Here is a 144179-nt window from a genome sequence, read left to right on the forward strand (position 1 = left end):
GGTATTGCTGCGGCTGTGGAGGTGGCAGTAGTCAATCGTTCCCGAAGGTGGCGTACCCGGATGTAGCGGTCCTGCCCGGGGTAGTGACCCGTGGTCGACCGGATCTAGGGAGGTCACGTGTTGATCCATGTTGCTGGTAACGGTCCCACAGTCTGGAGATGGTGCTTGGGGACACATGGAATGCCCTGGCAACGGCCGTTCTGGATTCGCGTGCGTCTAATCGGCCGATGGCATTGTTTCTCTGCGGTTCACTGAGACGTGGCATGTCCTGGATTGTCAACTGTCGGCCAGATACAGAGGCCAGGCAAGCGAACACCCTGCACTTTTATACTGTCGGTGTTCATGTTGCACGTGCAGACAACGCACGTGCAGTGGTGACATGGTTTGCACGTGGCTGCGTTTTTGCGAATATTCACATTTTGGAACTTTATTGTACAGTAGCTGCGTTTTATCGAATGTAACCGTGGGAATGTGTTTGGGACATGCAATGACCTTATATTCACAAAGCATGAACCGGTAGGAAACATAAAATCGGAGTTATAACCCATTTGTACCCTTTTGCGTTTCTTTTTTTGAAGAGTATATATATATATATATATATATATATATATATATATATATATATATATATATACAAATGTATATTGTTTTAACATGCATTGAGATGGACATTCATAGGTGCAACTACACGTATATATTAGATGCCACATTTTATTGTCTATGACTTGTATTTGTGAGAAAGGGAGCTAAACGCCAAAACTAACGTCGTCAGATCAGAACACTAAAAATGTTTTAAGTTAATTTTATAAGCAAAGGGACATTTGAAAAAACCCGAATATAACTAAGAATATTACTTTGATGATGATGATGCTGTTGCTGTTGCTGCTGCTGTTGATGATGATGATACTAGTTATTGTTTTTGTCGTTTATTTATTTATATTTCTTAAAACACAGATGTGTACCCTTTTATTAATTATATGGTCAAGGACAGGATAATACTTTATTTGCAATCTACAAAGATAAATAACTAACTATTTGTGGAAATCTGTAACGGTAAATGTACAGCTCTATTGTTGTCTAATCTACGCAGATAATTTTAATCCTGAAATTATTCAGTGCGGTCAAACGCGATTAACCAGACGCGTATTTAACATGTGTAATACGAAATCGTATGACATGTTTATTTATTACGTATCATGCTGTTACCAACAGCGGATCACGAGGCAGCTGTGTCATTTAATTGCTAAGTATAAACATGAATTAGTTTAACAACTCGTTTGTATAGCTATACATATTTTGGTGTACAGACCCATTGAAACTTTGAACGTATCTTAAGCTTTTTTGTGGGGTTTGCATATTTAAAGAATAAGTAACGAGCTACAAGGAAAGAAAGACATGTTTTATTTAACGACACACTCAACACATTTTATTTATAGTTATATGGCGCCAGACATATGGTTAAGGACCACACAGATATTGAGAGGAAACCCGCTGTCGCTGTCGTTCATAGGCTACTCTTTCCGATTAGCAGCAAGGGATCTTTTATATGCACCATCCCACAGACAGGGTAGTACGTACCACGGCCTTTGATATACCAGTCGTGGTGCACTGGCTGGAACGAGATATAGCCCAATGGGTCCACCGTCTGGGATAGATCCCACACCGACCGCGCATCGAGCGAACGCTGTACCACTAGGTTCCGTCCCGCGCGAGCTACAAGGAATTACGAATTTCTGTCCCGATTGACACTATCGGAAGGGAGATATTACAACATTAAAATAAAGTTTGTTTTGTTTAACGACACCACTAGAGGACATTGATTTATTAATCATCGGCTATTGGATGTCAAACATTTGATAATTCTGATACAGTCTTAGACAGGAAACCCGCTACAATTTTTCCATTAGTAGCAAGGGATTTTAAAAAAATACATTAACAATCCCATAGACAGGATAGCAAATACCACGGCCTTTGATATACCAGTCGTGGTGCACTGGCTCGAACGAGAACTAGCCGACCGCGCATCAGGCGAGCGCTTTACCACTGGGCTACGTTCCGTCCCGTGATTTACAGTGCGCAGTGGCGTAGGCTAGGGTGGGGTGGGGTGGGTTCGGGGGGTGGGGGTGGGGGTGGACGAATCCACCCCCCCCCCCCAACCGCTGAAGCAAATGGTCCGCTTTCAGAACTAAAACATACAGGTTTATACATACTAGTATGGAGTTTCTGGTGGTGCAAAAACAAAATAGAAAAAGGTCCACTTGGTTCATATTCGACCCCCCCCACCCCCACCCCCACCCCACCCCCCAGGTCCAGATCACGCTACGCCCCTGGTGTGTGTGTGTGTGTGTGTGTGTGTGTGTGTGATATGCGTATATCGTAATAACATTTAGGGCCTAATGACTGCTTCGTTGGCGTCTCTCTCTCTCTCTCTCTCTCTCTCTCTCTCTCTCTCTCTCTCTCTCTCTCTCTCTCTCTCTCTCTCTCTCTCACTAACCAACTAACCCACTGTCCTGGATAGACAGCCCAGATAGCTGAGGGTACCCAGGACAGCGTGCTTGAAGTTTAATTGGATATAATCACGAAAATAAGTTGAAATGACTGCCTGCTATGACCCTATCCCCCACCCCCACCCCCACCCCTAATAAGACAACTTCCGCTACCCTGTACCAAGAAACGTAAATGATGCAACTGATGAACTGAGCTGCAGTATCTACAAATAATTTAGAATTAAAAAAAACACTGTGCACCACCATTGGAAGATTTCTTTTAACAAATTAATTACATGTTCAAGCCGTACCTTTTTGTTTATTATTATTCAAAATTTATTCAACAACGTTCAGACACATATAATTACAATGTGTAACAAGAATATAATTAATACAATTCATACATAGTTAACATACGTAAGAAGAATACCATTTAACATAGAAGTATCTATAGTAAACGGGTACGTAACCAAAACATTTAAAATGTTGGCCCCTTCGTCGGAGGAACACCAGTGCATGAGACTAGATCAATTCTTATAATACATATAGCAACGGGTTTTGGGTGTTTTTTTAAGTAATGATAGACGGCTACGTTCTTTACACAGAGGTAGAAAATCCGTTTCAACAATGATAATAATAATACTATTATAAGTTAGATATTAGATAAATTTAAAGGTCCTCGCCAAAATATAACACAAAACATTGCACACATACACAAAATGGTGTCAGTCTGATATCTATGTCACATGATGTTAATTTAATTGGCGACCCCCCCCCCCCCACACACACACCCCTTACTCCCTAAAAAAAACAATTAAATAAAAAAAAAAACATAACCCAAACCCATCAAGCCCGCCCCCCCCCCCCCCAATTTTTTTTTTACTTAAAATAATAATAATAATAATTATTGTTATTATCACATTGACGTTTGTATGTCTATATCACGCCAGATCTACATTATCTTTCTTTCTTTTTTCTTTTTTCATCCAGACTGACAGTTGAACAATTAAAGAAACAGACCCTAGTTTCAACCCGTGAAAATTAACACGAAGTAACATAGTAACATAGATATAATACACGTATTTAAAATGTAATACATTTATTACAAACACTGTTACTTTGTATTACGTGGAAACAATATCTTACATACATTGTTACACGACTGACCGGCCTCGGTGGCGTCGTGGTTAGGCCATCGGTCTACAGGCTGGTAGGTACTGGGTTCGGATCCCAGTCGAGGCATGGGATTTTTAATCCAGATACTGACTCCAAACCCTTAGTGAGTGCTCCGCAAGGCTCAATGGGTAGGTGTGAACCATTTGCACCGACCAGTGATCCATAACTGGTTCAACAAAGGCCATGGTTTGTGCTATCCTGCCTGTGGGAAGCGCAAATAAAAGATCCCTTGCTGCTAATCGGAAAGAGTGGCCCATGTAGTGGCGACAGCGGGTTTCCTCTCAAAATCTGTGTGGTTCTTAACCATATGTCTGACGCCATATAACCGTAAATAAAATGTGTTGAGTGCGTCGTTAAATAAAACATTTCTTTCTTTTGTTACACGATTGAATAACATTATCATAATATTTTTTTAATAGCAATTTACAACTGAACAATGAACACTCGCTTTTGGTGGAAAACAGTACCGACGTGTTAACCCAATACCTACATTATTGAAGTCGATGTGTAAACACACACACACACACACACACACACACACACACACACACACCCGCAAACTACGAAACGAAACAAACAAAAAACAAACGAAACTACAAAAAAAAACCCAAGCTAAAACAACGAAACCTTTTTGCACATTAAAAAAAGGTGTTTTTTTAAAGATCGTGAGCAGGGGTAGGGGGCAATTTTTGTTTATTATATGTTTCGCGGTCTGTAAGTATAACGTAAACATGAAGACATTATGATTATACCATTTTCAACCAATGAACGGCAATATGTGTGTTTTCCTCGTGACTAAAAATAACAACTAATTACGATCTCTGACCAGTTCAGGGGGCGGAGTTTATATCTTGTTGTTTTTCACTGAGATTCGACATAAAACTGGCTTCACAAAGAATACTCATTTCTACGTTTAAAAATAATCGGTGACAGATATAAAACAGGTAAGATACACGTTTTCTTCACAGTTACAGAATACTGCGTATAACACACAGTTAGAGTGTTTATAACGTCGTATGTTTACAGCGATCATGTACATTCTACCCGTTATTCAGGTGGCCTTGACCACTGTTGACCGTAGGTGACTGTCCGTTAGTCAGTTATATTGTCAATACGTGTTGTGTTACAATGTTGCCGCTTAAACATTATACCTGGACCCCATCTACGATCGAACCTTAATATACTGTTTGACTATTTAAAAATACTCTGTATCTCTCGATAGGGATAGTCCTCTGCGAGAGGAGCAGCGGGATGCGGGAGATCTTCTCTCTCGAGATCTCTCTCTCCTCTCTCTCTCTCTCTTCAGTCTCTAGAGGGAAGGAAAGAAGAAAAGAAAGACCCCTCCCCTCCCCCCCCCTAGAGAGAGATCTCTCTCTTCTCTGGGTCTGTGTCTGTCCCGCGATCTCTCTCTAGAGAGACGATATATTCTCTCCTATGAGGAGATCTCCTCTCTTCTAGGTTCTCTATCTTTATGTCTATTCTCTATCTGTCTCTCTCTCTCTAGTATCTCTATATCATGAGTCATTCCTCATGGAAAATTCTCTAACTATATCTATATTATGTGCCTATCTGTCTGTATACCTATGTAATTATACTCCTCCTCTTTATCTATATATCTCCTCTATCTAGTATCGACAACTGTCTATCTATCTATCATATCCCTATATAATACTCTATATGACTTTATTCATCTATATTGGAGTCTATAATCACTCTCTCTCCTTCATATCGATATCCTTATCTCTATCTCCCTCTCACTCTTGTCTAATCTATCTATATCTCTATCTCTAATCTCTCTCTCTCTCTCTTATCTTGGATCTCTCGTATATCTCTATCTGTCTCTTTTACTCTCTCTCTCTCCAGATCTATCTCTCTGTTACTATCTCTCTACTTCTATCTATATATCTATATGGTACTCTCTCTATCTCTAGTCTCTGTATCTCTGTCTCTCTCTCTCCTTGTCTATCTCTCTGTATCTCTCTCTCTCTCTGTATCTCTCTACTCTCTCTATCTCTCTTCTCTCTCTTATCTCTATCTCTCTCTTCTGTATCTGTATCTCTTCTATCTATCTCAATATCTCTCTCTCTCTATCTCCTATCTCTCATATATCTCTCGCTATGCGACATAAATCACTATCCCCTCCCTCAAACCCTCTCTCACTCTCTCTCCTTCTCTCTCTCTCTACTCTCTCTCATCCTCTGTCTGTCTCTCTCTCTCTCTATCTCTATCTCTCTCTATGTCTGTCGCTCTCTCTGATCTCTCTCTCTCTCTCTGTATATCTCTCTGATCTCTCTCTCTCTCTATTTACTCTCTCTATGTATCTTTCTTGTCACTCCTCCCTCCCCCTCCCTACCCTCTCGCTATATCTCTCTACTGTTGACTTCTCTGTCCTTCCTCCTCCATCTCCGTCTCTCTCTCTCTCTCTCTCTATCTCTCTCTATCGCTCTCTATCTCTCTCTCTCTCTATCTCTCTCTCTCTCTCTCACTCACATCTCTCTCTCTCTCTCTCTCTCGTTTCTGTCTCTCTCTCTCCGTATATCTGTCTTTCTCTCTCTCTCTCTCTCTTACTCCTCTCTCTCTACTCTGTATCTCTCTCTCTCTCCGTATCGCTAGATCTCTCCTCTCTCTCTCTATCTCTCTCTGTATCTGTATCTCTATATATATCTCTGTCTCTCTCTCTCTCTCTCTCTCTCTGTATCTCTCTCTCCTCTCTCTCTCTCTCTGTATCTGTATCTCTCTCTCTCTCTCTATCTCTCTCTCTCTCTCTCTCTCTCTCTCTCTATCTCTCTCTCTCTCTCTCTCTCTCTGTATCTGTCCCCCTCTCTCTCTCTCTCTCTCTCTCTGTCTGTATCTGTCCCTCTCTCTCTCTCTCTCTCTCTCTCTCTGTATCTCTCTCTCACTCTCTCTCTGTCTCTCTCTCTCTCTCTCTCTCTCTCTCTCTCTCTCTCTCTCTCTCTCTGGGACCATATATGTATAGCTATCTGGGACCATATATATAGCTGTCTGGGATCATATATATATAGCTGTCTGGGACCATATACTTAGCTGTCTGGGACCATATATATAGCTGTCTGGGACAATATACATAGCTGTCTGGGACCATATACATAGCTGTCTGGGACCATATACATAGCTGTCTGGGACAATATACTTAGCTGTCTGGGACCATATACTTAGCTGTCTGGGACCATATATATAGCTGTCTGGGACCATATATATATATATAGCTGTTGGGTATAGAGCTGGGCAGTATACCATATATACCGTAATTTCGGTATTGAAAAATGTTATCCGCCATTTACTAAAGCACTAACAATATATCTGACAAGTGCAAAATAGCTGAAAAGAAGAGACGAGAGCCATGTGTATGGAATTTAATTTTACTTAGATGAAATTAGCAAGTGAGATTTAACTCAGGCATGCATGCATTTAAAGGCAAGTATACCGAAAATACTGCTTGATGTCGGTATCAGTATTGTGTCAATACCGAATACCAAATACCGAAAGCACCCCCAAAATATTGATACCGATATCAATCCTGAAATTTCAATACCGCCCAGCTCTTAGTTGGGTAGTAATACAGATAGGTAACAAACATGCGGAGGCGGGGGGACGTAGCTCAGTGGTTCAATGCTCACCTGATGCACAATCGATCTAGGATCGATCCTCATCGGTGGGCTCATTAGGCTATTTCTCGTTCGAGTGCTCCACAACTGGTGTAACAAAGACCATGGTATGTACTATCCTGTCTGTATGATGGTGCATATAAAAGATCCCTTGCTGCTAATCAAAAAGTGTAGCCCATGAAGTGGCGACAGTGGGTTTTCTCTCCCAATATCTGTGTTGTCCTTAACCGTATGTCTGATGTCGTATAAGCGTAAATAAAACATGTTGAGTGCGTCATTAAATAAAACATTTCCTTCTTCTTATTATTAATGCAAGTGTGTGTGTGTGTGTATATGTAATATATATATATATATAAAAAGATATTGTTAAACAATAATAATTAATATAGTGGTTGTTCTTTAGGCTGGCGGACTAGTCGAAATTCTGGCAGGCTAGTAAATTTGAGCTGGTTCTTGTCTGGCGGGCTAGTGAAATATTATCCATTTCTGCACCCCTACTGTATGGCATATATACATATGATGGCAGCCAACGTGTCAGGATTGTGTTCCTTCATTTCCACCTGTCTCCACCACCTAGGTGCTGCATGTATACATGTACAGCACAGCCTGTCAGCCAAGTTTATTACAGTGGCGTATCATGTGTCTTGATGCCAGTTCATTGTGAGTCAGTGAATTTATTACCCTGTCTGCACGACCTATTAGTCACATGACCTGGTCAGTCAGATTCACATGGCTTTGACCACACAGGTCAACTGTTTAAGGAAACAAAAAGAACAGTCTTCACCATGAGCTAAATGAAGATGAGCTGTAGATTACTCTCCTGAAATGGTGCTGGGCGAGCAGTCACATCAAGTTTATAATAAAATACATTCAGTAGCAGATCCAGAAAATCCATTTGGGGGAGGGGGGGGGGGGGGGGCAGTGACATGAGGCAGAATGCCAATGGAACTTTGGTGGAGGTTTGGAGGGGATCATAAAAAAAGAAAATTAATATGTAATACAATTATAACTGTCACAAAATTTAGGGGGGCCTGCCCCCCCCCCCCCCCCCCCCTTAGATCCGCCTCAATTTGTAATTTTCTCAAACCTTTTTGTTTGTTTGTTTGGTTTACCACTATACCACTGGGCTACGTCCCAACCCCACTCAGGCCTTTACCTTTATGTTTTTCAGTGGTAGCCTACCGGGCTACCAGGTTATGAAATATGATAGCCCTCAGTAACATTGGTAGCCCCATTATTTTAATAAATTAAAAAAAGATAAAAATCATTAATTTTTATTTAAATGTTTTAGATGGGTTTTTTTTTAGGTGTTTGTTGATTGCAGAGTAACTAGATGTACAAAAGAAAATCTAGTAGCCCGGCGGACTACCAGGTTTAGACATCTGGTAGCGTGAGCAAGAAATCAGTATCCAAAACACCCCGGGCTATTGCTAAGGTCGAATCCTGCCTCTTCTAACACTTTCCAGCCGAGTGTGGAGGGGAGAGGAAGTGATTACTCACCGTATCTGGAAAAGACTGGAAGAGTGTGTGATTAACAAGACATCAGCAGAGATTATTGTTATTATTTATCCTATAAAAACTAGGGTCTGTCCCTGTAATTTACTGCTAATTAAAATATTGGTGTATTAGTTGTTAATAAATCAAATACACATGTACTTCAAATTCTGGTGTACATGTGAATACCTGTAATGCAGATAGTACTATGTGTATTATACACTATTTTATCCTATAATTTACCCATGATATCCATGTCATAAACCCATGTGATAATTTTAGTGTATATTAACCCAGTTAATAATGGTATGCAAATTTGCAAGGTCTCTTGGTAATGTGTTGCTGTTGATGGATCATTTGTTTACAAGCCAACAAGACCTGTGTACCTGAACGTAACCTTTTCAAAGATTTAGTTAAAATGTGTGACGTCAAACTAATTTGTGATAATCATGATAACGTCATATTACCAATGGTGGCTACTTTAGTACTGTGATTTACTAAACATTTAATTAAAATGTTATTTTAGAAGTGTTATAGGATAAATAGAATTCACTACTCATATTTTTTAATATGTAAAATATCAACCTTGTCTAGTTAATCGGTATTTGCTTGGCAGAGCCTCGACAAATACTGATTAACGTAGACTCATTTGATATTTTTCATATTAAAAAATACTCGTGACGAATCCTCTGTTTATTATTATTACTGTGTTCTTTTTTAAAAAGGTACACATACATGTATGTGCTCAACAAATAGATCTGATACATGAATTAGTCAATTCTTAATAATGTTTTGTATAAATTATTAACATTTTGGAAAACATTATCTGAGCCCTGTTGTTAATGATATTAAGTGTCCATAGGAACTGGGGCAGGTCATAGAGCAGCACTTGGTAAAAACACTCTTCTGATACACGGTTGATCTGGGATCGATCCCCGTCGGTGGGCCCATTGGGCTATTTCTCGTTCCTCCCAGTGCTTCACAACTGGTGTAACAAAATTTGTGGTATGTACATTGTACTATCCTGTCTGTGGGATGGTGTATATAAAAGATTCCAGGGCTTCTAAAAAATTTTTTATAAAATCTATTAGCCATGGGATCAGTGATTTTAAAAATGTACTAGCCACGTTTTAAAATTCACTAGCGCTACTTAACTTTAAGTTAATACAATTTTACTAAATAATAATAATAATCAGATATGTCACCTAAAGAGGGAGATAGAGCTTAAAAACACTAACATTGGGGTTGGGGTGGGGTCAGGATATTCATATTTACAAAATAGACATAACTGATCTCTTTTTGTTTTCACTAGCCATCGGGCATGGCAGTAGTAATTATTTACTAGCCCAGCATTGAATATCACTAGCTATGGCAGTGGGGCTTTCATAAACTAGATGCCCTGAAGATTCCTTGCTGCTACTTGAAAAGAGTAGTTCACAATGGTGACAGTTGGTTGCCTCTCTCATTATCTCTTAGTTCATCAAAGTAAACAAAAAGAAAGAAAGAAATGTTTTATTTAACGATGCACTCAACACATTTTATTTACGGTTATATGGTGTCAGACATATGGTTAAGGACTACACAGATTTTGAGAGGAAACCCGCTGTCGCCATTACATGGGCTGCTCTTTCTGATTAGCAGCAAGGGATCTTTTATTTGTGGCCTTTGTTGAACCAGTTATGGATCACTGGTCAGTGCAAGTGGCTTACACCTACCCATTGAGCCTTGTGGAGCACTCACTCAGGGTTTGGAGTCGGTATCTGGATTAAAAATCCCATGCCTCGACTGGGATCCGAACCCAGTACCTACCAGCCTGTCGACCGATGGCCTAACCACGACGCCACCGAGGCTGGTCAAAGTAAACCTTAACATACATTGATGTATGCTGAGGTTTACTTTGTTGAATTAATTATCTATATGATCCTTAACCATATGTCTGACACCATATAGCCATACATTAAAATGTGTTAAAGGGACAGTCCTGAGTTTGTTGCAATTTTTAAGATGTTATTGACTAACAGTAACAGAGACTTTTTAAAGATTGTAATTACATATCAAATACATTTTTCTGCATAAAATATTAGTTGCTGCATGTATATTAAACGTGTTTCTGATCGTTCTAATATTTGTACTAGGTTAAATTTCATTTTATTTCCTAAAATATTTTTTTTTTGGTATGTACGAAATTATTTGAAGAGAAAATCCAGTTTGGGCTATTTACAAATATTAAGATGACCAGAAACACATAGAATATACAGACACTGATATTGTAAACAAGAAAATATATTTAATGCATATTTTTAGACTTTAAAGGAAGGGACAATCAAGGCATTTGATCTGGTATGCATATTCAACGATATATAATGCACATTATTGCTTAATATCAACAAGTATAATTGTATAGTTAATTAATAAAATGGTTAAATGTGACGACTATTATATATAACGGGCGCAGCCATTTTGTATCATCCCAGTGAATACGCCTTCTGGCGAGCTGGTGGTTATGTAATACCTAACGTGTCACGTCAGGCATTAGTCTTCAAACTGAAGAAACAAAACATACCTGATTTTTGCGGATGCATCGCAATATTCTGTAATAATAGTCATCCCAGTAAGCCAGCAACAACTATATATTATGTTTAATACAAAATAAACCACCATTGTCAAAGTGTTGAAATAACTGTATTATGGTTTGTACATAAATTAACCCACGTACTGAAATAATAATCGGAATGTTTTCGTAGTTAATTGGTCTTTTCTTTCCGTTGCCTGTACCTGTGGTTCTTGATTGGCAGGTGTATATTTAGATGGTCCCCAGACACTGTGTCTAGACACACTAAAAAGACGTGCCTCTTTTATTAAGATCACAGGGTATTGTGTTAACTGGACGGACACCCCTCTAATCGTAATCGATCAGCCGCTCTGCTTTATTACTGTAAGTAATTCTGTAAAACCCTTGATTAAGTAGACTTTTCCATCTAAATTCACAAAACTGACCAATTACGTAGTCCCAAAGAAAAGAAAATTACAACTTGGGTATCGTGAGTGGTAGTTTTTGCTTGAACGTAGCATACCAATAGGCCTAATAATATGCTTTTTTTTCCTTTGGATTTTAAAAAAAAGAAAAATACTATAACTCCATTTCATTCTATTGATTCAAATTGAAATTTATTTAGTTCAATAGTTTATTATACTATCAAGTCATTTATGTTGTTTTACAAGTCAGGTTGATGAAAGCGAAGTGCCTTGTCGTAAATTAGAGCGTTTGTTTACACTTTGCATAGAGCAGATGGACGGAGCTGACGTCACTTCGCCCCAAGCTATACCACCGGACGTCACAAAAACAAAACAAAATGGCTGCCCCCAGTTAGCAGGAATAATCTTGTTTTTTTATTAACTCTAAAATTACGCATTTTTCATTTGCTAAAATGTCAGTATGTGTTGGTGGTCCGGGTATGCATCTTTCCAACACATAAGGCTCTTGTTGGAGTTTAGTCTACCTTTAAAAGATTTTATTAGTCTGAAACATCTTACAACGCAGGAAACTCAGGACATTCCCTTTATTAGTGCATCGTTAAATAAAACATTCCTTTCTTTCTTTTTAAAAAACACTTTAAATCTGAAATTTGGGGCAGGATCTAGCTCATTTGGTGTAGCACATGCCTGGGGTGCTCAGGTTGAAGGATCAAATCCCCTTAGGGGACCAATTCTCTGATAGTTTCTTTTCATGTCCTAACCATCAGCTATTAGAATAGAATAGATGTTTAACAACACCCTAGCATGAAAAATACATCGGCTATTGGATGTCAAACATATGGTAATTTTGACACGTATTCTTAGAGAGAAAACCTGCTACATTTATTAGTAGCAAGGGATCTTTTATATGCACCATCCCACAGACAGGATAGCACGTACCATGGCCTTTGATGAGAAGAAAACAAATGTGTTTTGTTTAACAACACCACTAGAGGTATATCAGTGGCTGTGGTATGCGCTGTCTGTCTGTAGGAAAGTACATATAACACTATTAAAAGATCCCTTGCTGCTAATTGAAAAGTGTAGTAGGTTGTCTCTGACATCAACATGTTAGAATTATCAAATGTTTGACATCCACTAGATGGTGATTAATAAATCAATGTGCTCTAGTGGTGTTGTTAAACAAAACAAACTTTAATATATTCCAGGAACATTAGGTTTTTAACTCGGAAATAAATAGCACATACTGTAGCTGATTTTTTCAGGATAGATGCAGAACAACATTAATAATAACATCAAAAGTCCCCAAGTTTCCAAGGTGTGCTAATATCACAACAGATGTAAAGATAACATGTCAGATGGTGATTAATGAATCAATGTGCTTTGGTGATGGTGTTAAACCAAACAAATTTTTAACTTTAACTCTCTCTCTCTCTGTGTCTCTCTCCATCCTTTTCTCTCTCTTTTCATCGACCTTAGTGGTGTTCAGTGTTTCCCCTAGGGGTCGGAAGGACCCCACACCGACCCTGTGAATTTGTTTACCGGGGCCGTAAAAATTGTAACCATTAAAAAAAGGGACGAGTTCACTTCTGTGATTAATTCACCGATATTATAAAAATAAAAATAAAATGCAAATGCCAGTAGTCATAAATATACTAGTATTCCACAAATATGTACATTGTTAGAGCCCGGTGGCCAGTGAGGAGAAAACAAACCATCATGATGATGATCGAATGAAAAAAAACAACAAATTAACCAACATCGATCATATGTAAAAAGGAACACCGTTGACAAACTTTAAGTTTAACTGTATTTTTCTCTCTGTCCCTTTCCATCTCTCTCTCTCTCTCTCTCTCTCTATCTCTCTCTCTCTCTCTCTCTCTCTCTCTCTCTCTCTCTCTCTCTCTCTCTCTCTCTCTCTTTCTCACCCCCTCTCTCCCTCTCTCTCTCCATCAACCTTAATGGTGTTAAACATTTGTGATTTAACTTTAAGTTTAACTGTATTTTTTCCCCAGCATCATGCCTGCAGCCAGGAAGGGTGGTTTTAACATGTGTGCGTTGGTGGTGAACTTCATCCTGGTGGTTATTCTCGTGTTCGGTGGCGTCGCCGTCTACCTGCACCAGGTGAAATACAAGGGAGGCACCCACTGGTATCACCCGACCGACATGATCGACATCAACAGCATGAGTTCCGACATGTCTTCGACATGGTGCAACGGCTACAAGGTCAGCGGAGACAAAGCCACATCATTCAGCGTCTACCTGCTGCCGTATTCCTCCACCAGATTAGACCCGTACAACCGGACCTTGCAGAGTGTTAATATGGAAGATATTGAAGCGGGATCAAAAGACCAGGCGTTGTCACTCTTTCTGTTGGAAGGAACAACGTTGAAGATCGATGCGTGTAGAAAGCACATCGACAGACTGGACAATGTGTCATCGCAGGTTATTTTTTTAGTATTATTTTTAAAAAATCTTTTATTGTTAGGCCTACTCTGGCAGTTACCAAATTCGTCAATTGAAATGTCTTTTTTTAAATTGCTCTTTGGTTAGGAAATAACTGGGGTTTTATGATGTTAAAAGTTAATACTAGTAATCAATAGTTTGGCGTAGACCAATTGAGAATTGTTTTGGAGCACTACAGCCAGAAGGCAGGGCAACAAGTCCATTTTCAACAAGTGTCTTAATATTACATGCACACATTCAAAATAATGAAGTGTGAACAGTTTCATGTTTTCGTAATAAAACAACTTTCAGAAGTCATCTTTGAGTATGGTGACCTGTTATTACCATGCAGAATAAGACGTGTATTTTGAAATTGGCAAATACTTTCCATATTAGAAAAACTCTTTTGACGAATCCTCTATTTATGACGTTTCCCCGCAGGTGCTGCTGTTTCGCGGAGGTGGGTTCAAAACATGGGAGAGCAACATGAACTGTAAGACCTGCTACATAAAGCACTTCCCGATCACCGCATGGTGCAACAAGAACCAGACCAACACCAGCAGCTTCACCATCGCCACGCGGGACACCTACTCCATTGTCCTTGCCCGCGTCAACTCCAGCCGTGTCGGCAAGAAAGTTTACGTCCTGTCCAGCGTCACGCTGAACAAGACCCGCTACTACACCGACGACGCGATTCAGTCCTGTCTTGACAAAAATGAATGCACTGTCAATTTAGATTACGCCACTGATCGCGATGTCATCGTGGAGATTGGTGCCAACCCGCAGGTTTATGACGCGTACTTCGACTCACATTGTCAGGACCGAGTCATCCTGTGGGTGGGCGTGTTTCTTCTCATCCCAGGATTCCTGATCTTCGCAGTGCTCGCGGCGATAACACTCGGAGAACTGTACCTGAAGAGGAGGCAGGCGCAGTCGTCCACCAGCGACCCAGAGACACCATCGCAGGGCTATGCAAAGATGAATGATGGTGACGAACTTATAACCAATTAACAGTTGCCGTTACTCAACAGGTAAACCATTAGGCATACCTGGAACCATGCTTATAAAACATTTAAAGGCATATTGTCTCAGACCACTGACCTATTTAATGGTCTAACAAAGTATGACTTGAACAAAAATAATTTGATTTGTTCCTAAATGTACTTTATTCAACCATCTTCATAACCACCATACTCCATTTATTAATGATATTTTGTAAAAATAATTGAACTATGGCAATGGTCCATAATTCAAATACTAAAATTGCCGAGAGGGTTGACTTGGATTTCACTCCATCATGGTTCAGTTAAGGTGATGCGATAGCTAGATTTGGTTTCCAACAATTAATGTAATTTTTATTTATTATCCATTATTAGAGAAATAAGGTCTTTAAATCCGTGACAGTATGCCTTTAAGAGTCCAGACACAATCTCTAATGAAAGAAATGTTTTATTTAACGACGGTCTCAACACATTTTAATTATGGTTATATGGCGTCACACATATGGTTACGGACCACACAGATATTTAGAGAGGAAATCCGCTGTCGCCACTTCATGGGCTACTCTTTCCGATTAGCAGCAAGGGATCTTTTATATGCACCATCCCACAGACAGGATAACACATACCACGATCTTTTATATAGCAGTCATGGTGCACTGGCTGTGACGAGACAATCTCTAATGACGTCACATGCATACAAGTTGTATGGCTTTGTCATGATATTAGTGTCTCAGACTCTATTGGAGGTAGCACTAAACCAAATAATTTCTGGCTGGGTCAAAGTTTGTTCGAGGTGCACCAAACTTTTGATAGAGTGTATTGGTTGTAAAAAATATTAGTTTCATCTGGGCTAAAAATGTATGCAATTTTATTTCATCTAGTACCAGTGTCAAGTAGCCTTGTGCTTGGAACCTGTAAAAAAAAAAAAGTACTCAAATTTTGTGCGAAACTAGAGATGTTGTAAAAAATATCTGGTTACACTGAAAATGAGCCATGAAAGGTACCACTTTCTTCAGTTAATACTTTGAGGTAGGGGTTGTAGTACTGATATTTATGGGTCATAGTTTGGTTGATATATTGCATATAGCATTTTTAAACACAAATGTTAACATGGTCGCCTATGGGATTTTATTTGGTACAGTCATACCTATAGTCTCAAGCCTAGACTAAAAGTTTTACGAGCACCAGGCCTGGCCAGTGTTTATGGTTTGACATACGTCATTGCTCGTGATTGGACAAAGTGATTTCCGTGTGGGCGGGCAAATTTATTTTTACTCTAAATTTCAGTGAATTTGAATGATTGCCCTCTCGCATAATTTCAGGATAGCAGTCTTTTGTTCACCATCGATTTTCAAATGGTAAACTGCCTGGTGCTCAGTTTATTAATAATTAAACTCGACAAACAAATATTACTTATACTCTGTGGGGGTGGGATTTAGTTCATTTGGTGGAGTGTTCACCTGAGCTACTTGGGTCATCAGGTTCAAACCACCTTGGTGGACACTTGGGTTTTTCCCTCCCATCCCGTGTCCCATGACTGGTATATCAAAGGCTGTGATATGTGCTGCCCTGTCTGTGGGAAAGTTGATGTAAAAGATTCCTTGTGGAAAATATATCAGGTTTCCTCTAACACTATGAGTAAAAAAAGACCAAATGTTTGACATTCACTAGCTGATGTTTATTACTCCAGCAGTCACTCATAAAGGGGAAAATATTTTCATATTTTCTCAGTGGGAAATATTCTGCATTGGTTTAACATACACTACTATTGGACAACTTGACGCTTACAAACCAATCACATTGTAGGTACTAAACATGACGTCATCACAATTTGGCAAAGCACACACAATGACATCATCACATAGTTTAAAGCATATACATTTACGTCTTTCTGTTTTCAGTGTTAAACTTGTAATAAAATGGTAGTGTAATGCAATTAATTATAGAATTTTTTTATTACAGACTATATAGAACTTTGTTTTTTGAAAATTATCTTTGAAACATGCTTAAAACACAAAAGTAAAGCAATACCCAGAACAGTGTAAAGTGGTTTACGTTGTTTCTATATACATGGATATGTAGCTGATGTATATCGAAGATAACGGCTTTAAAACCCCCCAAATAGCTTGGGTAATAAATAGAATAACAAACTCGGTACTAATTATTATTAAATTTATGTTCCTCGTGAAATAATTTTCACTCTTGACATAAATTTGATAATAACTGGTAACTTGTTTAATTTTATTATCATCTATGTACTCTAGTGGTGTCGTTAAACAGTTAAACTTTAACTGTATATTTTAAATGCTCTTTACCTCAGTAAAGTCCTACCCTTCATCGCACATTAGGCGAGCATGTTTGTCTAATAGTTTCTATTATATATTTTTATTTTTCAGTGTTTGCTGGGCATTTTGAACAAGCTGTGATGAATTGTACTAAGTCTCGTAAACGGTTGAGTTTATCATTCCACATTCCAGCAACAGACTTGTCAGGGCTTGAAATATGAAGTAAAATATGAACTTTTGTTTTTAAAATGGCAGGCTAAAAGAAATGTGTTCTCGTAGGAAAAAAATATGGTCTGCTGGAAATAGGACAGCATGGGGTTTGAGGTGTGTTTGAGAGCAGTATGGAATTAAAGGCGCACACCCTAGTTTCAGCCCATGAAAATGGACACTAAGTTTAGTTAATATACAAACCTATAACACACATCTGGATAAGGTTACAACAGTGGTTCTGGATATGGGTAGTGTAATCATCTTGGCTTGGACCAAACTATTAAACATTGAGTAAAAAACAAAAATGGCATGCATACATTTTGACCACATATCAAGAAAAAGAATGCAATTTTATTTATTAAAATGTTATGGCTTTGTACCCACCAATTATATGTACATGTACATTGTGTGTCCTCCAACATCAACTACTTTACAGGTATATTTATTTTAATAATAGTACATGTATCTGCTTGGTAGATTATGGGGCCATTCAAATATTATGTAATGCTATTTTGATCAATATTAGACACCCTCCCTCGCCCCTGTATCGCTAGACTATATACCCACCCCCTAATAATTATTACGTAAAGCTTGGAGACCATTCACAAACAAGTCATGCGATGGGTGTAATGTAATTTTAATGTGCTGTTTTGCAATTTGGGAAAGCGTAGATACGCATTTCAACTCTATTTATAATCATTATTGTGTGTTTACATGTAGCTATAACTACCTATGTTAAACATTGTCACTGTGACTGACTGTTTATGCAAAACAAGAGTAATATATATATATATATATATATATATATATATATATATATATATATATATATATATATATACACACGTATATATATATTGGTAATAAAAAATAAAGTGTGTTATGTAAAGCTGTTCGGTACACTCACCCACCCACTTGAGCTTTACATAGTATTTGAATGGCCCTGAAATGATGTATTTAAAATCTTTTTTGTGCCTGTTTTATTTGCATTGTACACTGTTTACTGTAGTGGTAATTAAATGTGCTATTTGAAGTGCTACTTCACAAGCCACACACCCTTCTACTTCATATGTGTGGTTTTTTAACTGACTTGTGTTATGTGTGTTATACTACATGTGTAGTTTGACTCTTGTAATGTATGTATACCTATTAATGGTGGGTGGGTGCATAATTAGAGACGTGCTAATACCACAACCCACTACTAACAACATGTGTTTTAATATATATATATATATATATATATATATATATATATATATATGGAATAACTGGTTACTGTCTTAAGATATCGACTTTATCCTGCGAAGGTTAGAATGGCGAATGCAGCGACCTGAGCAGGATAAAGCCGATATCTTAAGACAATAACTAGTTATTTCTTTTATCCTGCAATCCTACACGTATATTCGGAAAATCATTATTTATTCCAGTTTTGTGTATGCAAAGCGAGTATTGTCAACCTAGCAAGGCTTTTGCCGCATGACGTCATACAAGATACATGACGTCATTATTTGTAAGACGCTAGCTACATTCTGTCACATTCATAAAGTGTTTCTAAACTCCAATTCATAAATAACTATACAAGTTTTGTATTGTTATTGCAAAACTAAAAGTTCTTTGTATTTACTGCACTTCAAGAAATGATTTAATGAGTATGTTTTTTGGAAAATCTACTCTGAAATAATCTACTCTGAAATACTCAAGTTTCACGTGACCTATATTTTTGGTCACTGACCAAAAATATAGAGATTTATCTAGTCATCATAGCTTGCCAATGTATACAGTGATTGCTGGATAAATATATATATATATATATAGTTGAAATGGTAATTATATGGTAAATATATTTGATATCTTATTTTATTACCAATATGGTAAAAAATAATCTTGATACATATCAAAGTGTTTATGTCCCACTAGAACATTATGTGGGACGTAACACTTCTACATCATACGATGATGTCATACAGTTAGCAAACAGTAACCTTACAGGAATTTTAATCAAACGAGTTCAGTATATAAATTGAAGCCAATGAATGGGTAATAAATAGGATATTAAACTTGCTACCATTTCATATCTTGTTTATGTCCATCATGAAATAATTTTCATTATCACTCACTAAAGCTTGTAACAATTGAAAATGATTTCACTCCGGACATAAACATGATACGAAATGGATGTTAATTTAATTATATGTCAAATATATTCTGTCAGTCGCAAACATCTTACAATGGTATAAACTCAGGATAGTCATGTTAATGAGCCACAAACTGGCCTCTAATTGTTGGCCATTTTGTACAAAATATATCTGTATTTAGAAATTTGTCACTGCCATTTAAAAAAAAATCTATTTACTAGATAAGAAACATGTAATAAAATAAATACAGGACACTGGTTTGAGTTATTCACCTAAGGGACTATGCTGAGTTTCCTGCATTGTAAGATGTTTCCAACTAATAAAATAAATACAGGACACTGGTTTGAGTTATTCACCTAAGGGACTATGCTGAGTTTCCTGCTTTGTAAGATGTTTCCAACTAATAAAATAAATACAGGACACTGGTTTGAGTTATTCACCTAAGGGACTATGCTGAGTTTCCTGCATTGTAAGATGTTTCCAACTAATAAAATATTTTAACGTCTAAAAATATGCATTAAATAATTTTTCTTGTGTCTGTATACAATTTCTATATACAATTATTATTATTTACAATAAAAAAAATAACAAATAACTTTTTTTTTTTTTTTTTTTTTAAACTGTCAGGCTTGTAAATAATTACTCTGGCCATGCCTGATTGATAGTGAAAAAACCCCCAAACAAATCACCAAAGATAAAACTGAGGTGAAAAACAAAGTGCATCTAAAATGCTTTTGGCAACTTCGTATGCAAAATCCAACTACATGTGTCAGTTGTTATTTAAGCACTATATATAATTAGGGAACAAAATCCAACTACATGTGTCAGTTGTTATTTAAGCACTATATATAATTAGGGAACAAAATCCAACTACATGTGTCAGTTGTTATTTAAGCACTATATATAATTAGGGAACAAAATCCAACTACATGTGTCAGTTGTTATTTAAGCACTATATATAATTAGGGAACAAAATCCAACTACATGTGTCAGTTGTTATTTAAGCATTATATATAATTAGGGAACAAAGTCTAGTTTATGAGATTTCAGTTGGGAAATGTCCATATTTTTGTACAGACATTAATGGCTGTGTATTTCCTAAACACAGATTTGTTCTAGTTAATACATTTCTATGTGCACCCATTGTACCCCACGAGGCGGGATGTAGCCCAGTGGTAAAGCTCTCGATTGATGCATGGTCGGTTTAGGATCGATCCCCGTTGGTGGCCCCATTGGGCTATTTCTCGTTCCAACCAGTGCACCACGACTGGTGTAACAAAGGCCGTGGTATGTACCATCCTGTCTGTGGGATGGTTCATATAAAAGATCTCTTGCTGCTAATTGAAACGAGTAGCCTATGAAGTGGCAACAGCGGGTTCCCTCTCTATAGATATATCTGTGTGGTCCTTAACCATATGTCTGACACCATATAACTGAAAATAAAATGTGTTGAGTGAGTCGTTGAATAAAACATTTCCTTCTTTCCATTGCAGCCACACCTTATGTTCAGTTTTGATTGTTATGACGTGCAGTGTAATTATATTGTGCTGTTTTATTGGCTTTTCTATTCAAATACTATTATTATTTTGTCACATGTTGTATTATTATGTTTTTATAAACACTCAGGTAATTTTTATTTTATCTTGGATCTTCCCATGATTTCCTGTTAATATTTCTAACAGTATTCGTGACTAAATATTAGCATTTTACTTCAGAGTAAAGTGTGTCTGTCACTCTTTCTTTGTGTGTGTGTGTGTGTGTGTGTGTGTGTGTGTGTGTGTGCATGCATACATGTGTGTTTTAAAAAATAATAATAATCAACAGTGAAGAGAGATTGGAGATGGAAGTAAGTTTTTGATTTGTTTTGTCTGTGTGTGTGTGTGTGTGTCTGTGTGTGTGTGTGTGTGTCTGTCTGTGTGTGTGTGTGTGTGTATGAGTGTCTGTGTGAGTGTGTCTGTGTGTGTGAGTGTCTGTGTGTAAGTGTGTGTGTGTGTGTGTGTGTGTGTATGTGTGTGTGTCAGTCAATAATTACTATTGATCACCTTCCAGTCAGCATTTATAATCATCTGTAACAGTAAATTAATCAACATTTCAACAGATGTTTAATTATTCCTCCAAGTATTTAAAATATCACAGAGGATTGCGTTTCTCTTTTACTGTGAACAATATTTTACATGTATATAGTGTCTCTGAATATTTAGTTTTTGGATGTTTGGAAACACTCTGTATTTTCACTTGAGAGTGTTAGTCTTGGGTTGTGGGGTTGAGAAATGGGGGTTCATTTCTTTCGAGAAATGAGGGCTCAATTCTTTCTGGGGGTACAGTAATCTTTTGAGTCTTTTTCAATTTGTATTTCTGATTTGTATTTATACATTTACAATACTTTCACCCATCCCCACCATCCCATTAATCTCTTTGTTGACATCATTGGTGATTCCTTCAAGTACACTTTCTGATAACATGGCAGCACTTGTGATAACTACAATATTTAGCCCACTTTCTGATGACAACAAGACTGATTTATTCAACTTCTGACAGCACCTTGTTTTATTCAACTTCTGATAGCACCTCTGATTTATTCAACTTCTGACAGCACCTTGATTTATTCAACTTCTGATAGCACCTCTGATTTATTCAACTTCTGACAGCACCTTGATTTATTCAACTTCTGATAGCACCTCTGATTTATTCAACTTCTGACAGCACCTTGATTTATTCAACTTCTGATAGCACCTCTGATTTATTCAACTTCTGACAGCACCTTGATTTATTCAACTTCTGACAGCACCTTGATTTATTCAACTTCTGACAGCACCTTGATTTATTCAACTTCTGATAGCACCTCTGATTTATTCAACTTCTGACAGCACCTTGATTTATTCAACTTCTGACAGCACCTTGATTTATTCAACTTCTGACAGGACCTTGATTTATTCAACTTCTGACAGCACCTTGATTTATTCAACTTCTGATAGCACCTCTGATTTATTCAACTTCGGACAGCACCTTGATTTATTCAATATCTGACAGCACCTTGATTTATCAACTTCTGACAGCACCTTGATTTATTCAACTTCTAACAGCACCTCTGATTTATTCAACTTCTGACAGCACCTTGATTTATTCAACTTCTGACAGCACCTTGATTTATTCAACTTCTGACAGCACCTTGATTTATTCAACTTCTAACAGGACCTCTGATTTATCAACTTCTGACAGGACCTCTGATTTATTCAACTTCTGATAGCACCTCTGATTTATTCAACTTCTGACAGCACCTCTGATTTATCAACTTCTAAAAGCACCTCTGATTTAACAAATGACAGCATATCTGATTTGTTTAACTTCTGACAGCACCTTGATTTATTCAACTTCTGACAGCACCTCTGATTTATTACCTTGTTACTATCCAACTCCGTATCTCAGGCCTTGTTTTCTCAACTGTTACACATACATGTACTATGCAGTTGTAGTCTTTTACTTATACCATAATGTCAAATTGCCTCTGTGATGTAGGCAAAAAAAATTCTAGAATCAAAAATAAGAGAATGCAATTTTATTTTTCATTGCCACTAACAAGGTTCTGAACAAATTATTTCTTAAATCTTTTTATATGTATTTTTTAAAATGAATATTTCTTCTTTATATGTATTTGTTTTGGAATAAATATTTCTTCTTTATATTGTTATGTATGTATATTTGGAAATAAAGATTTCTTCTTTATATATGTTTAATTTGTTGTCTTTATTTTTAACTGATATTATTTTCCTCTTCATTACTGGTCAGAACTCAGGGCTCACCCTGGATCAAAAATACCTGTAGCCAAAATATTAGCCAAATGGAATTTTTATTAGCCATATTGAAAATGCTTTAGCCAAATTTGTTTTATGCAGTACTGTATAGAGTATTTATATATTAATATGAAAATGTACCTTTTTCAACTAATTGTGTACAAACTGTAATAAATAGAAATAACAAAACCTCAGTGGGAGTAGGGACAGTTAATATATTACTTTGCGGGGGGGTGGGGATGGGGTTATGCATTATCTTCAGAGTTCGAAGCCAGTACCCTATACACCCACCCCCACTTCTAAGGCCTATGACATTAAATTAACAAACATACAGAAATATGGGGGTGGGTGGATGTTTATGGAGGCTGTTGTTTTTTCTTTCTTCCTTTTTTCCCAAATAAAAATTTGAAAGCTTTTTTTATATAGAGAGCTCATTATTTCTTTAAATAGCAATCTTTATGTTAGTTTGAATTGTTTTTTTGTTTTGTTTTTCCAAGTGACCCATCAATTCCCCACCCCAAACAATTTCATAATTTGTGCCATGTTGTTGCTGTTGATTTCAGCGTTGTGTTAAATGGTTGTTGTGATTTCTGCTTGCAAAATACGTCTGAACTTAATGAGTTGTAGTTTGGGATGTCAAATGCTTACTGAAATGACAATTTTGAGGAAAAATGTCTTTGAGCCAGAATGTAGAACTAGGGCCAACCCTCATACCTTTTGTACATTCATCACTACCCCATCTCTCCTCATGTTGATCTCACATACTGAAAAATATAGTATTGGGTATATTTATAAATGAATGTATCTGGTCATGCAAAATGAGTTACCTATGTTATTTTGAGGGGAATGTAATTCATACATGGTGTATTCAAATTTTCTGAGTAGCTTTTAATATAATGGCCATAGAACACTGGTTGGGATGTGGGAAAACGTGAGTCATCAAGGACCATAGACTCTATTACTAATTGCACCTGGGTTAGCAGAAAATTTCGTCAAATTATCTACTCAACTTCAAAAATGGCAGAAACCAAGTTATTTTCTAACAAAATATCATTTATTTCATAAAATTATTTCGACAAATTAAAATAAATTTGCCAATTGTTTTTTAAGTTGGTGTATTTGGTGAGTGCTAGCCCTGACCATCCCAGCCCCAGAAATATAAATATATATTATACAGAGGAGGTGCTTTTTCCTTAAATACATGGCTTAGTGGGGCATCCTATCTCATGGTCCATACCTTGATGTGGTGAGGTAGCTTACATGTCTCAATGACTGAGAGCTATGCCAGCTGGAACATCAACTACTTGTAGGGTCACCCAAGCTGGACTGGTCAAAGGGTAGTAGTGTTTTCCCTAGCTTGTTTTAGCATGGTGCAGCACCATGCCTCAATAGTTTAGCACCATCTTGCCTTAATCAGCACCATGCTGCCCTGAGATTAAACAAGCCTTTTCCACTAATTAATTCTAAAATTGCCTTTATAAAACACCCCAAAAGGTATTATTAATTAATAAAATATGCCTTTTACATCTTTTGACATTCATTTATTAAAGCAAGCACATAAATTACATTAATGTTTATTTCAATTAATTTTTGTGTATTTTTAATGAAAAAAAAGTGCCCCGAAAATGGTAAAAATGCCCCAAAAGTGTTTGGTCTACCATGCCTTGCCAAATTTCTTGGGAAATCACTAGGTAGAGACTAGACTAATATGGACCGGCAGACAGAGGATGTGAGTCAAGAAAAATAACTGACTAGGAGAAGCAAACTCCAAAATCAAAACTGGGCTGGAGAGGCTCAGAATCCTAGTACGGAAACTCTCCTAGGATACGGAAAACTCCAAACTGAAACCAAGTCCACTGAAGTCAAGAGTACAGAAGCTCTATGATCAGTGGAGCATCAAATTAGCATGTAGATTTCTTACAAAGCCATTGGTGTGAACACTGTTATTTTTAACATCACACAGTCATATCATACATGTGGGAGATCGATTTAGAGACCTCAATTTAGTTGCTCCATTATGCTGACCCAGATTCCAAAGTGATGCTGACCAATGAAATTAACACTATAATGAAACTGATTTCTCTGGCACATTATGTTAACTGTGTCATACATAAGTGTTGTTGGAGGGGAGGGGAAAGGGGGGAGGTCATTTAAATTTATTTTAAATATAGATTGTCAGTATATGTAAGAAATAGAATTCATCATGTCCACTGTAGATACTATTTATCTTGCTACTTAGTTTGAAAACATACCCAACTCGCTTCCACTCATTTCAAACGAGCTCCTGTAGAAAAGTTAGTTTGTTTTGTTTAACGACACCAGAGAGAATATTGTTTTATTAATCATCAGCTATTGAATGTCAAACATTTGGTAATTTTGATGTAAAGTCTTAGAGAGGAAACCTGCTACATTTGTTCCTAATACAGCAAGGGATCTTTTATATACACTTTCCCACAGACAGGAAAATGATACATACCAAAGCCTTTGACCAGTTGTGGTGCACTGGTTAGAATAAGAGAAAACCTAATCTTTCCTTCTTTTAAATTATTTCATTCTTATATCCAATTAAGGTTCAAGCATGCTGTCCTGGGCACACACCTCAGCTATCTGGGTTGTCCGTCCAGGACAGTGGGTTAGTTGTTAGTTAGTAATTAGTGAGAGAGAAGAGGGTGTAGTGGTCTTGAGACGTTAAAACACGCTCTGGTTGGAAGGAAGGAAGAAAATGTTTTATTTAACAACGCAGTCAACACATTTTATTTACAGGTATATGTCATCAGTGCTCTGGTTGGGAACTGGTACTGAGCTGCAAACCCTGTATCTACCAGCCTTATGTCCAATGGCTTGTTGTTTTCTAACCACCAATGGGGTTTGATCCTGCGATGCAAGCACCTCATGCGAAGACTCAACTGACTGACTTAAATCCCACCCAAGCTCCTGAAGAAGATAATAGTCACTCAAAGACAGTTATTATCTTTTAGTGATCAAATAATCCTGACAGTATTTTGAATCAAAGGTCTGATAGATCCACGTGAAACCTGTTTCAAAGCCTTTCAGGGGTGGATCCAGGATTTTATAAAGGATGGGTTCATAAACTTCTAAAAAAGTTTGTTTGTTTTGTTTAACAATAGTACTAGAGCACATTGATTTATTAATCATCAGTTATTGAATGTCCAACAGTTGGTAATTTTGACATATAGTCTTAGCAAGAAAACCTGCTACGTTTTTCCATTGGTAGCAAAGGATCTTTTATATGCACCATCCCACAGACAGGATAGCACATACCATGGCATTTGATATACCAGTCGTGGTGCACTAGCTGGAACGAGAAATAACCCAATGGGTCCACCAACGGGGATTGATCCTAGACCGAGTGGGCGCTTTACCACTATGCTAATTCCCCCCACTTTTCACGAGCACATCCAGAATTTTATAAAGGGTGGGTTCACAAAATTCTAAAAAGGTCCATTTGAGTTTGTCCAAGCCAAATGAGCTGAGTTTCCAGAGGGAGTGAGTTCTATAGGGTGTTTCGGGGCGTGCTGTCCAGACAATTGGGAAACGAAGATGCTCAGAAATGTATTTTATGGGCAATTTAGTGTTGTATATTGTGGATGATGAATTGACCCCCCCCCCCCCCCCCAAAAAAAAAATAGTCATTAAAAATTACATTTCATATGGTTAGGAGTCGGGGTGGGGGGTGGGGGTCATCAGATCCCTGTGACACCCCCTTTGAATCAGCCAAACCTCGACCCATTTAGCAGATTACATATATCACAGTGGCACCAAGAGAGCAGGTAAGCAGGAGTAATTAGCTCGGGCCTGGCCCTTTAAAAGGTAGGTACAGGGTTCACAGCCCGGTACCGGCTCCCACCCAGAGCAAGTTTTAACGACTCAATGGGTACATGTAAGACCACTACACCAACTTCTCTCTAACACCAACCACTAACAACTAACCTACTGTCCTGGACAGACCAGCCCAGATAGCTGAGGTGTGTGCCCAGGACAGCGTGCTTGAACCTTCATTGGATATAAGCACGAAAATAAGATGAAATGAAATGAAGCAACTAAAATTTGTATCCACACTTAAAATAAACATGAATCTTACATACATTGCGACTACATCTCTAGGACTCAGTTTGACCCAAATACATGCAGAGCAACACCAGCCTCAAAATAAGAATGTATAATAAAGAGGAGGTAGTTTTAATATTTCTGTTGGTAATTGACATGAAGAAATTTTTAGATTTTCTATTTTTATTTATCAAGAGTCATGAATACTTATTATTAGTTTTATTCTTATTATTCTTATTATTATAATTATTACTATCATCATTATTATTATTACCACCATTATCTTTGTTATTATTATTATTATTATTATTATTATTATCATCATTTTAAAGTTCCATGGTAGAACTGTTTTTACAGTTCAAAGGGAACCAATCACAATTTTGTAAGTGCGTGGTCTAACAACGGAGGGATTTACAAAATGAAAGAAAACGGAATGGCCTCCAACGTAACAAAAGTTGCAAAAATGAGTGATTTACCTGCACGAATGGCACATAAATGTCATTAACTCTGACCGTAAGTGACAAAAATTGACTGATTTTAGCATGTACTTGTTTTTCTTTTATATCTTCAACCAGTATCTTTTAGTTTGCACTTTTTAGTTTGCACCGTAGGGATTAGTAAACTGTATCGTACCGTCACACGTTTTCGATCGACACGCGTTTCTGATCGCTCATTTGTTATTGCAATAGTGCGAGAATGCGCGAGCATTGACGTCACCACAAGAACGAAAACGAACACGGAAGTCACTGCTTTTGTTCCGAGAGCAAAATGCTGCGTGTCAAGTTTCCAATGGTAAGTTTTAACTCAAATATCTACAACCATAGTATATTTTATCAGTTTTCACTAATGTACTTATTTGGTATGAAGAAAATGCTTTACGGAGCAATATCTAGTTATCAAAAAATGTTGTAAACTTGTCGGCTGCTACATTGACGTCACATCTGTCAAAAGTCACGTGATACACCACGTGATACTCATGCAACGATAAAAATATATGGAAGACAATTTGGGGAAAATCTTATGTTGTTTTTGACGTTACCTTGTTTTGGACATATTTTAATTAAGGGTTTTTCTCATAAGCTAAAATTTGCCACAGTTATGGGCAAATTTAGAATTGATATTCAATAAATTATGTATGTATTTTATATAATTATAAATAAATGTTATATTTAATAAACAAAAAAATATATATATTCCTTTAAAAATTATGTACCGTTGATCTAGGAGTTTTATTTTTTAAATTTTTTTTTAAAGGCCGTGATCAACCGACCAAATGTAAGTTACATACAATACAATCACCAGTCTTTAGAAAATGCATACGAGGCGGTTAAAACTCAGGGAATGCCGATTAAAAAAGCAGCTAGGATTTGTTCAGTGCCATACTCCACCTTGCACGACCGTCTAAGTGGAAAAACGGACATCGATTGTGTTAAGTCAGAACCAGACCCATTGTTGTCTCAAGAAGAGGAGCAAACTTTAGTGACACATGTTGAGTTTATGTCATCTGTGGGCTTTGGGTATACCCGCACTGAAGTCCTTAATATTGCCACAGACCTTGCTGTTCATCTTGGCAAAAGAGAAAAGGGTGAAAAACCATTTTCCCTGCAATGGTTTTATGGGTTTATGAAGCGATGGCCCGAGCTTAGAGTTCAAAAACCACGATCACTTGAATCATGCGTGCCAAAGCAACATCAAAAGATACCATCAACAAATACTTTGATAGCCTGGAAAAGATTTTAGACAAGTATGATTTACGAAACAGTCCAGAGTCCATCTACAACATCGATGAAAAAGGCATCGTAGAAAATCACAAACCCCCATCTATTGTTGCATCACGTTCCAATGTACCAGTTGCTGTAACAACGAGCAGGTCCAACACTACTACGGTTATTGCGTGTGGAAATGCCCTTGGTGTTGCCATACCACCGTATTTTGTTTTTCAAGGGAAAGCGCATGCGGGAGGAATTGTTAGCAGGTTGTACGGCAGGCACTGCAGGAACCGTTAGTGAAACGGGTTGGTCGAATTCTGATATTTTTCAAAACATCTTAAAGAACATTTTTCAAAGTATGTTCCAGCAGCATCTTCTGACAATCCTGTCTTATTCTTATGATGGTCACACGATCCAGTGGGCACGAGAGAGGCACATAATATTATTTGTATTACCTGCTCACACATCGCATGTTCTTCAGCCAATGGATGTGGGATGTTTCGGCCCGTTCGAACGCATTTACAATGGCATGAGACATACCTACATACGCGAACATGCAACATCGGGTATTGACAGACATTCCCTTTGTGAGACTGTCTGCAAAGTTTACTGTGCAGCACTCACACCCGCCAACCTGCAGTCATCGTTCAGAAAGACCGGGATTTATCCATTTGATAGAGACGTCATACAGCCTTCAACATTCCTGCCTTCAGCTGTTTTAAGCAACAACATGGAGTCAGAAAATGAATCACAAACCAGGGCAACTGTCAACTGTGAAGACAATTCATCAAAATGCAAGACGTTTTTCACAACTGCAGAAGAAGTGATCACAAGAAAACCAAAACCTACTAAGAAGAGGAAAGTACTCAGTGCTGTGGTCAGTGGTAAAGCCATCACGGAAGATTTGGTTTTGGAAGATATCAGGGAACATCAAAAGAACAAAAAAACAAGGAAGGATTGCAGAAGAAAATGTACAAAATCAAAGAAAACTGAAGATTCACCAAAACCAAGTACGTCAGGAATTTTTCTCCCATCCAGTGCTAACACAAAACAGCAGCTTGAAGACGAAGACGATACATCGCAGGAATCTGACGACCCTAGCGATCTTTGCTGCAAGTGCAAAAGAGCCAACCAGACGAATACAAACACTGTGTTTCACTTTGCTTAATTTCGTGGGCACATTGCACCTATCCGGCATGTCAGCATTGGGTACATTTAAAATTTTGCACTCCAGTTAGGGTTGTACGGAGACATTCCGAATTTTGGTGTCCTTGCCATAATGAAATGGAAGAGTAATAATCACTGGAGTAAAAAACAAACTGAAAAATATTATGTAAAATATGTTAAACGTTTAGCCTAAATTTTTCTTTATTCTGAAAGTTAAGTAACATTGATTGAAAGTTACAAACATTTTTAAATCAGTTATATAACGTGGAATTAAGTGTAAAATATGACATCAATAGTGTTCCATACAACTCAACAGCGACCGAGAAAATAGCCGACCAACGAAACGATCGAAAACATGTGACGTTACTAAAATACAGAGGAAATTCCTTTACGACAAAGCAAGATGTTTTCTCCAAGGATATTAAGGAATTCATTGCGGATTACTGGTGTTTTATGTGGTAAACTATTGTGGCAACAGGTAGGTAAATTATTAAATACTTACAATTTTTTATTTATATTTTATTCATATATTTCGCTTAAACGATCGAAAACACGTGACGCCAGGATACAGTAACACTAACAGTGACAACTCAACTTGGCCTGGATGACTTCCAATCATTTAGTTCACCAAGGTAAACATCTACGGTCCGTTTTTTAACATTTTGACATTTATTGGACCCGATTCAGCAATAAACATCACAATAATAAATATAGTGCCGGAGACGTTTATCTTGATGAACTACCAATCATTCAGACCAGTCACTCAGAGTAGGTAAATATAATCACAATATTTGTTTCAAACACATTATATTAGTAATGTTCAAACAGGTATATTAGTAATGTTCAAACAAAACATTTTCAATAGCAATTTTGCATTGGAATTTTTCCCGCATTCTTAAAATGGAAACGTCATGTACCCAGTGTTACTTACCTTGGACTTGGTGAACTAAGTGTTACTGAGTGTATGATTATTGTAAGGACTTAAAGGAGATTCAAAGTCACGTGAAAGTGACTTCATTGGAATACTGACTTCATTCAAATTCAAAATTAGCTATATTATTACAATGCTTCGCCACATTAAAATAAAAACTGGTCTACTAGCCTTGACCCCTGCCAAATTTCTATACCAAGCAGACAACGCTGTTTAGAGGTTGGTATATAAAAAAAAATCATAATTCTGGACAAAATATTAATTTTAAGTTTCAAAAGATGATAGAAATAAAAAGTACCTTTTTGTCAAATATATCATATAAAACAATTACTATTGGATATGTTTTATTTATTGTATATGAAGCCAAAACAAGGGTGCGAAAAGTGACTGTCGTCGACCTTAGGTTGCGCTGTAGAAACAACAGTTTTAGTGAGGTTGTCAGTTTATGTCAGAATACACCAGATCCTGGTTGTCATAAAAACACATAGCTGGACACTTTATGAAAAATTTATGTTATAAGTATAGGTAGCCTTGTGCTTGAAACATGTATGGGGTACCTGTAAAAAAGTACTTGAATTTTGTGCGGAACTAGGGTAGTCATAGATGCTACCCGTTATTTCAGAAATTAGCACCTTGACCCCCAATTTTTTTTTTATTCCCTTTACGGGTGAGAGGTGATATTATTTATACCTGTGGCGTTTCTGTCAATTGATACGCTGCAGATAGGAGTTTTAGTCACATGTGTTACTATAGTAGTCTATGGGATTTGATTTGGTAGTATACACCCTATAGGGGTTGAGTTCCTTGAAACATTGTTTTTCAGCCTTATATAAACTATGTTGTAATTGATCAGAAATTTGGGCTAGTGCTTTATTTTGGTGGGCTAGCAGAATTTACAAACCCACTAGCCCTGTGGCTAGTGACTTAAAAAACTAATTGTCATACCCTGCATTGCTTTATATTTATCAATAAAAAATAGTTCTGTCAACAAAAACTTGTGGAATTTACAAACCCACTGGCCCTGTGGCTAGTGACTTAAAAACAAATTGTCATACCCTGCATTGTTTTATATTTATCAATAAAAAATAGTTCTGTCAACAAAAACTTGTGGAATTTACAAACCTACTGGCCCTGTGGCTAGTGACTTAAAAAAAAATTGTCATACCCTGCATTGCTTTATATTTATCAATAAAAAATAGTTCTGTAAACAAAAACTTGTGGAATTTACAAACCCACTGGCCCTGTGGCTAGTGACTTAAAAAAAAAATTGTCATACCCTGCATTGCTTTATATTTATCAATAAAAAATAGTTCTGTCAACAAAAACTTGTGGAATTTACAAACCCACTGGCCCTGTGGCTAGTGACTTTAAAAAAAAATTGTCATACCCTGCATTGCTTTATTTTTATCAATAAAAAATACTTCTGTCAACAAAAATTACTGCATTTGACGTCATTGCTTTCTTTGATGACACATGATCGCTATTTAAAGATAGCGCACCAAAATACATACCGTGCCATAAAATCGAGACGATACCTTTTGACATAAATATTTCTGTTTACAGTGTCATTGCATAATCAAAGATGCCATAACAGGTTGATTGGGACACTTTTACAGGGCTAGCTCTCGGTTATCAAACAAAATTTGCCGAATTATCTATAAAGATTAAAAAATAGCAAAAGCCCCAAATTTTCGAACAAAAATTCAATTAGTACTAGTAGATAAAATTATTTCGCCATATTAAAATAAAATTCACCAATTGTTTTTAAAATTCAAAACTGGCAAATTTGGCTAGTGCCAGAGCTACCCCCGTGTTGAACAACCAGTGATCTACGAAAGTAGTACACATGCCATTTGGCAGCCATCATCTTGTTGCAAGCCAACAGTGTCACATTGTGTCTGAGTTTCTGATCAATATCTGCTATATCTGTATTGCTTTTGAACATTTACTTGACATTTTAAGAAATACATTTCTTTTTAAATTATAAACCTTAATTTTGTTACATTTTATTTTCAAGATTAGTAGCAGTACATACATGTATAACATACAATGCCAGTTTAAATAAAACATTATCAGTGGAACATGGTCAGTGTCAAGGCACTTAATTATAAATGTGTTGATCAATGAAAAACACTATAAAAGAACCTTTTGTTTTTAGATATTTGATTGGAGATTTCTTTGAGAACATGCGCTATGTCTAAGTTGTTGGAGAAGGAAGGAAAGGAGGTCCGGGTGAGCAGTCACCTGACGACCGAGTCAGTGAAGGTCATCGCGGAGTCTGTGGGAACGGCCGGATTTCCCGAAGATGCATCCACTCAGCTAGCCGATGACTGCACGTACAGACTCAAACAGATCGTTCAGGTGTGCAGGGAAATCATGACCAGGGCCCCGTTCCACGAAGCAATCTTAGCACTACTAACAACGTAAATACCTACCATCGCGACCTTTTTTTTTCTTCTACCATTGCCAGCCTGTTCCACGATGCAGCGTAGCTTACTATCGTCGTAAATTACTGTGAAAATTTACAATAGGTACGAGGCAGTTGTGAGCCACTGACGTAGATGTCAAATGGCAGTTAGATGATGATTTGATCATTTTCTAAGAAGGATACTAACTTATTGTGTTAAAATAGATCTAATACATACCAACTACCTTTTATGAAACTCGGCGTTCCAAGAAAAACATTCTAGGCCATACGACCTTAACATGAAAATGCAGGAGATAACTCTCATGTCTTATGCATTCGGCAATTTTCGCTTTCTACATAAACTGACAAAGTTGCTTCACGGATGTCCGATACCAATGAATACATCCAATTTATTATGTAACTAATTCACACTTCTTTGCAAAGAATATATTAATCATTAAAGGGGTACTTATGACTACTGTAAGGTTGCTTTGTGGAACGGTTGTAAAGTTTACGGTGCCAGTTGTAAAACTCACCTTAAGTCACTACAATTAATCTTAGCTTCAATTCTTTCATGGAACGGGGCCCAGGCTTTTATCAGGGCAGATCTCTACGTTAACTTCTTCACCTGTGAGCCACATGGAACCTACTTGTATTTTTATATAGACAGGGCTTCTAGAATTTTTATAAAATACACTAGCCATATAGGATCAGTGATTTAAAACGTTTACGGTATTAGCCACTATTAAAATTCACTAGCCCTACTTTACTTTAAGTTTATACAATTTTACTAAATACTAGTAATAATCAGATATGTTATCTAAAGAGGGAGATAGAACTTAAAAAGACTAACATTGAGGATTGGGGTGGGGTCAGGATATTTATATTTACAAAATAGACTTAACATTTGAAAGAAAAAAATTCACTAGCTATTTACCAGTCCAACATTGAATATCACTAGCCATAGGAGTGGGGCTACCATAATCTAGAAGCCCTGACAGATAATATGAAATGTTTTAGTTGTCAAATGAAAAAAAAAAGGTTGCATACATGTGTACGATCAAATCGGTCCCAATGTAGAGGGCTGCAGGAACATTTTATTTAGATCAGGGGAGATAACCGTAATATTTTATGACACAGGTCTGTATTCGGATCTGCGTTTTTTTATATATTTGATTACTGAGAACATTTTGTTTTTAAAATTCTTATTAGTGACAGTTTGAAATTTGGTTACAAACTACTATTTAACGTTTTAATATTCTGTTGTGATCTCTGAATCTTGTGTGGTGAATCTCGATGTATTACGGAACAAAATGCTCCATGAATGACTTTTATCTGTAGAGGACACTCAAAATAACAGATTGGGCCTTGAGTAAATTTCTGTGGGTAGTCGGAGAGATAACCACAATATTACTATTGTATCATAGATGGTGCCTTAATGTCACAATAAATCTAGTTCAGTGTTTTGTATATTAGATTTAATTTCTGATTCTATTTTTGTGGTGTCTCCCCACCCTCATTTATTTTTATTAATATAATTGTATTATGCTCTTTACTACAATGTATGAGATAAAGCTCACCTCAGATCTTCCTTTCGCCACTAACCCCAGTAAATAAATAGAGAATATTACATGAGTAGCCGTCAGATACCATTTATCTTACAATGAGTTGTTTTAAAATGTAGCCAATGAGCAAAAGCTTGCATACGTTTTAAACAATGAGTTGTAAGATAAATGGTATCTGACAGACACCAGGCTTTAAGCAAATTTTAACACCTTGTTCGACTAAAAGTTATTTACATCCCTTGCGCTTGTAGCTAACTTACGCATCACAGACAACTGATTGTCAGGTTAACTATATGACACAGTGTAATCGATTTTGAGCATGTCATTTTGTCATTGGATGTATGGCATTTGTGACCTGGTCATCACCTAGGAGCAGCCAGTCGTATGTCTTTAAAATATTAACAAACAATGTGTTAACAATTATGTGTTAACAAAAATAACAAATGATATTCTCACCAACGGGTGTGTAAGAAAAAGAAGTAAATACCCATGTCATAAAAACTACTAATTATACACATGTATCTTTCAAATATGACATTCATTAGTCTTGCTTTTGACTTGGGGGTGGTGTTGAATGTTGGAGTCTAGAAGATATAAATATATATTTTTTATTACACAATTGAAAAAACTAGCTTTTTTAAAACAGCCGTGAAGAGAGATTTGAGATGCAAGTTACAAGTGTCAGATTTATTTTTGTTTCTAGGAATCGGTGAAATTTATGCGACATGGAAAACGAAGAAAACTAATGATGGCTGACTTTGATCAGGCTCTGAGGGTGAAAAATGTGGAAGTTTGTATTGTTTTATTGCTTTGTCATTGTTTGTCCATAATGTTCATTGTCTTTAAAAATAGTCTGTTCCGGACCAGGCCACTGGCTATCCAGAGACGTGGTCATGCCGGAAACCTTAGTGGTACATGGGCATGTTAAAGGTTCTCTCTCTCTCTCTCTCTCTCTCTCTCTCTCTCTGTCTCTCTCTGTGTCTGTCTGAAAATAGGAGGCTATTTGAGAAAAGTAGGCAGCTACATATGTGTCAACTGAATTCAGTGATGTGTATAATTATAAGCATAAAACCTAGGCCGCAGTAATAGCTGTACGATATTACCGCCAGCTAATAAATGCTCTGTTTAATGCATTTGATAGAACTTCATGACCAGATCGTATTTTTCAGTTCTAAATTGGAAAAGTTTGTGTTGATTTGTTTGTTGGTTATTGTTAACCTTCTGACTACTTGTTTAATCTTTATTAAAACCACATCAAGTGGGTACAGGTTTATAGCTTTTACTCGCATATCTTCACTTAAAATGTGATAAATACATAAAATAATATTCATATTTAAAAAGGTAAGATTTAAAAAAAAAATTGGGGGGGGGGGGGGTGTCTTGAATTTTTATATTTCAGATTAGTTAATTTGGTTTAAAATTATGCAAAAAAACATTCAATAATGTTGTGCTTACTTATACGCAATTGGGGTTAGCTGTCCGGTATTTACGGCCATTGTTCCCAATCACTGTGCTGTGCTGACCATGGTAAGGAACAGCAATTCATGTCAATATTTCATGAATTCCTTTGTTGGTAAAACAATCACATTTATTATCTCATTAGCTGTTAGAATCGGTTATCAATTCCTCAAATAACTGTGACGTTCCGCTATTGTTGTCAAGTGAAAATACTTTCTAAAAACCACTTGTTCAGATACAAATTCCTACATGTAAGTATTTTCCATTGAATTACAAAAAACTAAATCCTTCATGATCTCGATTAATCTATTCCCTATAATATTGTTATATTATTATTTCTGGTGAGTGCTGTGTGCAAAATGGCAGGAAACATGAATTGGGGAATGTGCTGTATACTTATGTGATGTCGGGTGAGATATCTCGCCTGCATTATCCAGAAGGTTAATTATCTTTGATAGCTGTCATCCGAAAACAAAGTCACATAACTATAGTCCGTCCAATCATCGCACACAAATTATTTTTGTAAATAGTTTCAGTTTGAAGTAAGAGAAACAGTTAAAGTGTTTTGGAAATAACAAAAGAATACTATTTTTGTGTTCAATTTAGAAAACAATTGGCTCAAAAATAAATAACTTGTAGGAAATTTCTTAGTATGAAAAAAAGGCATACCCTGTGGGACGGACTATAATTCTGTTTAATATTTGTGTTCTGCATTAGCAAACGGTATTACAGGATGTGATTTATGACCGTATTCTACTAATTCCTTCATTTTCATTTCAACTTATTTTCGTGCTTATATCGAATAATGGTTCAAGCACGCTGTCCTGGTTACACACCTCAGCTATCTGGGCTGTCTTTCCAGGACAGTGGTCTTACACCTACCCATTGAGCCCTTAAGAACTCGCTCTGGGTTGGAGCCGGTTACGGGCTGCGAACCGTGTACCTACCAGCCTGTAGTCCAATGGCTTAACCACTGCACCACTGAGGCTGGTTACTAATTTCTAAGTGTTTTTTGTTGGTTCCGTTTCAGCCTCTGTATGGATTCCACAGCCCGGATCTGATTCCATTCCGGTTTGCAAGCGGTGGGGGCCGAGAACTCCACTTTAATGAGGAGAAAGAGTTGGATCTACAGGACATTATTAACTCTCAGCTGCCCAAGATTCCACTTGATGTGTCACTGAGAGGTTTTACTATACATATTTACTTCTACTCACATAACTTCCGACAGTCATATATGTCTACACTTTTAGGACATAATTAACTCTCAGCTGCCCAAGATTCCACTTGATGTGTCACTGAGAGGTTTTATTATACACATTTACTTCTACTCACATAACTTCCGACAGTCATATATGTCTACACTTTTAGGACATAATTAACTCTCAGCTGCCCAAGATTCCACTTGATGTGTCACTGAGAGGTTTTATTATACACATTTACTTCTACTCATATAACTTTCGACAGTCATATATGTCTACACTTTTAGGACATAATTAACTCTCTGCTACCCAAGATTCCACTTGACGTGTCATTGAGAGGTTTTATTATACACATTTACTTCTACTCACATAACTTTTGACAGTCATATATGTCTACACTTTTAGGACATAATTAACTCTCTGCTACCCAAGATTCCACTTGACGTGTCAGAGAGGTTTTACTATACACATTTACTTCTACTCACATAACTTTCGACAGTCATATATGTCTACACTTTTAGGACATTATTAACTCTCTGCTACCCAAGATTCCACTTGACGTGTCACTGAGAGGTTTTATTATACACATTTACTTCTACTCACATAACTTTCGACAGTCATATATGTCTACACTTTTAGGACATAATTAACTCTCTGCTACCCAAGATTCCACTTGACGTGTCACTGAGAGGTTTTATTATACACATTTACTTCTACTCACATAACTTTCGACAGTCATATATGTCTACACTTTTAGGACATAATTAACTCTCTGCTACCCAAGATTCCACTTGACGTGTCACTGAGAGGTTTTACTATACACATTTACTTCTACTCACATAACTGTCGACAGTCATATATGTCTACACTTTTAGGACATTATTAACTCTCTGCTACCCAAGATTCCACTTGACGTGTCACTGAGAAGTTTTATTATACACATTTACTTCTACTCACATAACTTTCGACAGTCATATATGTCTACACTTTTAGGACATAATTAACTCTCTGCTACCCAAGATTCCACTTGACGTGTCACTGAGAGGTTTTATTATACACATTTACTTCTACTCACATAACTTTCGACAGTCATATATGTCTACACTTTTAGGACATTATTAACTCTCTGCTACCCAAGATTCCACTTGACGTGTCACTGAGAGGTTTTATTATACACATTTACTTCTACTCACATAACTTTCGACAGTCATATATGTCTACACTTTTAGGACATTATTAACTCTCTGCTACCCAAGATTCCACTTGACGTGTCATTGAGAGGTTTTATTATACACATTTACTTCTACTCACATAACTTTCGACAGTCATATATGTCTACACTTTCAGGATATAATTAACTCTCTGCTACCCAAGATTCCACTTGACGTGTCACTGAGAGGTTTTATTATACACATTTACTTCTACTCACATAACTTTCGACAGTCATATATGTCTACACTTTTAGGACATTATTAACTCTCTGCTACCCAAGATTCCACTTGACGTGTCACTGAGAGGTTTTATTATACACATTTACTTCTAGTAACATAACTTTCGACAGTCATATATGTCTACACTTTTAGGACATTATTAACTCTCTGCTACCCAAGATTCCACTTGACGTGTCATTGAGAGGTTTTATTATACACATTTACTTCTACTCACATAACTTTCGACAGTCATATATGTCTACACTTTTAGGACATAATTAACTCTCTGCTACCCAAGATTCCACTTGACGTGTCACTGAGAGGTTTTATTATACACATTTACTTCTACTCACATAACTTTCGACAGTCATATATGTCTACACTTTTAGGACATTATTAACTCTCTGCTACCCAAGATTCCACTTGACGTGTCACTGAGAGGTTTTATTATACACATTTACTTCTACTCACATAACTTTCGACAGTCATATATGTCTACACTTTTAGGACATAATTAACTCTCTGCTACCCAAGATTCCACTTGACGTGTCACTGAGAGGTTTTATTATACACATTTACTTCTACTCACATAACTTTCGACAGTCATATATGTCTACACTTTTAGGACATTATTAACTCTCTGCTACCCAAGATTCCACTTGACGTGTCACTGAGAGGTTTTATTATACACATTTACTTCTACTCACATAACTTTCGACAGTCATATATGTCTACACTTTTAGGACATTATTAACTCTCTGCTACCCAAGATTCCACTTGACGTGTCACTGAGAGGTTTTATTATACACATTTACTTCTACTCACATAACTTTCGACAGTCATATATGTCTACACTTTTAGGACATTATTAACTCTCTGCTACCCAAGATTCCACTTGACGTGTCACTGAGAGGTTTTATTATACACATTTACTTCTACTCACATAACTTTCGACAGTCATATATGTCTACACTTTCAGGATATAATTAACTCTCTGCTACCCAAGATTCCACTTGACGTGTCACTGAGAGGTTTTATTATACACATTTACTTCTACTCACATAACTTTCGACAGTCATATATGTCTACACTTTTAGGACATTATTAACTCTCTGCTACCCAAGATTCCACTTGACGTGTCACTGAGAGGTTTTATTATACACATTTACTTCTACTCACATAACTTTCGACAGTCATATATGTCTACACTTTTAGGACATTATTAACTCTCTGCTACCCAAGATTCCACTTGACGTGTCACTGAGAGGTTTTATTATACACATTTACTTCTACTCACATAACTTTCGACAGTCATATATGTCTACACTTTTAGGACATTATTAACTCTCTGCTACCCAAGATTCCACTTGACGTGTCATTGAGAGGTTTTATTATACACATTTACTTCTACTCACATAACTTTCGACAGTCATATATGTCTACACTTTCAGGATATAATTAACTCTCTGCTACCCAAGATTCCACTTGACGTGTCACTGAGAGGTTTTATTATACACATTTACTTCTACTCACATAACTTTCGACAGTCATATATGTCTACACTTTTAGGACATTATTAACTCTCTGCTACCCAAGATTCCACTTGACGTGTCACTGAGAGGTTTTATTATACACATTTACTTCTAGTAACATAACTTTCGACAGTCATATATGTCTACACTTTTAGGACATTATTAACTCTCTGCTACCCAAGATTCCACTTGACGTGTCATTGAGAGGTTTTATTATACACATTTACTTCTACTCACATAACTTTCGACAGTCATATATGTCTACACTTTCAGGACATAATTAACTCTCTGCTACCCAAGATTCCACTTGACGTGTCACTGAGAGGTTTTATTATACACATTTACTTCTACTCACATAACTTTCGACAGTCATATATGTCTACACTTTTAGGACATAATTAACTCTCTGCTACCCAAGATTCCACTTGACGTGTCACTGAGAGGTTTTATTATACACATTGACTTCTACTCACATAACTTTCGACAGTCATATATGTCTACACTTTTAGGACATTATTAACTCTCTGCTACCCAAGATTCCACTTGACGTGTCAATGAGAGGTTTTATTATACACATTTACTTCTACTCACATAACTTTCGACAGTCATATATGTCTACACTTTCAGGATATAATTAACTCTCTGCTACCCAAGATTCCACTTGACGTGTCACTGAGAGGTTTTATTATACACATTTACTTCTACTCACATAACTTTTGACAGTCATATATGTCTACACTTTTAGGACATTATTAACTCTCTGCTACCCAAGATTCCACTTGACGTGTCACTGAGAGGTTTTATTATACACATTTACTTCTACTCACATAACTTTCGACAGTCATATATGTCTACACTTTTAGGACATTATTAACTCTCTGCTACCCAAGATTCCACTTGACGTGTCACTGAGAGGTTTTATTATACACATTTACTTCTACTCACATAACTTTCGACAGTCATATATGTCTACACTTTTAGGACATTATTAACTCTCTGCTACCCAAGATTCCACTTGACGTGTCAATGAGAGGTTTTATTATACACATTTACTTCTACTCACATAACTTTCGACAGTCATATATGTCTACACTTTCAGGATATAATTAACTCTCTGCTACCCAAGATTCCACTTGACGTGTCACTGAGAGGTTTTATTATACACATTTACTTCTACTCACATAACTTTCGACAGTCATATATGTCTACACTTTTAGGACATTATTAACTCTCTGCTACCCAAGATTCCACTTGACGTGTCACTGAGAGGTTTTATTATACACATTTACTTCTACTCACATAACTTTCGACAGTCATATATGTCTACACTTTTAGGACATTATTAACTCTCTGCTACCCAAGATTCCACTTGACGTGTCATTGAGAGGTTTTATTATACACATTTACTTCTACTCACATAACTTTCGACAGTCATATATGTCTACACTTTCAGGACATAATTAACTCTCTGCTACCCAAGATTCCACTTGACGTGTCACTGAGAGGTTTTATTATACACATTTACTTCTACTCACATAACTTTCGACAGTCATATATGTCTACACTTTTAGGACATTATTAACTCTCTGCTACCCAAGATTCCACTTGACGTATCACTGAGAGGTTTTATTATACACATTTACTTCTACTCACATAACTTTCGACAGTCATATATGTCTACACTTTTAGGACATTATTAACTCTCTGCTACCCAAGATTCCACTTGACGTGTCATTGAGAGGTTTTATTATACACATTTACTTCTACTCACATAACTTTCGACAGTCATATATGTCTACACTTTCAGGATATAATTAACTCTCTGCTACCCAAGATTCCACTTGACGTGTCACTGAGAGGTTTTATTATACACATTTACTTCTACTCACATAACTTTCGACAGTCATATATGTCTACACTTTTAGGACATTATTAACTCTCTGCTACCCAAGATTCCACTTGACGTGTCACTGAGAGGTTTTATTATACACATTTACTTCTACTCACATAACTTTCGACAGTCATATATGTCTACACTTTCAGGACATAATTAACTCTCTGCTACCCAAGATTCCACTTGACGTGTCACTGAGAGGTTTTATTATACACATTTACTTCTACTCACATAACTTTCGACAGTCATATATGTCTACACTTTTAGGACATTATTAACTCTCTGCTACCCAAGATTCCACTTGACGTATCACTGAGAGGTTTTATTATACACATTTACTTCTACTCACATAACTTTCGACAGTCATATATGTCTACACTTTTAGGACATTATTAACTCTCTGCTACCCAAGATTCCACTTGACGTATCACTGAGAGGTTTTATTATACACATTTACTTCTACTCACATAACTTTCGACAGTCATATATGTCTACACTTTTAGGACATTATTAACTCTCTGCTACCCAAGATTCCACTTGACGTGTCATTGAGAGGTTTTATTATACACATTTACTTCTACTCACATAACTTTCGACAGTCATATATGTCTACACTTTCAGGATATAATTAACTCTCTGCTACCCAAGATTCCACTTGACGTGTCACTGAGAGGTTTTATTATACACATTTACTTCTACTCACATAACTTTCGACAGTCATATATGTCTACACTTTTAGGACATTATTAACTCTCTGCTACCCAAGATTCCACTTGACGTGTCACTGAGAGGTTTTATTATACACATTTACTTCTACTCACATAACTTTCGACAGTCATATATGTCTACACTTTCAGGACATAATTAACTCTCTGCTACCCAAGATTCCACTTGACGTGTCACTGAGAGGTTTTATTATACACATTTACTTCTACTCACATAACTTTCGACAGTCATATATGTCTACACTTTTAGGACATTATTAACTCTCTGCTACCCAAGATTCCACTTGACGTATCACTGAGAGGTTTTATTATACACATTTACTTCTACTCACATAACTTTCGACAGTCATATATGTCTACACTTTTAGGACATTATTAACTCTCTGCTACCCAAGATTCCACTTGACGTGTCATTGAGAGGTTTTATTATACACATTTACTTCTACTCACATAACTTTCGACAGTCATATATGTCTACACTTTCAGGATATAATTAACTCTCTGCTACCCAAGATTCCACTTGACGTGTCACTGAGAGGTTTTATTATACACATTTACTTCTACTCACATAACTTTCGACAGTCATATATGTCTACACTTTTAGGACATTATTAACTCTCTGCTACCCAAGATTCCACTTGACGTGTCACTGAGAGGTTTTATTATACACATTTACTTCTACTCACATAACTTTCGACAGTCATATATGTCTACACTTTCAGGATATAATTAACTCTCTGCCACCCAAGATTCCACTTGACGTGTCACTGAGAGGTTTTATTATACACATTTACTTCTACTCACATAACTTTCGATAGTCATATATGTCTACACTTTCAGGATATAATTAACTCTCTGCTACCCAAGATTCCACTTGACGTGTCACTGAGAGGTTTTATTATACACATTTACTTCTACTCACATAACTTTCGACAGTCATATATGTCTACACTTTTAGGACATTATTAACTCTCTGCTACACAAGATTCCACTTGACGTGTCACTGAGAGGTTTTATTATACACATTTACTTTTACTCACATAACTTTCGACAGTCATATATGTCTACACTTTCAGGATATTATTAAATCTTTGCTATCAAAGATTCCACTTGACGTGTCACTGAGAGGTTTTATTATTCACCTATTTTCTTTGACTCTCATAAGTGTACACTATCCCAACCAGTGCCCCAATGACTGGTATATCAAAGATCATGGTATGTGCTGTCCTGTTTGTGGGTAAATGGATACACAACATCCCTTCCTGCCAATGGGAAAATAGCAGCTTTCCTTTGAAGACTATAACCAAATATGTGAAACCCGATAGCCGACGACTACTAATTAATCAGTGTGCTCTAGTGGTGTCATTACTTCATTCTAAAGGTGCTTTGCTATACCCATCAATGACAACAGTATCAGTAGATTAATTCAGGGTTCCTCATCAATACATTTCATTTCATTTCAACTTATTTTCGTGCTTGTATCCAATTAATGTTCAAGCACGCTGTCCTGCGCACACACCTCAGCTCTCAGGGCTGTCTGTCTAGGTCCAGGACAGTGGGTTAGTTGTTAGTGGTTGATCAAAACATTGCAAAAGTCATGGAAAGCAAAAACAAAGTGAATGAACACTGTAATTACAAATTTACATATAATTACTACTTATCATGTAACTACTAATTAACATGGTGCTATAGATGTGAAAAATCACATGAAGTTTCAAATAAAACTTTTAAATAATTTATTCCAAGTTGACCAGTTTGCTGCTCTCCTAAAAGCTTTCCTGATGAGTTTGTTTCGTTTAATGACACCACTAAAGCACATTAATTAATCATCGGCTATTGGATGTCAAACATTTGGTAAATCTGACTCATAGTCATCAGAGGAAACCCGCTACATTTCCTGATGAAGACTGAACATGTACTTTGTTAATTTTTAGCTCACTGGTTGAGTATTGACGGAGTCCAACCAGCCATTCCGGAGAATCCGCCCCCGGCTTCGAAAGACCAGCAGAAAAAAGAAATACTTGACATCTCGGTGAAGTCGACTATTGAAAAGACGTCTAAACCAACGCCCTCTGGCGAGGGTCTGAAGTTCAAACACATGTTGAAAGGAGCCGACATGGTGAAGTTAAAGAATCTTACCACCCATGAATTGTCAGTGGTACGTCAAAAACTAATGTAACTGAAGTGTGTCTTAGAAAAGTCATCATGGCAGACTTGTAATTTTTCAACTTTTTATCAGATTTCAATGTTTTTGTGTGAAATGATTTTCTCACAGTAGATTGAATTTGATCTGAAATGCTGAAAAATGACCTTTATTTAGGTATGGAATAGGGTTTCAGCATTTTAAAGATCATTTCAGCTTTTATTTTAAAATGGGTATCACATCCCTATTAAGTTCATAAGATCTACACATGTATGTCAGTTTGAAAAAAACTATGTTTCAAACAATCATAGCAATCATTTCAGCGATATAAGGGGAGTTAATTCATTTTGAGATAACTACTGTGCATGTAACTTTATACAGTATACCAACATATTTATGTGGCTATCTCTAGAGCTGTAATGCTGACACCAACAAGTATCAAATGTGATACATTACATGAATAAAACAGCTACAGTAATGTAATCATATTCACAGTTTGCAACATTGTCAAGTGTTTTGTGAAGGTGGAATTTAAAATAATAGATTGCGACTCTTTTATATAAAATAGTGTTGGTGGGAATTTTTTTTGGGGTGTGTGTGTGTTTTCTTGAGGGTGGTTCCAGAATTGATTACATGATGGGGTGGCAAAAAAGCAATTGTTTTTGCATATCCACCACCCCAAAAATATAATTTTATTTAAATCCAGTATGCTTAGGAGACAAAAGTTGCAATAGATCCGAGAGTGATTTAAATATCAATTACAGTGTTTCCTCCCTCCCCTTTTGATAAATTCCTGATACGCCCCTAATAAGATTGGTTTAATTTGTTGTCCCCAGACCATTATGACAGTGTGAGTGTTCTGGTGTTCATCTGAACACGTCTTTTCATGGAACATTAGCAGTACTTTCTCTTTCTTTTTTTGAAGTATAATACGTAATTTTGTTTATGAACTAGGAGCAGCAGCTGTACTACAAGGAAATAACAGAGGCATGTGTCGGTCCTGACGAATCTCGTAGATCTGTAAGTATTAATAACAAGTTTAAAAAGTAAAAAATGTATGAGGTTCAATCCTGAGTATGTTTTTATTATTTAATTATTTAGAATAGATTGTATGCAATCTCGTAGATCTGTAAGTACTTCGTAGCAAGTTTAAAAAGTAAAAAATGTATGAAGTTGCAATCTTGAGTATGTTTTTATTATTTAATCATTTAGAATAGATTGTATGCAGTCTCGTAGATCTGTAAGTATTTCATAACAAGTTTAAAAAGTCCTAACCATTTGACGTTCAATCTTGAGTATATTTTTATAATTTAATCATTTAAAATAAATTGTATGCATTATATTATTCCCATAATGTTCCGTTTAATGGGGGGTTGTTGGCTGTAATAGATAACCAGACCTCGCCATGACAAATACTTACTATATTGGGATGGGACGTAGTCCAGTGGTAAAGCGCTCGCTTGATGCACGGTCAGTTTGGGTTGATTCCTGTCCGTGTGTCCATTGGGCTATTTCTCGTTCCAGCCAGTGCACCACAACTGTTATATCAAATGTCATGGTATGTGATATCCTGCCTGTGGGATGGTGCATATAAAAGATCCCTTGCTACTAATGGAAAAAATGTAGCAGGTTTTCTCTCTAAGACTGTGTCAAAATTACCAAATGTTTGACATCCAATTGCTGATGTTCTAGTAGTGTCGTTAAAAAAATAATTAAAAAATCCATCACTATATTAATTATTTACCATCACCATAGTAACTCGTATCATCACTGTTTACTATCACTATAGTAACTGTTTGTATTTCAGGAAGCTCTCCAGAGTTTGGCGACCGATCCTGGTCTTCACCAGATGTTACCCAGATTCAGCACCTTTATCTCTGAAGGGGTGAGTTACTTCCCTTTTGGGAACTTGGTTGCAGAATGCTCGACTTGTGTGCAATAGGCCATAATTCATTCAGGTCATGAACATTTTAGAAAGTCCTAGAATTCCACATTTGGTCATGAAAAGTCATGGAAAATGAAAAATTGGTTGATCATTAATTTTTTTGTGTTGATTACAGGAATATTTGTGAAATTAAAAAAAACTAGAAAAAGAGCCGTGAAAAATGCCATTGAAAGTTTAAGAACCCTCGTAGAATCAAAACTCATTAAGTATGGCAGAAAAAAAATCAACCACAATATTTCATATGAACAAATGTTAAATACTGGCAGAAAATGTACATCATTGAAAAGATTTACCAACAGCACAATTTTTGTTGTTGAGCACATTGATTTGTTAATCTTCAGCTATTGGATGTCAAACATTTGGTAATTTTGACATATAGTCTTACAGAGGAAATCAGCTACAATTTTCCATTTGTAGCAAGGGATCTTTTAAATGCACCATCCCAGAGAATGGATAGCACATACCATGGCCTTTAATATACCAGTCATGGTGCACTGGCTGGAACGAGAAATAGCCCAGTGGGCCCACCAATGGAGATTGATCCCAAACCGACTGCGCATCAAGCGAGCGCTTTACCACTGGTCTATGTCCTGACATCCTATAGCTGATGATTAATAAATAAATATACTCTAGTCATTAAACTAATCAAAGTTTAACTTTTAAGTTATGTTTTTGTCTTGACTTTATAAAGTTTAGTATTAGTCTCTATTTCTTTCTTTAAATGAGGAACATGTTATGTTTTGGTGACTGAAATAAACTTGAACGAATGGTATTTATGTTTACCGATGTTAAAAGATATTAGCCGATGATTAATAAATAAATATGCTCTAGTTATTAAACTAAGCTAAGTTTAAATCTTAAGTTATGGTTTTTTTTTGACTTTATAAAGTTTAGTATTAGTCTCCGTTTCTTTCTTTAAATAAGGAACATGTTACATTTTGGATTTCTTGTTTCAGCTAGTGCACCACGACTGGTGTAACAAAGGCCGTGGTATGTGCTATCCTGTCTGTGAGATTGTGCATATAAAAGATACCTTGCTGCTAATCGAAAAGAGTAGCGCATGAAGTGGGGACAGACGGTTTTCTCTCTCAGTATCTGTGTGGTCCTTAACCATATGTCTGATGCCATATAACCGTAAATAAAATGTGTTAAGTGCGTCGTTAAATAAAACCTTTCCTTCTTGTTACGTTTGGTGACTGAAATAAACTTGAACAAATGGTATTTATGTTTACTGATATTAAAAAAATTAGTTGTTGCTAGCAATGTTTACCTGCATTGCGTTAGATAATAGAACTATCTTGTTTTGTTTAGGTGAAGGTGAATGTTGTACAAAACAACTTGGCTCTGTTGATTTACTTGATGAGGATGGTTAAATCACTGATGGACAATCCTACACTGTACCTCGAAAAATATGTGAGTTTTTCATTCTGAGGATGTTATATATTAGAAAAATATGTGAGTTTTTAATTCTGACGGTGTTATATATTAGAAAAATCTGAGTTTTTAATTCTAAGGGTGTTATATATTAGAAAAATATGTGAGTTTTTCATTCTGAGGGTGTTATATTAGAAAAATATGTGAGTTTTTATTTGTACGGGTGTTATATATTAGAAAAATATGTTAGGTTTTGTTTGTAAGGGTGTTATATATCAGAAAAATATGTTAGGTTTCATTTCTATGGGTGTTATATATATACATGTATTAGAAAAATATGTGTGTTTTTATTTCTAAGGGTGTTATATATTAGAAACATATGCAAGGTTTTTTTTAATCTATGTATATTGATGAATTTGTTGGGGTTTTTTTAATGAACATCTGTTATTTTGCTTTATCTCTAGTGTGGTCAATCTTCTTTTAACTCTAGTTTAGCCAACTGAGTGTTATCTCAAATTATTCTGTATTCTTAAAATAATCTTTGGCAAAGTGGGTGTTTGGTCAATATTAATTGTGTGGGATTTTCTTCTCTTACTGAGACACATAAGAGAGTGTTTAGTTATTTTGCATGTATTTGTAGACTGCAAAAATATAAAAGTAAATATATTTCTTATTTGGCAAACCAAGATGTAATTTATTTTGTAATGTTTAACAAATTTGTTTTAAAATCTAAATTGTGTATTTACTTTCTAAAATACAGTAAGACCTGTTTAAAACAGCCACTCAATAGAGAAATAAAAACGATCTCTTGAAACAGGTAGCTGATTAATACATTTTAAAATGCACTAAACCAATAGAACAATAGACTAGGGTTTGACTGTGAGTTTTACAAGCGATCTTCGTCATCTTTTAGCTTCACGAGATGATCCCCGCTGTGTGTACGTGTATCATCAGTCGACAGCTGTGTCTCCGGCCCGACGTCGATAACCACTGGGCCCTGCGAGACTTCGCCGCCAGACTTATGGCTCAGATCTGCAAGTAAGAAATAGTTTGTGGGTTTTTTGGTGTTTTTTAAGAGTTTATTCCATGAAAACTAATTGCCACATTTACATTTATTTTATACTCACGTGGCAAAAAAAAAAACAACCCCACCTTTAAAATTAATTTAATATATTAATTGGTATTATAATTGTAAAATACCCCATTTATCTGTGAAGTAAGAAATGTTGTTATTTGTATGAAGAGTCCCACAAGTAGTGAAAAGAATTTGTATATTTATGGTCTTATGACCTTACATACAATGAAGATTTTTATTACGTACTCGTTTATATCCTACTAAAGTATTAAAGATCATTCTGAGAGTGCAGTGAAAAGAAAATCTTTTATAGAACATGAGTAGTTCATATATTCACTTGATTGACATCATGTCCCTAGCCAGGTCGCTCAGAACCTCACCTACATTGTTTTCGCTTCCTATTTATTGCACATGTTTATTTTGCACAAGAATATATACCACAAGACTGTGTAGTGGTTGAGTGGTATGTTCTTGCACAAAATAAACTTGTGCAATAAATAGAAAGCGAAAACAACGTATTTGAGGTTCTATATTTATTACATACCTTCTTTTACTTTTTACAAATCGGTTTTTAATTTAACGTCATAAATACAGTTTCTTAAATCTATGATCAATCCTCCTTTCATGGATTTACGTAACGTTAAGAATCATACTCTGCGGCAATCTGGTGTAATGTTTCAAATACGATGTGATGTAATTTGTAAATCAGACATGACGTTAGTAATAAAACGGCGCTAACTCCAGTGAAAATAAAAAGGGAATTCCTCATTTACAAGTTCTGGTCCAGATTGCACATGTGTGTGATACAAGATTATAAGACTCCATCATATGTGGTCATGTGGGCAAGCCTCGTCCCAGGTTGAAATTTTCACCACCTCGGGTGTACTTTTTCTAATCCCCCATAACCACATATGATGGAATCTTTTTCTCTCATTCATTCCGTAAATAAACCATTATTTTACACGAACAGACAAAGATGGGTGAACAAGTAACTTTTTTATTTGACAATTTTATCATAAATAAACTACACTATCATATTTGCCATGTTTGTTTCATGTGTTAAATAAAATTTAACACTACAAATTAACAAGATAGCTTTTAAAATGAAGGTTTTAATAACAAAATATTAATTTAAAACTGTGTCTAATGACCTCACATTAATATGACGTCATATATTACCAACGACTTCATGTTAAACGCAAGCGCACGATATCCCATGTAAGCTCTGTTCCATATACCTGAGGACTATGGTAAGATTCAATAGGTATGTAATAAATGGAGAACTACATACCAGTTGCTTTCCATGTTGCATGTTGCTAATTAATGTTTAAATACGACAGCATTCAATTCTACGACCCGTTGGTGGACGTATTGGGCTATTTCTCGTTCCAGCCAGTGCTCCACAATTGGTGTAACAAAGGCCGCGGTATGTGCTATCTTGTCTGTGGGATGGTACATATAAAAGATCCCTTGCTGTTAATCGAAAAGAGTAGCCCATGAAGTGGCGACAGCGAGTTTCCACTCTCAATATCTGTGTGGTCCTTAACCATATGTCTGACGCCATATAACCGTAAATAAAATGTGTTGAGTGTGTCGTTAAATAAACATTTCCTTCCTTCCTTCCGTGTGGTCCTTAACCATATGTCTGACGCCATATAACCGTAAATAAAATGTGTTGAGTGTGTCGTTAAATAAACATTTCCTTCCTTCCTTCAATTCTATGACTCAAAAACCTGCTAGGTCCAACCCCAAATTCCTTTTTTTGCCAAAACTAATTTTTCTTTTTTCTTTCAGAAACTTTAACGCGAACACGAACAACATCCAGGCTCGGATAACGAAGACGTTCAGTCGCGCGTTGCTGGGCGACTCGTCACTTGCCACGCAGTATGGAGCTCTGTCTGGACTCGGAGAACTGGGGTCAGAGGTCAGATTTCTATCACATTGATCATGTGACGGTGATTTACAGTTAGACCTCTTAATACAAGTGGCTGCTTAATACAGTCTTCTACAATGCATTACTGTATGCAGTCTTTGATTGGTATATAATTGTCTAGTAGTTTTATTTGAAACATATTAGTCTAGTATATTTTCCACTGGTAGAGGTTTAGTCATCTGTTGGTATCACAGATTTGTAGGGGCAGGATTTAGCTCAGTTGGTTGAGTGCTCGCTTGAGGTGCTTGCATCACAGGATCGAACCACCTTGCTGAATCCATTCAACTGAGTGGGTTTTTTTTCTCATTCGAACCAATGTATCACAAATAGTTAAAGGCCATGGTATGTGCTTTCCTGTCTGTGGGAAAGTGCATATAAAAGATCCCTTGTTGCATTAAGAAAATGTAGCAGGTTTCGTCTGATGACTATGTGTTAGAAGTTCCAAATGTTTGACATCCAATAACCGATGATTAATTAATCAATAGGCTCCAGTGGTGTCATTAAACAAAACAAACTTCTACATAATCAATGTGCTCTAGTGGTGTCTTTAAACAAAACAAACAAACACAGATTTATTTGAAAGTATATTTATAATTTCAGGTTATAAAGATGTTCATGCTGCCTAACATTAAGTCCCTAGGGGACAGGCTGAGGTTGGCGCTCGAAGGACCAATACAGAACAGCGCTGACAAGATTGCAGCCGAGCAGATTAAAAAGTTGTTAACAGTGAGTAATACACTGTATCAGTTTTAAAATAATTTATTATGTTTCTCATTTGTTTGTGATATTTACACCAATTTAACCTTTGACGATTAATTAATCAAAGTGCTCTAGTGGAGTAACTGGGGAGGGACGTAGCCCAATGGTAAAGCGCTAGCTTGATGTGCAGTCGGTTTGGGATCGATCCCTGTGTGTGGGCCTATTGGGCTATTACTCACTGTCACTGAACAAAACAGATTTTAACTTTTCTTTTTTCACTCCATCATAAGATAAACACACCATGAATATAAAGATAAGAGGAGGATTAAAGGCATATTGTCACAGACCACTGACCTATTTAATGGTCTGACAAACTATTACCTGAACAAAAATAATTTGATTTGTCCCTAAATGTACTTTATTCAACCATCTTCATAACCACCACAGTCCATTTATTAATGACATTTGGTAAAAATAATTGAATCAGTTAAGATTTGGTTTCCAACAATTAATGTAATTTTTATTTATTATCCATTTTCAGAGAAATAAGGTCCTTAAATCCGTGACAGTATTGGTGCATATAAAACTTTAAAAGTCTTGAATCTCGGTGCCGTACATTGTTTTGCATTAAAGCTGCAATGCCATCTCCGTTTCAGAAATATCTACCTCCAATATTAAAAACATTGAAACCCTCGACGGACACACTCACAGATTACACTAACGAGTTCGGGTATGTTGGAACTCTGCTGTTCAACGCGACACAGAAAGAGCGGCAAAACCCGACACCTGTGACAACGACTCAAACAGCTAGACCATCAGTTCAGATTCAGGTAAACTGGAAAATATTGGTTGGCCCAAGTTGACCAAGTTTCAAGTCACTGTATGGACACCAAGTAACCGTTGTATAAAATGTATTGAGGGATTGTTGGACATTCTTCTTATTTTGAAATAACCATGTTAAAGATAACATTGATGTTGATTTTGTGTGAAATGAAATCAATCCGCTTATAAGTTACAGAAGTGATGAAAAAACCCACCTTTTTTTACTTCTTTCATTTACAGTAATGTAAAGCTATGTAATAAATAAACTTTCTCTGTTTTTGGAGTTTTTAAAGAATGTTTTAAATGCTAAACCCATTTTTTCTTCTGAAAACAAATGCCAGTATGGGTCAAATTCCCATCCCCCAGCTTCAGACAAATTTTCTTTTTTAATATATTTTTTAAACTGATCCTCCCCTGGAAACTTCATTAACCCCCCCCCCCCCCCCCCCCCCACAATTTTCTGCACATGCACATGCATAACTATGCTATTCATCATACCTACATGTAGTTCTGGTTGTTAGTTCTTAAAATAGTAATACTGTCTAGTAATTTAAATGTGCTGGGATGTCATTAACCAATCATATATTTTGTTTTCCAGTCTCGGCCTCAATTTGTGTTCCAGTCTGCGAGCTCTACACAACAGAGTCACCTCCCTTCTCGGTTCCCTTCCCTCAACACCGCTGTCCCCCGGACGCCTACCACACCCGGCAACCAGAAGTTTGTTATTGTCTCATCACAGCCGCATTCCAACTCCCCCATCGCCACCCCTAGCAGCACATCTGCACCAACGGTGGTCAAGGTGGTGACCGGGCCACCATCACAGGTAGCAGCCGCTATGCCGAGGACACCAACAACTCAGAAAGTGGTTGTCATGACATTGCCAAGCAAGAGAGAAGGAATGCCGGGCGATTCAGTGACTCCGGGGAGCATGGACGAGTTAGGGGTGAAGAGTGTGTTTACAGGACCACCAACGAATATTGCAGTGACTGTGAAAAAAGAACCAAATTCATGAGATGTTGGGTTTTTTCTCTCTCTCTTCCATCAGCATCATTATTTGTTTCATAATTTCATTAAAAACATAACCAAGTAGCTGATGGTTTTGTTTGTGTCGAGTGGACCATTCTCTAATAGTGATTTTTGTCTATCCCAACCAGTATCCCATGACTGGTATATCAAATGCTGTGGTATGTGCTGTTCTGTCTTTGGGGAAAGTGCATATAAAAGATCCCTTGCTGCTAATGGAAGAAAAACGAAGCGGGTTTCCTCTAAGACTGTTTTATGGGAATATAATATTTTATTTACGGTTATATGGTGTCATGACATATGGTTAAGGACCACTCACATATTGAGATATGAAACCCGTTGTCGCCACTTCATGGGCTACTCTTTTTGATTAGCAGCAAGGGATATTTTATATGCACCATCCCACAGACAGGATAACACATACCACAGCCTTTGATATACCAGTTGTGGTACACTGGCTGGAACAAGAAATAGCCCAATGAGCCAACCGACGGGGATCGATCCTAGACCATCCGCGCATCAAGTGAACACTTTACCAATGGGCTAAGTCCCCCTCCTGTCGCATAATACAAGTAGTTTTTGGTAGGTGTAAGCCGTGTGCTGACAGTGATTTTCATTTCTTATCAGGCCAAGTATCCCAAGACCAAATATCCAGTTTAAAAATGGCTGAGGCACCAAAGTCATCCAAATCTGAACATGGTCAGACTGGGCTGGGGATAATAAATGTACAATGGATGTTTAAAATAAAAATAAAAAGTCAAGGTGTCATTAAAAATTCCTTTCTTCTCTGAAGTTGGCTGCTGGATTTAAAATGATTGTGGAAAAACATTTTAAAATTTGTTTCAATGACAACAGTAGAAGGCATTGATCAGTCAATCATCTGGTATTGGATGTCAGACATTTGGTAATTCTGATTCAAAGCCTTCAAAGGAAACCGCATACTGAAATTGGGAACTCTGTTAACATGCCCATATCCAATAAAGGTTCAGGCACGCCCACCCTGGACTTAGCCTCTGACCTTGCCAGTGACCAATTCCGGGGCATGAAACCGCATACTATTTTCCATTAGCAGCAAGGGATCTTTTATATGCACTTTGTTTTAAAGGGACATACTCTAGTTTTTAAACACTAAGGCATATTTGTTTACTATTATAGCCGGTTTTAATAACCAAAATCATACTTGTTCTTAGATTTTATGGTTTAAGATTATAAATTTCCGTACATTCGAAGTGTTTTTGGTCATCCTGGTGTGTTTAATATCACAAAATGCATTTCTCATATTTTTAAAAACGCACGTGTCCGAGAAGTAACAGTTATGGAGTTCAGTTTTCGTCTATTTTTAGAGGGTATTTCACCATTTCAAAGTCACAGACTCATGTTTCTCACACTCCAAATGTTTTACATAAACTTAGTGTTACTATTCACGGGTTGAAACTAGGGCATGTTCCTTTAATTTATGGTGCCAGAGAAAACAAAATTTGCTGGGATATACTGAAAATAGCCAAATTTTACAATCTGAACTTCTTGACCGTCTTGTATAGTGGTTTCCAATATACCAATAATTTACTGCTTAGCAAGTTGACAAACAGCTTGCCTTTTGAAAAAAAAATGGTGTCCCGTGTTGTTACAGCACCCCCAAAACAAAAGCCATCTCTTAGTCCGATTAACATCGCTATGTTCGAGTAAAATCAGGTTTTTTTGGTAGGGTGCACAATCATGTCTGTATACATGCATATCATAAGAGAAAAAAAAATCAAACAAAACATTAAAAACCTAGTAACAAATTAAGACCGTTTATTCAGAAAATAAAACATTTTGACAACATACATATTTATGTCAATTATTACAAAATAACCAAGTTTATTTTCATGTGCATACATCTTCTCCCATGCACTTATGTGTAAAATAGATCACTCTTCATTGCTTTCTTTCATGACTTAATAATTACTTTAAAGTTCAAAATGACCAGAATGTTATACCAGCTATTAATTTTATTTTACTGTTAAATATTTTATAAAAACTGGTATTAACAACTTACGACGGACATTTTTTAAAATGATTAAAAACCGATGTACAACAAAGCCAATGAAGTTAACTCGATGGTACTTTTCCTTTGAACCCAAAAGCATTTTTCATAAAATTAAAATGATCTTTAATGAAAATAAAAATATACGTAATGCTAGTGCAGGGTGCATATTAAGTCAATACTTTTCTTAGCAACACTTTCTATGTCCGTTCGGACTAACGTAACACCATCTTCTGACATTTGACTACAACTTGGCAAAACAAAAATTGTTTGGTTTTTAACATTACTTTTAATTATTATAAAGTTAACCTTCAAATAGCACAACTTACAAAATAAGCTTCATACTTTTGAATTACAATTTATTTTATATTATAAAATGAAAAACAAAATGCTTAACTTTTTTGACATTTATAACATGTTCATGGGAGAAATATAATCAATCATTATGTACTGATATAGGATGGCAACATTACACCTAAGGGTAAATAATTTAATGTCAGGATCTCGAAGGAAAAACCTTGTCACCAGTAATAAATTATTTATTCTCAGGTAGCACTATACCCATTACCAGTACTTAATTATGTAAAATTCTCGTTCTGATGATAACAGTGTTATATATGTAATAAATTCAGACTTTATCAAATACATTTTCAAGCCTCTTTCCAGCATTAAAATATACATATGTAGATATATTAATTAGCAAAGTGCATGCGTGTAGTTTTATTGCAGAAATAGCATTGGATACAGGTATGATAATAAATGATACAAAACAAAAACCACTCGGTTTGGATGCAAAGAATATAACGCATACCTGCCTATTAATTTAAGAAAATTGCAGCTAAGAAACCAACCTATTAACCGTTCCATCTAAAAACTAAGTGAAAAATTGAGTCCATTTATTCAAGTGATTTCTTTGCTTTTTTTTCGGTTAAGTTATTGTTTCTTTTATTGTTCAATACAGTTTAGACTGGAGGCTATCACAGTCTCGACCATACCAAGTCTACTTTTATAAAACAGCCTCCTACTTTCAAACATAATGCAAAGCCAGGCATTAGTGAAGTGTCAATCCGACGCCATATAACCATAAATAAAATGTGTTGAGTGCGTCGTTAAATAAAACATTTCCTTCCTTAGTAAAGTGTCAAATGAATAAATGCTGACATCATCACTTTCACATCGACTCCATGACTAACCATTCCAAGTGTTCACTCCCAATCCACTACTACCATTATCCTTGTGGCATGGAATGTGACTAAAACAAAACATAATAAGGACACAATAACTAACAAAGAAAACCATGTAAAGGTAAAATTCAACACAGTTTGCCATTTCTAGCTAACAACCACTCTGAAGAATCTCAGCAGGCCTATCCCAACCAGTGCCCCACAACTGGTATATTAAACATCATGGTATGTGTTGTCCTGTCAGTGCATATAAAATATCCCTAGCCAGAGGGAAGGAAGGGTAAAATTAGTTACCCTAAAATCTTGGAGTTTTAATGGATACATTTTTAAAATTTTAGGAAGATTATAGTAATAGAACTGCTGTTTAAAATTTGTCAAAGTATATGAAATACAGTGTCCAATTTTAAAAGATTTCAAATCCCAAACCGCCTAGTAGAGATACTTATGGTCTGCTTTGTTCTTATTACATAACTGTTTTTATTACATAACCTCAAATTATTTTTTGACCGAATTTTTTGTGTGCTGATAATGGGAAAAATGTAGTAGCTTTCTTCTGTCTGCAGACTACATGTCAAAATTACTACCAAATGTTTGTTTTGTTTAACGACACTACTAGAACACACAGATTTGTTAACCATCGTCTGTTGAATGTCAAACATCTGATAATTCTGATATAATATAGTTTTAGATGAAACATGTTACATTACCGTAATTTTTATTAACAGCAAGGAATCTTTTATATGCAGTTTCCCCAGGCAGGACAGCACAAACCATAACCTTTGGTATAGAAGTTATGTAGATATTAGTTGGAATGGTAAAAAAATGCAAAGATAACAAATCCAAATACCTGGAACAGAAGAAGCCAGGCAAACTGAAGATAAGTCTGAGAATCATAACCTCTAACAACAGTAATAAAAATTAAACACCAAAAAATACATAGCGCATCATCTAGCACACGATATAAAACAAACAAAAAATAAAATTCAGAGATTGGAACCGAGATCTAGAAATACATGGTATCCGACCAGACACATACAAACTACATACCTGTGTAAGGCCCACTTTTCCATTAACGCCATTCCGCCAAAACTGATATGTATTAACATGCTCATACGCCACTAGGGTTTTGAGCATGTCTGTCACGGTGTCCGCGCTCTGGATAGCCAGTGGCCTCATCTGTGACAGAAGACATTCCACAGGCGTTTTATTGTGCACGTTTCCCCCATATCTGCAAGCGGATTACCATACAAAATTTGACATTGTCGAAGTGCACTTTAATGCTCCACATTATGATCGATGAGCTCTTTTTCAGTGCATTGAATGTCTATACATGGAATCACGAATATGGAAATGGTAAATGCACTGTGTTGATAAACTCTACCATTTAAACAGGTGAAATTGTGTTAAAAAAAGTTTGTTTTTATTTAATGACACCACTAGAGCACATTGAATTATTAATCATCGGCTATTGGATGTCAAACATATGGTCATATGAGAAATAGCCCAATGGGCCCACTGACTGAGATCGATCCTAGACCGACCACGCATCAGGTGTGTGCTTTACCACTGGGCTATGTCTCGCTCCCAGATTGTGTTAATGGAAAGCGAACCTAATACAATACACAGGACATTCTAACTCATCACATTTGTAAGAACAAATCTGTTTGAATCTCCACTCAAATCTGAGGTAGCAAAACCTGTCTTACCAGCTGCTAGATTTGTGACATGGTATTTGTAACACGGTACATCATAACTTAAGTAATCGACATCTTTTGTTGTAACTTAGGTAATCGACATCTTTTGTCATAACTTAGGTAATCTACATCTTTTGTCATAACTTAAGTAATCTACATCTGTTGTCACAACTTAAGTAATCTACATATTTTGTCATTACTACATGTAAGTAATCTACATCTTTTGTCATTACTTAGGTAATCTACATCTTTTGTAATGACGTCATGAAGAACAATTCCACTAGAAACCTATTGTGTATGGATTAAGTTAAATAGTAAATCATGTGTTATTAGACTGTATCTATACTTGACAGCCCATTCAGGGTTCTTACATTTGTAAAGACATAAAATTCAAGGACATTTTAGAAATTTTCCAGGACATGAAATGTTCAATCAATGAATGTTTTTATAACAAACTGTTAGACAGGTTATGAGGACAACAAAAGAAAAGATGCGAAAAAAATTAAATAATAAACAGCCAAATTTTTGGCCTAAATTTCCAGGACACAATAAAAGTTCTAGGCCTGGATTTTAAAATCACAAAATTCCAGGACAATCCAGGATTTTCAGGACACGCAAGAACCCTGAGATTTCTAATTACACAGTCTATGTTAGAGCCAGTAATGGTTCACCCACCCAGCTCTCTACTGGGTTGCCAAGAGCAACCAGGTGCAGGGTTCACACTGTCCACTGCCAAATCAGCCAACTACCAATTTTTATACAAAGCGGCTACCACATTTAGTTTTAGGCTAATAAAATATTCATTAAAATTAGCAATTTTAAAATAATTTTAAACGAAATACTCCACATATCTGAAAATTGGCTAAACAAAATTTGTTCCAGTGTGAGTCCTACAGGTCGTAACGTTTATATTGTCTGCTGCCAGTAATAAACTTGTTCCAGTGTGAGTCCTACAGGTCGTAACGTTTATAAGTAAATTGGCTAAACAAAATTTGTTCCAGTGTGAGTCCTACAGGTCGTAACGTTTATATTGTCTGCTGCCAGTAATAAACTTGTTCCAGTGTGAGTCCTACAGGTCGTAACGTTTATATTGTCTGCTGCCAGTAATAAACTTGTTCCAGTGTGAGTCCTACAGGTCGTAACGTTTATATTGTCTGCTGCCAGTAATAAACTTGTATAGGCACAGCATGTGGGGTTTTTTTGTCAATGAAAGTTAGAAAAAAAACCCCTATGAGACTGGTTCAGGGAGAGTAATTTTTTTTATCTCCCCGTACCATGAATTTATATGGTTTATAAAAGTTAATGTCCCAAAATAGAGAATATTGCAGGGGTCAAGTGAGTGAGCCATCTCAAAAAACTAATATGGAAATAGAAAACCATTGAAAAGATAATAATACAGGAAAATAAGACCATGTGTATATCATAGGAATAAAATAGGCACTAATTTTTTTAAGATGGCCTCCCAACACCCCTTATAGCCATCCCGATCCACCACTTTTTATTCAGACAATGCAGTGGTTGAATTTGGTTCTTTGGAGTAAGACTTTTAAAAAGCAACACAATGCAGTATTCCTTTTATGCTATTGAATAATACAAGTTACAAGGTCAAATTTGAACTCTGAAATGACAGGGGTGTTGACTGAAAAAACACAAACACAAGGCATTACTGACCCAGTGACACCATCAAAAACAGCAGCAATGGCAGTGTGTGTGTGTGTGTGTGTGTGTGTGTGTGTGTGTGTGTGTGTGCATGTGATCAACTGGATAGCTGGATTTAGTAGCTGTGTGCTAACTGAATTGGTAGAAATATGTCAAATAATTATGATACTGCAGGTGTGCACATTTAATAGAATACTTGTTACGCTAAGCAAAGCACAACCTGCAAATGACCACTGAAGTCCTACTTCCTTAGACACCATGCACCAGTATATCAGAGGTAACCCCAACAGCTTCAGCCTGACTTCGTACAATTTTAGACGTGATGAGAAATGTGGAAAATGTAAGATATTTGCACAAACACCTACCCATCCACCCAATTTAGCAGTTGTTTTGACTGTTCCATGATCATTCTTCAATATTTTATATAATATAGGAACCAATATACAATGAGCAGATAACTGAAATGATAACTAATTGTTTTTCATTTTATTTAACCTTGTTTAAAGGAGACCTTAACCTATCACAGCCATCCTCTCCAATGGTTTATACATTTTCAAACAGTTAATGACCACGTTATAAACTGAAAGTAGGTAACCAGAGGGAAATTCAGTTTTATGATCAACTGGTTATGAGAAGTATTATACTGCATTGGTGATATATATTAATGTCACCCGAGATCGAAGCTGAAGGTTTTTAATGGCCTTCTCACTCCCCTAATAGCCACCCTGCCCACCCATAATGAAACATTGAATGATTTAGTATGCCTAATTTGAAAAAGGATCATGGTCAATCCAATTACTGCAATGTGTTTTAAATAATAGCATATATGTATATACACAATGCAATTACATCAATAGATGTTATACTATCCAGGAAGCAGCATCCCATGCAGACCACCACCAGAACCTATACAATGCATAGTTAACAATCACACAGGTAACACAACTATCCACCAGCTAGCAAGCTAAACTGAGCATTTATCAGGCTTCACTGGAGCAACTGCACGCAAGCTAACTCGAAAACACCATTACCTGCAGATAATGAAGTAAAGAAATAATTAGTATATAGATCAAAGTCACTAGGCCTAGACTGAAAGGGTTGCCATATCCTTTCAACCTTCTAGTTTTGAGCATTCAACAAGATCAGATATTACCAAAACACAAAAACATATCCATAAATTCAGAAATTATAAATAAGGACGACTTTATATTGCACTGTGAAAATTCATAACTGGAAGCCGGTAACTATGCATCCCATCTGCATATTCAGATTTCAATGACTATGCCACAGATAACACAATATGCCTCATAGCAAGTCACCTGGAGCAAACTTTGTGAAGACAAAAAAAATGGTGTCGCTAAAAAAAAACCCCAAAACATATGAAACTGGTCAAAAGTGCAAAAAAAAGGGGGGAAAAATAGGGACTCATTAAAAAAAAGAGGAATAAATAGGAAAAAGTAGGATACTTGACGGCCTGAAATTCTGTTCACGTCTGCTGTAGATCCGATGTTCCACTATCGCACATTTCCCAGTTTACTGACTCCCCAGTAAAACTAAATCTGCATAGTAAATCAACAGATTTATGCTGGCAAAGTGGAAAACACCGTAGGGTTACTACCTAGCTTTAAACTGAGAAAATCTGCTACTACCCTCCAACAGTTCACTCCATTCACAACTCCCATCAAACCATGCAAAACTCCATCATACAACACAGAATTCCACCAGCCAACACAAACTCCATGTAGCAACATCTGCAATCAGGTGATCAACTCAAACTCCATCAGACAAAACAAAACTCCATCAGACAAAACAAAACTCCATCATACAACACAGAATTCCACCAGCAAACACAAAACTTCATGTAGCAACATCTGCAATCAGGTGGTCAACTCGGACAAAACAAAACTCCATCAGATAACACAAAATTCTATCAGACAACACAGACTTCCATCAAACAACACAAAACTTCATGTAGCAACATCTGCAATCAGGTGGTCAACACAAAACTCGACCAAACAACACAAAACTCAACCAAACAACACAAAACTCCATATAGCAACATCTGCAATCAGGTGGTCAACTCCAAGCTCCATCAGACAACACAAAACTCAACCAAACAACACAATTCCACACAGCCCAAAACTCAACCAGACAACATAATTCCACACAGCCCAAAACTCTATAGAGATCTGCAATGAGGTGATCAACATAAAAACTCCACATACAGTTAACTCAAACACTCCAATGGACTGTCAACACAAAATTATAATTGCTTGTTAACATAAAATTCCATGTAAATAGTCATCTTCATTCCCAATCAACAAGTTTTTTAATCGGCCAACACAAAACTGCATTGGACAGTGAACACAAAACTGCATTGGACAGTGAACACAAAACACTACATTCAGATAACTTAACATGTCAATGGATCATCCAACACAAAAATATGATTGTTAACATAGATACAATTATTTGCATGCACAAATAAAAACAAAAACCTTTAACAAAATATCAGTCAACCTAAACTTCATCACTATCCACACTAAACTGTCAACACAAAACTCCATCACTATCCACACTAAACTGTCAACGCTAAACTCCATCACTATCCACACTAAACTGTCAACGCAAAACTCCATCACTATCCACACTAAACTGTCAACGCTAAACTCCATCACTATCCACACTAAACTGTCAACGCAAAACTCCGTCACTATCCACACTAAACTGTCAACACAAAACTCCATCACTATCCACACTAAACTGTCAACACAAAACTCCATCACTATCCACACTAAACTGTCAACGCTAAACTCCATCACTATCCACACTAAACTGTCAACGCTAAACTCCATCACTATCCACACTAAACTGTCAACGCAAAACTCCATCACTATCCACACTAAACTGTCAACGCTAAACTCCATCACTATCCACACTAAACTGTCAACACAAAACTCCGTCACTATACTGTCAACACAAAACTCCATCACTATCCACACTAAACTGTCAACACAAAACTCCGTCACTATCCACACTAAACTGTCAACACAAAACTCCATCACTATCCACACTAAACTGTCAACACAAAACTCTGTCACTATCCACACTAAACTGTCAACACAAAACTCCATCACTATCCACACTAAACTGTTAACACAAAACTTCATCAGACACCACAAAACCATCAGCTAACAACAATACATCCCAGTTGACACAAAACTCCATCTGACACACAAAACTCCATTACATACTGGTTAACACAAAAAGCTGTGTAAACAGTTATTTTTAGTCAACAAACACCCAATTCAACACATTACTCCATCAGACAGTCAACACAAAACTCCATTAGATGATTACCACACACGAATTCATGTATACATGTAAGTACTTCACTCAGACAATAAGTATAAAACTCCATCAAATGCTCAACACAAAATGTCATTGCTTCCACCTCTTACCATAACTGCCTAACTTATTTTTTAAAGCTTTTGAGAACAATGGAAAAAAACCGCTGATTTTATTCTTGTCTTTTCAAATAATCTTTAACAAATTATTTTCTGTTTGTATAAAAATCAGTTTTTCCCCCCCCAATGTTCTCATTGCTCTAAAAATGAGGACTCAACAGTGAAATCTACTGAGGACTCAACAGTGAAATCTACTGAAGACTCGGCAGTAAACTCTACTGAAGACTCGACAGTAAACTCTACTGAAGACTCGACAGTAAAATCTACTGAAGACAACAGTAAACTCTACTGAAGACTCGACAGTAAACTCAACTGAAGACTCAACAGTAAACTCTACTGAAGACTCACAACAGTAAACTCTATTAAGACTCAACAGTAAAAGCTACTGAAGACTCAACAGTAAACTATTAAGACTCAACAGTAAATTCTACTGAAGACACAACAGTAATTTACACTGAAGACTCAATAGTAAACTAATGAAGACTCGACAGTAAAATCTAATGAAGACTCGACAGTAAAATCTACTGAAGACACAACAGTAAACTCTATTAAGACTCAACAGTAAACTCTTATTAAGACTCAACAGTAAATTATACTGAAGACTCAACACAAAACTGTACACTCAACACAAAACTGCATGTATGAGTTCCTACCCTTAGTCATCTTAAGCAAGAATAAACACTATAAACATAATTTCATACGCATGATAAAACTGATTTCTATGTATATGTGCATGTATTGAGAAAAACCAATGTTAACTAAGGGACAGGTTCATAATTATCAATTTTTTGCTGACCATACAAACTGTACACTAGGGAGGAGAGATTTTTAATGTATGCTTTTAAAAAAAAAAAAAAAAAAAAAAAATATATATATATATATATATAAAGAAATTGTCAATAATGAATGAATGAATATTTAACGACACCCCAGCACAAAAATACACATCTGCTATTGGGTGTCAGAAAAGGTAAGTATATGGAAATATTGTTAATAAAAATAGCCCTTGCAAAATACACATTATTTAAATACACTAGGAAGAGTGGGGTGGGGGTGCATGGAGTAGCACCCCCCCCCCCCCCCCCCCCACAAAGACAAGAGCATACCTGTTAAAAAGTTGATAATTGTAAAAGGCTCCCAACTTAGATGTACAGGCATTTTATAAAACAGATATCTACATACATGCAATAAAGAATATAAACGCACATACAAATATTAAAAATGTTAAGAAACATACATTTTATAAAAAATATAAATGGACAAAATATTAATGGACATACAGTAGAATATTGCTCGGTCAAACACCGCTGGGGCAGCATCATTTGTTTGACGCATTGGCTTGTTTCGAATCAAGCTTTCAGCCACCTTCATGAGTGTCCATTACCCTTTATAAATTAAAATTATTGTTAAATGATTTAAAACCAATTGATATTTATTCATTAAAATTTTGTATGACTCAAAAGATGTTATCTTTGTTAGGTATTGCCCCCACCCCCCATAAAAAAAGAAGCTGGTTTTCATTTTATCAAATTAACAAAGTTTACACTCATGTCACAAGAGGCAAAACTGTTCCATCTCTCTTGTCCAACCATTAAAACCGTTATACAACTTTGTTAAAACACCACAACTGGTATATCAAAGGCTGTGGTATATGCTATCCTGTCTGGGATGCTACATATAAAAGATCCCTTGCAACTAATGGAAAAATTAAGTGGGTTTCCTCTTTATGACTGTCAAAATGACCATGTTTGACATCCAACAGCCAATGATTAATAAAATCAATGTGCTCTAATGGTGTTGTTAAACAATACAAACTAACTTTTTGCTAAAACAACATAAGGCAGGCATTCTGATTGTCGCCTGCCTTTAGTCGGTTGTATAATGGTCCAAATGCAATGATGCAAGTCACTGAGAAGTCTTGAAGATTCAAAGTTTATAAAGGTGTAGTTCAATGCACCTACCGGTATGTGTAAATGATACTAAGAATGGTGTATTGCTGCTACTTCAAATTAACTGGATTACCAGTTTGAGTGAAAGACTGTCGATGACACAGACTTCCCTTTGATGGGACTGAAATAATTGTGAGAGAGAAAGTTAAAGTTTATTTCGTTTTTGACACCACTAAAGCACATTGATTTATTAATCATCGGCTATTAAATGTCAAACATTTATTAATTCTGACATACAGTCTTAGAGAGGAAACCTGCTACATGTTTTCCATTAGCAGCAAGGGATCTTTTATATGCACTTTCCCCACAGACAGGATAGCACATACCAACCAATTGTTGTTCAACACTTCATTGCAGAATAAAAGGTTTGACATAAACGAAACTTTGGCACTTTGTTCTTAGTTTGAGCCTAGCAGTACGGTAATTAAATCATTCTGCATTCGAGCCAACAAGATTCTACTGTACATGAGATAGAAACTATGGCTGGATGTACGTGTACCTAAAACAGACTACCGGTATTAGGTATCACAAACAGCTAAAAAAACAAACATGTTGATGACATCTTTAAAATATAGAAATGTATATAACAAAACAATGTAATGTGACATCTGTATTATAAACAAAATATCGAACATGTTATATGAACAAACATTGAAAAGAAACAACCATTCCTGAACAAAAGAATACAACAAGTTATGGTATAACTGTAAATGCATTCAATTTCGTGAGACGTGACTGGATTCATTAAAAAATTAAATCAAAGCTGAGATCTGTAGAATAGTTTTAACATTTTAATTATTTCGAAGAGACCATCAACTTTAAACTGACATCAAGCATACTGTATAGACTGTACCATTCGGGTGTGTATGCATATATCAACCACACAATGTCATGTATATAGGGATTTAATCCATTTTTGTACAAAACTACTGTGCATGTAATCTAGTACAATTGTCAACTTAAAAGATTTGTAAAAACTCTACACAAAAAACCAAGTTATAAAAACAACCCACCTCTAATATTGCCATTTTGATTGGCTCGCATTAAGTTACAAAATTAATTAAAGCTGCCGATACTAGTTATTAGCAAGCATATAAGATATTTTCTGCTATTACAAATTATTTTACAGTTGTAGTTTGTTTTGTTTAACGACGTCACTAGAGCACATTCGCTATTGGATATCAAAAATTGTGTCATAAATATATAGAAGAAACCTACTACATTTTTCCATTTGTAGGAAGTAATCTTTTATATGCACTGTCCCAGATGGAACAGCACATACCTCCACCATTTGATATACCAGTCGTGGAGCACTGGTTGTCATGGGTAACAAATAGAAGGTCCATAAAAAAATGTGATCCTTTGACTCAAGCACTCTACCAGCTAGACCCCAGCTCCCTTTTTAGTTAATTTACACATAATTTACAAGTTACAACCTTTTGTGAAATTTTAGTAGTGTGAAATTTTATGCTTATCAGAAACAGTTATGTACCTCAGCAGCTAGGATTTAACCAAAACTAGCTCTTGATTAGCAGAAATTTTGCCAAATTATCTTATAAACTTTAAAAAAGGCAGAAACCCAGTTATTTTCTAACAAAATATCATTTATTTCGTCAAATTAAAATAAAATTCACCAGTTGTTTTTGAAATTCGCAATAGGCGAATTTGGTGAGTGCCAGAGCTAGCCATGCTCAACTCACGGTTGAGTAATGATATACAATTGTACTCACGGTTGAGTAATGATATACAATTGTACTCACTGTTGAGTAATGATATACAATTGTACCGACGGTTGAGTAATGATATACAATTGTACTCACGGTTGAGTAATGATATACAATTGTACTCACGGTTGAGTAATGATATACAATTGTACCGACGGTTGAGTAATGATATACAATTGTACCGACGGTTCTGTAATGATATACAATTATACCGACGGTTGAGTAATGATATACAATTGTACCCACGGTTGAGTAATGATATACAATTGTACCGACGGTTGAGTAATGATATACAATTGTACCGACGGTTCTGTAATGATATACAATTGTACCGACGGTTGAGTAATGATATACAATTGTACCGATGGTTCTGTAATGATATACAATTGTACCGACGGTTCTGTAATGATATACAATTGTACCGACGGTTGAGTAATGATATACAATTGTACCGACGGTTCTGTAATGATATACAATTGTACCGACGGTTGAGTAATGATATACAATTGTACCGACGGTTGAGTAATGATATACAATTGTACCGACAGTTCTATAATGATATACAATTGTACCGACGGTTGAGTAATGATATACAATTGTACCGACGGTTGAGTAATGATATACAATTGTACCGACGGTTGAGTAATGATATACAATTGTACCGACAGTTCTGTAATGATATACAATTGTACCGACGGTTGAGTAATGATATACAATTGTACCGATGGTTCTGTAATGATATACAATTGTACCGACGGTTCTGTAATGATATACAATTGTACCGGCGGTTGAGTAATGATATACAATTGTACCGGCGGTTGAGTAATGATATACAATTGTACCGACGGTTGAGTAATGATATACAATTGTACCGACGGTTCTGTAATGATATACAATTGTACTGATGGTTCTGTAATGATATACAATTGTACCGACGGTTGAGTAATGATATACAATTGTACCGACGGTTCTGTAATGATATACAATTGTACCGACGGTTCTGTAATGATATACAATTGTACCGACGGTTCTGTAATGATATAAAATTGTACCGACAATTCACTCACAGTGTTATATACTGAAACACAGAGGAAATGCAAAACTGTGTTTGGGAGACTTGAAAAGAGTTACTAATCACTGTTTTGTTTGTTGAAAACAATGTGCGATCATATGTTGAATTTCAAAGTGAAAAAGAGATATTAGTCTTTAACACAGACTAGTTATTACTATTATCTTAATGAAATAAATAGTAAAAACAACCATACTGAGTACTCTTAAAGAAATACATGTCCTCTACTGGCCCCAACAAATTTATGTATCTCCTTAGTTCAAGGGCCATCAAATTATGGGTAAATTGTCACAAATATCAAACTTCATCTGTAATGTACGTTTTGTCCATGATACGGCTATAAACAACATTTCAGCTCAGTATTTTGGGTCAATGTGAAAACAAAAGTGCGGAAAACTATGTGGGACAAATATATGGAGACGAAACCTATAATCCCCTCCTGCTGGATCAGTGGGGAACTAATATCACCAGAAAACACTTGTTGCACTTCTTTTGCATTTCAGTATTTTAATGACTTAATAAATGAATGAATGTTTAACGAACACTAAATTTGCTTCCATTTCTTTGTGCAAGTTTATATTGCCCATAAAATAATTTGCATCTATCACTCGCTACAACTGTTCGTGAAAAAAAAAAATAACAGACACCTGACCCAACACTGTAGCTTATTTAATATTCTAAAGGCAACACCACACAATACAAGTGCCTGGAATGAGAACAGCCAGTTGTGACAAGACAAACATTACAATTCCATCAGTTGCTATGCAACTTGTATCGTGTGGCATCACCGTAAGAATATAAAAAAATTCCTAATTGTATAAATTAAAATCATTAGAAGACATAATCTTTGAATTTGTGTACAAGCATAGAATAATTAAGTGATTAACACACTTACATTTAGTCAATGTATTAAACAAGTCTATGTATTAAACAATAAGCACATCCCACAAAATAAACATATATTTCGGCTGTGTTTAATATTGTAATATCCCTTTACATACTGTGATATATATTGCAACAGTTGGCACAAAAATATTAACAAATTGTATTTTTTAAAATACATATCAAGTACAGACCAAAAAAATATTTAGTTGAGGGGACCCAAAGCACAAGAACAAATGGAATAATGCCTGAAAAGAGCACTCCAATAGAGGTTTGGCATTTGTGAAATGAAAATTGTAAACCAACTGTTAAAAAACATGGGCACCAGTCTCCCTGGTCCACCCTCTTGGATATGCCCTTTTATATAATAATGGTAAAATTTTTACTCTGAACTGGACTGGCATCGGTGGTATAGTGGTTACACCATCAGACTTAAGGTTTGTAGGTACTGGGTTCACCTCCCAGTATCGGCTCCCACCCAGAGCGAGTTTAACAACTGAATGGTTAAGTCCACTACATCGACTTTTCTCTCACTAACCACTAAACCATTGTTATGGACAGTTAGTCCAGGTAGCTGAAGTGTGTGCCAGGACAGAGTGCTTGAACCCTAATTGGATTTATCCTGCAACCAACAGAATATGAAGACGGATAAAGCAAAGTCATATCCTACTACTAGCAAGATAAGACTTTTGATGTCACATGCAAAGCTACATTACAAAATCACTCATTTGAATTCTAGGTCATCGTACAATGTGGCTGAAATAACAGAAGTAATAGCTTTTCCCCTTAATTTTTATGGTCTGCAGGATAAAGATAATAACTAGTTAATGACATCAGATATCAGCTTTATCCAGTTCAGGCCGAACACAGGATAAAGCAGATATCCGACGTCATTAACTAGTTATTCTCTAGTTATTCTCGATATAAGCACAAATTAAAAAAAATTAAAAACAAAAATTAAAAACTGTTATTAGCAGGTATTCTGTTACACACATGTACATTCATTATTAAACTGTTTTAATGGGGGTTTTCTTTTTGCAGTTTTGAGTGACAGGTCTACAACCTATTATGCATATTGTGCAAACTACACGCTGCAATCTCAAGTACTTTTTAAAAATATTCATTAAGCATCTTGAATATTCATTATAATAAAGCATTTTGAATATTCATTAAACATTTTGAATATTCATTAAACATTTATGAATATTCATTAAGCATTTTGAATATTCATTAAGCATTTTGAATATTCATTAAAGAATTAAACATTCTGAATATTCATTAATCATTCTGAATATTCATTATAATAAAGCATTTTGAATATTAATTAAGCATTTTGAATATTAATTAAACATTTTGAATAGAACAGAGATTAATTTTCTTTCTATTGTGCACCTTTTTCTGTTAGCTTTTATCTCAAATCTAGATCATGCAAAGATAAGTACATGTATTTTGTCATATCAACTGCCACAAGTAGCATTTCTCAGAAGTTTAGTGTTTACTTATACAGTTCATATAAAAGTTCTGATGATGATAACTAATAGGTAAAACAATTTGTTAAAGCTACTGAATCTAATTTCTTTGATTTTGCATAAAGTAAATTATATTATTTTATGAGCCATGATTCCATCCATATCTTTTTTTTTTTTTTTTTTTAAATGTCTTTCCTTAATTACTGTCAATTTAAAAAAAGTGCATATCAATATACTACAGGGCTCAAACTTAAGAATTTGTCTCCCATAGGAATTTTCTAAATAATTGCCATGGTTGAAACGGCCACCCGACGGCAATTTTGAGTCTGCCTTTGACAATATATATTTAAAAGTGCATTTATTTGCAGCAAATAAACATGATTGAAAGATTATTTTGTTGTATATAGACATTTAAACGAGTAAGTGTTAAATATTGGCAGTTAAAGTACACCAGGTGTATACATTTTGCCATTGTTGGGGAGTTTTACCAATGAAACAAAAGTGCCGTCGATGATGCTCTCTACATACAGCAATTTATATCTCAATGATGGCAACTGCTGTCAGTGCCGTTGTTAAGTTCGAGCCCTGTATACTAGTACGCTCGGAATTTGATATTTCTGCGTTGTAAACTCATATTTACAACTTATTTGCGTTCGGGTGCAAAACAAGTTCTGGTCCCCTTAAAATAATCAACAGCAATGTGTCTCACTTACAAAGTTAGCCATTATCACTAATAATAAAACAAAGTATCTATAAAAAATAATAAGAAAACTATTTAAAATAATTCTGCTAAGCCTCCAATTAAAATTTACAATATTTTGCTATTTTATCGCCTCGAATACTTGAACTTTTTATAAATCATGTATTTCGTAATTTTCCAAATTGAAATGGTCAGAAAAAGTATTAAAATAGTTTCCCACCAATTTATTGTCTTAGATTGAACATTTTAGGTGTTTGCTTTATTTTTTATCATTAAAAATAAAACAGTTCAACCACAAATATCACTGCCATTTATCTTCTGAATTCAAAAGGTGAAGGTCACTCAGTTAGCTTTTTTCTACCAAGTTTATGCAGCATTAGTTTCCTTTTCTACGAGAAGCAAATAACTGTTTTAAATTTAAATGTTTTAGGTCTCATTACTACATCTTAATATTACTGTATACATGTAATAAATATAATCATGGTTTTATATACAACAACAATCGGTTTAACAACAGTATTAACTACAACAAAATGTAAAACAGCTACACATGTATTTCCAGTCACGTACATGTAAAGAATATAACATAGATTTCCACTTATATATGGAATCTAAAACAACAGATTTTCAGTCATATTATATGGAACCTAAAACACAGATTTTCAGTCATGTACAGAATCTAAAACAAGATTTTCTGTCATGTACAGAATCTAAAACACAGATTTTCAGTCATGTACAGAATCTAAAACAAGATTTTCTGTCATGTACAGAATCTAAAACAGATTTTCAGTCATGTACAGAATCAAAAACAGGCTGATTGTCAGTCATATATGGAACCTAAAACAGACAGATATTTAGTCATATATGGATTCATGTACAGAATCTAAAACAGATTTTTAACCATGTACCAACCTAAAACAGATTTTCAGTCATGTACAGAATCTAAAACAGATTTTCAGTCATATATGGAACCTAAAACAGACATACAACTGTATTTTGAGTCATATATATGGAAGCTAGAACAACATATTTTCAGTCATGTACAGAATCTAAAACAACATATTTTAAGTCATGTACTAACCTAAAACAGACAGATGTTTAGTCATGTGCTAGAAAATTATTTGAGGGTATATTATAAAAACAAAACAGACAATAAGTGCCCGTTACAAATTATTTTGGGTTAGAACTGGACACTGTATTTCGTACCCTTAACACATTTTACCAGGACTCGACCTTCGCAGTAACCCAGGGTGTTTTGGTACCAATCTGCTGCTCGGGCTACCAGATGTCAAACCCAGTAGTCCGCCGGTCTACTAGATTGCAAAAACTATTTTTGCACATCCAGTTGCTCCACAATCAACAGACGCTTAAACATGTAAAATCGACACCTAAAACAACATGTTTAAATAAAAAAAACTATTTTAGGTTTTTTTTTAATTTAGTAAAATTATGGAGCTACCAATTTTATAACCTGGTATACTGGTGGGCAATCACTAAAAACAGTTAAGGTCAATACCTGTTTACACAGCAGTTCTCTTAACTATAATCTCTCTAAATATTATAGAAAATATACCCATTAATTTCCTAGATTATAGGGTACGTTTTAGCTGTAAGCTGTTTAAAATGGCTTACGACAGCGAATGTAAGTTGAAGAGGAACGTACAGTGTATATTTCAAGTCAGAGAATCCACGAGAGACTGTGTCATCAGTAAGCCCGACACCATGTGACATTCCCCTTATATTACGTTTCAGACCTCACCGCTTAAGGGGAGCTATCACCGACTCCTCTTCACTCCCCCGGAGACCAGTACAAAGAGAATGACATTTAGCTCCCCTTAACATGTGAATTAAACATATTTAAAAATGTACTACAAAAGGATAAAATATTATTTCTTAAGTACTGTAGATCTTAAATGGCTCCCCAAAATCAAAGTTAGTACAAGAGTGATTTTTTAGCTTCTCATAGCATGTCAATTAAAAAATTAAAAACCCAATGTACTACAAAATAATTACATATTAATGCTCAATATGATAATATTTTAAATGGCTTCCTATAACTAAAGTTAGTAAGAAAGTGATTCGTAGCTCCCTTTAGCATGAAAATAAATACAAAATACTGCATAAGGATTAAATATCCATGCTTAATATGGTAATATTTTAAATGGCTCCCCATAATAAAAGTTAGTATTTTAGTGATTTTTAGCACGTGAAAACCCCCAACAAAAACCCCACCTCTAAAAGAATTAAATATGAATGCTCAATATCATTTTTATAGTAATATCTTCAGGGCCGTAGCTTGGATTTTTTGTTTGTGGGGGGCAACTGACTAGTTGATAGTCTAAAACTCCTTAAATGGTTAAGAAGAGAATTTTCTTTAAGTTTCTATAATGCTTTCCACTAGCTATGGCCCTGATCTTAAATGGTTCCTCATAATTTAAGTTAGTATTAGAGTGACTTTTGGCTCCCATAACATGTAAATACTAAAAACAAAACCTACAAAATGACTGAACATCAATGCTCACATATAATAACTAATATCTAAAATGGCTGCCTTTAATCTATATTAAGTGAGCAATCACTCACTCCCCTCAGTGTTTTGATGGCGAGGTCTGCCGCTGTACATCTAATCGACGATCAGCTCCTGTCTCTGTGAGAACTTCATCTCCGTCAGTCGGTCCTGTCTGCGCTGCTCGAGGCGCTTAACGATGGGCCAGAATGCAAGAAGAATGGCACTGCCCACGCAAGATGACCCGCAGACAAACATCACAACCTGATACGATCCAGTCTTATCGTAAATCCAACCTGCAAAAAAGAAGAAAAAAAAGAAGAAAAGTTCAAGAATATTTTTTATAAAATCCTGATAAAACCTAAATCTACATTTAAACCTGGAAGGAAAATCAGTCAAAAAGTGGACAATGCAATAATACAACCCATCAACAACAAAAGGATATATAAAAACGCATCAGTTAGTAACAAGAAAAGCAACAAGCATTCTGAAAGTACTACTAAACCAATACATTTGATTGAAAACATATTTCATTGTACAAAGAACAAAAGAATTGTTTACAAGTTTGACAACTTACGAGGCCATAGTCTGTAAACCAATACATGTCCTCTACTGGGCCCCAACACATTTTTTGTATCTCCTAAATTCAATGGTCATAACTCTGTGAAAAATGGGTAAATTACCATGAAGGTTAAAATTATTTCTAACAGTACATAATATAGCCATAGAAAATATTTCAGCATAGTATCTTGAGGCATTGCAAAAAATATCTGAAAACCAATTTCCATATTTCCTAAGTACACAAATCATAACGCAAAAATGGGTAAATCGCCATGAAAGTCAAACTTGATTTGTAACAGTACATGATAAAGCTATGCAGAAATTTTTTCAATTCAATTTCTTTATCCATTGCACTGGTAGGGATTAACAATAAAATCCTGCTTAATCCTAAATCCAACATAGAAGTTAAAAAAAAATCATTGAAAACAATTTCATACAAGTGAGTCTGATCAAATTTCTTTTCATAACAATTTGAAGAACACTGAAAATCAAATGTCCATATTTACCAAGGAAAGGCTGCCCAAGCGCTGCTCCTATGCCCTGAACCAATAGGAGAATGGCTAACATCTTTGGCATTAGTTTTAAACCAATCATATCGATGAGGACAACGGCCGTCATGCAGACATAGCCTCCACCAAACAACCCATAGAATACCGAGTGGATCATCATCCACCAGAAGCGATCGGCAAAGGCAAACATCAGAGTGTTCACGCCGACACTCATAAGGCAAATTGTCTCCAGCTTGTAGCGCTGAATGAGATTCAAGTCTCCGAAATAGCCGAGGAAAAGTCGTCCGCAGAGGTCTCCAATTCCGCACGCAGACACCAGCCAGGTCATCTCATACTTCATGATCCCGATACTGATGGCGTGCGAGGGCAGAAACAAGATGAAGTTGAAATAGCCAAAAAACGAAAAGAATCCGAAAATGATATTGAAAATGCAAATGTAGTTTCTGAGAATGGACAGGTCAAACAGATGAGTACAGAAGTTCTGTTTCTTCGGTATAACGGGTTCTGTAAACTTGTCGTTAGCATCAGCGGGCAGAGTTTCTACTGGCGTCAAAGTTTCTACCGGCGTCAGACATATACTTCCTGTGCTCGCCATGTACGACGTGTATCGTTTATCATTGTCCATCTTGTCCACTGGACCATCATCTTCGTTGTCATGACCACCAACCGGAAACACCGACCCATCCTGGTCGGCAGGCACGTTCTCGTTTAACAATTTCTCCATCTTCTCTCCTCCGACTCCATTTTGTTTCTTTGCTAGCCGTGACGTGTAGTAGGACATGGGTCTGAAGAACGAAGAGAAAAGCGTGATGTGGAAATACAGTCCCCCGATCAGCAGGACGGCGCCACTCAGGCCGAACTTGTTGAGGAGGAGCTGGATAATGGGCGGCATCGCGAACTGCCCGATGCTGGACCCTGACAGAGCCAGACCATTGGCGAGGGTGCGTCTCTTTATGAAGTATGTGCCTAGCATCACCAGACCGTTCCCATAGATCGTAGAGTTGCCAATGCCTGAAAGAAAAAAAGAAAAGAAATTAAAGATAAAGGGAAGCAAGTCATTGAAATTATTTGTTGCTGTAAGTACAATATATGAACAGCTAGCCGACTAATATTATAATTTATTACCCATCAAATTGATACATCCCACTAGAACGCCAAGTGGGACTAACACATCGATGTCATTGACTGGCACACTACAACCTCTCAGAAATGTCAACTAAAGGAGATGAGTGATATATAGGGAATAACTGATTACTGTCTGAAGATATCGGCTCTATCCTACGAAGGTTAGAACAGTGAATACAGCCAGGCTGAGCTGCATTTGCCATTCAACCTGAGCAGCCGTTAATATTACCAGTCATGGTGCACTGGCTAGAACGAGAAACTGCCCAATGGACCCACGGTAATTGTGACATATACAGCCGTTAATATTACCAGTCATGGTGCACTGGCTAGAACGAGAAATAGCCCAATGGACCCACGGTAATTGTGACATATACAGACGTTAATATTACCAGTCATGGTGCACTGGCTAGAACGAGAAATAGCCCAATGGACCCACGGTAATTGTGACATATACAGACGTTAATATTACCAGTCATGGTGCACTGGCTAGAACGAGAAATAGCCCAATGGACCCACAGTAATTGTGACATATACAGCCGTTAATATTACCAGTCATGGTGCACTGGCTAGAACGAGAAATAGCCCAATGGACCCACGGTAATTGTGACATATACAGACGTTAATATTACCAGTCATGGTGCACTGGCTAGAACGAGAAATAGCCCAATGGACCCACGGTAATTGTGACATATACAGCCGTTAATATTACCAGTCATGGTGCACTGGCTAGAACGAGAAATAGCCCAATGGACCCACGGTAATTGTGACATATACAGCCGTTAATATTACCAGTCATGGTGCACTGGCTAGAACGAGAAACTGCCCAATGGACCCACCGATGGGGATCGATCTTAGACCGACCACACATCAAGTGAGCGCTTAACCACTGGGCTACATCCCTCCATAATGTATAGTGTGAGTGTGCTATAGTGGTGGTGTAGTGTAGTGTAATGTAATGTGGTGTAGTGTAGTGTGCTGCATTGTATGGCTTAGTAGTGGTGTTAAAGGATTCATTTTTTTTAATGAGTCTTCATGCCTTTAGGTTTGATGCAAGAGATATCACAGGTAACACCAATCTTATTTACTGCTTTACGGACTTGTTTTCAAAAACATTTACTCTTTTTTTTTCTCTCTACCCATGATGTTAAGATTTTAATTTTTTTTTGGCATCTAATTTTCTTTAAGGGTCATGGCATAAAATTTGAGTAGGTCAGGAAACTGGAAATATACATATCTTTAGGACTTAATGTCTATTTTTTCTTTGTTATTAATGAAGGTGTTTTGCTTCTAATTTTTTATACACAATATCCTAGCTCTGCATGTTAATTTCAAGTGCTGAAGTACTAAAACTAATGAAGAATCAAAAAGAGAGACAGATTAATTAATAGTAAATTGAACAAATACGAGATTACACTAAATTGAATCTCAAATTTTGCACATACCGAATCCAATACCGAAGAAAATGATGACGAAATCCATGGTAACAAGTAAACTACTCAACGAGATTCCAAGACATCCAATAAATCCACCAAACATGACTATCGGTCGCACTCCAAACCTCTCCCCTAGCAACAGACATACGGGTCCTGAAAAACAACATGTTAAAAATAGTGATATCAAGTCTACCAAACATGACTATCGGTTGCACTCGAAACCTCTCCCCTACATATATATGGCATCTGAAAACCAAGTGAACATTTTAATATACAATGTAGAGTGTTTGGAGAATAAAGTTCTAACACGTTATATTCATGGGTTAATCACGGCTAGCTCTGGGTGAGCAAAACATTTCACCAAATTATCTTTAAAAAATGCAAAACCACAGTTATTTTCAAACAAAATATCCAGGGCTTCTAGAATTTTTATAAAATCCAGTAGCCATGATTAAAAATTCACTAGCCCTACTTTACTTTAAGTTAATACAATGTTACTAAATAATAGTAATAATAAGATATGTAATCTAAAGAGGGAGATAGAGCTTAAAACACTAACACTGGGGGGTTGGGGTGAGGGCAGGATATTCATATTTACAAAATAGACTTGACTGTAACATTTGACAAAAACAATTCATTAGCCGTCAGGCATGGCAATAGTAGTTATTTACTAGCCCAACATTGAATATCACTAGCCATGGGAGTGGGGCTACTATAATCTAGAAGCAAATAAAAATAAAATATTGCTCTTTATAGTGGGGTCTGCTGAAAGCCATCTAACGACCATCTCATTTCTTGAGACCACCTCACTATAAAGAGCAATATTTTATTTCTTTGTTATTTATAGAAAAAATACTCTGGTATTACGGTGACTCTGCTGTTATGGATTACGACCAGTGAAGTCTGACCCAATGGTCGTGTTTAATACATTTTATTGTGACCCCATAAATACAACCACAGCATTACCTCTCTTCTGTCATGCATACCAGCAATAACATGTAACAGGGTTCATACACCTTGGAAACCAAAAAATTCCAGACCTTTTCCCCCCAAGACAAAAAACATATATATTTCAAGACTCACATCACTCAATATTTTCGGAACATTTGACAAAATGGATGATCATATACATTGTGCAAGCGCGTACTTTAAATCTTTGGTAAATGTCGGCAATTGTTAGTCTCGATTTCCCAAATGTACGTTAGTGCCGAGATCGGAAAACGTCTGATTTCGCCAGTTTCACGTAACCGAAATTTTCTACATGAGTCCTAAAGACGAATTTCCATACTTTTTCCAAACCAACTCGCAAAAAAGGTATTTTTCCATACTTTTTCCAGGTCTGGAAAATGGATTTTCAAAATTCCATACTTTTCAAGGTTTTCCAGACTCCGTACGAACCCTGATGTAAAAACATGCTTCATTGAACAAATTTTATTGTTTCGTACTAGCAAGGAATATTAAAAAAACTTTATTTTGCTTAACACCACTGACTACATTAATTTAAAATCATCGGCTATTGGATGTCAAAACATTTGGTAATTTTAACATATAGTCTTAGAGGAAACCTGCTACATTTTTCCATTAGTAGCAAAGCACCTTTTATATGCATCATCTACAACAGGATAGCACATACCACAACCTTTAATATAGCAGTCATGGTGCATTGGCTGGAACGAGAAATAACCCAATGAAAGATCAATCCTAGACTGACTGTGCATCAGACAAGCACTTTACTACTGGGCTATACTAGCAAGGAACTAGATACGCCCTTCAGGAGTATGATGGAAAACTAGATCTACATTAAAGGCATACTGTCACGGATTTAAGGACCTTATTTCTCTAAAAACGGATAATAAATAAAAATTACATTAATTGTAGGAAACCAAATCTAGCTATCGCATCACCTTAACTGAACCACGATGGAGTGAAATCCATGTCACCACTATCGGCAATTTTAATTTTTGAATTATGGACCATTGCCATAATTCAATTATTTTTACAAAATGTCATTAATAAATGGAGTATGGTGGTTATGAAGATGGTTGAATATAGTACATTTAGGAACAAATAAAATTATTTTTGTTCAGTTAATATTCTGTTAGACCATTAAATAGGTCAGTGGACTGTGACAATATGCCTTTAATGAATATGTTACGGGTATCATTCGTTTAATTATGAGAAATTTTTTCAATGGGATGGATGAACAGTTTGCTTTGGACTAACGACCATCCCAAGTTGTTTCTAATCCTACATGTGAGGTTTGATGATCATGTATGCAAGATATGGTCTGGGCAATTAGAAAACAGTTACACACACTCGCGCATGTGCGTGAAAGAGAATTCTATACTTAAATATTTGTTACAAATTTCGTCAACAGCTGTAACAAACATCCCAATTATCTGCAGTCAGCAGCTTGATAAAGAAATATCCCTACTATTTATTTGACAATAAACACCATGATGCCCAATACAGCTTCATCTGTCGAAAACTAATTAAGGAAATGAGGGTACAGACTCACAAAGAAGTGGGCTTGACAATTGATTTAATACATGTAAATTGTATGTACATGCAAATTGTAAAAACCTATGTACACAAACCACAGCATACACACACAAATCAAGGCTTATCTACATGTACATAAACCACAGCATACATACACAAATCAAGGCTTACCTACATGTACATAAACCAATGAAAGTTTAAAGTTTGTTTTGTTTAATGACACCACTAGAGCACCAGCTATTGGATGTAAATCATTTGAGAATTTTGACATATACATGTATGTAGTCTTAGAGCAGGTATCTGTTTCAGGGTTCGAACTTAATGGCGGCACTGACAGCAATTGCCGTCATTAAGATATAGCAAAATGGCCTTTCACTAAATTTCAGTCATGTTAATCTGCTGCAAATGTCACTTTTTAAAACCAACTGACATCTAGGCAGGATCAAAATTACAGTCAGCAGGCTGTTTCAGTGCTTTCACACATGGCAATTCTTTTTAAAATTACAGTCAGCAGGCTGTTTCAGTGCTTTCACACATGGCAATTCTTTTTAAAATTACAGTCAGCAGGCTGTTTCAGTGCTTTCACACATGGCAATTCTTTTTAAAATTACAGTGGGAGACAAATTCTTAAGATCGAGCCCTATTGCTACATTTTCCCATTAGTAGCAAGGGATACTTTATATGCACCATCCCACAGACACTGATAGCACATACCACGGTCTTTGATATATCAGCTGTGGTGCACTGGCTAGAGCAAGAAATAGCCCCATGGGCTCACTGACGGGGATCGATCCTAGACTGACCGTGCATCAGGCGAGCACTTAACCACTGGGCTACGTCCCGCTCTCATAAACCAATGATTACCTACATAAACCAAATCTTAAATAAAAACCAAAGCTAAAGTCTTACCTATGCATTTACAAAGTCTTACCTACGCATTTACAAAGTCTTACCTACACATTTACAAAGCTTTACCTACGCATTTACAAAGCTTTACCTACGCATTTACAAAGTCTTACCTACGCATTTACAAAGTCTTACCTACGCATTTACAAAGGTTTACCTACGCATTTACAAAGTCTTACCTACGCATTTACAAAGGTTTACCTACGCATTTACAAAGTCTTACCTACGCATTTACAAAGTCTTACCTACGCATTTACAAAGGTTTACCTACGCATTTACAAAGGTTTACCTACGCATTTACAAAGTCTTACCTACGCATTTACAAAGGTTTACCTACGCATTTACAAAGGTTTACCTACGCATTAACAAAGGTTTACCTACGCATTTACAAAGTCTTACCTACGCATTTACAAAGGTTTACCTACGCATTTACAAAGTCTTACCTACGCATTTACAAAGGTTTACCTACGCATTTACAAAGTCTTACCTACGCATTTACAAAGGTTTACCTACACATTTACAAAGGTTTACGTTCACAAACCGAAACTTACCTATCTGTACACTCAGGGCTGCTAGGATTGTTATAAAAATACACTAGCCATGGGATCAGTGATTTTTTTTTTTTTTACTAAGCATGATTAAACATTTTCTAGCCTACTTTAAGTAAATAACATTTCCCTAATAAGAGTAACTGGATATGTCACCTGAAGAAGGAGACAGAGCTTAAAAATCTTTAGATTTGTGGGGAGCAAGGGGCAGGATATTCACATTTACAAACAAATACTTAAATGCAGCATTTGACCCCAAAAAATAATTCACTAGCCACTGGGCATGGCAATGGTAGTTATTTACTAGCACAACATTGAATATCACTAGCCATAAGAGTCGGGCTACCAGAATCTAGAAGCCCTGCTGTACACTAACCAATAATACTAATCTACACAAAGCAAAGCTAAGCTACAATAATCACAGTTTACTTAGACAAACTTACTTATATTAAAGTGACAGACCCCCGTTTTTAAATGCTACAGTGTCGTATGGTTGAGATAATTGCAATCACACATTACTTAAATCATATTGTTTAGATTATCCATTTCTGTACATCCGAAGTGTTTCTGGTCATCCTGGTGTTTGTGATACCATCAAATGCATTTTTCATAGTTTTAAAGTTGCACATACATCTGAGAAGAAATGATTATATGGAGTTGAGCTTTAAGTCTATTTTAGAGGGTATTTCCCCTACAGACTGTTGTTTCACTCTATTGTAACTTGATTGAGATGCGTTTCAGGTTTGTAGATTAAGCAAACTTAGTGACCATTTTCACGTGCTGAAACTAGGGTCTGCACCTTTAACCAATGCTTATTAACTTACTACTTACATAGCAACACTTACCTACAAACGCATACACGACAGCGGCGGCGGCCATCACCATGCTGGCTAACGCTGTCGTCGTGTCGAAGTACTGTTTGAAAGCCTCCATGAAGATCCCCATACTCTTCGCCAATCCCACCATGAGGAAAACATTCACAAACTGGCCTGCAACAGTAAAAGTAAAGTAAAGTTTGCTTTGTTTTGTTTAACGACACCAGTAGAGAACAATGATTTATTAATCATCGGCTATTGGATATCAAACATTTGGTAATTTCCACAGTCTTAGAGAGGAATCCTGCTACATTTTTCCATTAGTAGGCTAACAACTTGCCATGGGATATTTTATATGCACCAACCCACAGACATGATAGCAGGGTGTGCACGTTATGGTCGCCCGATCGCCCATGGTGAGTCAAAATAGCGTCAGGCAAGTCAAAACCTTATCAGATATCGCCCGCTTGGCGACCGAAAATTTCCACATATTGTATAAAGTATCAAAATGTAAATAACTAATGTTTGTAAGAAATCGGAAAGTTATTTTTTATTTATTGTTTTCAACTGGTTTCCTATTAACATCTGCGCAACCAAACCCATATAGGACATAATAGTGACCACTTCCCCAGTATATTGAATAGTCTAAAACTATTCGGAATGCCTCGGCCGGTTTTGATTATGTATTCGGAAAACCTCGGCCACGTAAATGTATTCGTAGGTTCAATCGGAACACCTCAGCCATGTCCGTCTTTACTTTCCATTTAGTTACAATCAGAACAACTCGTCACATTCCACTACGCTATGTTTCGAAAAAAGATTTTGTTTACGAGCCTGAGATTTTCCGAAGTTACATTGTGTTGGAATGTTTTCGTTTCTTACAGAATATACAAAGTCTACTATACCAAACACCCAACGACGTCAACAACAGCTATCATTGCCTGTGCACGTGCATGTATTAAATAGGAATGCTGGTCAACTCGCCCCAAAGCCAACTCGTCTGTGTGTTTGGACAACTCGCCCCAAACTTTACTGTCTGTAAATAATTGTGACAAAATAAAAAAATCGGTGTCTACAACTTTGGTGTCATTTTATTTATTAATATTACTGCAGTGAAACTCCGCTATTACCACCGCTTATTAAATGGTTTTATATTGGATAAATAATAATCTATTACAATGAAATGCCAAGCCTAATTTAACAACGTTTGTGAGTGTGTCCCTTATTTCATTAAAGGAATGATCAGGCAAGGCTTTTGAACTTCGACTTGTGTGCATATTCAACAATATTTAATGCACATTAGCTTAAAATGTTGGTATAATAATTTTTAAAATGGTAAAGATATGAGTTGACCAACTTGGGGGAGTTGGTTTTGGGGCGAGTTGACCTGCTCCCGTCAGGGTTATGAGACGTAGCCCATTGAAAAAGCGCTCGCTTGATGCAGTCGGTTTAGGATCGATCCCCATCAGTGAGCCCGTTGGGCTATTTCTCTCTCCAGCCAGTGCACCACGGCTGGTACATCAAAGGCCGTGGTATGTGCTATCCTGTCTATGGGATGGTGCATATAAAAGATCCCTTGCAGCTAATCGAAAAGAGTAGTCCATGAAGTGGCGACAGCGGGTTTTCTCCCTCAATATCTGTGTGGTCCTTTACCATATGTACAATGCCATTTAACTGTAAATAAAATGTGTTGATCATTAAATAAACCATTTTCATTCATGCTCCCGTTAAATAGTGATAATTATATGCCTTTAACTTGTGTTGTATGTTTATTTCTCTAGTGGATGTGATTATTGTTTGTATAGATTGCGGTCTGCCTAGTATCTTTTTTAATTCTCCGTCATACGGTCATAAAAGCACCATATTCATTCCAAGACCGAACTTTGGTAAAACATTCCTGATGTTTGACTGTGTGTGTCCGTGACAATATAATAATTAGAATTTAATTACAACAGTTTGTAATAAAACTAAAACAAGTTCTGTTTCCTTCTTTTGTGTTGTTATTATTGTTTGTATGATATGATAACATGCTTTTAAAGTGTAATTTAAGCATTTTCATTTTTAAAACAAAATTTGGTCGTGGGCCATTCAAAAGTTGTACAGGCGAGTACGATAGCACATAGCACTGCCCTTGATGTACCAGTCGTAGTGCACTGGCTGGAACAAGAAATAACCCAATGCAATGTTTGAAATAAGCACTTGTCCATTTGTCTTTACAAGTGAAAATCTGTTCGACAACCAAAATATACCTCAATGGTTGTCCAATGGACAAGTAAAAATGTTCAATGAAGTTTAATTTTGAGAAATAAAAAATATGGTCCTTAAACTTGAATAAAACAAACATTTATTTGTACAGTGAAAATATTGCTGGACAAGTAGATTTCTCGATGTACTTGTCCAATGGACAAATAAAAAATTCTGCTTATTTCTATCGCTGCAATGGGCCCATCGACAGGGATCAATCTTAGACCAACTACACATCGAGCAAGCACTTTACCATTGGCCCCCAGCCTGCAAAACAACAATAACTTATTCCAATAGTCTGCATATAAACACAGAATCTTATTGGCTAATCTGCATGAAATGTGCAATTTAATTGGCTTATTTTTCATGATAATATTCTTTTTAAGTTTACAACATTGCAACTTACCAACTACAATGACCCAGGCCCATCCTTGATCAACTGGTAATTCACTCTTCTCATTTTTACTACCAGGAGACGTGGCCATTTTGCAGAATGTTGTTAATATTAAGTCAGATCAGACACACGAAACTGCAAACAGTTTCAGTCTGCGTCCAAGATATTTGGGATGCTTCAGGTAAATTCTCCATTTCTTCTCCTTGTAAAATCTACAACATAAAACAACATGCATGTTCTAAAAATCACCTGATGATATGATATGATATGATATGATATATATATATATATATAGAGAGAGAGAGAGAGAGAGAGAGAGAGAGAGAGAGAGAGAGAGAGAGAGAGAGAGAGAGAGAGAGAGAGAGAGAGAGAGAGAGAGAGAGAGAGAGAGAGAGAGAGAGAGAGAGAGAGAGAGAGAGAGAGAGTGTGTGTGTTTGTGTGTTTAACGACACCCCGGCACGAAAAATACATCGGCTATTGGGTGTCAAACTATGGTAAACCGTAAAGAGAGAGATACTTCCAGTCATAGATAGGGAGGGAAGAATCAATAACTCCTTTGATCACCCTTTGGAGTAGCCAAAGCTCTGCTTAACACAACATAAAATATAATAATTATTATAATGAAAATTAATATTAAAAAAGCGAGAGAAAAGAAGAAGAAAAATAGCAATGTAAAAACTCTGAAGCCGGGAAGGAAATACAGTCAAAGAATTTTAACGAAAATTACGTTTCACCTGCTGAAAATGAACATAGTTTTACAAACCTGGACACTTACTTATTCTATTATTACAATCATGTCAGAACATATTTATAAAAATTCCATTTAGATTCCAGCATTGATAGAAAATTACTCAACTAAAACCGTCACACTCTAACGCAAACCACCCACATGTCGCTCACGTTACATTGACGTTGTAATTTCCATACTTGTACTGAAAGCACCACTTAATTAATTTATTTGTTCAGATATTTTAGTATATGGTTTCAATTCTGAAAATATACCAATATATATATATATATATATATTTATATATCACATGTATATTTTCAAGGGCGGATGCAGGATTTGTTCTAGGGAAGGGTGCAATATATAAAATCGGCACCTATAGCATTCACCTCAGCTATCTGGGCCGTTTGTGGTGGTAAGTTAAAGTTGTTAGTATATAGTTAGTAAGAGAGAAATAAGTGTAGTGGCTTTACACGTTAAGCTTTTAAAACTCATTCTGAGTGGTAGCCATTACCACTGTGCGAACTCAGGACCTACAATAAGCCTAACTATTACACCACCGACTATTAATTATACACACTTGGAACATAACCAACACAGGTCTCTCTCCTTGTTCAGAGGCGGGGTTTAGACCAGTTGGTTGACCGCTCGCCTGAGGTGCTTGCGTCGTTGGATCGAACCACATCGGTGGATCCGTGCAACTGATTGGGGTTTTCTCGTTCCAACGAGTGCACCACAACTGGTCAAGGAAATGTTTTATTTAACGACGAACTCAACACATTTTATTTACGGTTATATGGCGTCGGACATATGGTTAAGGACCACACAGAGGAAACCCGCTGTTGTCACTTCACGGGTTACGGTACTCTTTTCGATTTGCAGCAAGGGATCTTTTATATGCACCATCGCATAGACAGGATAGCACATACCACGGCCTTTGATGTACCAGTCGTGGTGCACTGGCTGAAGCAAGAAATAAACGCCCCGAATGACTGAATGAATGTTTAAGGATACCCCAGTATAAAAATATACATCGGCTACTGGGTATTAAACACAGCAAGTAGGCCTAAATAAATATGATTATTTATATTAAAATAAACATTATAGGTAGGCTACTGGAAGTACACACCCTTTCCCCAGACTTCGAAGTGCCATCGAAATGTATGATACGCAGTGGTTAGATCCAGAAAATCCAGGGGGGGGGGGTGGGTGGGTGGGTCAATGGCATGAGGCGGAATGCCAAGGAAACTTTGGAGGAGGTTTTGAGGGGGATCGTAAATTAAAAAAAAAATTAATACATAATAAAATTATAACTGTCGCAAAATTATGGGGGGGGGGGACTATATCACTATTTTTTACACTGCTCCGCCCCTGTTTAATTATAATTTTTTTTATATATAATTATGTAAAATCACAAAGGACCATGGGGGAAAGGTATAATACAATACAAATATTAAGTTAAGTATATTATTAAAAATTGTATAGAAATCAAAGTGTTTTAAAAACTTTAAAATTATTTCTGGGTGAAATTTAAACGATTTCAAAACATTATATATCGTTTACAAACAAAGCGTGTTCCTCCTAAAAACCTATTTGTAGTTATTGTATATTGTATTAGTATTTATTATGTACTGTTATTTATGTAATGTCTTGTCATCTTGATTGCTTCTTCTTTTTTCTTTTTTTGTAAACTTGTGTACGCCTCTTATGTCACCGAATGAGAGTAATAAAGTTCTGTTTTGTTCTGTTCTGTCGGCTTGAGATGATCACACAACACTAAAATGTGGCGCACAGTCGGTGTACACGGACAATGTTCACTGAGGAGGGTCCTTTAAAATTAAATGAATGCGTCAAATATGTATGGCCCGTATTGGGCACAGCACAAGACTACTTCATCTTTCCTGCACCGCCTGTAGGATGACTACCACTCTCCCAGGACTGGCTTGGCAGAATGAAGCTTGTTCGCAACCGCACCATCCCAATTATCTTGCCAAGTCGAAAAGATATATTGGTTAATATATTTAAAATCACTAAAAGGGACACCAACACCGACATGGGCACCATTCCACAGACAGGATAGCACGTACCACGGCCTTTGATATACCAGTCGTGAAACGATAAATAGCCCATGCAATGGCCCCACCGACGGGGATCGATCCTAGACCGACCGCACATCAAGCGAACGTTTTACCACTGGGCTACGTCCTGAACACATAGATAACTTTTATTGCTTCCCTTCTTTCTTTCGTCAGGGCCGTAGCTAGCAGGGGAGCAAGAGGGCAGTTGCCCCTCCCCCCGAAAAAATTCGGAAAGCACTATAGAAACTTAAAGAAAAGGAGTTTTAGACTATTAACTACTCAGTTGCCCCCCCCCCCCCCCCCCCCCAAAAAATCCTAGCTACGGCCCTGTTCGTTCCATCTTTATCTCTTTCAATAATAGGTGAATTTGAAAGGAGAGTCTGGCAACCTCGAGCCGTACCACTAATTTTTACACTGTGCGGTAGGTTCCCTTCTTGGACATTGCACACAGCCAATGCACCACGACTGGTATATCAAAGGTCGTGGTATGTGCTATCCTCTCTGAGATTGTGCATATAAAAAATCCCTTGCTACTAATAAAAAAACCCATATACATTTATAACGTAAATGCACCTTTAATAAGCGGTCACCTGTCTAACGCGGCCAGCGGCCACCCAAATTGGATCCCAAATTGCTGAAATACCTGTATTATGCGGCCACAGTAAATGCTTACTATTATATAAAAGGGATATTTAACAACAGCAAGGCTTGTAGATTCACTTACTATGACAATACACCGCATGAAGTAGAAATTAAATAATTAAATGGAAAGAGAAAACAAACTTGTTGAGAACAGTTATTTTAATACATTCCAATTGCAGTTTTTCCTGAAGGAGCCGACATGACGACAAAAGTTTATTTATAGTAAACTGTGAAGCACACATCCATTAATTAACAGTAAAGACGCTAAAATAAGAAACAACAACTTATGTTTTAAAGACTATATGTGGCAAACTGTAATAAGCGGCCATATATATAATTGTCAAAATTACCAAATATTTGAAAGAAAGAAGAAAGAAAGAAATGTTATATTTAACGACGCACTCAACACATTGTATTTACGGTTATATGGCGTCAGACATATGGTTAAGGACCACACAGATATTGAGAGAGGAAACCCGCTGTCGCCACTTCATGGGCTACTCTTTTCGATTAGCAGCAGGGATATTTGATATGCACCATCCCACAGACAGGGCAGTACATACCACGGCCTTTGACATACCAGTCGTGGTGCACTGGCTGGAACGAGAAATAGCCCAATGGGCCCACCGACGGGGATGGATCCCACACTGACCGCGCATCGAGCGAGCGCTGTACCACTGGGCTACGTCTCGCCCCACCAAATATTTGACATCCAATAGCCAATGATTAAAAAAATCAATGTTCTCTAGTGGTGAACTGAGAATCCCCACCAATGATGAACGTGCTTGGACTTTTGAGTCGACAAGGGCACAAGTACTCGGACATGTTATATAATATAACACACACACACACACACACACACACACACACACACACACACACATATATATATATATCCATACATACATACATACATACAACCAAACTAACAAAATAAATAGAAAAATAATAATAATAATAATTAAAAATAATAATTATATAAAAATTAAATTAAATTAAAATAAAAAAGAAGGTGAAAAAGAAGAAATAGTCGAAACACGAGTTAGTTTCGGATTCACCTTGGATTAGAAGTGAAACAGAACACAGCTGCAGGCATACATGATCTGTGACGTCATTGCTTCCTACAGATACACATCTTGTGCATAAGAAAATCAATATTTATTTAATCTCTGAAATCTCACGGTGTGCGCTGACGTCAGTGCTTCTTTAAATCCGCCCAATGCTGTTGACCTGTGTTGAGTGCGTCGTTAAATAAACCATTTCCTTCCTTCAAAGTATGCAAAAGACACACGTGACGTGTACGTGCAAGATGTCGGCCGCGGCCACAGGGTGTGTGTGTGTGGGGGGGGGGGGGGGGATTTGCGGGGGGTTGGGATTTGGGGGGGGGGGCTGGGAGCGCAGCTGCCCTCCTCCACAAGTGCTGAAACAAATCCTCAAATCAGAGTAAAAATGATATTCGGGCAAAATGAGCTTGCCTGAAACCTTTTCACCATGTACTTCCATATCATTCTACCCACAATGTTAGTTCCAGCCAGTGCACCACGACTGGTATATCAAAGGCCATTGTATGTGCTATCCTGTCTGTGGGATGATGCATATAAAAGATCCCTTGCTGCTAATCGAAAAGAGTAGCCCATGAAGTGGCGACAGCGGGTTTCCTCTCAATATTTGTGTGGTCCTTAACCATATGTCCGACGCCATATAACCGAGCGTCGTTAAATAAAAAACCATTTCCTTTCCACAATGTTAGTTATAATCCGTGTGAAATATGCGTAGTGATTCGTTTGCAACCCAATTATACATAGCAGTGTTTTTGTAGTAATGCTAAGATATGAATAAATGTTGTTTTCTAGATTTGCGCATTTTCATTTAATTCAGGCAAAAATCAGCCTACCCACTCCACCCCCACCCCTCGCCCCTACAAAAAATGAGAGTCCGTACGTCTATGTATAACATACTGACTTCCACTGAAAACGCATCAGCCAGTTTTCAGTTGTTGCTATCGGATGTGAGGTTGCTATGAAACACAATAACCCCAACCCATGTATGTACATTTTTATTTATTTGTCTACCAGGTATATAGAATCAGTTAAATGTATTATTTCCCCCTCTTATATGCTTTTTTACAACTAGACGTCTGACCAGTGCGTTTGCAATGTTGTTCACAATAATTCAGTTTGATGAGGTGCGCCTCCACGCCAGTCAAAGAGCGAAATACCACACACCTCGATTTCTATCCGCTTAGCTCAACGACGGTAAAGCGCTCAAGTTAACTGAGAAGCGATGGGTCGCCCTTGGTGAACTCTTCCTTTCCCCACCCCAAACAAAAAATTGTTTTGTTTAATAACACCACTAGAGCATATTGATTTATTAATTAAAGTATAGTCTTAGAGAAGAAACCTGGTACGTGTTTCCAATAGAAGCAAGGACTGTTTTATATGCACCATCTCACAGGCAGGATAGCACGGCCTTTGATATACCAGTCGTGATGCACTGGCTTGAACGAGAAATAGCCCAAGGGCCCACCGTCGGGGATCGATCCCAGACCGACCGCGCATCGTGCTAACGCTTTACCACTGAGCTACGACCCGACCCAAAATCTCCCCAAACCCACCTATAGATCTCGCTTCTTAGATACCTGGTTCATTTGCCTTCAACAAACGTAAATTTACCTTTTCAGAATTTTGTATCCGCCCCTTTACAAAATGCTGGTTTATCACCTGATATAAGCCTGAAATTCAATTTAACGACCCCCTCCCCCCTTACAAAATTCTGGATTTGCGCCTGATATAATCACGAAAATCAAATGAAGATAAGACTGAACAGGACGTAGCCCAGTGTTAAAGCGCTCGCTTGATGCCAGTGCCCCACCCCCCAATCGAACCTTGATTTCTTTTCTTTTTTACTGTATTAAATTTGATAAAATCATACATACATACAGAGTGTGGGTTGCACCCCCAAAAGTGGTCCCCCCCCCCCCCCCCAAATCTAAAATGCACGGTCGGTCTCGGGTCGATCCTCGTTCGGTGGATCCATTGGGCTATTTCTTTCTCCAGTTAGTGAGATGGTGCATATAAAATATCCCTTGCTGCTAATGGAAAAATGTTGCGGGTTTCCTCTCTAAGACTATATGTCGAAATTACCAAATGTTTCACATCCAATAGCCGATGATTAATAAATCAATGTGTTGTAATAAACTGTCAGAACCAGTTACTGCTCAACTAGACATTTTTGTACATGCCATGTCAGTTGTAGCTTATCCCTGTAAAGAGTACATTTACATTTCACCCATATGTACATTCATGTATAGCTGTTTGGTAGTGTTGTCACGCTGAACAAACGTCATCACAGTTGTCGGGCGATGACAGCTAAAGTTAAAGTTTGTTTTGTTTAACGACACCACAGGAGCTGATTAATCATCGGCTATTGGATGTCAAACATTTGGTAATTCCGACTCATAGTCATCGGAGAAAACCCGCTACATTTTTCCTAACGCAGCAAGAAATCTTTTATATGCATTTTCTCACAGACAGGAAAGCACACACCGCGGCCATTGTCCAATTGTGGTGCTCTGGTTGGAACAAGAAAAAACGCAATCAGTTGAATGGATCCACCGAGGTGGTTCGATCCTGAGACGCAAGCACCTCTCAAGCGAGCACTCAACCGAATGAGGGAAATCCGGCGCCGGCGATGATAGCTACTGGAGGCAATTATATATTCATTTGATTTCTAGCTGGGGCTTCCGACGCCTCTGGGCACTGCCGTGATTCAAAAACGTTCGTTCAAAACCTCCGGATTCAACTGAGAGACAGCTATGAAGCTCCACGACATTCGTCTCCAAAGCCAGAGTATGACAAATATTTTGAAAAGTCACTAGCCACAGGGCTAGTGGGTTTGTGAAAACCACTAGCCCACCAAGATAAAGCACTAGCCCAAATTCCTGATCAATTATAACTGGATTTTTATAAAAAAAAATTGTAACATTACACATTTACGAGTATAACAGTAAAATAAAACAAACACTTAAATCATGTTGTAACTTTCAGTTTTTTGTCGTGTTGTACCTTTGGTTTTTTGTCAAGTGTGATCCATCGTCATTCGCGTTTTCGCGTTTGCCCTCCCCCAGGGGAAAAATAATTGAGCAAACTCATGGTTGATATCTAAACCCACTATCAAAATAATTAAATTTAAATGAGGGTACGACAGTGTGACACACGGTAATAGATGGTTCAGTGTATTCGGTAGTGGGTTATACATTTAGGGCCCTACTATTTATGTCGCCAGGAACGGTGATGCCAATTGCTCAAATACAGGGCATTATCCCGTGTCAGACCGATATCAAAAGAATATAACGGCGACATCTAATCCGTTGTTAATTGATGAACAAAAAAGGTATCATCTTGTATCGGCAGCTGTGACGCATTATCCAGACCGATACACAAATAGGTCAAGCAGAGTCATTGCATGTGCGTTACCATTAAAGTAAATTGTTTTCCTGATTGCCGATAACCACATGTCAGCGAAGTGTAAAATTAGAAAACAACAGGTAAATAAAACAAACACTGAAATTCAAAGCGTGACCGGGGTTTACTTGATTGAGATTAACCTGTCGTCGCAATTGGTGATTTCCAAGTTCTTAAGTGCGAGATTTCCAAGTTCATATGTACGAGATTAACTACCACGTGACGTGTCCAACCAATCAAAACACGCATGTCATTAAACTTATTTCCTGTGCCAGAAACTTGAAAGGGAAAAGTAAACAATGCATGCTGTAACTGTGGCGATGTAGAGATAGCATGTTACTGCAGTTTGCAGACCTAGTTCAAGTGGATTATCATTATATACTGATTGCGTTGTTGATATTATTCGATGACAAACGTCACAATCAAATTTATTAAACGAAATTTCAGCCGAGAGAAAAACAAAAAACCACAAAAAACCCACGATCGAGCGATAAGGAGGGGTGTGGAAACCACTAGCCCTGCGGGCTAGTGGTTTTGCGGTTCTCACTAGCCCGAACTTAAAAACCACTAGCCACGGGCGTCGGGCTAGCGGATTTGTCGAACTCTGCCAAAGCTCATCGACGGGACTCATCGTGACGCACCAGCGCCAGCAGACCTACCGACAAGCGATCCTCCTCTACGAGATGGACAATTCAACAATCCACAGGATCGTCAAGACGATTTGCGGCGCCGGTTACCGCGTGGTCATCAGAGATCTGCTCTCTAAGAAGCAACTCATCCCATCGCTGACTTCAACTCCTGACATCGGCTCGCCGTAGTCGCCAACCTCTCCCTAACGGCCTTAACGAGGCCACTCGCGTGGACATATAGATCGGACTTTGAACTTTTAGACCTTCGTTCAAAATTTTATGTCGAAATTACCCTTTTTAAAAAATATATTATTAAATAGTCCGATCCTCTCTTCTTTCTCTTATTTATTTTTGGACTGTCCTTCAAAAATGCTCCAAATTATATAAATATTCGGCCGAGCAGTCAATTCATTTTTATTTTTGGCTTGTAAATATTTTTTTTAATCCTACTAATTTCTTTTACTAATTGCTAATTTCAAAATTCTGTCCATTCACCCCCCCCCCCCCCCCATCCCCGTTAGTTATCTATCTATCTAATTTCTTTTTAACCTAGCGACCAAATGTAATGAGTCGATTTTATTTTTATTAATTATATTAATTAGAGATGCGCATCAAAATTTTAAAGGCCCACTATTTAATTTTTGGATGTAAATTTCAAAATTGTCCCCTTAATTTTTTCTGTCCCGGAGCAAGTCACTGGCTATCCAGAGACAGGCCCCGGGACGGACATGCTCGAAACTCTAATGGTATATGAGCATGTAAAAATTATTCGCACTCGCACTCAAAACCTCCACCTTCAACTGATTTTTTTTTTCTCATTCCATCCATGTGCGCCACAAGTGGTCAAAACCGTGGTATGTGCTTTCCTGTCTGTGGAAAAAGTGACATAAAAGATCCCTTACAGCCTACATGGTTTTGGAAGTGTGGTGGCGCAAAAATACTAGAGGCGCCAAATAATCAATTATGTCTTTGACTACATTTTGAAATTAACGTTCATATATCTGCACAGGGGCGGGACGTAGCCCAGTGGTAAAACTGTCGCTTGATGCGCGGTCGGTCTAGGATCGATCCCCTTCGGTGGACCCATTGGGGTATTTCTCGTTCCAGCCAGTGCTCCACAACTGGTGTATCAAAGGTCATGGTAGGTACTATCCTGTCTGTGGGATGGTGCATATACAAGATCCCTTGCTACTAATTGAAAAGTGTAGCCCATGAAGTGGCGACAGCGGGTTTCCTCTCTTAATATCTGCGTGGTCCTTAACTATATGTCTGACACCATATAACCGTAAATAAAATGTGTTGAGTGGCGTCGTTAAATAAAACATTTCCTTTCATATATCTGCACTGTCCAAATGACATTTCGACAGTACCGTGATGGTATGCCCACAGTGTAATGTGCGTGCTGAGATGTCGTTAAACATCTATTCTATTCTATTCTGAGGCTTGATCCACAGTACCATTTGTGTCACTTCAGGATGACCACGGCCATGTTTGGATAGCTAGAACCGGCCTAATGGCACAGTGGTTAAGCCATCGGACTATAGGCTGGTAGGTGCAGTGTTCGCAACCCGGTACCGACTCCAACCCAGAGCGAATTCTTAAGGGCTCAGTGGGTAGGTGTAAGGCCACTACACCATCTTCTCTCTCACTAACGGCTAACCAACTAACAACTGACCCACTGTCCTGGACAAACAGCCCAGATAACTGAGGTGTGTGCCCAGGACAGCGTGCTTGAACATTAATTGGATATAAGCACAAAAATAAGTTGAAATGAAATGAAAAGGATAGCTAGAAGACAGACACCCTATTATCCTGTTTGTATTGACACCAGAGTCGTATGGCGTACTGCTCTGGGATACTGCGGTATTATCCTGTTTGTATTGACACCAGAGTCGTATGGCGTACTGTTCTGGGAATATGGGTTTAAGAGTGACCCAAATAAATTAAAAAAACTAATGAAAACATGGAATGTTATGTTGTAAATTTTATGAATTTGCATTTGCATCTAATTTCTTCAGCCACATAACATTTTATATAAATGTCACAAAAGATGTAGTCACAATCTAAACCATTCGAACTAAATCCAGTAAAATACAACTTTGAACATAGGGAAAACAATTTCTGTATCGCTAGCATACGCATGGACATAATATGAAACACGCACACACTCAAACACACACACACACACACACACACACACACACACACACATACACACACATACACACACACACTACCCAAAGAAACACCTCACCCCAACAAGAAAACACCCAACAACACAAAAATTAAAAAAACTAAACTTTTTTCTATTGTAAATAAATAAATACACTTATTTGTTATGCAGTTGTTATGAAGTATGCAACTGAGGTTGAAACCAGTACAAAGTACCCCCAAAAATGGAACTGTGATTTTCAGAAAAAAAATAGGGTTACTAATAAAAACATTAATTAAATCTCTTAAAAACAACGATGTGAACACAACATTTAATTCAAATATACAGTAAATGCATCACATAATAAATTAAGAGTGACATAAAGAAATATCAACTAGTGAAAACATGGATTGACACATTGTAAAATTTATGAATTTGCATATATTTAATTTCTGTAGGTACATAAAATTCTATATGAATGTCACAAAAATGTATAGTCACAATCAAAACCATTCAAACTAGAGAACTACAACATTGAACATAGGAGAAACAATAATTTCTGTATCTCTAGCCTAGGCATGAACATGTTATCAAACGCACAATCGCACGCGCGCACACGCACACACACACACACACACATTTCCAAAAGAAACACTTCACCTCACGCCCCAACACCCCAAAAAAAAACCAAAACCAAAAAACCCAAACAACCCAAAACACACAATTGTTTTTTGCAAATACAATACAATTATCCATTGTAAATAAATAAATAAATACACTTAGTTGTTACAATTGTAATGCAGTATACACCAGAGGTTGATACAAGTACAAAGTACCCTCAATAATGGAAGTGCGATTTTTAGGAAAAAATAGGGTTGCTAGTAAAACCATGAATTAAATTGTGGCACAGCTCGTAAAGCCCCAGTCTCACATACACGAATTATACCCTGAATGTCCAGGAATATATACGATCCTATGCAGCCCCGGTTGCTCCCGATGTTTTTCGGTAAAATTTGAATGATTCGGCTTCTTTCCCGAACTGCGTACGAATGCTCACGACTAATACGATATAATTACGATCTTGAACCCGATTCATTACGAATCGGGACGACCTACTACGTGTCCCTTAGGATGCCTTCACGAATACGCTACGAATCATGACGATTAATGCCGAACGCGTCAAAAATTACTACGACACGCCTACGAATCCGCAGGACTGCTACACGAATCAGTACGACTGCCTCGAGAACCAGTACGCATATATAAAGGCTGCCGAACAGGCCAAATTTCCTTTCCTGTCTTGGACAAAAGGGCCGGCCAAGGCCGGCTCTTGTGCCCACGACAGGCGTGCGCTACAACAGCTTGCTCTGAATGTGCACGTAAAACCCTTTGACCTGACCTGACCTGGCCAAATTTCATTGGAAGTTCTGCCTGCATGCAGGGAACATCACCATGCCGCTCATGAAGAAGTCAGCAACCAGCCGCAAGGGACGAGTGAAGAGCCAGCGTACCGTGGAGAACCAAAGGCAGAGAAAGAGCCAGAGGTAGAGAAATACCTTTCAATAGTCGTACGAATACCCCACGTTTAACCACGAATATCCCGAATGCGTCTACGAACATACTACGGTTACGCACGATGCCCTCATGAATTTGTAAGATTGGGTTACGATTTCAACTTTATTCACGATTACTCCCGACAGTTTTGATCATGTTCAAAACAGTCGGGAGTCGATCCAGAACATTCAAGAATACTGACGAAAGGCCAAGAATACCATACGGTCTCAGTACGTATATCAAGAATCATCAATAATTCTTAAATCGGGCCCATTCGGGATATAATTCGTATATGCGAGACTGGGGTTTAAATCTCCAGCTTCTCCGTTCTCTAATCCCCCTACCTAGTCCATCTTTGGATCGTCGTATTCGTAATCGCCCTTGTTTCGTCCCTCTTCGTAGTCCGTCTCTGCCTCCTCAATCTCTTCGACTTCATGCTCAAACTGTTTTGCTTCAGTTTCACCCGTCCCAACAGTCTCTCCCAGAACAGTGTCTGTAATATCGGTGTAAGCATTTAATGAAGATGGAACCTGACCACCGTCCATCAATTTCTCAGTCAGTATTGCATCGTTTTTTAGCTGATTAACAAAACTGTCAGCAAGTTCCTTTTCCTCTTTTAACTGAACAGCTAACATCTTTGACAACTCACGCTCACGTTCTTCCTGCCACGCTCGCCTTCTCTCTTCATCTGCGTTCTTTCTCTCTTCTTCATGTTGAACTCTTGGAGGTGGCCATCTTCTAGACGGTTCCTTCTGCGAGGTTTCCACTTGTATTTGATGGTTTTGGAATGTTGAGTCAATCACGATATGTTTAGCTTCTAGCCCGTCTTCTGGATTCATCTCATCGTTCTGGAATGAAGTGTCTATCGAGACTGACTTGGGGATTGCTAAATCGGGATCCATTATAGGTTTGATGTTTTCCATTGGACTTCTTAGTCTGAAGTCCAGATCCAGATCCAAATCCAGATTTCGTTTGCGTATCCTATGCTTTGTACGTTTGTTTCGTGGAGCGTTGTCTTTCGCAGGGGACGCTATGCTGTTTGTAGTATGGATTTTGTCGTCAGCATCCCACTTTAAAATGAAAGAAAAGCTCATTCAAAATGTGCCAGTATACACCACTGGTCTACAAAAAGTAAACTGTTTTGTTCAACAACACAACATATAGCTTAGTCTAGAATACAGTCATCGATTAATTAATTAATCACCGGTTACTGAACTCAGACACTTAATCATTTATGACACCTAATCTCCAGAAGAAACCCACTACATGTTTCCCATTATCATAAGATATAATTAAATAGATAAACTTCCCATAAACCGAACATATACCATGACACTAGTATTGGTCTACAAAATATCGCGCGTCTGTAAGTGCGCGTGTGCGTGTGCGTGTGTGTGTATGTGAAAAGGTAAAAATGTTACCTCATTACAAAATACAATGACACTTGTCTACCAAATGATGTGTAATGAGTGGGTGCTGGAGCAGCGGCGATAACAGTAGGCTGTGATCTCAATCATTACCATACCATTAATATCTTTCCCGGCAATTTATATATGATGTGTGAGTATGTCTGGGTGAAGAATCACAGTGACACACTAGTAATTGATATATTTATATAATGATGTGTGTGTATGTCTGGGTGGAGAATCACACTATTAACAGATATATTTATATAATGATGTGTGGGTATGTCTGGGTGGAGAATCACACTATTAACAGATATATTTATATAATGATGTGTGTGTATGTCTGGGTGGAGAATCACACTATTAACAGATATATTTATATAATGATGTGTGGGTATGTCTGGGTGGAGAATCACACTATTAACAGATATATTTATATAATGATGTGTGGGTATGTCTTGGTGGAGAATCACACTATTAACAGATATATTTATATAATGATGTGTGTGTATGTCTGGGTGAAGAATCACACTATTAACAGATATATTTATATGATGTGTGGTGTGTGAGTATGTCTGGGTGGAGGATCACCATATTAATTTATATATTTATATAATGATGTGTGGGTATGTCTGGGTGAAGGATCACCATATTAATTTATATATTTATATAATGATATGTGGGTGTATCTGGGTGAAGGATCACAATATTAATTTATATATTTATATAATGATGTGTGGGTGTATCTGGGTGGAGAATCACACTATTAACAGATTCATTACTCTCGTGGTAAATACCTTTTCGAGCGGTGTACACATCGAGGTGACCACTAGGTAGAGCAGTATAACAGTCGGCGTACAGGACACCTTCATACTGTAGACCACTACCATGAAAGAGAAACACGCCTTATTACTTCAGGTCAACTTTACTGCTTAAATCTGCTATCTCGCGTATATTTGTAAACTCAGAAGAGATCATTAAAAGTGGCGGGTCCCAATGACATGAGGCGGGATGCCAAGGGAACTTTGAGAAAGGTTTGGAGGGGGATCGTAAAAAAAAAGAAAATTAATATACATGTATTATAAAATTATAACTTTAGCAAAATTTAGGGGGGGGGGGGGGGACGCGGGTCAATGACCCCCTAGATCCGCCTCTGATCAGGTTTAGTTTTTTCTAGTATCGCGCCTAATCTCATCTCCCCTCCCCCCCCCCCCCCCCCCCCCGACACGTTTCCTGTCGCTGTATAAAAAGTTAAAAGTTAAAGTTTGTTTTGTTTAATGACACCGTCAGAGCACATTTATTAATCATCGGCTATTGGATGTGAAACATTTTAATGTAATTTTGATATATGCAACATCCCAGAAAGGATAACACATTCCACGGCCTTTGATATACCAATTGAGGTCAAGCTTTCTGGCAGAAAATAATTTAAGGGAACGTATAATAAAAAATAAAACTGACTATAACTGCCCCTATTAGGTGGTTATGGGTTTGAAATGGTTTTAAATTGGACTTTGCCAAATATCAAACAGCAATTCTCTTACTATAATCTTTTTAAAAAATAAAAAATATATATCCATTAATTTACAAAATTTTAGAGTACGTAATTATATCTTCTGACAGAAACCCTAGTGGTGCACTGGCTGAGACTAGAAATAGCCCATTGGGCCCACCGACGGGGATCGATCCCAGACCGATCGCGCATCAGGCAAGCGCTTTACCACTGGGCTACATCCCGCCCCTGTCGCTATATAACATAACTCAAGAGTGGTTGGAGTGCCCCCACCCCCAACATAAAATCCTGTGTACGCTAGTGGCATAGGATAATTCTACCCAAAAGGTATCAAGGGTTCTTTTATATTCACTTTCAAGGAGATAAGAGCACACACAAACACACACACACACACACACACATATATATATATATAATGTAGCACTAATAATAAACAGAACAACCCCCCCCCCCCACCCCCCCCCCCCACACACAAAAAAACACACACACAAAAACACCACCATCGCAAATCAACAAGGAAACAACCCAGTCCACGGAAGGTGATCGATTCGTGCTAAATATTGCATACAAAGATAACGTCCATAAATACAACTGTAATGAAGGTCGCCATCTTTGTTACTTAACACAGAAATGGCTATATACACGGAGGCCGTGTGTATATTATAGACTCAGCTAATGAGAGTTGGATGTCTACACAGGAGTCATATTTGGTGTCGGTGTCGGTCCTAAGTAACGTTGACAAGTTAAATGATATATAGCCGATTGTTCACGTCATTGCAGTTAAGGGACAACTGTTGATCCGCCACGGTAAAAAGAAACCCTCCCCGCTGCCACCCACACCCCCACCCCCACCCCCATAATTGTCTATTTAATTGTACAGAAATGATACCACTATATTTATCCATACAAACTGAAAAACATCGATGGATATGATAATCAATCTCATTTTCAACTTTTTAGGCGGGATGTTACAAATTTCTATCAGACTAATTTATTATATGGTTAGAAACAAGCATACCTGATATGTGTCCTATAATATTGTTGAATTATTTCGTTTCGGTAAATTCGTATATAACTGAATTATTGCTAGCAACAGTTACGTGAACTCGTAGTTACGATAACGTTGCTAAGTATTGCAGTGTTGCAATCTCTATTGTTGCAGCGTTGCAATCTCTATCGTTGCAGCGTTGCAATCTCTATTGTTGCAGCGTTGCTAAGTTGTAAACTACGCGCTAGTTCGTGATTTGGACTGGACAAACAAAATAGCACTAGACATAAGCGTAACATACAGGCTCCCATTTTTGTAGGTGGGCAGGCTGGCAGGCTGACTTTTGCCCGAATTAAACGAAAATGCCCGAATCTGGATATATACATTTATTCATATTAGCATTACTACCAAGCAGCTATATAGGGTTGCAAACGAATCACCAGGGGCCTAGCTTTCATAAAATTTAACCTAGTACAAACATTAGAACGAACAGAAACACATTTAATGTACAGCCACTAATATTTTATGCAGAAAAATATATTTGATATGTAATTACAATCGTTAAAAAGTCTCTGTTAGTCGATATCATCTTAAAAAGTGCAGCAAACTCAGGAATGTCCCTTTAAGATTTACTACCGTGCATGAAAAATCTTACTTTTTTTTAATTAGTTTTTAAAAAATAATTTTTAGAAAATAATCACAAGTCATGTACTGTTAATCACTGAATCACAATCGAATGGTGTTGCCCAAAGCAAGCTGGAAATATTCTGTCAGAATATGCAAACACAAAGTCCGAACGTGTCTCCGTTCTAGTTCCTGAGTTTTAGTCTGTACCCTGAGCTCTGTCCGGTGCTAGTTTTTACTAAGTAAACCAATCTAATTATAATTAGCTCCACTATTACATGTGGATCTAACAGCAGCCAGTTGGAGCTCATGTCCACCAATCAAAACCTTACTTGCAGAATCATGCCAGTGATTTGAAAATAATTTGAAAACATTCCGAATTATCCTGAGGGTATACGACATGTTTCATGTGAATTACGAATGCCTTATTTATACCAGTAGAACTAATTTTAATCAGATTGCTAACAACACTGCGTAGTCTCCAATGTCCAGGTAACATTTCGTCTGTAAATAATAATTTATGGGTATGGGTAACTATATTAACGTGCCCCTATCCACGAAGGTTCAGGCACGCCCACTACGGAATTAGCCTCTGACTTCGCCAGTGACTGACTCCGGAGCAGGGGGGGGGGGGGGGGGGGGGGGGGGGGTAAGTTTGAAGTGGGCGGAATTTGGAAAAAAGCCATTTAGTAAGCGCGGACCGACTAGCAGACACTTCATAAACAAGAAGTAACACCGAGTGGGAGCCGTGTTCTGATTGGCTGAATTTCGATTCCTCGGTGAAGCCTGTTTTTTACCTAAGTCTACAAAGAGTACTGCATACCGATACATGTCTGGACTCTAAAATTTTAGCCAAAAATGGTTAAGACTGCTCGGCCGAAAAGTTTTAAGGTGATTTTGAGCAATTGAACGGGCGCCAAAATAAAATGCGTTAGACTATTTATAAAAAAATAAACATAAGAATTTTGAACTGCATTCCAAAACATTTAAAGTCTAACTAGCCCAAAAAAAGAGGTTGGTACTCACGGAGGTAAAGGTTGACTAGGGGGAGGAGAGCCACACCCTGGTGTCCAGATGGGGGACCAGCTGGTGAATATCCGGCTTCGCTAGCAGTCTAGTGATCACAGGATACTGTTTGCGGAACACTTTCTTCATCAGGCGATGAATGGATATGTTGTCCATCTCGGCAAACAGTAGAGCCTGGCTGTAGCGGTTGTCCAGGTGATGAGTAATACTCACAGCCGATCTCCCATCCTTAAAGGTCACTGGGTGCATCTCGTATTCGCCGTCTGTGTTGGGTATGTCCTCAAAGTTCCGGCATCGGGGCGCTGCTAAGAGGTGCTTGGTGTCCAGGACGTCGACGACAGCGCACTTGGAGAAACGGCGGTCCAGTTTTCCGTGCAGAGTCCAGGAGTCCTTGGATTCGCCGGACTCTGCACCTTCTGGTGGTGGCGGTGGTTGTTTCGGTGGTGTTCGGAATGTTGGTATCGGGGTCGCCACCTCCGCCTTGCGCTTCCCAACAGCTCCTAGTCGGTCCGGGGTAGCCATTGGTGAGACCGGTAAAATCGGCGACACATCAATGCTATCCATAGTATGGAGAGGTGAAGTGCTGGAACGAGCCGGAGTCTTAGTCAAACTAGCCTCGTCTCGTACCGCTTCCGGAGCGGGAGCTGGGCCGGTCGAAACTGGCTTCCCTTCCTTCGATCCGGTGGAAACAGCAGGCGGCGGCGAAGCGGAAGGAGCCGCTGCCGGTGGTTTAGCCACCGGGGTTGGCCCCCCCCCCGAACCGTTCCTGGCGGGTTTCTCCTCTTCTTCCTCGTCCTCCTAGTCTTGGTTGGGACCGGGTCGCCGTACACCAAAGTCACGGTTGCCCGTGACCCGGTGTACGCGACGCGGTACTCCAACAACATCCCATAAGTTGCTATCAGTCCCCCCAGGTGGGGGGGTAGATCAAGAGAGCACGGACTCACGTCTGATCTCATCTTAAACAAATTTGGAATGCGCGAATAATAATTTAAATATTGACCAATCACACTTCGCCTTTTATAACGTTATTTGGGAGCATACAAATTCTAAAAATATCGGGCGAGTCTATTTTAGTGGCCGCAGTACAGCGAACCATACCAATAAGTACGGGATGGGTTATCAGTCTTCAATTTTACATTATAAATTATTTATTTATTAAAACAACTAAAAACTAAACCAGTCTTCAGTTTTACATTACAAATTATTTATTTTATAAAATAAAACATGTTTTAAGGCATTCGTAATTCAGACGAAACATGTCGTATACCCTCAGGATAATTCGGAATGTTTTCAAATTATTTTTAAATCACTGGCATGATTCTGCAAGTAAGGTTTTTATTGGTGGACATGAGCTCCAACTGGCTGCTGTTAGATCCACATGTAATAGTGGAGCTAATTTTAATTAGATTGGAAGTAAACTTGTCTGGGAGTGGCAATTCTCTTTGTGGCAATTCTCTTTGTGGCAATGCAACACGGATGGAATGTCCAGTAAAGGAAGGAAGGAATTTTATTTACGGTTATATGGAAGGAAATGTTTTATTTAACGACGCACTCAGCTCATTTTATTTACGGTTATATGGAAGGAAATGTTTTATTTAACGACGCACTCAGCTCATTTTATTTACGGTTATATGGAAGGAAATGTTTTATTTAACGACGCACTCAGCTCATTTTATTTACGGTTATATGGAAGGAAATGTTTTATTTAACGACGCACTCAACACATTTTATTTACGGTTAAATGGTGTGAGACATATGATTAAGGACCAAACAGATGTAGAGAGAGGAAACCTGCTGTCGCCACTTCATGGGCTACCGTACTCTTTTCGATTAGCAGCAAGGGATTTTTTTATATGCACCATCCCACAGACAGGATAGTGCATACCACAGCCTTTGTTACACCAGTTGTGGACCACTAGCTGGAATGAGAAACAGCCAAATGGGGCCACCGACGGAGATCGATCCTAAACCGACCGCGCATCAAGCAAGCGCTTTACCACTGGGCAACGTCCCGCCTCCTATCTAGTAAAGGATTTCTTCGGGAGTGGCTGACCTGTAGACGAAGCACTGGATAGAGATTAAATGGAATCATCCACTGTTTTGCAAAGCCCATTCAACTGTGCATTGTGCGGAGATACGGCCCTGTCATGTGTTACGGTTTTATCGTTCAGATTGAGTTTGTTCGAAGATTGTCTGGCCCGTAACCAGCATGTCTGGCCCGTAACCAGCATGTCAAGTGGTGGGGGAGATCGACTTTGAATCAGACGGAACTAGTGTAGCCCGGCGAAGCGAGCGCCGTAGGGGTGAAGCCTGTGACGGGTGGCATGGGGCCCCTTCCCCATAAATTTTTCGAATATTGACCCCTCTTTAGCGCTATCCTGGCATTTTTTTCTGCTGCTTTCAAAGGATTTTCAAAATCACGAATTTTGGTTTTGTTAATAACATTTAAATTTTATTCATCCCATGAAATAAACTGCAGACATCGTAACCATTTCAAATCAACTAGTGCCCCATGCTCTTCCGTTTCAGATTCACTTGATATTTTTACCAACTATACCTCAGTCATCTACATGAATAAATCTGGGCTCTGAGATCTGTATTCCAAGTCAATGTGCTCTAGAGGCGTCGTTAAATAAAACAAACTTTACCAAGTATTTTTGTTAAAGAAATTGCCATGGCTTAAATTTTGCTTATGGAAATAAACTAACAATCAATGTCTAGACGGAATGATAGTTGTGACCCACAAACTGCATATTATTACCAAATGTTTGACATCCAATAGCCGATAATTAATAAATCAATGTGCTCTAGTGGTGTCGTTAAACAAAACAAACTTTTGTCCAATGAGCGCTTATCCGGTCATGATCTATCCGTCCGTATCCCAGAAATAGTATGTGTGTCTGTGTGCCTGTGTGTGTGTGTGTGTGTGTGTGTGTGTCTGTGTGTGTATCGGTCCACGTTCAGGAATTTTATAACGGTCCTCCCTACACTTTCGAAGCTTATGCAGGATGCCCGCTATCTGCAATCGATCATATTATAGTACCCGAAGAATTAATTCCTTATATAAGTAATGCTCTAGTCAAAAATGATCATGTGCTCTCATTATCAGACCATAAACCCATACTATGTACAGTAAAGATAAACAATATAACTAATAAAGTAGGCACAGCACCCGAAAAACCATCATGGGAAAAGGCTAGGCTATCACATACGTTGTCGGACTATACGTTTGCCGTGTCCCACATGCTATGGCCAATACACATACCCAATAACGATGCAAATAAAGCAGAAATTGAGCGCTTCCACTTAGATATAGTCCATACATTAAAGCAGGCAGCCCCCCCCCCCCCCCCAAAAAAAAAAAAAAAAAAAAAAAAAAAAAAAAAAAAAAATTCCTTATTCAAGGTTTAACAAGCATGTAAAACCATACTGGTCTAAAACAGTTAAGGAATGCCACAAAGATATGTCACATTATAGGCGATTGTGGATAGTAGCCGGTAGGTCCGCGGTTTTCAATATAATGTGTACAGATTTTATAAAAGGGCAAAAGATTTATTTCGCACGAAATTAAATGAAGCTTATTTAAACTATGAACGCGACTTCTATAGCTTCTTGGATAAAGATTGTGAGACATATCACAAAATGTTATGGACAAAACTTAGAAATAAGCAAAAAAGTAGCTATATTATGTCTTTAAAGGTCAACAATACAACTATAGCACAACCACAAGAATTTTGTAGTTCTGTGGAAGAACATTTTAGTCGAGTATTTAGCGACACAGAAGATGAACATTTTGATGACAATTTTAAATCAACTATTGAAAAGAAAGTTTCAGAATTTAAAGGCATATTGTCACAGACCACTGACCTATTACATGACCTAACAAAGTATTACTTAAATATATATATATTTGATTTGTCCCTAAATGTACTTTATTCAACCATCTACGTAACCACCATACTCTACTTATTAATGATATTTTGTAAAAATAATGGAATTATGGCAATGGTCCATAATTAAAAAAACTAACATTGCTGAGAGGGTTGGCATGGATTTCACTCCATCATGGTGTAGTTAAAGTGATGCAATAGCTAGATTTGGTCTGTAAAATGTAATGTAATTTTGATTTATTATTCATTTTTAGAGAAATAAGGTTCTTAAATCTGTGACAGTATGCCTTTAAGCTAACTGCCACTAGGCCTACAAGTAAAGATAGTATTGATATTTCCCCCATTCTTGTTAGCAAAATCTGCTCTAAGTTACCGAATAACAAGTCTTTTGGCCCAGACAAAATATTCTATGAACACTTAAAATATGGAAGTTCTTATCTTTACTTTTGCCTTTCTCGGATATTTTCCTTGGTAATAAACAGTGGACACATTCCAGAAGGTTGGAATTCAGGGGTTTTAGTGTGTTTATTTAAAGGTCAAAGTAAGTCGAAATCCAAAAGAGACTCTTATAGAGGTATCGCACTTCTATCTGTAATCTTAAAAACTTTTGAAAGAGTGCTGGAAACGTTAATGCCAGAACTGAACTCTTCAGAAAGCTTTCCTAATATTCACCAATGTGGTTTTCAGAAAGGCCTTTTTAGCATTAACACTTCGTTCATTCTACAATAAACTATCAATCACTATAGAGAAAGAGGCGATGGAGTAATTGTTACCTTTCTAGATAGTGCTAAAGCCTTTGATACTGTCTGGCACTCTGGTCTCTTGTGGAAACTTTCTGAAACTGGTATATCCCCCAAAGTCTGGCTTACTTTAGAAGCAATCTATTAAAACTGTAAACTACAGGTCTTAGTAAACAATAGTTTCTCTTCACACTTTCCTTTGAAAAGAGGATTGTGTCAAGGAAGCATACTCTCCCCCAAATTGTATGTATTGTTTATTAATGAATTGCTGAATAATTTAACTCAATCCAACAAAAGGTGCAATGATCCTGGATACTCGAATTTCTTGCCCAACTCAAGCAGACGACATCTCTATTATTTCTCCTACTCCAAGTGACATGCAAAATATGATTTCAATATGTGAGCTATATAGCGCTAAATGGCGTTTTACACTCTGTTTCTAAAACACAAGTTGTTGACTTCTGTAAGGATCTGGATACAAAACGTGTTGTCTATTCTGTATGGAAAGGAATTGCCATGTTTAACAACCATAAAGCATGTTGGCATTAAATTACAAAGGTCTTTAAATAATTGGGATAGAACACTCGAGACTTGCAACATTATAAAATCCACTGCCATGTCTCTAGTTCAGGCTGGTTGTCACTGCCGTGGAATTAACCCTGTAACTAGCATCAAGCTAGTTCATTCGCTATGCCTATCAAAAGCCCTGTACGGTAGTGAATTATGGAATAATTTAAATACAAATGAACTATTGGCGTTAGAAACAGCATATAAATTTGTAATAAAGATTATCCGGGGTCTTCCTAAAAGAACACGAACCGATTTTTGTCTTGGACTTCTTGGCAGTATATCCCTTGAAGGACATATAGATAGAAACAAATTATATTATTTAGGACATCTTTTGCGGTGCCCCGTGTGGACTCTGGCTTACAAAATAGCAATCACTCGACTACTAAGTTTTAAAAATCAGTGTGTTCGTTCAAATATTGGCTTTGCAGCGGATATATACACATTTCTTCGTAAATATAATCTACTGCATTACCTCAACAAATTTTTTCTAACATCAGTATTCCCTAGTAAACATATTTGGAATAGAATTGTAAGAAAATATGTTTTAGAATTTAAGGAAACTAACTGGCAGTTACGAATTTCTTTAAACCCCGATACAACACATTTTCTAAAATTCATGCCAATCTCGAAGTGCATAGAGCTTGGTCAGTTGCATGGTCAAATCCATCACTAAAGGAGCAAGCAAATCACTTGGTAAATATATGTACTACATGAAGGCCAAACTCAGTACAAGGTATTTGTACGTTATGTACTAGTAACTATTCTGATCTTTTTACACACGTCATGACTAGTTGTTCATACTTAACAACAACCAGAGATACATTCTGGACAACGCTTCTTGATATTTGTTCTGTTGACCTCAATGTTGAATTACATAACTGCCCCGATGATATTTTTATTACATAACTCCTGTCCTGCAAACCTCCAATAAATATTGATGATGAATCATCTATGTTATATAGTGAAACTGTCATACACTTCATTTATAAAAGAACGCAAATATATTACGTTAACAATATGAAGACCAATATACTGTAGACAGTCCAGATTGTCTGTCCTTGTGCAAGCGTGCAGATCTTTATAGAGGTGTGTGTATGTGTGTGTGTGTGTGTGTATGTGTGTGTGTGTGAGAGAGAGAGAGAGAGAGAGAGAGAGAGAGAGAGAGAGAGAGAGAGAGAGAGAGAGAGAGAGAGAGAGAGAGAGAGAGAGAGAGAGAGAGAGAGGGTGGCGAGTGAATTTATATGAGCGTGATTGCGTGATTCTGATCAACCAACAACCCTTTTAACGTAAATCTCTCACCATGCATGTATATATTACGTATCATGTATTTTGTATTACGTATTATGTATTATCCATTAATCATTGTGCATTGTATTTTATGTATTATATATATATGATAATCTGTACTGTTCGAACTCTCTACAAGAGAAATAAAGAATATATAGGCCCTATCCTTAGTGCATCGATTCAAAATAATATATTCATACTAAACCAACTGCCGATACGCTCTATTAAAATGTGAATGTAATGCTTAGAAATACGAAAATTGACATTGATTAATACTCATCATGTGCGTCCTCAGCCATATTGGATGCGAGTAACTACAGTTACCCGCATGCGGTTATCCCCTGTGACGGTAGCAAATTATGTAAATGAAGGGGAATGTTTTTCTTATTAACCACCGATACTCTTTATCCACAGTCTTTATCATCGACCATCGGTGCTGGCTTTAAGGTCAAGCTGACCGGCCTCGGTGGCGTCGTGGTTAGGCCATCGGTCTATAGGTTGGTAGGTACTGGGTTCGGATCCCAGTCGAGGCATGGGATTTTTAATCCAGATAGCATCCCGACTCCAAACGCTGAGTGAGTGCTCCGCAAGGCTCAGTGGGTAGGTGTAAACCACTTGCATTGACCAGTGATCCATAACTGGTTCAACAAAGGCCATGGTTTGTGCTATCCTGCTTGTGGGAAGCGCAAATAAAAGATCCCTTGCTACCTGTCGTAAAAGAGTAGCCTATGTGGCGACAGCGGGTTTCCTCTAAAAAAATCAGTATCAGAATGACCATATGTTTGACGTCTATTAGCCGATGATAGATAAAAAAAATCAATGTGCTCTAGTGGCGTCGTTAAATAAAACAAACTTTACTCTTTTTTTTAAGGTCAAGCTGAAACCTCTGAAAACATCCGCATTTCGTGTTTTCCATCGTTCCGATTTGTGTTCTGGTTATACTTGCACTTTTGGCGGAAAGGACATTACGCGGCAATGACTGGCAAAGTGAAAACTGTCAAAATCAAATTGTAGCAGCAATCGTCCGAAATCAGATGTTGACACTTTCTAAATGTATGGTTCTTCGTTATTTCTGTAGATTTTATAATATACCAGTTACGGTTGAATTGACATTGATCTTTTAACATTAAATTTAGTAAGTTACATAAAGTAATCAATTTCTGATTCGGATAGAACTTCGGACGCATGATATTAGCACCGTGAGGATCGCGCCAAAATTGAGGCAACCGATTTGTCACTTATTGGTAACGCCACAAACTAAGTCTAGTTTTTTAAAAATCACACCTGAGATTAAATAAGATTTTTTGGTGAATTTATCGATGTATAAATTGTATAAAATCAACAAAATGATTTTTTTTTTTATAGTTTATAATTACAAACAACACAATTTATTTAGTTAAAAATACAATCGACGTCCCAAACTGCGTTAACCTAACGACAAAAACACGAATATGATATTTACGGAAATACTATTCTACATTTTTCAGCTACAATACATGTACTGCATTGATAATAGACGATTTCGGAGTTCTGAACAGCGCAAGCGCGACATTCCTAGAAGTGGCTTGATTATGTTGAAAGTATGTTGCTAATGTGTTTTGAATGGATTGTTCTGTTAAATACTTGTGGGATGTCAAATGAATTTTGTAATAATTATTATAATATTGTTAAACAATAATATATTGTTTAATAGGTAGGCGGACTAATAGAAATTCTAGGAGGCTAGTCAATTTTAGTTAGTTCGGATCCGGCAGGCTAGTGAAATATTTTCTATTTCTGCACCCCTACCCAGTCAAATTGTAATGTGTCCACCAAAGGGGTTTGACCTTATGACCCAAGTACACGTACCTCAGGTGACGAGCACTCTACCGACTGACCTAGATCTCATGCCTCTAGTGTAACATGGTCATCTCATTTCAAATAGAAGTGTGAAGGGTGTTTTCTTGTACCATTTGTACTAATCACCAACATATAGGCATGAGTTCAACCCATACCCCACTTTCAATGTTTAGGATTAGTACTGGAGCCTTTGATATAGAGGGGTAAGGCGAACATTTTCCATCATATATAGGAATTTATCGAGGATTTTTTATCATGATCCCGTGTCTGATGGAATTGGGAAAATTAGACTGTTTAGAGTGAGTAAATCATACCTGTGATATTTTTCAGGCCACTGAATGATGAAGCATACTATTGTTACATTAAATTGTTCTATATATATATATATATATATATATATATATATATATATATATATATATATAGTGGTAGAAGCTTGCCTAAAGTGCGATGGGTCACAGGATTGATCACTGTGTATGGACTCCGGTCAACTCCCACCATCCCAACAAGTACTACATGTACCTCAAGATGTGGCAATAAAAATCTGTGGTATGTACTGCCCTGTCTATAGGAAAGTGCTTAATAAAAGATCCCTTGCTGCTTTATCGATAGGAGTAACCCATGTAACAGCAGAGTTTCTTTTGACAAAGTGTCAGTATAATCATACACGAGGGACATAAACAGGATACAAAATGGTAGCGAGTTTAATAGACTATTTATTACCCATTATCAATCGTAATTTATATCACTCAGCTTGTTTGGTTGATGTTCCTGTAAGGTAGTAGTGCACCAATCGATGACGTCATGCAGTGTTACATCCCACTTGTTCTAGTGGGACATATCACTTTGATATGTGCCAAGATATTTTTAACCATATGGGTAATAAATTACCACATTGGTACAATACATACATGTTCATAACATGTATGTAAATTCACATGCTAAGAGAAGCTAAACATTTATTTTTCCTTGCACTACATATAATCTCTCATAGGAGTGTGGGCAGGATGTAACCTAATGGTAAAGCGCCCGCTCGATGCGCGGTCAGTCTGGGATCGATCCCTGTCGGTGGGTTCATGGAACGATTTCTCGTTCCAGCCAGTGCACCACGACTGGTATATCAACGGCCGTGGTATGTACTACCCTGTCTGTGGGATTGTGCACATAAAAGATCCATTGTTGCTAATCGAAAAGAGTAGCCCATGAAGTGGCGACAGTGGGTTTCCGCTCTCACTATCTGTGTGGTCCTTAACCATATGTCCGACGCCATATAACCATAAATAAAATATGTTGAGTGCGTCGTTAAATAAAACATTTCCTTCCTCAGGGGAGTGGCGGAGATTGAGTGAGCGTGACAGATCCCCTTAAACGGCTATGTCTGCTTTCATGCATGTATTCATTAGCAGCAACTGGTCCCACACTTACATACATGTAGCTCTATACTTTTCTACAGACAGGACAACACATACCATATCCCTTGACACACTGGTTGAAGTACAAAAATGTTCATTATATTTTAAAAAGTAAATATTACATCAAAGAATAATATTTTAGTAAATTGCTATATGGCATTCAGAAATAGACCGGATATTGTGTTAAACAGTGTATTTCAGTAAGCAAACATTCTATCAGGAGAGCAGAGTTTTGGAATTGACTGTAGTGTTAAAAAAGTGAAAAAAAAATTTAAAAAAAAAAAAAAAAAAAAAAAATTGGCCTGATATAATTATACTACTATATGTATTGAGTCTATAAATTAAATGATAAAACTGCATTTCCATTTAAAAAGGCCTTTTACTGAAGGAGATTGTAAGAGTCGGAATGTCACGTCCTGGCTTAGATCATTACCATGGAATGGCCGTTATATTTTGTTCATACATGAGTGACATTAATGAGTGAGAATCCATCCCAGCCTGTCCCCAAAAACTGGAATATCAAAGGCTATCCTTTCTGGAAAAGGGCATTTAAAAGATCACTTGCTGCTAATGGAAAAAAGTAGTGGGTTTCCACAAAAGACTTCAAGTGATAGAATTAACAAAATATTTGACATCCAATAGCCGATGACAAGGAACATTTTGTTTTTAAAATCTTGAAAATTGATTAGCAACTACTGTTTAAAGTTTTAAAACTGTATAGTGACACGATACTGAACAAAATGTTCCCTGGATGTTTAATTAATCAATGTGCTCGTCTGATGTGGTTAAAGAAACAAAAAAAACCCCTACTATAATTAGTGAGAAAATAACCCTATTATTTTTCTTTTTACAGTTCTTTCCATTGTGATCAATTTGTTGAGCAATGAATGCCGCCCACACAGCGTTTCTGGCGACCCAGTCTGCATCTGATCCAATAATTCAGCAGATAGAATGGCTGAACCAGCGCTTCCATCAGTACGTCCCTCCACTGTCGCAGCAGGCACCGCAGCAGCAAGTGGTGCAGTCTCCGTCGGTGCCAGACGATGCCGCTGGGGTGGAGGAGGGGCTTCATGAAACTGTGTGGTGAGGAAATAGTAGTCACAAGTTTGTGATATGTCATGAAACTGTGTGGTGAGAAAATAGTAGTCACTAGTTTGTGATGATGTCATGAAACTGTGGTGAGAAAATAGTAGTCACTAGTTTGTGATGATGTCATGAAACTGGTGAGAAAATAGTAGTCACAAGTTTGTGATAATGTCATGAAACTGGTGAGAAAATAGTAATCACAAGTTTGTGATTATGTCATGAAACTGGTGAGAAAATAGTATTGTGATAATGTCATGAAACTGGTGAGAAAATAGTAGTCACAAGTTTGAGAAAATAGTAGTCACTAGTTTGTGATGATGTCATGAAACTGGTGAGAAAATAGTAGTCACAAGTTTGTAATAATGTCATGAAACTGGTGAGAAAATAGTAATCACAAGTTTGTGATTATGTCATGAAACTGGTGAGAAAATAGTATTGTGATAATGTCATGAAACTGGTGAGAAAATAGTAGTCACAAGTTTGTGATAATGTCTTGGAACTAAATGGTGAGAATATATAGGAGTCAAAGTTTGTGATAATGTTATGAAACTGAATGGTGAAAAAATAGTCACAAGTTTGTAATAATATGAAACTGAATGGTGAGAAAATAGTCACAAGTTTGTGATAATGTCATGAAACTGTTGTGAGAAAATAGTAGTGACAAGTTTGGGATAATGTCAAGAAACTGGTGAAAAAATAGTCACAAGTTTGTGATAATGTCATGAAAGTGTATGTTGAGAAAATAGTAGTCACAAGTTTGTGATAATGTCATGAAACTGTGTTGTGAGAAAATAGTAGTCACAAGTTTGGGATAATGTCAAGAAACTGGTGAGAAAATAATCACAAGTTTGGGATAATGTCATGAAACTGAATGGTGAGAAAATAGTCACAAGTTTGTAATAATATCATGAAACTGAATGGTGAGAAAATAGTAGTCACAAGTTTGATGATGTCATGAAACTGTTGTGAGAAAATAGTAGTCACAAGTTTGGGATAATATCAAGAAACTGGTGAAAAAATAGTCACAAGTTTGTGATAATGTCATGAAAGTGTATGGTGAGAAAATAGTAGTCACAAGTTTGTGATAATGTCATGAAACTGATGGTGAAAAAATAGTCACAAGTTTGTAATAATATCATGAAACAGAATGGTGAGAAAATAGTAGTCACAACTTTCTGATAATCAGTGTTCTTGCTGGGTGAAAATTAAAGGAGGGTGGCCACTCGACACCACACCCTTAAACCCCCCCCCCCCCAAACCCCAATAAACGAAAAGCAAAAAAGGGGGGTGGGGTAGGGGGAAGTAGTTTGGTTACCATATTGTTGTGTGTTGGTAGATTTTGTGAAAAGACTTACTCCTTATTTTGCCTACAAAAAAGTGCAAAAAGGTTTATAAATATGAAATACAAGCAGACTTGTCTTTTAATTGAACCGAAGATGAGATCGGTCTGACATTCACAAGCAGTTCCGGTTTTGTTTCCTTTGATGTCCAGTGTGCAGACTGATCCTTGTTTTTTGTGTGGAAAAAAGTGTGCATTTGAAGATAGCGGAGATAGGTGCTGGAAAATAAAGAGGGGCGCTAAAAAATAAAAGAGGGCGGCAAAATGGAATAGCGAGGCGGGGCGCCCCGCTTAAATGGAGCAGCGAGAACACTGATAATGTCATGAAACTGAATGGTGAAAAAATAGTCACAAGTTTGTAATAATATCATGAAACTGAATGGTAAGAAAATGGTAGTCTTTTGGGATTTAACAACGGCAGCGACAGCAATTGGTGTAGTTGAGATATAAATTGCAGTTGGTTGGAAGCATCACTAACAGCACTTTTGTGCTGCTGGATACAAATTACTGCCATCGATATAGCTTCTCCACAGCAGCAAAATGAATATAACTGGTGTACATATCTGCCAGTATTTAACATTTGTACATTTGAAATATGTCTACATGCAACAAAATCTTTCAGTCATATTTATTTGCTGCAAAAGTCACCTTGGTGAGAAAGTCGCAGACACAAGTTTGTGATGTCAAGAAATTATGGTTAGATAATGTCACAAACTTGTGACTACGGTTTAGTAACGTGATGATTTTATATTTCATGAACAGATGTTTTCTAACCAATGTGAAATTAAATTCTTTTATGAAGAGATTTGTTTTAATTAATGATTGCATATTTTGTGAATATTTTCCATCTGCATGTACCTGTAGTAAATAAGAGAGTTGTTCTGTGTTTCAGTGAGGAGGTGTTTTCAAGCTATCCATTCCGAGAAGTTGTTCCTGGTTGTCGCGCACATCCTGGTGATATTGTCGAGGCTGGACCTCTCGCGGTCAGTTGTCAGTCTTATTGATGTCTCTCGCGGTCAATTGTCAGTCTTATTGATGTCTCTCGCGGTCAGTTGTCAGTCTTATTGATGTCTCATAGGGCAGGACGTAGCCCAGTCGTAAAGCGCTCGACTGATGCATGGTCGGTCTGGGATCGATCCCCATCTGTGGACCCATTGGGCTATTTTTCATTCCAGCCAGTGCACCACGACTGTTATATCAAAGGCCGTTATATTATGCTATTCTATCTGTGTGGTAGTGCATATAAAAGATCCTGTGTTACTAATGGAAAATTGTAGCAGGTTTCCTCTCTGAAACTACTGTATATCGCTGTGTATTAGCTGACTCTGTGGATAAGCCAACCCCTTAGTTTTCCCCTCAATATCTGTTACAAAATGGTTATTATGATGTATAAGCCGACTCAACTTTTACGTAGTTGAAACTGGCAAAAATATATCCGATCGAGATAATGTTGGTCTCGTGCAACAGTCGGTCGTTTTCGTGAACCGATCAAAGTACAATGTACAAAAACTATTTTAATAAACATTTTAATATAGCTAAAAAAGAATGAAGGTTTATAAAAAAATCACCTAATGTGGGATAACTTTGTTCTGTTCTTTTATTTTGCGATTTAATGATCACGTGGAAATTTCTAACTGATAAATGTAGTTTTACTTTCATACTGCTGTGTAAATATTATTTAACACCCACGATAGATAATTGCAATGATGAACACTACATGTATCTCTTCCGTTCTTTTATATATGTGGTTATATCTTTAATAAAATGTAGTTTCTAATAATTTATTAGGATCAACAATAACAGTAAGTAAAAATCATCAATTCTGACCAATTAAATCTGCACTTGGGGACAAAATATTGGCGGTCATGAAAAGACTTGATGACCGTTCTGATCACGTGACACATTTTGCGCCAAATACTGGTACTACTTGTCCGTGGCTTTTGCCGGAAATTGTTGACACAATAAAAATAAATTTAATTTAATTTCTCAAATAAAATACAACTTTTATTGTGCATATCAAACAATCAAATGGACACTGGTATGGGACTTAACCTTTAGCCTACTGGATTCATTTTAAACAAAAACTACGATGAGTGGGTACAAGTTTATAATTTTTATTCCCATACATGTATATTCACTTAAATGTTTTATAAATACCTAAAATAAAGTTCATATTTGAATCGGTAAGTGTTATTTTCGTGTATGTTTCTAATTTTTATGTTATTTTAGATCAGTTATTGTTGATTAAAATTAGGCAAAAAATAAAAAGAGTCACGTTTACTTAATAGCATTTGTGGCCAGCTGCCAGTATTTATGTCCATTATTCCCTATAACAGTGGCTTCCTGACCAGTATTTTCGTTGTTGGTAAAACAATCAAATTTATTATCAAATTAGCTATCACAATCGGCTATCGATTCCTGAAAATGACCGTGACATGCTGCCACTGTTGTCAAGCGAAATACTTTATGAAAACCAATTTTTGAACTCAAAATTTCAAACTCTTTTACAGTGAAAAATATAATTTTAAAGACACAGGAAGCTAAGTTTCCTGTTAATAAATCGTTTCCGATGAGTATCATGTGCAAAATGGCGGGAAATATGAATTGGGGAATGCACTGTATACAGTGTACAGTATGTCGACTGGCGTGACGTCAGGCGAGATAGCTCACCAGCACTAGTCAGAAGGTTAATAGAGGCTGTTAAATATACTGGTATAATGCAGCACCATGGTTTTGAAGCCTAAATTGACCGAAAAGGTTTTGTTGGTATCGTATTTCCGTACACACCAATATTTTGTTGTAATTTCTTAGACATTTTTTGTTGACTCCGTGTATTGGCTGACCCCTCTTCTCTTGGTGATATTTAGAGGCTTAAAAAGTCTGCTAATACACAGCGATATATGGTATACATCAAATTGACTAGATGTTTGACATCCAATTACTTTGTTCTAGTGGTATCATTAAATAAAATAAACTTTCATTTTATTAATGTCTTGGTAACTGGTTCACAAAATCCAATGTGCCTCCTGTGAACCACAAAATGAAAGCCTTAAAATATGGCCCAATTTTGACAATCCTCCGAGAAGCCTGGAATTTTATTCTCACCATAATAACAACACCACCTTTATCATCACCAGTTGTTTGCCATTTTTATACTGTAGTACGCAACACCAACATTGGCATATAAAGATATTGCCAGTCTTTTTTTAAATAATAATAAATTTATACATGACAAAGTACTATAAATGACCATAACTGTTTGAACATGAAATAAAAATTGCATATTAAAAGGAAATAATATCAAAAAATTAAAATCTGTAAAAAATCTTTTTATTTCATTTCCGTTACTGAATTTGGCAATTTTATCTTTTTCTGTGATTGCAGAAAATCATAGTACATATAGCTGGAGACTAAACACCTCACAATTCCTTGTTCAACTTTCCTGTGATAGCAGAAAATCATAGTACATATAGCTGGAGACTAAACACCTCACAATTCCTTGTTCAACTTTCCTGTGATTGCAGAAAATCATAGTACATATAGCTGGAGACTAAACACCTCACAATTCCTTGTTCAACTTTCCTGTGATTGCAGAAAATCATAGTACATCTAGCTGGAGACTAAACACCTCACAATTCCTTGTTCAACTTTCCTGTGATTGCAGAAAATCATAGTACATATAGCTGGAGACTAAACACCTCACAATTCCTTGTTCAACTTTCCTGTGATTGCAGAAAATCATAGTACATATAGCTGGAGACTAAACACCTCACAATTCCTTGTTCAACTTTCCTGTGATTGCAGAAAATCATAGTACATATAGCTGGAGACTAAACACCTCACAATTCCTTGTTCAACTTTCCTGTGATTGCAGAAAATCATAGTACATATAGCTGGAGACTAAACACCTCACAATTCCTTGTTCAACTTTCCTTTCCTTGGTTTTGTTTCAGGCACTGTCTCTACCAGCCGAGTTCTACCCAATCACAGACAGCATTCCCAGAGATGTGGTTGTCAGTGGCAACCTCAGCAGTCTTCAGTTGGAGGGCATTATTCACGCAGTAAGTGTTCACACCAGACTTGTGATACCATTGAAAATATATCTATTAGTTATGAACACACAAAAACAGATGCTCCTAAGTTATCTAAGTTTTCCAGATTTATCCAGAATTCTGGAAATTTAATTGTCAGTACACTATTTTTGTTTTTCTAAAATATTCCATTTTATCATATATTAGCTAGCATATCCAGTGTATTCAAGGTACATGTACAGTATGTGATATTTTTCAGATCACATACTTTCAGAATTTGATAACTTTCCAAATTAGATGTAAATCAATCGAGGTCACAGCAATATGTTTATTGACATTTAAACAAACTTACTATGCTGACACTGCATAATTGATGTATATATTTATAGTCATCAAACAAAAACATTTCAATAGCAACTTTATACTGAAAGCTGTCCAGCATTCTGAAAAAATAAATAAATTAAGCACTAGTTTATCTTTATGTAAGGACATCCAAAATGATGTCATTATAAAGAGATTATTACCCTTGTGTGTTTCGGTATCGTCAATATCATATATTAGGAATAAGAGTAATGAATTGCCAGAGGCTCGCATAATACAATTTTTATTCCTAATATATATAACATTGACAATACCGAAAAACACTCTGGTAATTTAAATCAACTCTCATAGACAACAATAGTAACATGTGGCTATCAACTCCTACCTACAGCGTATCAATCGACATAAACACCATGGATTTAAATACTACTACCCCTCACCCTTATAGTGAATTGGAAAAAATTGGGTGTCAAGCTGCTCATTTCAGATACAACGGGTAGTGTCTATAACTACCCTAGTTCCACACAAAATTTGAGTACTTTTTTTTACAGGTACCCCATACATGTTCCAAGCACATGGCTACCGTACTTGACACAGTGGTACTAGATGAAACAAAATTGCATACACGTTTTGCCCAGATGAACCTTTTTTTTTTTTACAACCAACACGCTCACATTTATCACCAATCACAGGACTTGTTGTGTTAACTTCTCTATCAAAAGTTGGGTGCACCTCGAACTTTGACCCAGCCGGAAGTTATTTGGTTTAATACTACCAACAGCAGGCCATATTTTACTTCCTATTTTGAACCCGGAATAAACATTTCATTGCAAGGCGATAAGTTTGCTGCTCTCCTAAAACTTTCCAGACCAGTGTGAAGGGGAGATTTTCCAGGCAAAGTTAGAATTCATTTTTCATTTCATTTCAACTTATTTTCGCATTTATATCCAATTACGGTTCAAGCATGCTGCCCTGGGCTGTCTGTCCAGAACAGTGGGTTAGTTGTTGGTTAGTGGTCAGTGAGAAAGAAGAGGGTGTAGTGACCTTACACCTACCCATTGAACCCGTAAGAACTCGCTCTGGGTTGGAGCTGGTACCGGGCTGCGAACTCTGTACCTACCAACCTGTAGTCTGATGACTTAACCATAACACCACCGAGGCTGGTAAAGTCAGAATAGCATGGTTCTAGCTAATAATAGAGTGTGGTTTTGAGGGTTGTGTGAATATATTGTGATTTTTAATAGCGACTAATAACTTTTCTGGGCTACTTGTCATCCAGGCCAGTGGAAATATTTATTTGTTTCTACACTGGCTAATACCAGTATCGTTACCAAATGTCATTAAACTGCTTTGATTGGATGTTTATTTTTAGTGTCAGCGACATCAGGTGATTTTAGCCAATGGGCAGAGAGCTGGATTCTTCATAGGAGATGGCGCTGGTGTTGGCAAAGGGAGACAAGTGTGTATTTTAATTTTTAAATATGAAAAGATTTGAAATTTGGACATTTAAGTCTTACATTAAATAATTTTTGAATGTTTGTAGGAATAAATATTTTCCTTGAATTGTTTTGCAAATTCTTTCCTGTTTACGGGGCTTGAAGAAGTTTAAGAATTTGTGAAGCAGTCCACGGAAGGCAATTTTGAACCTCCCAAGGTTATGGGGGGGGGGCAAAGCTTGATGCGTGGTTGGTTTGTGATCGGTCCCTGTCGGTGGGCCCACTGGGCTATTTCTCTGTCCAGCCAGTGCACCATGACTGGTACATAAAAGGCCGTGGTATGTGCTATCCTGTCTGAGATGATGCATATAAAAGATCCCTTGCTGCTTATTGAAAAAAGTAGCCCCAGCGGGTTGCCTCCCTCACTATCTGTGTGGTCCTTAACCATATGTCCGAATCCATATACATGTAAATAAAATGTGTTGATGTGTTGTTAAATAAAACATTTCTTTCTTCCAAGGTTATATTGCTATATGAAGTATTTGAAATGTACAAAATTTTGCCGTTATTGAAGAGCTTTACTGGCAGGAGTATTTTTGATACAGCATAAAAGTGCCGTCATTGATTCTCCTTGTGTAATAAAAGCTGTGGTATGTGCTATCCTGTCTGGGATGTTGCATATAAAAGATTCCTTGCTGCTGATCAAAAGGTGTAGCCCATGGAGTGGCGAAAGTGAGTTTTGTCTATAATTTTTTTTATGGTTGTCGAGTGTATTGTTAAATAAAACCTTTCTTTGTTTTTCTCTCTGTGTGTAGATTGCTGGCATCATTCTGGATAACTTTGCTCGAGGTCGCACGAAACACGTCTGGTTTACTATCTCCTCTGACCTGATAGTCGACTCACGCAGGTAAATACGTTCTCCTGCTATCTGGAGCAGTAATTAATCAGAAGTTATGTCAGTAAAGAAAACAAAGTTTTCAGTTATCTGTCTAATGTCACTCTAGGGCGGAGCCCAGTGGGAATATGCTCGCTTGATGCGCAGTCGATTAGGATCGATCCCCGATGGTGGGTCTATTGGGCTATTTCTTGCTCTAGCCAGTGCACCACGACTGATATATCAAAGGCTGTGGTATGTGCTATCCTGTCTGTTTGGATGGTGCATATAAAAGATCCCTTGCTACTAATGGAAAAAATGTAGCAGGTTTCATCTCTGTGACTGTCAAAATGACCATATGTTTGACATCCAATAGCCGATGATTAATAAATCAATATGCTCTAGTGGTGTCGTTAAACAAAACAAACTTTCTTTCTGTATGACGGGATGTAGCCCAGTGGTAAAGCGCTCATGTGAAGAGTCAATCCCTGTCGGCAGGCAGGCCACCTCCAGCCACTGCTTCTCAACTGGAGTAATAAAGGCCTTGATTTGTTCTTTGGTGCATATAAATGATCCCTTTCTGCTAATAAAAAGAACTGGCCTGAATGTTGTCGTGGTTAAGCCATTGGACATAAGGCTGGTAGGTACTGGGTTCGAAACCCGGTACTGCCTCCCACCCAGAGCGAGTTTTAACAACTCAATTGGTAGGTGTAAGACCACTACACCCTCTTCTCTCACTAACTACTAACAACTAATAACTAACCCACTGTTCTCGACAGACAGCCCAGATAGCTGAGGTGTGTGCCCATGACAGCGTGCTTGAACTGTAATTGGATATAAGTAGGAAAATAAGTTGAAATCAATTAAAAAGTGTGGCTCCAGGTTTCCTATTACTTATGCCGTATAATTGTAAATTAAAAAGTGTGGCTCCAGGTTTCCTATTACCTATGCCATATAACTGTAAATTAAAAAGTGTGGCTCCAGGTTTCCTATTACCTATGCCATATAATTGTAAAGTAAAAAGTGTGGCTCCAGGTTTCCTATTACCTATGCCATATAATTGTAAATTAAAAAGTGTGGCTCCAGGTTTCCTATTACCTATGCCATATAATTGTAAATTAAAAAGTGTGGCTCCAGGTTTCCTATTACCTATGCCATATAATTGTAAATTAAAAGGTATTGAATGCGTGACTCTTTCTTTCTTTCATTCTGTCACTATAAAATGACTTCACGAGACTGGTGTATTCTATATTCTAGTTTTCATCAGGATGTTACTATGACATTTTTTTTAATGGACAGTTGAAGAGTCTTTTTATAAAATTTAATCCTGATTAAAAAACCCCCCAAAACTTGAATATATATTTATGAATTAGTGTTTAGAAATGCTTTTTGAATGTGACAGAATGTAGCTAGCATCTTACAAAGAAGGACATCATGCATCATGTATGACGTCATACGGCAAAAGCCTTGCTAGGTTGACAATACTTGATTTGCGTCCACAAAAACAGAATAAATAATGATTTTCCGAATATCCCTGTAGGATTGCAGGATAAAAGAAATAACTGGTTACTGTCTTAAGATATCGGCTTTATCCTGCTCAATCCAAATAGTGAATGCAGCTCAGCAGAGCCTCGCTGCATTCTTCATTCTAACCTTCGCAGGATAAAGCTGATATCTTAAGACAGTAACCAGTTATTCCCTATATATAAGGGGATTTAATTCATTTGGGGATAACCACCATTCATGTAACCTTGCTCACTGTACAAGACAAACCATTTATGAAGTTATCTCCATTTTTAATGTGTTTTTTTACCAATTTTGGACTGGTAAAAACTACTCTTTATTTTTTGGAAAAGTAAACCATTCTTTCAGCAGATTTGTTTTGTATGTTTTCACATGATTTAACTTGTGTTTTTCATGTTTAGGGACCTCACGGATATTGGTTGCTATGTGAAGGTTATCGACGGCTGTCATGAGCTAGATCGGGAAACCAGGTAAAATTTCGTCTTTGGGCTATTTTTTGTTTGAGCCAGAGCGCCACGACTGGTATATCAAAGGCAGTGATATGTGTCATCCTGTCTGTGGGATGGTACAAATAAAAATCCCTTGCTACTAATGGGAAAATGTAGCAGGTTTCCTCTCTAAGACTATATGTTAAAATTACCAAATGGTTAACATCTAACAGCTGATTATTAATAAATCGGTGACCTCTTGTGGTGTCGTCGAACAAAACAAATTTTTAACTGATCAGAATTGGGGACGAAATCGCGTCACATGATTAGGCTGTAAGACTAAACAACATTGTCAGATCATTTAGGTTTTTTTTTTTTTTTACCTGTCCCATGCAGTGCCCCGAGACTGGTATATCAAAGGTCGTGGTATGTGCTTTGCCGTCTGTCAAACAGTACATATAAAATATCCCTTGCTACTAATTTAGGAAAACTAGCAGGTTTTCTCTGAAGAATGTCAGAATTATCAAACGTTTTGACATCTAATGGCCGATGATTATGGTGCTGTAGTGTTGTCGTTAAATAAAATAATCATATGAAAGATGGATTACGTCCCTTCCTTACTCTGTTTTATCTGCTTTATAACAACAGCGCGAATTGTTTCTAATGGGTTCGAACAGAACTTTAAAATTATGATGGTCAACAGAGATATATCACTGACTGGAATGGGAAATATACCAGTGGACCCACCTAGTGTGATTGTTCCTAGACCGACCTCGCATCAAGTAATAGAGGATATTTCATGTTTGCAATCGTATCTCACGAGTCTCACTTGCGCGACGAGTGTGATACGATTGCAAACATTACTCATATTTGACAAAAAACATGAACTTTTCTATTTATTATATAATTTTTGGCAATTTACCTTTATTTTTAAAATGCCAGCAGCAAAATAGTTCCGGCTTTCTTACAGTGAAGATAACACTTTCTACAGTGACGATATCACTTTCTACAGTGAAGATAACACTTTCTACAGTGACGATAACACTTTCTACAGTGACGATAACTTTCTACAGTGAAGATAACACTTTCTACAGTGAAGATAACACTTTCTACAGTGACGATAACACTTTCTACAGTGACGATAACACATTTTAGACTGAAATAGTGAAATTTTCACTCTAAAATGTGTTATCGTCACTAAGTGACTGATAACACTTTTATTTCACTGATGTTTTAAGATATTTCACTAAATGTTATATAATAAAATGCTTTACCACTGGACTATGTCTCACCTTGCAGTGATAAGCACCCCTCATATTGAATTTATGGGCGTGCCTTGAGGTCATGCCTGTGAAAAAACGAAAATCTGAAGAAATTCCGTAATTTGTTGTTAATTACATGAAGCAGCTTAGATCTACTGCGGTGCATGTAATAAGTGGAGGAATTTATAGCATAATATTAATAATTACTTTTGTTATCGACATGGTTCAACATGTCACACAGTTAATAAAAATCATATGAAGCATATGTGTAATAACAAGTGTAATGACGTATTTCTATAGACATTACCTGTCCTCAAACAAGTGCACCTCCCCCCCACGCAAGTGGTCTGGTCCGAACATCCCAACAGCCAATGGGATGGCCTAAATTCTTCTACTGTATACTGCTCTCTAGTTCCGGTCACATGACTGTAACTTCCTTCTTTTTCTCTTCGCGAAAGGGTCTGGACGTCTTTTGTTTGGCTCTGTTTGGAGTCAACTTTTTTTTATAAGACCTTTGGTTTTGTATTCGTGTTTGGGTGAAATGTTTTTCACCTTAAATTTCGTTAGCTTCATTAGCTTTCGTATGTTTCTTTTCGCGTATTCGCTTGACTTTCAAGCGTTATTACATGGAATGTTGTTATATTGCCGGTTGTCGTGTCGGACGCCATTTGCAAAATGGCGTCTGTATTGACTGGCTTTGTGTTGGGTGGAATGTTTTTTATTTCACCTTATTCGTTAGCTTTCGTTAGCTTTCGTATGTTTCGCGTATTTCGCTTGACGTGACAAGTGTTAATTACATGAAATGTTATTATATTGCCGGTTGTTGTGTCGGACGCCATTTGCAAAATGGCGTCTTTGTTGACCGGTTTTGTGTTTGTGTCATGATTTCTTTTCTTTCTCTTTCACAGATTGAAAACTTATTATCATGTCAGATGTTAATGTTCAGCGACAGGTACGAGCGTGCCTACGCTGTAAGAAGTTCACTGCAGGCGGCGACCCTCATGAATTATGTCCGGGTTGCCGTGTTCCTTGTAGCCTCTCTTCGAGATGCGACCTGTGTTCGGGCCTGTCTACTGTTGAGTTCGCGGCCTACTTGAAGGTGCTGTCGGCGAGAGCCAAGAAAGTGGAATCTTCGCCGTCAATTGCGGACTCCATAGCAGATGTATTACGTTCGATGCTACCTACTATGCTGAAAGAGACTATGGCGTCAATGGCGGCCTTACCACAACCGGCGGGTTTGGGGCCAGGTCCGGTTCAAGTCCCCTCTTCGGGGGGTGCGGCTCCAGGATGCAAGACTTCAGATGACAGGCCTGCAGTTCCTACGCAGCCCTCTGACAAGCCGACTCAATCAGTTAGGCGTTCCACGGCCTCCAAGGATCACCGATCTTCAAAGTCATCTTCGGCGCAGCGGAGCCGGGCTCGTAGCCGTTCCCCACGACCTGCACGTCTCCCTACGGGTTCCGTGGATCGGCAGCGCAGACCTTCTATTGACGCTTCAGAGGGTTCTCGACGGGACCGTCCACGGTCCGGTTCACCAGTGAATTCTGTTTCGGCCGATCGATTAGCCTGTGCTCGAGTGCTTCGAGACTTTGGAGATGCAGCGCCTACAGCGGTTTCCGTCATTGATGAGACTGAATCTTCTGACCATATGAATATGAGGGATTGCTTGGCGGCAGTCTATGACATGTTGCCGTCCTTGCCACATCCACCAACGCCGTCCAAGAAGGGACCGACACCGATGATAGCGACTGATGTCCCTCCGGAAGATGTGGTGATCCGTTCCTTGGCTGCCGGTACACTCGTATCCGAGGTGGCGACGGATTTAGACCGCACTTTTAAAGACACAGCGTCTTTCGTCGCCTTCCCGACTTGGGGTCACCGTATGTATCCGGTGTTTGACATGACCTTTACAGATGTAGCTCCGTCCTTGGATGAAGATGTTCACCGTCTTGGGAAGTCGTCAACCGTGGATTTGACGGACAAACAAGTACAAGCCATGGATACTGCCCAGAGACGTTGCTTGTTTGTATTATCTTACTTGGACGTTTTCCTTGCGGCGATGGCCACCCAGGCAAAAGATGCACGGTGCTACGCGCTGTTTCAGCAATCGGCGCAGATGCTAGCTTTTCTGACGTCTTCGGTGACTTCGATGTCCTCGATGTTAATGCAATATCGTCGCCAGGCTTATTTAAAGAAATCCACTTTGGATTTCCAGCATAAGAAGGAGCTGTTAGCTCAACCGTGGTCCGCAACGAAGCTGTTTGCAGGCAAAATTTCTGAGGTGGTGAAGGCCAATGATAAGGACCAACAGTCGACAGCAACTGTCAAAGCGTTGCAACTTATTTCGACATTGGAATCTACAAAGCGGAAGTCTACATTCACACCACAACCACCATCTAAACGCTGGAGAGGTTCCTTTCGAGGTCAACCTTCTCGAAGGTTTCCGGTCAGACGACCATCCGGTCCGCCAGCTCGGACCCAGGGGAAGCCTGGTAGACGTTGACGCCAGCCAACAGATCGTGGACTGCTCAGATTGCTTCAACCTACGCCCGCCCCTGATTTTGAACCAGAACAACGATTCGGTTTTGACGCTTCCGGTGTGTACCACACCGGTCGGAAGATCCATGGTCGGAAGTCGACTTCGCCGTTATTGGCGAAACTGGCAGACACTTTGCCAAGATCCGTTTGTCACGTCGATCTTGAAGACAGGGTATCGTCTGCAATTGTCTGCCATCCCTCCATTGACCACTTCACCTCGAGAACCGCGGCATTCCGTTGCGCAAGTCAAGGTTCTACAGGAGTCCGTCAACAAGCTGGTGGAGAAGGGAGCCGTTCGCAGCATTTCGGAAGTACACTTAACACCCGGATTTTACTCGGACATCTTTCTCGTACCAAAGAAAGATTCTCCAGAGCTGCGAATGATTCACAACTTGGCGGTCTTCAACGACCACTATCTGTCTCCTCCTCCGACCTTCAAGATGTTAACGTTGCGAGATATCATAGCCGTGATCAGACCGGGGGATTGGCTTGCCTCGCTAGATCTCAAGGACGCCTACCTGCACGTTCCGATGCATGCCGATTTCCATCACTACCTACGGTTTGTGCTACAGGGTCGGCATTACGAATGGACAGTCCTGCCCTTTGGGATATCCATAGCGCCATGGCTGTTCACCAGAATCACGACTCCGATGTCACGCTTCCTGCATCGCAGAGGTATATCCTTTTACCCATACCTCGACGATTGCCTGATGAGGTGTCACAGCAAGACAGGGCTGACTGCACATGTTGCCTTCATCATGGACTTTCTCAAGCAGCTGGGTTGGATTATCAACATCGAGAAATCTCGACTGGCTCCCACACAGTCTCTACAGTTCATAGGCGCTTGGCTTCGACCCGACCTGGGCCTCGTTCAAGTTCCTTTAGACCGTTGGGAGAAGATCCAGACCATGATTGCCATAGCCCTCACCGCTCCAATGACCTTCCGCGGTTGGCAGAGTCTCCTGGGTCTCCTCACTTCTGCCCAGGATTTGACACTCAGAGGTCGTCTCCAGTTGCGGCGCTTGCAGATGTTTCTCAACCCGTTTGTTCGTTTCAACAATCCGGACTTGATCATCTCACTTCCAGACGATCTACACTCCAGCCTGCAGTGGTGGCAGCTCCGATCGAACGTCTTAGAAGGTGTCTCTATGCGGGCCTTCATAGCCACTCATCACCTATTCGTCGACGCGTCACTGGAAGGTTGGGGAGCCCATCTAAGCAACCAGACTACTTCAGGGCTGTGGTCTCCCGGCGAACTCGGACTCCACATCAACCTGTTAGAGTTGTTGGCAGTCTACTACGCTATCCTTCATTGGCGACAGATGTTGACGGAAGCCTCTCTCATGGTGGCCACAGACAGTACGACCGCGGCGGCTTACATCAATCGTCAGGGCGGGAACTCACTCCAGCAGTCTGCTGCAGTTGACTTATCGTCTCTACAAGCTGGTCGACGAAATTCCATTGCAACTTCGGGCTCGTCATATTCCAGGGGTTTGCAATGTACTAGCCGACACATTGTCCCGGCCGTCGTCTCCACAGCCGACGGAGTGGATGCTCCATCCGGAAGCGTTTCGATGGGTGTGCGACAGACTTTGGACACCAAACATCGATCTTTTCGCCACACGATTCAACCATCAGCTGAGGGTTTACGTGTCTCCGGTGCCGGATCCCGAAGCTCTGGATCTCGACGCATTGGCCATCAGCTGGGAACAGATGGACGCGTACGCTTTTCCTCCACCAATCCTCCTTCCAAGGGTGCTTCAGAGGTTTCAGCTGTACCATTGTCGCCTGTTGCTCATTGCTCCGATGTGGCCATCCAGGATGTGGTATCCAGATCTAATACGTCTGGCCGATCCACATCCTTTACCGCTGCCAAACTGGGATCATTTGTTGCTGCATCCCACGTCAAGACTGTACCATCCACGTCCGCAGTTGTTCCAACTGCACGCGTGGACTTTATCTCCAAGAGTTTGAGGAAGAAAGGTTTTTCTTCACAGTCTACGGCGGCCATTTTGAAAGCGCACAGATCATCTACTACTGCGGCTTACAACGTCAGATGGCTTTGCTTTCACCGATGGTGTGTTAGAAAAAAAAACTCAAACCTCAGACGATACAGATACCTCGTCTTGCTGATTTTTTGCTGTATCTGCGGACCACTTTACGATTGAAGGGGTCTACCATCGCTGGGTACGTTTCGGTCATCGCTACTGTTCGTGATGTAACTACTGGAACGAAGTTATCGGGTATTCCTGAGATCCATAAAATGATCAAAGGTTTTCGCCTTGAAGATCAAGTACACCGGTTTCGGCCACCAAGATGGGACCTGAATTTGGTGTTACGAGCGTTATCGACCGCACCTTATGAGCCGATCGAGTCCTCTTCCCTGCAAGATTTGACACGGAAGACGGTGTTTTTTACTCGGTTTCGCCACGGCTGCTCGTGTCTCAGAACTTCATGCTCTTGATGTCGATTTGGTACGTTTTCACCGAGATCGGCGTGCAGTCAACTTGGGGTTACTCATGAACTTTATTGCAAAGAATCAGTTACCAGACCAAGCGCCTCGCTCGTATGTTGTGCAGGCCCTCTCCTCTATCGTTGGTCCGGCGGACGTTGAGGACTTGGCGTTGTGCCCTGTTAGAGCCCTGCACCAGTACATCGAGAGGACCAGATCTTTTCGACAACATCGTAAAAGACTTTTCCTTTCCTGTAACCAGAGTCGGTTGAGGGATATTACCAAGAACACGGTGGCCACCTGGATCCGGTCTTCTATCCTGACCGCTTATCAGAAGGAGGGTTTACCTGCTCCGTCTGCTTCCAATCCGCATGAACTCCGTGCCTTGGCTGCCACGATGTCCCTGCATTGCAACACATCCATTCAGCACATCATCACTGGCTGTTTCTGGGCGACGGACTCCATCTTCGCCAACTATTATCTGAGGGATGTCTCCACAGAAGACGTTGAGGGGTTCCATCATCTGGGTCCGGTTGTTGCTGCACAGACTCTGTTGAATACAAGCCATCCTTGTCGCCGTTGATGTCTGTCTGATTCTGGGCTGCATACCGAGATGTCCACCGAATCGACAGGTGAGGATTGCTTAGACTTTTGTTCTTTTGCACAGTTCACGCACTGGTGCCGGAACTTTTGTCTCGATAACCTTAACTCTTCACTGCATGTGGTTATTGGTTGTCGTTATTGAACTAAACAGATCTTTGGTGTACTAGACAGAAAACATTCGGGGGTCTTGTTTTGTTCAATGTTCTGACGGATGCACCTCATTAGGTTGTCGCTTGTTATTGAAAAACTATAACACTTCAATACGTGAGGGTTACCTAACACCTGCATCCCTGGTGGCTACGTCTTCCCACCCTGTCAGAACCAGCATGAGATGTGGCTTCCGCCTCCTGGTTCATGTGTTCTAGGAGCCGTACCTGCCACTGCTGACGGATGCCACCATTCTGGTTGTTGTTACTAACATCACCTGCATTGGTCGTGACGGGCATCCCTAGGAGGAGGGTTTTACCAAGGTTGGCCTTATTCTTCCACTAGTCAGCCTCTTTCCGGTTGGGGAGTTATCACAAGCATCTACGGATCTCGGCACCCACCACCATCTGTTGAATGCTGCACTTGTTTGAGGACAGGTAATGTCTATAGAAATGGAGAAAACTTGAGTGTTTTCTCTTTTATAGATACATTACCTGTCCTCAAGATTCATCCCGCCCGGGCCTCCCCGCTTCCTGTTCTCCGTGCGATGCGCTCATGGAAAAAGAAGGAAGTTACAGTCATGTGACCGGAACTAGAGAGCAGTATACAGTAGAAGAATTTAGGCCATCCCATTGGCTGTTGGGATGTTCGGACCAGACCACTTGCGTGGGGGGGAGGTGCACTTGTTTGAGGACAGGTAATGTATCTATAAAAGAGAAAACACTCAAGTTTTCTCCAATTCCTAGCTGTATCCTTCCAGTTTCTGGTTGAAACATTTTGAGACTGCCCTTGTTATTCATAAAATATATATATATTATGAATAATAAACAAATTATTACACTCGCATGTGAGTCACTCGCGTGTGAGTCACTCGTGTGTGAGTCGTACTGATTTTATGAAACTCTTATCAGGATATATGTATTACACTTGCTCTTGCTCGGTCAATACAAAAATCCTGACACTTGTTTAGTAAAAACCGTATGACACACAAGCTCGTATAATAATCTCTATATATTATAAGGTGTTTTCTTAATTGGTTTTTATATTACAGAGTGTTCGGATTGCCGTCTGACTTCAAGGAGGGTGTTATTTTCAGCACGTATGCCACATTGGTTTCATCTGTACAGAAAGGAGGTATCTCATAGACTAGGTTTTAGATTTAATCACTTAAAAAGTTGTTTTATTAGACTCCCGTAACAGTGTTCGAAATAAGCAATTGTCCATGAAAATGTGCTTGTACAAACAATGTTTACTCCATGGTTGTCCTATAGACAAGTAAAACATTCTGAATGCAATTTTATTTTGAGCAGTCAAAAACACTGCCCTTGCACTTGAATAAAACAAACCCTTTATTTGGACAAATGAAAATATTGACAGACAAGTAGATTTCTAGATGTACTTGTCCGGTGGACTAGTAAAAACCTTTGTTTATTTTTACCGCTGCAGTAATCAGACAACTGTTATATAGGCAGCTGAATTACAAAACACAATTTCACTGAATGTGCGAATGTGTATATTTGTATTTATTATATACATAGCAATGAAATATATAGATCTACAGAAACCATAAAAGTCATATCCGGTGAAAAGTCATATTTTCACTGTATTTTAGCTACAGTGGAAATATAGAAGTCGTATTTACTTTTTTGTAAAAGTGCATGATTAAATTATCTCCCTTTGTCTCGGTTCTTCGTATTTAAATTTGATGATTACCAATGCATCTGATCGTATTTGAAAAATAAAAAACGTAATTTAAACAACTGTACCTATAAAAACAGGATACGAAGTGCAATTACGATAAAATATATAAAACTAATTGAATAGAAAGCTAAATAATGATGACACAATGTAGTGTCATCGAGTGTAAGTGTAAGAATTTAACGGCGTTCGACTCGTTTTGTTTTTGTGGGAGTTTTTAGAGGATCGCTTTGTCAGGTATGTTTGCACCGCAGTATTGTTAAATAAATGTTAGTAAAGATAAATTTTAATCAAATTTCTTTTTAAAAGTCTATGGTAAAGTAAATTTTCTGGCAAAGTTCCATAGGAAGAAATATATCATGACGTTACGTGTTTTCGATAGGATAAGTGAAAGATATTACCAAAGAGCGAAAGATATTGTCAAAAATTAGGAAATATGTAGATAATAAATAGACCATTTAATGGTGTTTTTCCCGAATACGATTTTTATGTCAACTCGTGATGTGTGAAAACCATGTTCACTCGTTGACATAAAAATCGTATTTGAAAAACCCCATGAAATAGCCTCTATGTATTTGTACGTGTTTTGTATCTACATAACTGCCTGGCTGCCTGCCTGCTTTCTTACCTACCTGGGGGCGAGACGTAGCCCAGTGGTAAAGCATTAGCTTGATGCACAGTTGATTTGGGATTGATCCCCATCACTGGTCCTGTTGGGCTATTTCTCGTTCCAGCCAGTGCACCACGACTGGTACATCAAAGGCCGTGGTATGTGCTATCCTGTACGAGATGGTGCATATAAAAGATCCCTTGCTGCTAATCGAAAAGAGTAGCCTATGAAGTGGCGACAGCAGGTTTTCTCCGTCAATATCTGTGTGGTCCTTAACCATATGTCCGATGCCATATAACCGTAAATAAAATGTGTTGAGTGCGTCGTTAAATAAAACATTTCCTTCTCCTTCTTATCTACCTATACTGATGGAAAGAAATAATGGATCACACTAACGCTAACAGGAGAGAGTCAATACAGTCAATACATCTTTATATTTTAGACAGACATTATCGCACACGCACACAAGCACACAGAAAGAATACCATCGATAGAAAAATCTTCTAATTAAAAAATAAAATAAAAATGACACCTCAGCACATTGATTAATGAACTAAACTCGCTAAACAGAACAAAAGTCATTTCAACCATTTCAGTGACAAACACCACCCACCAAAAGACACCCGCACACATGCACGCACACACACACACGACTAATACAAAGTTCAACCGGCAGGCATTTCGCTAACGTTCGCGAACTATTTGATTGGTTCCCGACATGGCTATTTGGTTTACTGTGAAGCACTTAAACCAGTCTAGTGGACGTTTTTCTGCTCAGTCTGGTTGAACTTGATGTAGCATTAAAACGAGTTCCAACTAGGTCATTGCACTATGTTGACTGTTCATAGCACTGGATTGCAAGAGGGTGGCAGCTTGTATATTGTTGAACCGTGGCTATGGTGCGTTACGGGTGTTTTATTCATCATACACTCCTACAAGTCACTTGAAGTGTTATGCAGCCTGATGATGAGATATTTTTCATGTCATGCACATGTTACTTTCTTACAGCATATTCATATTTACTTACAATCCAGAGATGCAAACATGTTATGGGTAAAATTGCCATGGAAAATGCCGTAGACACTATTTTTCTGTGAAAATGTTTTTTGCCTTGGTCATTTTCTTAATTTCAGGGGTTGTTCAGTCCAGTACTGGAATATGTTTTTGTTTTGTAGGTTCGTTCAGCAGCACGAGAACGTCGCGACTACAGCAGCTGATTAAGTGGTGCGGAGGGGAGGACTTTGATGGATGTCTCATCTTCGATGAATGTCACAAAGCAAAAAACTTTATACCTGTATGTACATTTGTTTTTGACATGGCATTTTTTTGTTACAATATAGATAATGATAAAATGAATGGTGAAGCCACAGTATTTCCCTTTTGGCATTTGGGTGGGGGTGGGGTGGGGGATGTCAATGATTGCATTTGGTCAGCAGTCGGTTTGGGATCGATCCCCGTTGGGCTATTTTTTCTTCCAGCCATAAACTAGATGAAACTTTGTGAACGTGGCTTTACAGGTCTCCATCTACATTTGCAGTGTAGTCGCTTTTTGGTATTTGGTATTCAGCTGGTATTTTTGATGAAAAATCCCCTATTGTATTGAAGATTATCCATATGTTAGAAATCAAATATGTAGATTTAAATGTATTGAGGTGTTGCTGACCAGACATTCCTTTCTGCCCCTGTTGACCGTGAAACATTTGACGTGTATTTTATTTGTTTTCAGAATAAAGAACACGCCAGTACAAAAGTAGCTCTTGCTGTCAGCTCTATTCAGAGGTGGGTGGATTTTGTCTATCTTCATTCATTCATTCATTCATTTATTCATTCATTCATTCATTCATTCATTCATTCATTCATTCATTCATTCATTTTAACTGATTTTCGTGCTTATATCCTATTAAGGTTCAAGCACGCTGTCCTGGGCACACACCTCAGCTGTCTGTCCAGGACAGTGGGTTAGTGGTTAGTGAGAGAGAAGAGGGTGTAATGGTCTTGCACCTACCTATTGAGTTGTTAAAATTTGCTTTGGGTGGGAGCCGGTACCGGGCTGCGAACGCTGTACCTACCAGCTTTATGTCCGATAGCTTAACCACGACACCACCGAGGCCGGTTTTTGTCTATCTGGGCTATTTATCTAGGACGGGTTAGTAATAAAGAAATTATTATAGGGGCTTGGTGGATGTTCAAGAATATATTTTGTAGGGGGTGGGTAGGGGACAAAAGGAAGCTCTGTGATTCTAATTTTTTGCTTTTGGTACTGAAATGTATACTTGATTTAAATTATTTTGTGGGTGGTGGGTATAAGAAAAGTTGCCTCCAGACCCACACTGGAATCATCAATTTGAGACAAACTGTACGTCCTCCCTACATTATGGATCTGAGTTATTAATATCGCTAATCAAGATTTTGAAAACAAAATCTTCCCTACGGTCTAGACCAGTTTCATTGTAGTAAGAATTCCAATTGTTAATTCATCACAATTCAAACTATAAATAGATAATAACTAATTAATGATGTCGGATATCTGCTTTATCCTGTGATGGTAAGAATGAGAAATTCCACGAGGCTCTGTTGAGGTCATTAACTAGTTATGATCTTTATCCTGCAGACCATAACAATTATGGGGAAAAGCTATTATTTCTGTTATTTCAGCCACATTGTACGATGAACTAGAGGTCAGATGAGTGATTTTGTAATGTAGCTACATGTGTGCGTGTGACTTCACTTCAAAAGTCCTATCCTGCTACTATACGAATATGACTTTACTTTATCCGTCATCATATTCTGTCAGTAGAAACGATAGTTGCAGGATAAAATTGTACACATTTTTTTATTTAAAAAGTATTTGTCTTTAGTATCTCTACTGCTTTTCGATGTCTTTACTTTAAATCTTTTCATTTGTTCTGTTTATACAGGATGTTGCCTAAGGCTCGAGTTGTGTATTGCAGTGCGACCGGGATCACAGATGTTAAAAATATGGTAAGCAGCAGAATTGCCACAATTGTATGTCCAGTCAGTGTACCACAATTGGTATATCAAAGGCTGTGGTATGTGCTATCCTGTCTGTGGGAAAGTGCATTTAAAAGATTCCTTGCTACTAATGGAAAAAGGTAGCAGGTTTTCTTTAAGACTATATGTCAAAAATACCAAATGTCTGACATCCAATAGCTAATGAATAATAAATCAATATGCTCTAGTGGTGTCTTTAAACAAAACAAACATTAACTTTCAGAATTGTATGATGTTCATAAACTTTCATTTTAAACTAGTTTTGGACAGTGATAATTAAAAATTATTTTACTAGAGATACACATTAAAAATGAAATGGTAGAATGCTTTTGTTTAAAGCGGCAGTATCCAGAATATTTTTATTATTTAAGCATATAGAACAGAAAATCCAATTATGTTTGGTGCATATATGACGCCGCACTCCACATTGGTTTCACTACGCTGGCTTATCCAGGTCAAAAACAAAGCCAGTATTTCGAAAGTGGGACATTTTTGACGGGCTCCTACCGCATGTGCAGGGATTTCAGTGGGGTTGGGGGTTATAGACTGCCTTGAGCGAAGTTTATATGGGGCCATGTTCCCCCAGAAAATATATTTCAATTTTTTTTTATCTTGGTCAGGGAAAAGTTTCGACCTCCAATACCCTCCCCCCTGCACATGCGCATTTCCTCTCTTAGATTATATGTCAGAATTACCAAACGTTTGACATCCAAAAGCAGAAGATTATTAAATCAATATGCTCTAACACTGATGTCGTTAAACAAAACAAACTCACTTTACCCTTTCCAAACGAAATAATATTTATTTGAATTTGTTGATTTTACCACACGTAAAATTAAAAAGTGAAAACGGTCATTTTCTACTTTATTATATTTTATTAAAAATATATACATGATCAATGTGTTATACAAACTAAACTTTGAAAGTTCTACTAACACTTTATAAAATATTAATTCTTAAATAGGAAAGTACAATTGTCGATAGTACGTTGTCAAGATCAAAACCGGTTTTAACGAAAGACTAGTACGTATCCTCAACTGAACGTTCTTTGTCCAGCGCAAGAATTATCATTTAATTTTTTGAGACGAACCCTACATTTTCAAATCCGCAAACGCACCTGTTAACTGAAATTGACAACAGGCTGTCGTTTGTGGTTTTGACGTTCTCCGTTCATAGCAAACACACACACATTTTTTAAAATTGCAGTTGAACTTATATTTCAAATTTGTGCATGATATTATTATATGGTAACCAGACACTAACTTTAAACATTTAATAAATAAATGTCCAGCAGAATTGACAAACATTAGCTTTAGTAATATATTTAGTTTTAAATCATACCTTTGTTGGGGTTTTTGTTTTTTAAATAATATGAATTCATTATTTAATAGATGAAAATTACATGGATTGTGTTTTTGGATACCAGAATTTAGTACTGTGCAATAACTGTTCCTGGCCTTGTTATTTGATAAAAAGCTCAAAGCAACCACCCCTTACTTTACAAGACCCTTCACTTTTTCAGAGTTTTTTTCCAATGTTAATTTGCTCTCTGGTTTTAGGTTTCTGTGTTCATTGATTTGATCTGTACTTGCAGGCATTCATGGAGCGACTTGGGTTGTGGGGAGACGGAGCACCATTCAAGTCATTTCCACATTTCTTAGAGTCCGTCCAACGCAAGGGATTAGGTAACAAGGAAGGAAGGAAATGGTTTATTTAACGACACAACTCAACACATTTTATTTACGGACATATGGTTAAGGACCACACACATATTGAGAGAGAAAACCTGCTGTCGCCACTTCATGGACTACTCTGTTCGATTAGCAGCAAGGGATCTTTTATATGCACCATCCCACAGACAGAATAGTACATACCACAGCCTTTGTTACACCAGTTGTGGAGCACTGGCTGGAACTGGAAATAGCCCAGTGGGTCCACCGACGGGGATCCATTGGGCTATTTCCATTGAGTATCAGGACAGTCGGTAGGGTGGTGCAGGGTCTTTAATTTAGGCAAGTCAGGACAGTTGATAGGGTGGTGCTTTGCCAGCAGTTTACATATGTTATAGGGCAGCCTTTTGGGGTGCAGATTATATGTTTGGGCAGTACCATGTCAACAGATTATGTATGTTACGACAGTCCATAGGGCAGTACCATGTCAACAGATTATGTATGTTACGACAGTCCATAGGGCAGTACCATGTCAACAGATTATGTATGTTACGACAGTCAATAGGGCAGTACCATGTCAACAGATTATGTATGTTACGACAGTCCATAGGGCATTACCATGTCAACAGATTATGTATGTTACGACAGTCCATAGGGCAGTACCATGTCAACAGATTATGTATGTTACGACAGTCAATAGGGCAGTACCATGTCAACAGATTATGTATTTTACGACAGTCAATAGGGCTGTACCATGTCAACAGATTAGATATGTTACGACAGTCAATAGGGCAGTACCATGTCAGCAGATTAGGTATGTTACGACAGTCAATAGGGCAGTACCATGTCAGCAGATTAGGTATGTTACGACAGTCAATAGGGCAGTACCATGTCAACAGATTAGATATGTTACGACAGTCAATAGGGCTGTACCATGTCAACAGATTAGGTATGTTACGACAGTCAATAGGGCAGTACCATGTCAACAGATTATGTATGTTACGACAGTCAATAGGGCAGTACCATGTCAACAGATTATGTATGTTACAACAGTCCATAGGGCAGTACCATGTCAACAGATTATGTATTTTACGACAGTCATTAGGGCAGTACCATGTCAACAGATAAGGTATGTTAGGACAATCAATAGGGCAGTACCATGTCAGCAGATTAGGTATGTTACGACAGTCAATAGGGCAGTACCATGTCAACAGATTAGATATGTTACGACAGTCAATAGGGCTGTACCATGTCAATAGATTAGGTATGTTACGACAGTCAATAGGGCTGTACCATGTCAACAGATTAGATATGTTACGACAGTCAATAGGGCAGTACCATGTCAACAGATTAGGAATGTTACGACAGTCAATAGGGCAGTACCATGTCAACAGATTATGTATGTTACGACAGTCCATAGGGCAGTACCATGTCAACAGATTATGTATGTTACGACAGTCCATAGGGCAGTACCATGTCAACAGATTATGTATGTTACGACAGTCAATAGGGCAGTACCATGTCAACAGATTATGTATGTTACAACAGTCCATAGGGCAGTACCATGTCAACAGATTATGTATGTTACGACAGTCCATAGGGCAGTACCATGTCAACAGATTATGTATGTTACGACAGTCAATAGGGCAGTACCATGTCAACAGATTATGTATGTTACAACAGTCCATAGGGCAGTACCATGTCAACAGATTAGATATGTTACGACAGTCAATAGGGCAGTACCATGTCAACAGATTATGTATGTTACAACAGTCCATAGGGCAGTACCATGTCAACAGATTATGTATTTTACGACAGTCATTAGGGCAGTACCATGTCAACAGATAAGGTATGTTAGGACAATCAATAGGGCAGTACCATGTCAGCAGATTAGGTATGTTACGACAGTCAATAGGGCAGTACCATGTCAACAGATTAGATATGTTACGACAGTCAATAGGGCTGTACCATGTCAACAGATTAGGTATGTTACGACAGTCAGTAGGGCTGTACCATGGAAATACCATGTCAACAGATTAGATATGTTACGACAGTCAATAGGGCAGTACCATGTCAACAGATTAGGAATGTTACGACAGTCAATAGGGCAGTACCATGTCAACAGATTATGTATGTTACGACAGTCCATAGGGCAGTACCATGTCAACAGATTATGTATGTTACGACAGTCAATAGGGCAGTACCATGTCAACAGATTATGTATGTTACGACAGTCCATAGGGCATTACCATGTCAACAGATTATGTATGTTACGACAGTCCATAGGGCAGTACCATGTCAACAGATTATGTATGTTACGACAGTCAATAGGGCAGTACCATGTCAACAGATTATGTATTTTACGACAGTCAATAGGGCTGTACCATGTCAACAGATTAGATATGTTACGACAGTCAATAGGGCAGTACCATGTCAGCAGATTAGGTATGTTACGACAGTCAATAGGGCAGTACCATGTCAGCAGATTAGGTATGTTACGACAGTCAATAGGGCAGTACCATGTCAACAGATTAGATATGTTACGACAGTCAATAGGGCTGTACCATGTCAACAGATTAGGTATGTTACGACAGTCAATAGGGCAGTACCATGTCAACAGATTATGTATGTTACGACAGTCAATAGGGCAGTACCATGTCAACAGATTATGTATGTTACAACAGTCCATAGGGCAGTACCATGTCAACAGATTATGTATTTTACGACAGTCATTAGGGCAGTACCATGTCAACAGATAAGGTATGTTAGGACAATCAATAGGGCAGTACCATGTCAGCAGATTAGGTATGTTACGACAGTCAATAGGGCAGTACCATGTCAACAGATTAGATATGTTACGACAGTCAATAGGGCTGTACCATGTCAACAGATTAGGTATGTTACGACAGTCAATAGGGCTGTACCATGTCAACAGATTAGATATGTTACGACAGTCAATAGGGCAGTACCATGTCAACAGATTAGGAATGTTACGACAGTCAATAGGGCAGTACCATGTCAACAGATTATGTATGTTACGACAGTCCATAGGGCAGTACCATGTCAACAGATTATGTATGTTACGACAGTCAATAGGGCAGTACCATGTCAACAGATTATGTATGTTACGACAGTCAATAGGGCATTACCATGTCAACAGATTATGTATGTTACGACAGTCCATAGGGCAGTACCATGTCAACAGATTATGTATGTTACGACAGTCAATAGGGCAGTACCATGTCAACAGATTATGTATTTTACGACAGTCAATAGGGCTGTACCATGTCAACAGATTAGATATGTTACGACAGTCAATAGGGCAGTACCATGTCAGCAGATTAGGTATGTTACGACAGTCAATAGGGCAGTACCATGTCAGCAGATTAGGTATGTTACGACAGTCAATAGGGCAGTACCATGTCAACAGATTAGATATGTTACGACAGTCAATAGGGCTGTACCATGTCAACAGATTAGGTATGTTACGACAGTCAATAGGGCAGTACCATGTCAACAGATTATGTATGTTACAACAGTCCATAGGGCAGTACCATGTCAACAGATTAGGTATGTTACGACAGTCAATAGGGCAGTACCATGTCAACAGATTAGGTATGTTACGACAGTCAATAGGGCAGTACCATGTCAACAGATTATGTATGTTACAACAGTCCATAGGGCAGTACCATGTCAACAGATTAGGTATGTTACGACAGTCAATAGGGCAGTACCATGTCAACAGATTATGTATGTTACAACAGTCCATAGGGCAGTACCATGTCAACAGATTAGGTATGTTACGACAGTCAATAGGGCAGTACCATGTCAACAGATTAGGTATGTTACGACAGTCAATAGGGCAGTACCATGTCAACAGATTATGTATGTTACAACAGTCCATAGGGCAGTACCATGTCAACAGATTAGGTATGTTACGACAGTCAATAGGGCAGTACCATGTCAACAGATTAGGTATGTTACGACAGTCAATAGGGCAGTACCATGTCAACAGATTAGGAATGTTAGGACAGTCAGCGGGGTGCACAGTAAAATTAGGTAAGTTAGGACAGTCAATAGGATGGTATATGATCAACATATTAGGTATGTTAGGACAGTCAATAGGACTGTATGGTCAGGAGTTTTGACTAAACAGTCGTTTTGTCTGGTATTAACTGTACTTTGTTATGAAGTTAACCTTTGACATGTTTCAGGAGTTTTGACTGATTGATTGTTTTGTCTGGTATTAACTTGGTTATGAAGTTAACCTTTGACATGTTTCAGGAGTTTTGACTGAACAATCGTTTTGTCTGGTATTAACTTTACTTCGTTATAAAGTTGACCTTTGACATGTTTTAGGAGTTTTGACTAAACGATTGTTTTATCTGGTGATAACTGTACTTCGTTATAAAGTTAACCTTTGACATGTTTCAGGAGTGTCTGAGATGCTGGCGATGGAAATGAAAGCGTCCGGAATGTACGTGTCACGTGGACTCAGCTTCAAACAGGCGGAGGTGAGTGAGTTTTCTATTAATAGAAACACTGGTCATTCCATCAAGGGAGCAGGATGGAGCTCAGTGATTCAGCACTTGCCTGAGGTGACTGGTTATAGGATCGATTGCTCTTGATGGACCCATTGGGCTATTTCTCTTACCAGCTCGATCCCTGTTGGTGGGCCCATTGGGCTATTTTTCGTACTAGCTCAATCCCCATCGGTGGGCCCATTGGGCTATTTCTCTTACCAGCTTGATCTGTCGATGGGCCCATTGGGCTATTTCTCTTACCAGCTCGATCCCTGTCGGTGGGCCTATTGGGCTATTTCTTGTACCAGCTCGATCCCTGTCGGTGGGCCTATTGGCTTATTTCTCTTACCAGCTCGATCCCTGTCGGTGGGCCTATTGGCTTATTTCTCTTACCAGCTCGATCCCTGTCGGTGGGCCTATTGGGATATTTCTCATACCAGCTCGATCCCTGTCGGTGGGCCTATTGGGCTATTTGTCATACCAGCTCGATCCCTGTTGGTGGGCCCATTGGGCTATTTCTCGTACCAGCTCGATCCCTGTTGGTGGGCCTATTGGGCTATTTCTCGTACCAGCTCGATCCCTGTCGGTGGGTCCATTGGGCTATTTCTCATACCAGCTTGATCCCTGTTGGTGAGTCCATTGGGCTATTTCTTGTACCCACTCAATCCCTGTCAGTGGGTCCATTGCGCTATTTCTCGTACCAGCTTGATCCCTGTCGGTGGGCCTATTGGGCTATTTCTTGTACCAGCTTGATCCCTGTCGGTGGGCCCATTTGGCTGTTTCTCTTACCAGCTTGATCCCTGTCGGTGGGCCTATTGGGCTATTTCTCTTACCAGCTTGATCCCTGTCGGTGGGCCCATTGGGCTATTTCTTGTACCAGCTTGATCCCTGTCGGTGGGCCCATTGGGCTATTTCTCGTACCAGCTAGATCCCTGTCGGTGGGCCCATTGGGCTATTTCTCGTACCAGCTTGATCCCTGTTGGTGGGCCCATTGG

General features: G+C 37.8%; 5 protein-coding genes across 10 annotated transcripts in view; 3 read left to right on the forward strand and 2 right to left on the reverse strand.

Moving 5' to 3' along the window:
- Positions 1-4467: 4467 nt before the first annotated feature.
- Positions 4468-18515, forward strand: LOC121374098. 4 transcript variants are annotated; one of them, XM_041501042.1, is made up of 5 exons: positions 4505-4606; positions 8596-8811; positions 13774-14203; positions 14645-15234; positions 17601-18515. In XM_041501042.1, the coding sequence occupies exons 3-4, from the start codon at positions 13778-13780 to the stop codon at positions 15212-15214; spliced, it is 996 nt and encodes a 331-aa protein (XP_041356976.1). In that variant the 5' UTR covers positions 4505-4606; positions 8596-8811; positions 13774-13777; the 3' UTR covers positions 15215-15234; positions 17601-18515. The 4 variants fall into 4 exon arrangements, with proteins under 4 accessions (XP_041356960.1, XP_041356976.1, XP_041356968.1 ...); XM_041501026.1 differs by lacking the exon at positions 8596-8811 and having other exon boundaries at positions 4468-4606; XM_041501034.1 differs by lacking the exon at positions 4505-4606 and having other exon boundaries at positions 8380-8811.
- A 9586-nt stretch (positions 18516-28101) lies between these two features.
- Positions 28102-54790, forward strand: LOC121367839 (transcription initiation factor TFIID subunit 6-like). Its single transcript, XM_041492249.1, has 13 exons — positions 28102-28206; positions 33659-33861; positions 36176-36262; positions 37961-38114; positions 45645-45868; positions 46808-46873; positions 47661-47738; positions 49110-49211; positions 50086-50210; positions 52042-52171; positions 52781-52906; positions 53536-53709; positions 54300-54790. Exons 2-13 carry the CDS (start codon positions 33694-33696, stop codon positions 54711-54713), a joined length of 1848 nt encoding a protein of 615 aa, XP_041348183.1. The 5' UTR covers positions 28102-28206; positions 33659-33693; the 3' UTR covers positions 54714-54790.
- Positions 54791-73788: 18998 nt separating this feature from the next.
- LOC121377127 (monocarboxylate transporter 12-B-like) lies at positions 73789-86181 on the reverse strand. The gene is made up of 5 exons (XM_041505055.1): positions 86103-86181; positions 83483-83626; positions 78691-78834; positions 76121-77134; positions 73789-75349 (listed from the first exon to the last, which is right to left on the reverse strand). Exons 1-5 carry the CDS (start codon positions 86179-86181, stop codon positions 75171-75173), a joined length of 1560 nt encoding a protein of 519 aa, XP_041360989.1. The 3' UTR covers positions 73789-75170.
- A 10419-nt stretch (positions 86182-96600) lies between these two features.
- Positions 96601-103097, reverse strand: LOC121374121. 2 transcript variants are annotated; one of them, XM_041501062.1, is made up of 3 exons: positions 102944-103097; positions 100539-100624; positions 96601-99405 (listed from the first exon to the last, which is right to left on the reverse strand). In XM_041501062.1, the coding sequence occupies exons 1-3, from the start codon at positions 102948-102950 to the stop codon at positions 98680-98682; spliced, it is 819 nt and encodes a 272-aa protein (XP_041356996.1). In that variant the 5' UTR covers positions 102951-103097; the 3' UTR covers positions 96601-98679. The 2 variants fall into 2 exon arrangements, with proteins under 2 accessions (XP_041356996.1, XP_041357004.1); XM_041501070.1 differs by lacking the exon at positions 102944-103097 and adding an exon at positions 102273-102432.
- Positions 103098-111330: 8233 nt separating this feature from the next.
- The window catches only part of LOC121374132 (protein FORGETTER 1-like), a 93449-nt gene continuing 60600 nt past the window's right edge, over positions 111331-144179 (forward strand). Inside the window, exons 1-14 of one of the 2 annotated variants that reach the window (XM_041501084.1) lie at positions 111331-111432; positions 111867-111959; positions 114484-114713; positions 116948-117038; positions 120009-120116; positions 121780-121866; positions 122659-122750; positions 124643-124711; positions 132723-132805; positions 135155-135273; positions 135706-135758; positions 136898-136961; positions 138586-138676; positions 143096-143175. In XM_041501084.1, coding sequence (XP_041357018.1) covers positions 114514-114713; positions 116948-117038; positions 120009-120116; positions 121780-121866; positions 122659-122750; positions 124643-124711; positions 132723-132805; positions 135155-135273; positions 135706-135758; positions 136898-136961; positions 138586-138676; positions 143096-143175 — 1137 coding nt within the window. In that variant the 5' untranslated portion in view covers positions 111331-111432; positions 111867-111959; positions 114484-114513. The remainder of the gene's footprint in view (positions 111433-111866; positions 111960-114483; positions 114714-116947; positions 117039-120008; positions 120117-121779; positions 121867-122658; positions 122751-124642; positions 124712-132722; positions 132806-135154; positions 135274-135705; positions 135759-136897; positions 136962-138585; positions 138677-143095; positions 143176-144179) is intronic. The other variant, XM_041501092.1, reaches the window with a different exon arrangement.

The sequence above is a fragment of the Gigantopelta aegis genome, chromosome 1 (assembly GCF_016097555.1).
Source record: "Gigantopelta aegis isolate Gae_Host chromosome 1, Gae_host_genome, whole genome shotgun sequence".
Taxonomy (NCBI): domain Eukaryota; kingdom Metazoa; phylum Mollusca; class Gastropoda; order Neomphalida; family Peltospiridae; genus Gigantopelta; species Gigantopelta aegis.

What these genes read in the sequence shown, in the direction of transcription:
- LOC121374098 (XM_041501026.1), top strand. Translation starts at nt 13,778, where the DNA reads ATGCCTGCAGCCAGGAAGGGTGGTTTTAACATGTGTGCGTTGGTGGTG. An exon ending in TGGACAATGTGTCATCGCAG is followed by an intron (nt 14,204 to 14,644) that starts GTTATTTTTTTA and finishes GTTTCCCCGCAG; the next exon opens with GTGCTGCTGTTTCGCGGAGG.
- LOC121377127 (XM_041505055.1), bottom strand. Translation starts at nt 86,181, where the DNA reads ATGGCCACGTCTCCTGGTAGTAAAAATGAGAAGAGTGAATTACCAGTT. An exon ending in GGCCTGGGTCATTGTAGTTG is followed by an intron (nt 83,627 to 86,102) that starts GTAAGTTGCAAT and finishes TTACTGTTGCAG; the next exon opens with GCCAGTTTGTGAATGTTTTC. An exon ending in TTTCTTCGGTATTGGATTCG is followed by an intron (nt 77,135 to 78,690) that starts GTATGTGCAAAA and finishes TTTTTCTTTCAG; the next exon opens with GCATTGGCAACTCTACGATC.
- LOC121374121 (XM_041501062.1), bottom strand. An exon ending in TGTGTACACCGCTCGAAAAG is followed by an intron (nt 99,406 to 100,538) that starts GTATTTACCACG and finishes TTCATTTTAAAG; the next exon opens with TGGGATGCTGACGACAAAAT.
- LOC121367839 (XM_041492249.1), top strand. Translation starts at nt 33,694, where the DNA reads ATGTCTAAGTTGTTGGAGAAGGAAGGAAAGGAGGTCCGGGTGAGCAGT. An exon ending in TGAGGGTGAAAAATGTGGAA is followed by an intron (nt 36,263 to 37,960) that starts GTTTGTATTGTT and finishes GTTCCGTTTCAG; the next exon opens with CCTCTGTATGGATTCCACAG. An exon ending in GCACCTTTATCTCTGAAGGG is followed by an intron (nt 47,739 to 49,109) that starts GTGAGTTACTTC and finishes TGTTTTGTTTAG; the next exon opens with GTGAAGGTGAATGTTGTACA.